Source organism: Pinus tabuliformis, chromosome X (genome assembly GCF_031772625.1).
Source record: "Pinus tabuliformis cultivar Carrire ecotype Pingquan chromosome X, CPIR1, whole genome shotgun sequence".
NCBI lineage: Eukaryota > Viridiplantae > Streptophyta > Pinopsida > Pinales > Pinaceae > Pinus > Pinus tabuliformis.
The window spans coordinates 1,443,543,601-1,443,687,779 of NC_142308.1; positions in this window are offsets into that span (position 1 = coordinate 1,443,543,601).

Here is a 144,179-nt window from a genome sequence, read left to right on the forward strand (position 1 = left end):
CACATATTTGATGCTAACTCATTTCGCACGATTGAGAATTGTACACTTGAAGGTTCGGTGTTCTAGATGATTCTATTAGTGATTCCTGGGTGTGTGTGAGATGTTCCAGACCTCATGAGGGGTTGGCCCTTCAAATAGCACACCACATGCTAAGATATCTGTGGATGTTAAGCCAACCTCAGATGTAGTTTTGTAGATGTGATGGGTTCAGTTTCAGCCACTTACAATGCCTACAACATGCATGTCTCCTTGAAATGATCCATTTAGATCTTCAGAGCCCTTTCATGTTCAACGGGGATTATTTGGTTGTGATCCCGCCTCACCATAGTAGCTTGATGGGAATTATGTCTCATGTAGTCATATGTTATTGTATCCAGTCTTGACCTATGTATTTCCAGGCAAGTTATGTATATGGGATTCATTGTATTATTTTTTGGCCCATTGATGTAAGCATATCACGTATCATATACTTTATAGATCAGTCCCATATTGTTGGGCTCACCATTATTCTGTGTACTCAGTTATCTTGTCGGGTATGGGTATGCCTCCCCTGTCTCATTTTCGATCATGTACTCCAATGTAAAAGGAGAATTCTATCAGTTTAGTAGGTCTCGCCCCCTCCATTTTCATCCTTCCTTACATTGCTTCAGTTCTCTCTCTCTCTCTCTCTGAATTCCCTTTAGTGTCTCGTGGAAGTATAACCTACAACATATTTTTGTCATATGATTTTCTCCTACCACTCATACATTGGGGGGAAATCTGTTATCACCAAAAATTATCACCTAGCCATTTCTAACTAGTGGATCGAAATACACCATGTACGCTTAATTTTACCATAGTAAAATCACTTTCACCATGGGAAATAATTTAGTAAACCATTTTTATTAAATTATTTCTGATTAAAATTAAAGAGGAACTATGAGAATAATTTAATAACCCATTATTTCTTTAATTTTCTATAGGAATAATTATTAAATCATTGTTTGATAATTATTCATTTTCACATTTGACTAAATCACCTAGGAATAATTAAATAAATCACTATTTATTTATTATTCCTTAATTCTATTATTGGAATAATTGTTAAATCACTATTTAATATTTATTTCAATTTCACACCATTCTTCGTCCTCGCGAAATAATTAATAGATCATTTTATTTGTTAGTTATTTCTAAATAAATATATTTGACCATTTTTAATATCTTCTCCTTGTCCAAAAGATATAATAAAGTATTCATAATGGTTAGATCTTGATTTGGTTAATACTATTTTATTATTTACCATTTTTGAGATTGACCTAATACTTTGTTATAAATCAGAGAATTTTCCATTCATTCTTCAACATGATCATTATCATCATCACCGTTATCGTCTTCTTGCATTTGAGCTCCCACTTGAGTTCTACACATTGTATTGGGTTTTTCACATATTGAGAGAGAGAATCAATTATTGAAGCATCAAGAACATCAAAGGACAAATCCCAGTAGGGTGATTTGCAGGCCCTTTAAGTAGATCTCCTTCCCCGGGTGTTATCAATAAAATATTATTGTTCATTTTAAAGTATTTCCATATTGGGTTATTACATTTAATATATATCGCTATCTTTTATTTTGGATCACATATTTCTTTTTGTTCTAGGTTTTTCTCATTTTATTATTGTAGAAGTGAAGTGTAATCCATAAATTTTTGTTAGGGTCACGTGTCACGAGTGACTTAAGTGAGATATTTTTGGTACAACTTCCAAGAAATTTCATACTAACAAATGATGACTCCACTAGGTTATTAGCTACATTTGTTGTCAACAAATGGAGACTCTATTGGTGTAGAAATTTAGTTCTTGGGTGATGGAATGTTCAGTAAATTTCAGGGTTTTATACAACTATTTATATCCTCTCAATTTCTATTTATAGTTGTCTCTCATTTTTTGTCAAATTTTCAGATTTTGCTGGATTTTTGGTTCTTTCTGTAGGTCACAGGTACCAACGAATAAGGATATGGTAAAACCTATGTGAGATATGTCGACTAAGAGTGTTAGGTGGACTAATCCTTCTTGTAGAAAAGATGGATCTCCCTAGATCAAAAAAAAAATATAGTAACAAACAAGAAAAGAAATGCTACCTTTCCTTAGTTTATGATTGATTGAAACAAGTATTATGCGAGGCATCACTTACAAATTTAACAAAGTTCCTGGTGAAGTCCTTTCAGTGCCTTCCACAACTAGCTTCTCCTCGATGCTTTAGAGATCGTTCAGTTGTTTCCATAACTTCTCCATGATTTTCCTGTTGGAAATAATACTGAGAATGGGGGTGAATTAGTATTATCAAATTCTTTTCAATATGCCTTCCAGATTTATACTTTAATTTATTCTTCAGATATTGATCATTAATTTGTATGTCAGTGCCATATAATAATGAACAAGAACAAGAAAAATAGATGAGCACACCAAAGAACACTAGATATAAGGTGGAAACCCAATGTGGGTGAAAACCACCTGCTGCAATATGTGTATATCTTCTTTCAATTTGAAACTTCTTTTACAACGATTTTGTACTGGTGCAGTCCTTTACCAGTATGCAGGCTGCAACCTACTGAGAGCTACAACTCTCTCTCTCATTTTCCAGTCTCTCCTGGAAGGGAGCTACAACCCCCTTTGCTCTTTTAATTCTTTAGGGACCACGTTTCATTAATTTTCAAATTGGATCCAAGAAGATCAAACAATCATCAAGTACATGCAAATCACCCAATCTCCTTATACAATCAACCAATGAATCACCCAACTTCTCAGAATGTTGTAAACGGAAAAGTAATACCAGAAATCTAAACCCAGAACTCTGCAAAAATAGATAAAAGACAACCAACAAATGTTTCAAGGTAGGTCCGCAACTTCACCAATAGTGGCCAGCGAATACCCACACCTCTCCTGTGTCTAAACTGCGCAGATCCGCACCTTATCGGTCTACTACTCTACGTATCTCCGCACCACTCATTCTGCTGCCCTGCGTACGTCTGCTCAGATTCAAAGCTGCACTACCCGCCTGACAGCGTACCTCCGTGACTTGTTCTTCTGTTTCTCAGCGTACCTCTGCACTACGCCTTCTCTTGCGCTGCGTACCTCGCACTGTGCCTTCTGCTACACTACGTACACCCGCACTGCGCCTTCTCCTACGTTGCGTACCCCCGCACTCACGCTGTGGATCGCTTGTGAGCCTTAGATTAGGGGCAAATTAATAGTCCTCCAATGTGCTACAGTCAGTCAAATCCACAGATCTGATCATGCACCCGAGAGACCACGACTTATCAATAGATTCGCCTTAAATTTTCTCCTTGATTTAGATCTAGCTTTTAAAACCAATCACCCAAACTTTAAGATCTTAAGATATTCAAATTTCACAAGTGTCTAGCCAAGTGATCTCTTTTCCTTTTTATAGGCAAGCCCTTATTCAAACCATGGGACAAAACCATCAAAAACCAATACAAGGGATCCAAACAGGGGTTCAAATAATTTAGATCCTAAACCACGGGCCAAAACCATAGGATCATGAATGACAGGCTAAATACCAAGAGCTAAACATAAGAAACCCTACGTGAGCGCGCTTCTCTGCATTGGAGTGAGTGAAATGGGGGACCGCACCTTATGAACGGATAACCTGCGGGTATGTCCGCACTTCCTGGACGACGAACCTGCGGGTCCACACCTTTTGAACGATGCACCTGCGAAGCTCTTATTTTCCATCATTTTGAGAGCCTAAAAATAATTTTTCCACTTGAGTGAGTTGCCATCAAGTACAACACCTGTACCATAGAGCCAAACCTGAATCATAATGCCAACAATCTCCCCGTTTTGACTTTATGGCAACCTCAAGATCCTCAACATCATTCTCCCCCTTTGACATCAAGGGCAAAGGGTTATTCTCCCCCTGAGAACATGCTCCCACTGACTATAAACCAGATTTGCAAAAGGAAAGAAATTTCTTCAAGAAGAACCATAATCCACCAAACACCATAAACCATGAAAGAGATAGAGACATATTCCAGCACTATTCAGATCAGCGTCCATGATCTCCTTCTGTACTTCCTCCAAGATCTTCTACCATAATGCCAACAATGCATTATATGCTCTCCCTGAACCTGTGCATTCGATCTTCGACCAATCCGCAACCCAGCAAATGTACGCGTATACCCCATATGAAACTTGCGTACAACCAACAATCTCTGAAACAGATGAGATTCAACAACAGGATGATGCATCAACAACCCATAGCTTTTGCTTGAGGTATTCAAAGGTCTCCCTGGGCAATGGTTTGGTGAGTATATCAGCAACTTGTTCCTTAGAACGAACATACTCCAACTTGACCTTTTGTTCAAGCACTTGTTCCCTCAGAAAGTGATACTTGATCGGTATGTGCTTAGTCTTTGAATGCATGACTAGGTTCTTTGAAATGCTGATTGCACTTGTATTATCACATAAGATGGAGATAGGTGGAGTAAAATTGATCTGAAAATCCTGCAAGGTTTGCATCATCCAAAGGAGTTGAGTGCAGCAAGATGCAACATCCACATATTCCGCTTCAACTGTAGATAAAGCAATCGAACTCTGTTTCTTGCTGAACCAAGATACTAATCTGGAACCCATAAAGAATGCACCACCACTTGTGCTCTTCCTGTCATCCACGCTTTCGGCCCAATATGCATCTGTATAAGCATGAAGTGTGAGATATGTATCTCTAGGATACCATAAACCATAGTTTTGAGTTCCTTGAAGGTACTTGAAAATTCTCTTCACTGCCTGAAGATGAGTTTCCTTTGGATTTGCCTGAAATCTTCCACCTATTCCCACTGCATGCAAGATGTCTGGTCGAGTACCTGTCAAATAAAGAAGAGTTCCAATCATAGATCTGTAGGTTGGTTGATGCACTGCTGCTGATTCATCATTTGCACTGAGGATACATCCTATGACCATGGGGGTACATACTGGTTTTGCATCTTCCATGCCATATTTCTTCAAAATCTGCTTGAGATACTTGGTTTGAGACAAGAAGATCTGCCTTCAATTTGTTGGATTTGCAGTCCAAGAAAATATGTTAGTTCTCCAAGCAAAGAAATTTCTGTTGAAAATAATACTGAGAGGGGGGGTGAATCAGTATTATCTAATTCTTTTAATAAATCTTCCTTATTTGTTCTTTGAATTATTTTTGCATGTCAGTACCATAAAATAATGAGCATGAACAAAGAAAAATAGATAGTCACACCAAAGAACACAAGATGTAAGGTGGAAACCCAATGTGGGTGAAAACCACCTGTTGCAATATGTCTCTATCTTCTTTCAAATTAGAAACTTCTTTTACAATGGTTTTGTACTGGTGCAGTCCTTTACCAGTACGCAGGCTGCAACCTGTAGAGAGCTACAACTCTCTCTCTCTCTCTCATTTTCCAGTCTCTCCTGGAAGGGAGCTACAACCCCCTACTTCTTTTCATAAAGCATCAAATGATGATCAAGTACATAAAAGTTACAGTCCACTACAGTTATCAGATCAGCAATAACAGAACTAACCCAGAATACCTTATCAACAGAAAAATTCAATCAACAGAACAGATACGCAGTTTTCCCTTCTGTGGCCTGCATCGCTACGCAGTTCACCTTCTGCTTCCCTGCGTATACCCGCAGAGATTCTTCTGCCGCACTGCGTGCCCACGCACTGTTCCTTCAACCGCACTGCGTATTATTACTACAGGGATGCACGCAGATACATTATCGTGCCGCGTGCTGTTACTGCAGGTACGCACCCAAAAATACTATCGCGCCACGTACTTTTACTATGCGGACGCACCTGAACCTTAGTCGCTCTGCGTACCCACGCAGCTCTCCTTCTTCTGCTCTGCGTACCCACGCAGGTCTCCTGTTTCTGCTCTGCGTACCGGCGCAGGTCTCCTGCTTCTGCTCTGCGTACCGACGCAGATCTCCTGTTTCTGCACTGCGTACCCACGCAGCTCTTCTGTTAAACACCTGCGGCCTTCTGACTAGGGTCGAATAGCCAGTCCACCAGAGTGGCACAGTTGCTCAGATCTGATCATGCGCTCGAGAGATCACCCTTCACAGATTCGCCTTCAACTTCCTTTTCATATAGATCAAGCTTTTAAGACCATAACCCAATATTTCAGATCTAAAGATATTCAATTGCAAAAGATGCTTAGCCAAGTCATCTCCTTTGCTTTATATAGGAAATCTCTTCCTTAAAACATGGATCAATACCACGAGCCGACACCATAATAACCCAATACCGTCGGCTAAATACCAAGAGTAAAACATAAGAAATCCCACATGTGAATTTCTCTGCCTTGAAATGTGTGCACTGGGGGGACGCACCTCCTGAACGGCTGGCCTGCGTATCTGGACGCGGTCCCTGCATGGTGTACCTGCGGGTACGCACCTTCTGAACTAATTTCCTACGTACTTCTTAATTTTCAACAAATTGAGAGCCTTGCCACGGGAGTTTCCATCAAGTAGAACATCTGTAACATATAGCCATACCAGAAACATAATGCCAACAATCTCCCCCTTTGGACTTGATGGCAACCTCACAAACTTCAGCTTCATTCTCCCCCTTTGACATCAAGGGCAAAGGGGTATGCTCCCCCTAAGATCATGCTCCCCTTGAAAATGAACCAGATCTGCAACAAAGAACCATAATCCACCATGAAAGAGATAGAGACATATTGCAGCTATTTCCAAGATCTCCTTCTGACCATCCTCCATAATGCCAACAATGCATTATATGCTCCCCCTGAACCTATACCATCAATCAGAAAAGGTTCAACAATAAGATGATGCATCAACAACCCCCAGCTTTTTCCTGAGGTATTCAAAAGTGTCCCTGGGCAATGGTTTGGTGAGAATATCAACAACTTGTTCCTTAGAAGGAACATACTCCAGCTTGACCTTCTGTTCAAGTACTTGTTCCCGGAGAAAATGGTACTTGATTGGTATGTGCTTGGTTTTTGAATGCATAACAGGATTCTTTGAGATGCTGATTGCACTTGTGTTATCACATAAGATGGGGATTGGTGGTGTATAAGTGATTTGAAAATCCTGCAAAGTCTGCATCATCCAAAGGAGTTGGGTGCAACAAGATGCAGTAGCAACATATTCCGCTTCAGCTGTAGACAAGGCAATTGAACTCTGTTTCTTGCTGAACCAAGATACCAGTCTGGAACCCATAAAGAACACACCACCACTTGTGCTTTTCCTGTCATCCACGCTTCCGGCCCAATCTGCATCTGTATAAGCATGAAGTGTAAGATCTGTATCTCTAGGATACCATAAGCCATAATTTTGAGTCCCTTGAAGATATTTGAAAATTCTCTTCACTGCCTGAAGATGAGTCTCCTTCGGATTTTCCTGAAATCTTCCAACTATTCCAACTGCATGCATGATGTCCGGTCGGGTACCTGTCAAATAAAGTAAACTTCCAATCATAGATCTGTAGGTTGGTTGATGTACTGCTGCAGATTCATCATTTGCACTGAGGCTACATCCTGTGACCATGGGTGTACATACTGGTTTTGCATCTTCCATACCATATTTCTTCAAAATCTGTTTGAGATACTTGGTTTGAGATAAAAAGATTCCTCCTTCTTTTTGTTGGATTTGAAAACCAAGGAAATATGTCAGTTCTCCTAGCAAGGACATTTCAAATTCTTTCTGCATGACCAAGGCAAAGTTTTGACTCATAGCTTCTTCATTGCTCCCAAAAATGATGTCATCTACATACACAACAAGTATTAGCAATTTGTCATTTTCAACTTTTATATAAAGATTGCTATCTGCCGATCCTTTTGAAAAACCTTGTTGATGAAGATATTTGTCCAAACGGTAGTACCAAGCCCTTGGAGCTTGTTTGAGACAATAGAGAGCCTTTTTCAATCTGCATACAAGATTTGGATTATTTCCAAGAATGAACCCATCTGGCTGTTCAATGTACACTTCTTCTTCCAAGTCTCCATTCAGAAAGGCTGATTTCACGTCCATTTGAAATACTTTGAAGTTTTGAAAACTTGAGAGAGCAAGGAACATTCAGATGGCCTCAAATCTTGCAACAGGAGCAAAGGTTTCTTCAAAGTCTATTCCTTCTTGCTGCGCATACCCTTTACAAACAAGTCTGGCCTTGTTTCTAATTACTTCTCCATTTTCATTCAATTTGTTTTTGAAGACCCATTTTGTTCCGATAACATTCTTATCCTTTGGTCTAGGAACCAGCTCCCAAGTGTTGTTCTTTTCGATTTGCTCAAGTTCTTCATCCATTGCTTTCACCCAACATTCATCTTTGCATGCCTCTTTCACATTTTGTGGTTCAGTGGAGGAGAGTAATGCCAAATAGCTTGAGGCTTCTGCAACTGTTCTTCTTGTTTGTACACCTGCTTCTTTCTGCCCCACAATCTGAGATTCTGGATGATTCTTCTGAACATATCTGGATGGGGTTTTCTCTTCTATTCTTGTCTGCTCCTCTGGTTCTTCTTGAGGTTCTTCTTGAGGTTCTTCTTCTTCATCATTCTGTCTTTGAGGGTAGCCTTCATCTTCTTCGATGTCTTCATGATGTACTTGCCTAGGAATGTATCCCTTCTCATCAACCACTACATCAATGCTGTCAACAATTCTGCCAAGTCTTTTATTGTAGCATTTGTATGCTTTGCTATGTGGAGAGTAACCAAGAAGAATGCCTTCATCTGCTCTAGGTTCAAGTTTGCCAAGCTGCTCATCAGTATTCTTGATATAACATTTGCTCCCAAAGATTTTGAAGTGCTTTACCGAAGGAGTCTTACCACTCCAGAGCTCATGAGGAGTTTGAGTGCTGTTCACCCGGACATTTGTTTTGTTGAGAATAACAACCGCAGCATGTGCAGCTTCACCCCAGAAAGTTGCGGGAGTTCCTGATTCATCAAGCATAGCACGAGCCATTTGTTGGATTGTTCTGTTCATTCTTTCCACAACTCCATTTTGCTGAGGAGTTCTAGCTGTAGAGAATTCTCTTCTTATCCCATGTTCTTCACAGAAATCGAAAAATTCATTTGAGGTAAACTCCCCACCTCTGTCGGATCTGAGGCACTTAATTTTGTGACCTGATTCATTTTCCACCAAGGCTTTGAAGGATTTGAATTTTTCGAATGCTTCATCTTTGTGCTTCATAATTCCTAACCAGACAAACCTGGAGAAATCGTCAATGAATAATATCAAGTATTCTTCTCCTCTAGGTGTTCTTTTCCTGAATGGACCGCATGTATCTGTATGTACTAGCTCAAGAGGCATGCTAGCTGATCCTTCCTTCTCTGGAAAGTTAGTTCTGGTTTGTTTTCCAAACTGACATGATTTGCATATGGTGTTGTCAGGAATTTTGATATCTGGAAGATCGCGAACTGCCTGATATTTGCATGCTTTCCTTATTTGTGAAAAGCTTAGATGCCCCAACCTCTGATGCCATAACCAGTGCTCATCATCCTTGCTCAGATAGCATTGTTGTTGTCCTTCTTCAAATATGTATAGATTATTTGGAGTTCTTTTGCCTTTGATCACTGTTTTACCTGTATCAAGATCACGAACAAGACATCCATTTGATCTGAATATAACCTCGGTTCTTTGATCACACATCTGGCTGACACTTAGAAGATTATGCTTCAATCCATCAACATACAAAACATTTCCAGCCTTGACCTTTTCTTTTAACTGAGCAATGCCTTTTCCTTTTATAGTTGCAGGAGTATCATTTCCAAAAGAGACTTTCTTTCCCTTTTCTAGAGCAGAATAAGACTCAAGTTTTTCTTTATCACCTATCATATGCTTCGAACATCCACTGTCAATGTACCATAGATTTTCCTATCCCTCTCCATAAAATGCTATCCCACATCTTTCTGTTTGTGGTTCCTTTATTCTCCATGTTTTGGTGCTTGAGGCTTGTTCCCTTTTCTGCTGTAACCTGCTCCTGCATTTAGAGTCTTCATGACCAAAGTTATTGCAAATAGAGCATTCAACTTCATTTTCAAGAACCGAAAAGTTGTTATAGGTCCTTTTTGTAATTCCTGTCATACTTCTTTGTTTTTGAGCTTCCCTAGTCATGATCGTTTTATATGCAACACATTGAGCTGCTTTGTGACCAAATTTATGGCAAGAAAAGCATTGTCCATTGAAGAAACTTCTGCGGTTATCGAATCTACCAGCCAACTGATTGTAATTTCTATTTTCATCCATTCTTGAACCAAATTGAGAAGATTTTACCTGTGGCTGGTTGTAGCTTTTGTTCACCCTTAAGATGGATTGCCCCTGATAGTTTCTGTTTGTAATTCGTCCCTGCTTTACCTGATGATCTTCATTGTGATTTTGCTCATTTCTTCTTGGTGCATCAAGATAACTTTTTGAGGTGGATGCTTGAGAAGTTTCTCCATTATAGCCCAGACCTGTCTTGTTTAGTGGAGACCGCTGCACATTGATAATCTCATCCAAAGTTTCAGATCCTTTGACAAACTTGAGATTAATAGCTTTTGTTTTCTCAATCTCTTTTCCAAGACCAACAATTTCACCTTCTAATTTTTCAAGATGTTTTTCTTTTTCATCAATTTGAAATTGTAGAGTATCAATGATCATGTTCTTTTCTTCTATACATCTCTTGAGTCTAGTAATTTCATCATAAAGGTTATCCACATCTATAGCATCCATATAATCATCATCTTCAAATGCCATTAACAACTTATATTCATTACCTTGTTCATCTTCATCACTGTTTGATAGACCATCACTATCTTCATGAGTGTAGTAGCTTTTCTTATTTGCGTTCTGTTTCTTGTTCCATCTAGCAGGTTCCTTTCCTTTATCCTTATAAGGACATTTTGCAGCATAATGACCTACTCTTCCACAAGCAAAGCATTTAAAAGGTAACTTACCTCTGAACCTTCCAGAACCCCTTTGAAGATTTCTGACAAAATTTGATTCTTCTTCCTCTTCTTCTGGGACATGGTTTGCTTCATAATAATCTCCTTTGCCTGATGCCTTGAAAGCAGCTTCTCTTCTGTCTGATGGACCTCCCTTTCTCATTTCATAAGCAGTTAGAATTCCATGTAGCTGAGACATAGTAAGAATTCGTAGATTTTCCTTTTCTTCTATTGCAGATACTTTAGATTCAAACTTGGGGGACAATGATCTTAGGACCTTTTCAACCACAATAGCCTCTTTTATTTCTTCACCCAAATTTTTCATACAATTAACAACCTCATCTACCCGAAGAAAATAGTTAGCCACACTTTCATCATTATACATTTTGAGAGTCTCATACTGAATTCTGAGAGTTTGAAGTTTAGCACGTTTTACCTGTTCGTCTCCTTCATAGCTCGTGACAATTTTGTCCCATATCTCTTTTGCGGATTTATAGTGCATTACCTTCATGAATTCTGATTGAGATATACATCCTAATAGAGCACTGACTGCTTTCGCATTTGTTTCATACTTCTTTTTCTCGGCTGCATCTGTAGGAGTAGCTGAAGGAAAAGCATAGCCTGTCTCTACGATGTCCCAAACTTCTGTACCAAGAGATTGAAGATAGGCAGTAACTCTTACCTTCCAATAATTGAAGTTTGTCCCATCCAAAACTGGTGGCCTGATTGATGCTTCTCTCTCGTAGTTGCTCATGATGAACGATCTACCTTCAAGCGATCAAGCTTCTTTGAAGGACCTGCTCTGATACCAATTGTTGAAAATAATACTGAGAGGGGGGGTGAATTAGTATTATCTAATTCTTTTAATAAATCTTCCTTATTTGTTCTTTGAATTATTTTTGCATGTCAGTACCATAAAATAATGAGCATGAACAAATAAAAACAGATAGTCACACCAAAGAACACAAGATGTAAGGTGGAAACCCAATGTGGGTGAAAACCACCTGCTGCAATATGTCTCTATCTTCTTTCAAATTAGAAACTTCTTTTACAATGGTTTTGTACTGGTGCAGTCCTTTACCAGTACGCAGGCTGCAACCTGCAGAGAGCTACAACTCTCTCTCTCTCTCGTTTTCCAGTCTCTCCTGGAAGGGAGCTACAACCCCCTACTTCTTTTCATAAAGCATCAAATGATCATCAAGTACATAAAAGTTACAGTCCACTACAGTTATCAGATCAGCAATAACAGAACTAACCCAGAACACCTTATCAACAGAAAAATTCAATCAACAGAACATATACGTAGTTTTCCCTTCTGTGGCCTGCGTCGCTACACAGTTCACCTTCTGCTTCCCTGCGTATACCCGCAGAGATCCTTCTGCCGCACTGTGTGCCCACGCACTGTTCCTTCAACCGCACTGCGTATTATTACTGCAGGGACACACCCAGATACATTATCGCGCCGCGTACTGTTACTGTAGGTACGCACCCAAAAATACTATCGCGCCGCGTACTTTTACTATGCGGACGCACCTGAACCTTAGTCGCTCTGCGTACCCACGCGTCTCTCCTTCTTCTGCTCTGCGTACCCACGCAAGTCTCCTGTTTCTGCTCTGCGTACCGGCGCAGGTCTCCTGCTTCTGCTCTGCGTACCGACGCAAATCTCCTGTTTCTGCACTGCGTACCCACGCAGCTCTTCTGTTAAACACCTGCGGCCTTCTGACTAGGGTCGAATAGCCAGTCCACCAGAGTGGCACAGTTGCTCAGATCTAATCATGCGCTCGAGAGATCACCCTTCACAGATTCGCCTTCAACTTCCTTTTCATATAGATCAAGCTTTTAAGACCATAACCCAATATTTCAGATCTAAAGATATTCAATTGCAAAAGATGCTTAGCTAAGTGATCTCCTTTGCTTTATATAGGAAAGCTCTTCCTTAAAACATGGATCAATACCACGAGCCGACACCATAATAACCCAATACCGTCGGCTAAATACCAAGAGTAAAACATAAGAAATCCCACATGTGAATTTCTCTACCTTGAAATGTGTGCACTGGGGGGACGCACCTCCTGAACGGCTGGCCTGCGTATCTGGATGCGATCCCTGCATGGTGTACCTACGAGTACGCACCTTCTGAACTGATTTCCTACGTACTTCTTAATTTTCAACAAATTGAGAGCCTTGCCATGGGAGTTGCCATCAAGTACAACATCTGTAACATATAGCCATACCAGAAACATAATGCCAACAATTTCGAATTCTTTCTGCATCACCAAGGCAAAGCTTTGACTCATAGCTTCTTCATTGCTGCCAAAGATAATATCATCTACATACACAACAAGTATTAGTAGTTTGTCATTTTCAATTTTTATATAAAGATTGCTATCTGTTGATCCCTTTGAAAAAATCTTGTTGATGAAGATATTTGTCCAAGCGGTAGTACCAAGCCCTTGGAGCCTGTTTAAGACCATAGAGAGCCTTTTCTAGTTTGCATACAAGATTTGGATCATTCCCAAGGATGAACCCATCTGGTTGCTCAATGTACACTTCTTCTTCTAAGTCTCCATTCAGAAAGGATGATTTTACGTCCATTTGAAATACTTTGAACTTCTAAAAGCTTGAGAGAGCAAGGAACATTCAGATGGCCTCAAGTCTAACAACGAGAGCAAAATTTTCTTCAAAGTCTATTCCTTCTTGTTGAGCATACCCTTTACAAACAAGTCTGGCCTTGTTTCTAATTACTTCCCCATTTTCATTCAACTTATTTTTGAAGATCCATTTTGTCCCTATGACATTCTTATCATTTGGTCTAGGAACCAACTCCCAAGTGTTGTTCTTTTCGATCTGCTCAAGTTCTTCATCCATTGCCTTAACCCAGCATTCATCTTTGAATGCCTCTCTTACATTTTGTGGTTCAGTGGAGGAGAGTAATGCCAAATAGCTTGAGGCTTCTGCAATTGTTCTTCCTGTTTGTAGACCTGCCTCTTTCTGCCCCAAAATCTGAGATTCTGGATGATTCTTCTGAACATACCTAGATGGAGTCTTCTCTTCTATCCTTATCTGTTCCTCTAGTGCCTCTTGAGGTTCTTCTTCATCATCAATCTGATTTGGATAGTAGTCTTCACCTTCTTTGACATTTTCATAATTTACTTGCCTAGGAATGTATCCTTTTTCATCAACCACTACATCAATGTTGTCAACAATTCTTCCAAGTCTTTTATTGTAACACTTATATGCTTTGTTGTGGGGAGGATAACCAAGGAGAATGCCTTCATCAGCTCTAGGTTCAATTTTGCCAAGTTGTTCATCATTATTCTTAATATATCATTTGCTTCCAAAAATTTTGAAATGCTTTACCGATGGAGCCTCACCATACCAGAGCTCATGAGGAGTTTGAGTGTTGTTTACTTGGACATTTGTTTTGTTGAGAATAACAACTGCAGCAAAAGCAGCTTCACCATAGAAGGTTGCAGGAGTCCCAGACTCATCAAGCATAGCATGAGCCATTTGTTTGACCGTTCTGTTCATCCTTTCCACCACTCCAGTTTGCTTAGGAGTCCTAGCTGTAGAGAATTCCCTTCTTATTCCATGTTCTTCACAGAAATCGAAAAATTCATTTGAGGTAAACTCCCCACCTCTGTCGGACCTAAGGCACTTAATTTTGTGATCTGATTTGTTTTCAGCCAAGGCTTTGAAGGATTTGAATTTTTCGAATGCTTCGTCCTTGTGTTTCATAAGTCCCAACCAAACCATCCTAGAGAAGTCGTCAATGAATAATATAAAGTATTCTTCTCCTCAAGGTGACCTTGTTCTAAATGGACCACATACATCTGTATGGACTAGTTCAAGAGGCCTGTTGGCTGGTCCTTCCTTCTCAGGGAAGTTAGTTCTGGTTTTCTTACCAAGCTGACATGATTTGCATATGGTGTTGTCTGGAATTTTGATATCTGGGAGACCACGAACTGCCTGGTATTTGCATTCTTTCCTTATTTTTGAAAAGCTTAGATGCCCCAACCTCCGGTGCCATAACCAATGTTCATCATCTTTGCTCAAATAGCATTGTTGTTGTCCTTATTCAAATACGTATAGATTATTTGGAGTTCTTATACCTTTGATCACTGTTTTTCCTGTATCAAGATCACGAACACTACATCCATTTGATCGAAATATTACCTCTGTTCCTTGATTGCACATCTGACTGACACTTAGTAGATTATTATTCAAGCCATCAACATACAAAACATTTCCATCTTTGACCTTTTCTTTCAACTGAGCAATGCCTTTTCCTTTTATGGATGCAGGGGTATCATTTCCAAAAGAAACTTTCTTTCCCTTTTCTAAAGCAGCATATGATTCAAGTTTTTCTTTATCACCTGTCATATGCTTCGAACATCCACTATCGATGTACCATATATTTTCTTGTCCTTCTGCATAAAATGATATCCCACATCTTTCTGTTTGTGGTTCCTTTATTCTCCATGTTCTAGTGCTTGAGGCTTGTTCCTTTGTCTGCCGAAACCTGCTCCTGCATTCAGAATCTTCATGACCGAACTTATTACAAATAGAACATTCAATTTCATTTTCAAGGGCAGAAAAGTTGTTACAGGTCCTTTTTCGTAATCCCAGTCATACTTCTTTTTTTTTAGCTTCTCTAGTCATGATTGTCTTATAAGCAACACATTGAGCTACTTTGTGACCGAAGTTATGGCAAGAGAAACATTGGCCATTGAAGAAACTTCTGCGATTATCAAATCTACCACCCAAATGATTGTAATTTCTATTGTCATCCATTCTTGAAGCAAATTGAGAAGTTTTTACCTGTGGTTGGTTGTAGCTTCTGTTCACCCTTAAGATGGATTGCCCCTGGTTTACCTGGTAGCCTTTGTTTGTTCTTGATGTAATTCATCCCTGCCTTACCTGGTGATCTCCATTGGGCTTTTTCTCATTCCTCCTTGCTGCATCAAGATAACTCTTTGAGGTGGATGCTTGAGATGTTTCTCCATTATAACCCAGACCTGTCTTGATTAGTGGAGAACGTTGTACATTGATAATCTCATCTAGAGTTTCAGATCCTTTAACAAATTTAAAATTAAGAGCCTTTGTTTTCTCAATTTCTTTTCTAAGGCCAACAATTTCACATTCCAACTTCTCAAGAGATTTTTCTTTTTCATCAAGTTTGAATTGCAGAGTATCAATGATCATATATTTTCAAGGATAATTTTAGGGGCGAATGTTCGCCCTTTGGCGAAATTAAGGGGTTTTAAATTTTTAGTGGGGGAATATTTTGTATCATAGTACATTTTTACAAATCACCTCAAATAGCCCACCTTATTTTAAGGGAGAGGGTAAAAAAGGTAAATTTAGCCCTTGAAATTAGGACTTACAACCTTCCATTCGCCCATTTTCAAGAATAGGTTTTATTTAAGTGAATCCATTCGCCCATTTTCGAGAATAGGTTTTATTTAAGTGAATCCTATGGGCCAAATACCATATTTATAAAAGAGGTATGGTAAATTAATAAAAATATAAATAAATGAGAGGTATGGTAAATAAATAATACATTTTTTATATTTACTCCATAAGTCACCTTATATACATGTAAGGGTGTAAACAAATAAAAATATAAGTAAAGTGGAGGTATGGTAAATAAATAAAACGTCTTTTTATACTTACTCAAAAGGTATGGCAAATAAATAAATAAAAATGTAAATAAACTAGACGTATCGTAAATAAATAAAACCTCTTTTTATATTTAGTCCATAACCCTCGTTCTATTTATGAAGGCTCAAGAAAGAGGTTTTATTTAAGTGAATCCTATGGGCCAAATACCATATTTGTAAAAGAGGTACAGTAAATTAATAAAAATATAAATAAACTAGACGTCTCGTAAATAAATAAAACCTCTTTTTATATTTAGTCCATAACCCTCGTTCTATTTATGAAGGCTCAAGAAAGAGGTTTTATTTAAGTGAATCATATGGTCCAAATACCATATTTGTAAAAGAGGTATGGTAAATTAATAAAAATATAAATAAACGAGAGGTATGGTAAACAAATAAAACATTTTTTATATTTACTCTATAAGTCACCTTATATTTACGAACACTCAAAAAATGGGTTATATTTAGGTGAAACCTATGGCCAAAATACTATGGGACAAATACCATGGACTAGATTGTTATTAATACCATGCAAAAAACCATTATTAACCCTAATATTAGAATTAATAAAAATAAAAATGGCACATGGTATTGACCCATGGTATTCACCTGGAATGTAGCCTATTTAAATGGGGGAATTAAACTAGCACGTAGCATATGCTAAGATTCACTAGGACTTTACAAAGTTTTATTATTTAGTGAAAGAATCGCCAAGATCTTACAAGATTTTATAATTGAGTAAAATATTCGCCATGCCTGGTGAGAGATTCGCCAAAAAATTATATATAAATATTATATTATTGATAAAGTCGCCTTCCATTTTTCCTATATACCATGGAGATTTGCCCATTTATTATATTTATAAATTTAGGGGGGGTTCTTAAAATTTTACCTGTATATTTTTCTTCTAAACATATTTTGAGTTGAGAAATCTCTTCATAAAAACCAGCTACATCTATAGCGTCCATGTAATCATCATCTTCAAAGGCCATTAAAAGTTTATAATCATTACCTCATTCATCCTCGTCACTATTTGATAGGCCATCACTGTCTTCATGAGTGTAGTAACTTTTCTTAGTTGCATTCTATTTCTTTTTCCATCTAACAGGTTCCTTCCCTTTGTCAATCTTATCCTTGTGAGTACATTTGGCAGCATAGTGACCAACTCTTCCACAAGCAAAGCATTTGAAAGGTAACTTACCTCAGAAACGACCAGTACCCCATTGAAGATTTCTGACAAAATTTGATTCTTCTTCTTCTTCTGACACATGTCTTGACTCATAGTACTCTCCTTTGTCTGAAGCCTTGAAGACAGCTTCTCTCCTGTTTGATGGACCTCCTTTCATCATTTCATAAGCAGTTAGAATTCCGTGCAGCTGTGACATTTTAAGGCTTTGTAGATTCTCTTTTTCTTCTATTGCAAAAACTTTAGATTCAAACCTAGGGGACAAAGATCTTAGAACTTTTTTAGCCACAACAACCTCTTTTATTTTTTCACCCAAATTTTTCATACAATTGACAATCTCATCTACACGAAGAAAATAGTTAGCCACATTTTCATCATTATACATCCTGAGATTTTCATACTGAATTCTGAGGGTTTGAAGTTTTGCTCGTTTTACCATATTATCTCCTTCATAGCTCAGAACAATCTTGTCCCATATCTCTTTTGTGGATTTAAATTGCATTACCTTAACAAATTCTGATTGAGATAGGCATCCTAATAGAGTATTAACCGCCTTTGCATTTTTTTCATATTTCTTCTTCTCAGTTGGATCTGTAGGAGTTGCTGATGGAAAAGTATACCCTGTATCTATGATATCCCAAACTTCTGTACCAAGAGATTGAAGATAGGCAGTAACTCTTACCTTCCAATAAACGAAGTTTTTCGCATCAAAAATCGGTGGCCTAATTGATGCTTCCCTCTCATAGTTGCTCATGATGAAAGATCTTTCTTCTAGCGATCAAGCTTCTTCTGAAGAACCTACTCTGATACCAATTGTTGGAAATAATACTGAGAGGGGGGGTGAATCAGTATTATCAAATTCTTTTCAATATGCCTTCCAGATTTATACTTTAATTTATTCTTCAGATATTGATCATTAATTTGTATGTCAGTGCCATATAATAATGAAAAAGAACAAGAAAAATAGATGAGCACACCAAAGAACACCAGATATAAGGTGGAAACCCAATGTGGGTGAAAACCACCTGCTACAATATGTCTCTATCTTCTTTCAATTAGAAACTTCCTTTACAAGGATTTTGTACTGGTGCAGTCCTTTACCAGTACGCAGGCTGCAACTTGCAAAGAGCTACAACTCTCTCTCTCATTTTCCAGTATCCCCTAGAAGGGAGCTACAACCCCCTTTTCTCTTTTACTTCTTTAGGGACCACGTTTCATTAATTTTCAAACTGAATCCAAGAAGATCAAATAATCATCAAGTACATGCAAATCACCCAATCTCCTTATACAATCAACCAATGAATCACCCAACTTCTCAGAATGCTATAAACAGAAAAGTAATACTAGAAATCTAAACCCAGAACTCTGCAACAATAGATAAAAGATAGCCAACAAATGTTTCAAGATAGGTCCGAAACTTCACCAATAGTGGCCTCTGAATACCCACAGCTCTTCTGTGTCTAAACTGTGCAGATCTGCACCTTGTCGGTCTACTAATCTGGGTATCTCCGCACCACTCGTTCTGCTGCCCTGCGTACCTCTGCTCAGATCCGCAGCTGCACTGCCCACCTGACAGCGTACCTCCGCGACTTATTCTTCTATTTCCCTGCGTACCTCTGCACTACACCTTCTCCTGCCTTGCGTACCTCGTACTGCGCCTTCTGCTGCACTGCGTACCCCCGCACTGCGCCTTCTCCTGCGCTGCGTACCCCCGCACTCACGTCGTGGATCGCCTGTGAACCTCTGATTAGGGCCAAATTAACAGTCCTCTAATGTGCCACAGTTAGTCAGATCCACAGATCTAATCATGCGCCCGAGAGATCATGACTTATCAATATATTCACCTTAAATTTTTTCTTTGATTTAGATCTAGCTTTCAAAACCAATCACCCAAACGTTTAGATCTTAAGATATTCAAATTTCACAAGTGTTTAGCCAAGTGATCTCTTTTCCTTTTTATAGGAAAGCCCTTATTCAAACCATGGGACAAAACCATCGAAAACCAATACAAGGGATCCAAACAGGGGTTCAAATAATTTAGATCCTAAACCACCGGCCAAAACCATAGGATCATGAACGACGGGCTAAATACCAAGAGCCAAAAATAAGAAACCCTATGTGAGCATGCTTCTCTGCATTGGAGTGAGTGAACTGGGGGACCGTACCTTATGAACGGATAACCTACAGGTATGTCCGCACTTCCTAGACGGCAAACCTGCGGGTCCGCACCTTTTGAACAATGCACCTCCGAACCTCTTATTTTCCATCATTTTGAGAGCCTGAACAAAATTTTTCCACTTGAGTGAGTTTCCATCAAGTACAACACCTGTACCATAGAGCCAAACCAGAATCATAATGCCAACATTTCCAAGCAAGACCTGCATAGACATAAGCACACAAAGGATCAAAAGCATCTAGCAAATAAAATGAAAGATAAATGAAATTCTTAACTCAACATATATCATAAATTGAATCAATAATAAGTCATAAACTATGTTAGTGATCAAGGAAACTCACAAATGATATCATAATAGACATGATTAGGAAAGAAAAGTTCCTTTTTATTGAATAAAAAATGAGGACAAACTTACAACCACATTTCCTTGATGTTACAAGCCTCTTCCCATGATCTCCAACCTTCTCCTTCAATGAAAATACTTCTAGCCCTATATCTGCAACATAATCCTACCTTTAATGGTCCTATTGAATCCTCTGGTCTATTTTCTATTTTTAAACCAAGAGGATGATGTTTTGAATCTTCTTCCTAAGTAATGAGATCCACAAATGGTGGGATAGGGGATCCATAAACAGAGGGAAGTAGCTCCATGATAGGAGGGATCAGGATTGAGTAAGCATCAATTCGAAGTTGTTACTTGGGCAACATTCGACTAACAAATCTTCTAGAATTTACATTTTATTTTTTACTTGCATTGAGTCATGTGTGCAGGTCATAGTGAAAGATAGAGCACACTTTTGCGCATACTAAAATGGTATTTTCTATGTATGCGCAGAAAAAGACTAGGGAATTGCATAGATAATCAAAAATAGGTTTTTATGCCTTGAGATCTAGGAATTTCATTCTCTTTGGGATAGTTTAGGTTCTAGCCTTGTAGGAGGATGATTTGGAACACTTTGATGGATATTGAAGAATCCAGACTGAGGGTCATTTGCCTAATGCAAAGAAAATGGCGTGTAACGGATTTCCCCCTAAAATGCAAACTCAACAAAGATGTTTGAGGACTAAAGCACTTTATCATGCCAACGTTCAGGTTAGAGACCATAGTTGGAGACCTGAAATGATTAATTAAATGTTACAATGCAATATAAAATCATCACTGAGGTAGGAATTTCCATACTCAGAGGATAAATATTTCAAGGTAACAATACAAAAATACACCTAAAAATCCATGTCAATAGAAGACATAGTATGGACACAACCATCAATGGGTCTATGTTTACAATCATGAATATTAATATCTCCATTCCACATTGATGGATGAAACTACATCCAGGGTCTTGATCTCCATCTCTCAATTCACAGTATCAATATAACCATGTGAGTGAATGTCTCATAGTTGAACATGGTATAGATCACTTGATTATTGGTTAATTATGTGAATCGTTAACAAGCATGAGAGAAACCACCAATAATGAAAATGGTACTCAATATACTTCCAATATAATCTATGAAGTGTGAAAATATCCCCTAAAGTTGAACATTCATAGAATCATTCGATCGAAGTTCAATGATGAGAACCTGTCGTGGAAGGTGAGAAACTTGCCATTCAGGTATGTAGGTTCCAAGGTACTAAAGAAGGTTTCTACATCAACTTCCTAGATAGTGAGCTGAAGTGTATAGGAAGAGACCCATTGCAGGAGGGCCTATGACACGAAATTCATGTCAAGTTTTTAAGAACAATAGTTTGGAGTAATCTAGGACTAACTCAGGGATGGCCGATGCAATTAAAAGCTATGATTTGTAAGGTGATTTTGACTGAGGTTGTACTTCTATTGAACATATAGGCGACACGACATTCTAACTTGGTAGCATTTGACTAAAAAATAATAGTACTAGAGACCAGTTTGAATAATTTTAATGAGGTATGGTCAACTTAGAGGTGGATTTCCCAACCCTGACGCAAAGGTGATAAAATGTCATGTTCAAGAGTGACATATTGTCTTTTACAATATAAAAAAACATCCTTTCCCAATTCCCCCCTACCATTGTTGGAAAGTACCTCTTTATTTTTGTGCAAGCTTGAGGAGGATAAAATATGGTTTTCCTTTAAGGTTGTCCTTTAACCTCATCCTTCAGATTAGTCCATCAGACTATTTTTAACAAACCCGAGGAAGGAGTGGTTCAGTCTCATCATGATTAATGAGTCCTACACTGTTTACGTTTGATGAGTCTAGTGAAGGGGTAACTCGATGTCGTTTTCATATTTAAACAGTTTGGAAAAACATAAAAATAAAACTTGTTCAATTATTTCAACGTAAAGTTTTAACGAGCATGAATATAATAAAGCTCAATGTTTTTCACTTTTAGAGAGCTAAGAGAAAAGCATAAGTAAACTTCACAGTGTCCCTTTTCGTAAATTTAGACTATCAAGCCCAAAAAAGGGTAAAATAATGCAGGAGAGAACTCTATCGACCATGATTAGTCAACGTGTACATTTTTCGTAAATGGTCTACCTCAGTTGGTAAAAGGATTAAAATTATACTTAATAGATGATTGTTCATTTACTTTTACGAGTTTGAATATTCAATTACTTGGCAATCTTTTCATGTTTAGGGAGTCTGAAAAGGGCTTAGAGAGAACTCCAAGGTTTCATTTTTTCATAAAATTTTAATGACTTTGAAAAAGTGATAAAAATATACTCATCACTAAAATCATTCATTTTCGTAAATAACCTATGTTCTACACATTTAAACTCAAAATTATCATCACTACTCAAAAACATAGTAAACATATTAAAAATTTGGCTTTCAGAGGCTAATAGGAAAGAAATAATATTTTAATGGGACTAAAAAACTTATAAAAATCCAAAAACTAAAAAAAAAAATACCATTTGTGTCTTTTACCATTTGGGAGTCACTGAGTGTATTTTTAACCAAAAACTTTAGAGGGAGATTCTAGCCAAACCAGTGGAACATATCATGAGCCACTTTCCTTGGGTAAAATATCTCTCTCATATCTTTGTTTTTATTCCTTCATTTTTATTTTCACTGTGTAATTATTTTTTTAGGGGGGTTATATCATTTCGAAAATATCCCTTAGTGTGAATAGTCAACTCTGTGCAGTCTACACAAAAAACAAGTAGTAAGAACAAGATGAATAAGTAAAAAATCACTCATTCTGAAGAGTAGCAAACAAACTAGAACATCCAGAATTAGAAATAAAATTATGATATCTAAGAAAGGGAAGGAAAAATCTATCAAGTTCCCTTGTAATGTATGCATTGATGACCATTTTAACTATAATTACTTTCATCTCCAAGAGTGCACATACTTCCTTTTTCCAAAGGACATTGGTCATACCCCTGCGGTCCTTAATATCCCTCTCCCACTCAACAACTGTAACATCTTGTATCAATCCCACCACCACCTCTGCAAGGGGAAATGGCAGTTTTCATCCCTCCCCATTTGGAGAAGGATCTTTAATCATTTATGATTTTGAAACAATTGATTTTCAGACATGAGCCAAGAACTTTATAAATCCTATTCCAGACACTTCAGAGACTACCTTGAGTTTCATTCAATTGTCACCTAATGATATACATATCGAAATGCCTATTGTTTACCATATGATTCATACCCTCAAAGTGACACCTCACCGTAATACACATAATACATATCTATGTGTTTCCAAAAACTACAACATTGTAGAAGATTTGGCATAAGAACCTTCTGTTATGTATGCGACAAACATGCATACCACAACGAAAAGATTTGATTTTAGCCATTGGTCGAATCAATACTCATGATTCTAATATAGCAATTTTCAACATGGAAAAAAATGAGTCTCACTTCTCCCATTTTCTTATATTTCAAGTGAAAGTTATGACAAAAGCAAAATCCATTCACCACACTAGCATTCATGAAGGTGCATGAGCCTGTGTAATTTTTACTTCATGTTGTCTCACCTTGGGTTCACTCACTCTCTCATTTTCATCAAATTCCCTTCAATATTTTAATATTCATACTTTCATCCCCAAATGATACCTCATTAGCTACCCCATAACTCTAGGTGGGAAAAATGTAACTGTGGATATCTAAGTCATAGACCACCATCTCAACTACAATATACTTTTGGGGAAGAACTAGACTTATGCCATGACTGCCACCATCTTATCTGACTTTCAACTCATCCTTTTTCCTTTGGATGGGAACATTATCACAGTGGATCAACTATCCTTCTATACCCTGAATTATTCCTCATTACCCAGCAACAACGTTCCCTTAGTTGGTGGCATACATGACTCTTACATCAATATTTCTACTGGTCTTTTGAAGGGTTCCTCTCTTTTAGGCTTCTTTCCTCTTCTACCACCTAAGGTTACATAGGTGGTCTCAATGGTCTCTACCATTTTTAATGTGCCAACCGATCCTTTGATCCTCTTGACCCATTATTCCATTGATTCCTATCGAGAGAAGATGTCACTATCACCTGCAAAACATACTTATCAGGCTATTCAGTCTGCATCCAACTCTCTAACTGCTTTGGTTATCATTGATGGTACCACTTCCTCTCCCATCACCTCTCCCTTTACTGATCTCCTAAATGAAGTCTTACCTTTGGATGAGTCTATCCAAGAAGTCATGTCTCTAGACTAGTGGCCCTAGGATGATTTTCATCACCGCCTCTCAATCTCCTGCCCATCTAACTCAAATGCAACCTCTCTCGAAATCTTGCCTTTTGATCAACCTAAGATTGTTCCTTATGATTTTACGACTATTCAAGAGCTCGACATAGAAGGTAACTTTGGTAATATTTCCAAACAATGCTCATTGTCATATCATTCAAAATAGGTATCGTGGAAAATATTCAAATTGGAGCTGACTATACTCCTGAGGAAATTGCTAGCTTCTCCTGCCTCTTTAAGGAATTCCATGATTTTTTTTCTTCGTATTATGAGGAAATGCCATGTATACATCCATCTATTATCGAGCATGAGGTCAAGATTTATGAGCATGCCAGGTCTGTCCAAAAAATAATTGAACCTATCCACGATTAGAAAATGGTTGCCATCAAGATGGAAGTCGAAAAGCTGATGAGTGCTAGTTTCACCTATCCTATTCCCCTAATGGAATGGGTATATAATCTGATTCTTATAGATAAAAAATAAGGTACCATCCATGTATGTATCAACTACATTGATTTGAAAATTGCTTGTTAGAAAGACAAGTATCCCACCTCGTTCATTGATGAGATCATTGATGATTGCACTGGTTGTGAATTATTTTCCTTTATGGATGGATTCTTAGGATATAACTAGATTACTATCAAGCTAGTCGATCAACATAACATTGCCTTCATCTATCCTTGGGGAACCTTTTCTTATTGCAAGCTCCCATTAGTCTCAAGAATGATGGCACAAATCTTTAGAGGGTGAGGGACTATTCCTTTCATGATATTCGACATATTGTTCAAGCATACTTTGATGTTCTTCTTGTTAATTCCAAGCAATGAGACCAACACCTTGCTCACCTTAGAGCTATTTTTCTTAGGTGTAGGTTCTATAATATTCTTCCAAATCCACAAAGGTGTGTATTTTTTGTCAATTCGGGACATCCTCTTAGATTAATTTTCTCAAAAAATGGGATATGTATTGATCCACATAAGATTGAAGTGATTACTCAATTTCCTGCACCATAATACTTACTATAACTCCAAAGTTTGCAAGGGAAGGAAAACATCTTACTCTGCTTCATCGTAAACTATGCCAAGTTAAAGTTAATGAAAGGTTTTATATGCCTACTAAATAAAGGAGTGCCTTTCTTTTGGGATGACTAGGCACAATGATTATTTTACACCTTAAAAAAGGCATTCACTTTAGCCCCGCTTCTCAGTCGTCCTGACTATACGCGTGACAATTTATTAAACCTAGCATCCTCACCATCCTCTATCGGTATGGTCTTGGTCCAAAGAGACAATGATCATATTGATAATGTGGTATATTACCTTTTTAAAGGTATTATCATAATTTAACTAAGGTATTCACATGTGGAGAAACTTTCACTAGTAGTAGTCTTTACTATCAATCGCTTTTGATACTACATTCTTTTGCGCCATACTACTATCGTTTTCTTGGGGAATGCCATGAGGCACATTTATTCTCACCAAGTTATCGGATGAACGTATTCTAAGTGGAAATAATCCTCCAACAATTTGATATGGTCTTCACCACTACTAAATCGAAGAAATATTTAGTCTTTGTAGAGTTACTGTCAGATCTTCCTAGAGTCGATACATATGAAGTAGCCCATGAACCCATGTTAGGAAAATATTTCTATCTAGTTGAATCTACTGACCCATGGTATGGAGATATATTTTTTTATATCCAAACCTAATGCTTCTACCTAGATATATTGTGAGATGATCGTCATTACATCCTCCACCAAATAAAACATTGTCTAGTGCTAAATGATACATTGTATTGGCATGGCACTGATTCAGTTCTTTGGAATTATCTTACCTTTTGAACAAAGAACAATAAGTTCATAATGAATGCCATGTTGGGGTGTGTGGCAGTCCCCTTTTGGGCATGGCTACTGTGAATAATATCTTTCACACAGGATACTATTGGCCAAATTTATTTAAAGACTATATACTGCAATCCTGTAGTGTCACCCTTGTCAAATTTTTACAAAGAAAATGTGTGCACCCCTTGCCCCTCTTCACCCGGTAGTTGTTGTTAGTCCTTTTTGTAAATGGGGTGTAAACTTCATCTCTTGTAACTCAATATCAGTTTATGGTCATGGTTACATTGATGTTGCCTTCGACTACTTTATGAAATGGGCTAAGGCCATCCCTACTTTTAGGGCTGATGGTGAAACTGTTTCATTATTCCTACTTAATTAGGTAATTTGTCACTTCGGTGTACCTCGCATAATCATAACACACCATGGATTACGCATCCTTAATAACATTATTTCTAAATTAATGTATATGATTTGTTTTCGCTAAGATCATTATACTTCCTATTACCCACAAGATAATGGACAAAATGAAGTCATCAACGTTGTCCTCAAGACTGTGATCCCTGGCTAGTAGGAAATCATAAAACCTGCTAGCGTATAATTTTATATTTTGTGCTTTGGGAATACTTAACATCTATAGAAATTTCTACCGGCTTCACGCCATTTCAGCTTTCATATGGCCTGGAAGCAGTTCTACATATCAAATATCAGATTATGTCACTCAAACACGTTGTTGAACTCCTATTGCGTACTACTGCTAAAGAGGATAATTTTAATCACTCAATCATTTGGATGAGAATCATCGATATTCTACACTACCTCTCGAAGCACAAAAATTTTGAGTCAAAGACCAATATGACAAATGCATCAAACCTCATTTTACCAAGAGGGTTATCTCGTCTTAGTTTATGATTAAAAGACATGCTGCCTTGGGGGAAGGAACACTTCAACCATTATGGATCGGTCCCTATGTTGTCACTAAGGGGCCTTCCAAAGAAGCCTATGAACTTTAGAACTGTGATGGAATCCCACTTGTAGAGCCCTACAATGGGCTCTATGTCAAAAAGTATTTCTCCTAGTCCTACACTAATCATATGCTTTGTAATTATATATATATAAGTTTTGTTTCGTTTTGGTGTGTCTAGTTATTTTTGGATTTCGATGGTTATTTTACTCGTGCATGTGTCTTCTTTTGTATAGATGTCCACTTCACTTTTACCATAAGTTGGATATGCAGATGGTGCTAGTCATCACACATGGCACATTGCATTAGTTGCTTGGGTTCTTCATACACCTGAGTGAGAGCTACCTAGTTTTCTAGGGGTCTTCATTGGTTATGCCACCAAGAATATTGTTGAGTATATGTTAGACGTTGAACTCCTTATGGAGGCTATATCTCATGGCATGTCAAATTTAGTGGTCAAGTTAGACTCCCAGTTGGTTGTTATGCCTTTGAGAAATCATTATCATATTCATAATACGATCTTATGGTGTCACTTTTTAAGAGTAAGGATTTTGGAAGATCATTTTGAGTTTCTTACTTATGAACACATTCCTAGATAATCTAATGCATTATCTCATTCATTAGAAAACTATGTATTGGATTGGCATATGTCACATTCTTTTTAGTTACATGCATGAATGTACATTTTCATTATAAAATTTACATAAAACACATCGAATATACCAGAAATTTCAAATATATATATATATATATATATATATATATATATATATATATATATATATATATATATATATATATATATATATATATATATATATATATATATATATCAATGCTTTATGTTATTTTACATCCAAAAAAATCCCAAAACATGGGTGTTTTATACAAAATGGATTCACTAAACCTTGCACTGACACCCTCTGCTATCACCTATCCTCTACTCCTATTGAGCCTACTGCTCATGGTAACAGATCACTGCTCTAGCTAACCTCCTCATATTCACCAAAAATCTTTGCGCTACACCCATTATGTGCCGCTATAAGTGGATAGATATCTCTCTCACAGGAAGAGGCGACACACCCATGCTAAGTTATTTGAGGTTCCTAGAAACCTCATGAAAATTTTGTGTGTCATCCCCCTCTTCGGCAGTTGTCGCGACCCCTGCTACTGCTCCATACCTGGGTAGTCAATCATCATGCCTCGCATGTTGAGGTATACTTACAGGATGAACATGAGCCACATCTATGTCATGATAAGTTTCATGTGAATTTGCTTTTCATGACTAAAAAAAGAAAATTGCATAAACTTCAAAAGATAAAAAATACTTTTGTCACTAATTTTTTTTCTTACCTGGAGGTCCCCTCTATGTGTCAGGTGGAAAAACCAACTCTGAATCCCTTGTATAGTTCATCCTACATACGAGAAATCCTCAACCATGGGAATATGGCCTTCAGGCTAGTCAAAGAAGTCATCATTAATGTGGTGCCTAATCGGTCTGCCACTTGTCCGAGGTACTAAGGCTACCCACCTATCTTGCCTGGGTCTCCTTAGACCTACCACGACGAAACTCACCCTTGGCCTTCAAGAAAATGCTCTCTCTAGCATGAACCCAATGCTTAGTGTACCATATCCAAATTCCCTTTGGGCTCAAATCTTGCAAGCTGTCAACTTTTCCTTCACCTGACGAAGGACACTTTGACACCATTTGAACACATGTGGCTACAAGTAGTCTAGTGCCAGTAACATCTTGGCCTTAGTAGCCACATGTTGGCTCTTATCCCTTGCCAATCACACTATCATCTATAGAATAGAGCTGATTGGTCTTATTGTCAACCATTCTACTGGAATTCTGATGTTGACTAGCCGATTTCCTAGTGTGCAATAACTAAGGATCAAATTCAATGTAGTTCTAGGATCTTCTCTCTCTCTTATCAATTCACTCATGAAAATTTTCACCACAAGACAATGAGGAAATATATGTCATCTCACTCAATAGAGAGCCCATGATCCCCAATTTTGAACAATGTTTGACGTTCATCCAACTGTTGGATTATCCAACTAAAGAGATCCTCCTGACCCTTCATCAGATCAATTCCAGAATACTTAAGCAACCCAGATCATCGCAGAGTAGCCAAACATGTTGAATCATCTCTCAAACATTAGCTATTTCTCACAAATTATCATTTTGATCAGCTGATTTTCCACTAAAAGAATCCTTAGTTGGTTTTTTACTAGCTGCATAACCCTGCAAATTGAAAAATCTTTTTTTTCTTATCACCTGATCAGCTAACATAGACACCCTTCATCCCACAGTGCATGCTAGCATGTCCCTCCCTCGATAAGTACATGCTAACATGCCCCATTGGCATGAGCGTCCGCTTTAACCAGCCAAGCCATCTAGGGAAAGCCATAAAACTCCAAATTACCATTAAAAGACAAAAATTAAGTAATCAAATTCTAGCTTAAGATCAATGCTCTTACCTGGAACTGGCCGGAAGTCAAACGGTTTCCTGGTGTGCTCACAATAGGTCATGGAAAATTTTCTCCTTTTTTCTCTCCAAAGTTCTCTCACCAACTCAAACTGGTGCAAATGAGGACCTAATTTCCTTTTTATAAAACTCTGGAGGTATGACTCAACCTGAATTATGTCATTTTGTGAGCAATTCTTTCTCATATTTTTTTAATACCTGAGGTAATTATTCCTCCAAATATTTTTTTATTATCTAATGTTGTTTTACGTGATTTCCTACAAAATTGATCAACATTGACTCAGAATGAGCATATTCTTTTTAGGTACTTTTTCTCACTCTTTAAATGAAAAAATCATGTGTTACCTATTTTGGGCTTGTAAAACGTCTATGAAATAGATTTGAGCAATTCTTTTTATCTCTTTTTATCGCTCACTAAAATATAAAAATACAATTCAAGTTTTCTTCATCTAACTCTGTTACCAAAATCTACAAAGATTATCAAGTTTACTCTACCCCCTCGTACTCGTAACAAAATTACAAAGACAACAATTAAGCATAGATTTATCACTTTATCCATACTCAATTGACTAACTTACGAAAAAGGAATTATGTTGCACCTGGTCATCAACCATGACAAAGGAACCTCTTGGAGTCATCTTTACAATCTTTGCGGACTCTCTAAATATGAAATGACCACCAATTTTACCCTATCTAAACTCGTTGAACCTAAACATAGTGGGGAAAAAATGGATAAATCAGTGGTTATATTATCTATATTTCAAAGAAAAAATGACAACAGTATTTTTTCAATCCCTTGAACATGGCATCCCCTCAACATATTCCTCTATTGTATCAATTTCTCTTCAAACCCTAGCATTTCATGAGTCTTTCCCAGACACCTAGGTTTTAATTCCTCTTTTTGTCTAGCTACACCTAGTGTTCTTGAGTCTAAGTTGTCTCATATTACTAGTGTCCTGCCTTCTATTTTTCAAGGGATCAACCTACTCTATACTTCCTATATTAGTCATTCACTCATATGCCATATTTTCCCTGAGTCACTTTCTCCATTGATCTAGATTGTCTCCAAATAAATCATCCTTCTCTCATTTCACATCATTTTATGTAGGACTCCTCATTTCCTACCTTTGACAGGTCTCTTCCTATCGACCTCAACATCTTAGCTAGGAACTAGATCATGAAGCATTTCAGTAACCTAGAACTAACAGTCGTGAGAGGCAGGTCTCGCTACATTTGATTGGCGAGTTTCATTATTGGCTCGCTTTTGAATGATTCTATGAGTGTTCGACATCAAGAAACCTTATTCACAATCGCTATACTGTATTGTGCATCTTGGAGACCATCATCCTTAGATGTGGCCATCCTCATGTCTATTAATAGTTTTCATTATTAACTGGTAATAACATGATTTCTCACATGTTTAACTTCAACTCCTTTATTCACATGTGTAGAAATATGCTATTGTCAGAACCAGTGACCAAGACCTTCGGTAAAGGCTTACATCACTCAACCTTTTTTCCTCTCCCAAGTTGCGACTATTAATTTTGGAGACAACTTATAGATTGATCAAATTATGACAACAATCCACATTTTCCCTATCAATGGACATGACAATCATACCTTCTATGTAAAACACTATTTTGCTACTAATCATGGGAGTTCCCTACTCAAGACACATTTATATAGTTTGACATATGTTTTTGATTTCAGGTCTCCCTTAGTTATGATAATTCAACACTCTCTCTCTTCAGTTACAACTTGTAAAGTATTTCAGCCATCATATTCTTCTTTGGTATCACACTTTAGGGGACATATGTTATATAGGAAATTACCTCCTCATCATCTAAGAGGAGAAGAACACCTTGGACTAGAAGAAAACCTAAGTCACTGGCCTATTTTCCAAGGTAACACACCTCAAAAATAGTCATATATTGTGCTAACGCAGTTGTTGGCAAGGTTAATCCTCTCTACATACAAAGACGGTCCCTCTAGCCCAATGAGTGTGTCTAGCAACTAAAGTGACAATTAACTAGACATCTTCCTAGGTTATAATTGAAAAGAAGAACAGAGGAGATGGCCTACCTCATTTTGATGTTATTCTGATCTCCTCTGTTGAGGGCCTCGAACCGTTTGTGTCACAGACTTTTTCCTACTTCTCTCAGTGTTTATGTACCTACACAAGTGATCAGGGGGCAACAAAGCATGCCAAAACCAATAGCAAATCCAATAACAACCTACTTAATTGATCAAGGAATGTCAAGCTAAATAATACATGAACATATATTTTGGGAAGATGAACCAATAGTTGTATATTATTAGGAAATAAAGGGAAGCTCACAACCAAAGCCTTGATTTTGAAAGGCTCTCCTTGAGTGGTAATCCAAGTCCAAGGCAAGAACTCTCCATGCATTCCTTCTCCAAGTCTAATGAATAGCCTCTAGGCACAAGATTAGCATAAGGGTTCAATTAGACATATACCAACCATTTGAGAATGGGAGAGGATGAATTTATACGCCAGGAAAGGGAATTAGAACTTCTCCAAAGATAGGATTAGGCCCCCATCTCAAGGAGGTAGCTCATAGGGATAAGATAAAGAGGCCAAGTTGGGAGAATTCGACGTCATCTATGCAAAACAACCTCTAACTCGTCGCTCTGGAAGCTTATAGATGATGAAGCTTGTCATCTTCTTTGGGTAAATTACCTTTTTGGGATCATTGTAGGTTTTAACCCTGTACAGAAATTACTTGCATACGAATTCTAAAACACGGAAAATAAATAATGTGAGAGCATAACACATAAAACACATATACACAAAGATTTTCCCCTAGATCCCAAAACTGGGACTACCAGCTTGATTTTTCATTATGTTCCTTTCAATGTTATAATACATATTTATACATGCCGAAGAATCCAATACCATGGAACAAAAACCATCACGTTCAATACCATGGACCGAAAACCATTGCGTCCAAAAACATGTGCGAAAATCATGTAAAAACCCATAGGTGGGTCCACCCAACCTAACATAGACCCCATAGAGTGGGTTACCTGCACCCCTCAAACCCCCTGTGACCACCCTGCTATGCAGTCGACGCAACAAAGTAGGGGCTCTGGCCCCCCTCTAACCCTCTAGTTAAATACGTGGGCTAGTCGTGGAAATAATATAACACATCCCAAAATTCTCCCACTTGTTGTTTTCTTTCCACAGGGGGCCACAAGAGAGCTTAGTCATTTATCCAGCCCTACAACACCCATTATTTCTCTAGAACAAGAGAAGTTCTCAGAGCTCATAGATTTTTTTAATGCATCTGTAGTATTCTTCAAAGTGTCCACCTTTACCAACAACACCATTTTGTCTTCTATCATATCCCTCACAAAGTGATATTGAACAACAATGTGCTTTGTCTTTGAATGATATACAGAGTTCTTTGCCAAGAAAATTGCACTTTGCTATCATAGTCTATCCTTATAGCTCCTTGTACTAACCCCATACTTGAACACAATCTGTGCAACCAACTTGCTTCCTTGCTTGCATGAGTGGCTGCAATGTATTCTACTTCTGTAGTTAATAATGCGACTACATATTGTTTCTTACTCATCCAACTGACTGTACCTCCAAATAGGTTAAACACATACGCACTTGTAGATCTTCTCTGATCCAGATCTCCAACCCAGTCTCCATCAACAAAGCCATGAATATCCAACACTCTATCCAATCCTGGTCTTCCTTGGTAGCACAAACCATAATCACTAGTGCCATGCAAATACCTCAAAACTTGCTTCACTGCTATCTAATGCTCCTTTCCTGGTTTTGAAATAAACCTGCTTAATACTCCCACCGCATGTGCAATGTTTGGTCTAGTACAGACCATTTCATAGATTAGGCTACTGACTGCACTTGGATATGGAACACAAGACATGTCCTCTTCCTCTTCTTGTGTATTGGGACACTGTTCAACAGATAACTTTACACCTATAGGAATAGGAACCCTCACCGGTTTACTATCCTGCATATTAAATCTCTGCAATATTGTCTCAACATACTTCCTCTAGTTTAAGTAGAGCTTCCTTTTTTCCTGATCTCTTTTAATTTCCATGCCCAAAATATAGTTTGTAGCACCAAGATATTTCATGTTTAATTTGCAGAACAATTGGGTCCTCAAATCCTGGAAAATTTCTTTGTCATTTCCAACCATCAACATATCATCCACATACAAGACCAAATAAATAACATGGTCACCAATTAATTTAAAATACACATAGTGATCTGCTTTGCTTCTGGTGAAGCCAAGTCCCTGTGTAAATGTATCAAATTGTTGATACCACATCCTTGGTGACTGCTTTAACCCATACAGAGACTTCTTTAACTTGCATACCAATTCTTTCTTACCCTTCACAACAAAGCCTTCAGGTTTCTTCATGTAGATTTCCTCTTCTAGATCCCCATGAAGAAATGTTGTCTTCACATCCATCTGTTCTACCTCAAAGTCAAAAGCAACAGCAGTAGATAAAATTAATCTAATAGAAGTTACCTTGGCAACAGGAGAAAAAATATCGCTAAATCCAATTCCTGGCACCTAGGAATAACCTTCTGCTACCAACCGAGCTTTGTATTTTTCCACCTTTCCTTCTGCATTTGTCTTCTTCTTAGACACCCATTTGCTTCCAATGGGTTTCCTTCCAACTGGTAAATCCACCAAATCCCAAGCCTCATTTTTGTGTAAAGATGCCATTTCAACAACCATGGCCTCTTTCTAGAGTTTTTCATCCTTTGAATCTACTGCTTCCTTCATAGTTCTAGGATCATCGTCAGTAATAGATAAAGCAAAATTTGAACAGAAAGCATATGGACTATACCTTTCTGGCTGCCATCTTTCTCGAACTGATCTTCTCACACCTGGATTTTGTGGCTCTTCATCTTTTGAGTCCTCCTCTGCTGTAGAGTCTAATTCTTCCTCCTTTAGCTCAAACTCTATCTTCTCAGGATCCTTTGGTTGGACTTCATGTTTAATAACATGTTTCAACTCTCAAAACACCACATCTCGGTTGTACACAACCTTCCTTGTTACTGGGTGCCAAAGCTTATAACCCTTTAAACCATCCCTATACCCAATAAAGATGCACTTTTCAAATTTACTATCCAACTTGGTTCGTTTCTCCTTTGGAACATGTACATATGCATCACATCCAAATACCCTCAGAAGTGAAAGAGAGGATTTCTTACCAGTTCATGCCTCTTGTGGAGTTTTATCCTCCAACGCTTCTGAAGGTGATCTATTGACCAGGTAACATGCTATCTCCACCAACTTTGCCCAGAATTCTTATCCTAACCCGACACCACTCGGCATGCTTCTTTCCCTTTCCATCAATGTCTTGTTCATTCTTTCTGCAACTCCATTTTGCTGAGGTGTATATGGAGTAGTCTTTTTCCATGCTATACCACACTTCTTATAGAATTCTTCAAATTCCTTACTGCAAAACTCTCCACCATTATCTATCCTCAAAACCTTTATCTTCTTCTCTGTTTGGTTTTCCACCAGAGCCTTGAATTCTTTAAACCTGTCAAAGACTTCAGATTTCTACTTAAGGAAATATATCCATGTATTCCTTGAGAAGTCATCTATGAATGATACATAGTACACAGACTTACCCAGCAATGGAACCTTCACAGGTCCAAACACATGACTATGCACAAGCTCTAATATATGTTTCTCCCTCTTACCACCAGATGGGAAACTCACCTGATTTTGCTTCCCACATACACAATTTTCACAGAAATCAAAATCCAGAGAGATATTACACATACCTTATACCATACCTTTACCATGAAGTATTTGAACGCCCTTCTCTACAATATGTCCAAGCCTTTGATGCCACAGCATGGTCTTATCTCCAGAGACCACTAGATTTTCTGCTCCACTTTCAAGAACCACAGAACTGTTGCACCCATCAACAACCGTGCTACCGTGCAGCTTGTATAGAGTTCCAATATGAACTCCTCACATCAATACTAGTGCTCCTTGAACCATCTTGCAGGTATCCTTCTTGAACACTTTTTTTACACATGCATCATCCAACTTGCTTACATAAATTAGATTTTTGGCCAATGCAGGAATATGCAGAAGACCCGAAAGTGTTCTAACCCTTCCACCTTGCAACTTCAACTTTACTTTTCCATGACCAACGATTCTAGCCTTCCTATCATCCCCTAAGAAGACATCACCACCATCGTATTTCTCATACTCACAGAACCACTCTCTATGGGGAGTGAAGTGAAAGGATTCACCTGAGTCAATCAACCATGCCTCATGATCTACATGTTTACTTGAAGAAGCCAAGTACACATCCCCACCTTCGTCTGAGCTAGTTTTCACCTCTACAGAAGGAGAATCATCAGATCCATTTCCTTTATCAGGAGCATTAGATTTACAGTCCCTTTTGTAGTGCCCTTCATTTCCATATTTCCATCACACCAGCTTTACAGGTTTTCCTGGAGATTTAGATCTCCCTCTAGATTTAGATCTCCCACTCGATGACTTATTTTTGTTTCTGTTCTGGGACCGTCCTCGTACAAACAAGGCATCACCATTTTGGCTCTCCATATTTTTCTGTGTCATCTCCTCTGTCAGCAAGGATGAGACTATTTCATCAAAATTTAAGGTAGTTGCATTGCTACCTATTGCAATCACTAGACTATCCCACGAATCTGGTAGAGAACACAACAAACTAATGCACTTATCTTCATCTGAAATTTTAATATCAATAGATGCTAACTGACTTACCATAGTATTAAATGCATTCATATGCTCTGTCACTGAGTCTCCATCTTTCATGCTTGGTTTATACAACTTTTTCTGCAGGAACAGTTTATTCACCAGAGACTTAGATTGGTACGAAGTCCCTAACTTTTCCCACAAAGCCTTTGTTGTAGCTTCCCCTGATACATTGAAAAATAATGAATTTGAGACACATAATCATATTGTGTTCTTTACCTTTCGATCCAACTTCTTCCATTCTTCATCGAACACTCCAGTTGGTTTAGTACCCGGATCTACCACGATCCACTAGTCTTTATCCACCAACAGATCCTCCATCTTGACTTTCCACAACTTAAAACTCTAACCATTGAATTTCTTGATCTCTATCTTTCCACCGCTCACCATCTTCTTTCACCATCAGAATAAATCTCCCAGATATCGCACTGAACAGGGTCTACCACAGGCCCGAGCGAAACCCCTCAACAACAAAGGCTTCTCCTTGAAGCAAAAACTACTCTGATACCAAATGTAGGTTTTAACCCTGTATAGAAATTACCTGCATACGAATTCTAAAACATAGAAAATAAACAATGTGAGAGCATAATACATAAAGTACATATACACAGAGATTTTCCCCTCGATCCCAAAACCAGGACTACCAGCTTGATTTTTCATTATTTTCCTTTCAATGTAATAATACATATTTATATGTGTTGAAGCATCTAATACCATGGACCAAAAACCATTGTGTCAAATACCATGGGCCAAAAACCATCGCGTCCAAGAATATGTGAAAAAATGATGCACAAAACCACAGGTGGGTCTGCCTAATGTAACATAGGTTCCAAAACCAAACTTTTCTGGGGCACTGCCCTGGACCCCATAGAGTGGGGTTACCTGCACCCCTTAAACTGCCTGTGACCCCCCCACTACGCAATTGGCTCAACAAAATGGGTGATCCGCGCGCCTCCCCCCTTCCCAACACTCTAGTTAACTACGTGGGCTAGTCGTGGAAAGAAGATAACACGACCCAACAATCATCCTAGGTATGCAAGGGAACAAAGTGATGCCATTGCTGGTCAAGTATCGTGTAATAGGTGACCATCATTGTTTTATTCCTTATAAGAGTAATGATCCTCATTTTAGGTTTTTAAGAGCTATTTCTACAGGGAAATCTCAAGGCATTTTCCAATAAAAGCCTTAGGAGGGATCTGAGTTGTATACATGGATGAGTATAATGTATAATGGTCATGTTTTAGACACTTCAGCATATGTCACAGGGAAGTGCAGGAGGTGTGACAAAATATTGTGTAAAAAATGCCCCCTAAAGCATGAAGGCAGAGTGAGGAGTGATGGATGAGATGCTTTACGAGATCTTGCAAGGACGAGGACATACACTATTAGGAGACCCGCAAATCAAGGACGTATATACATATACATATATGAGATTAAGAGATGACTATATGGCATGGATGCAATCATCCAGATGATGAATACTATATGAAAAGATTCATGGTATGGGTGTGTTGTACTACGAAATGACCTCCACATTTATAAAGAACAATAGCTAAGGTTAGAGTTATAAATGGGGACCCTTTTAAATTTTTAGGCTTGGGATAATAATACCTAAATCTAAGAAAATACCTAGCAAAATCTTACAAAGTGAACTGAGGATTAAATCCAAATCAAAAATTGCAAATCGCACTTTTCTGTGTGACTATCTCAAAACATCTTCAAAAAATTGTGAATTATGATCAAATCTCCCACTACGATAGCCCGATAAATAGCACCTTTTAATTTCACAAATTGCATTTATCACTTCACAAACTACACAAGAAATTTAGATACGCCATTAGAATTTCCATTAGCGACTTGCGAAATGTGATATTGCGATATTCGTAATCACATTTCTCTTTATGCATCTGGTAGTGCTATATTCTATCCATTTAAATAATGCAATATGCAATTAAGAGAGGAAAAACGTGTGAAAAAATTACATTTTAAATACCAAAATGAAGGAATTGACAGGTTAATAAATATTTAGTGGTCTGAGGAAGGATAATCATTTTCCAAGTTCTGGGTAGTTAACATCGAGTATCTCATTAAACCTCTCTCATGATCCAAAGTCATTTCAGAGAAGCTTTCATTCTTAATTATCCGATACTGTCTATTCTGATATATCTTGTCTATTTCAGGAAAGCTACAAAAGACATGTCACTAAGGAAGGTGATGTAAAAACAAAGCAAGAAGACCATTGTTGAATCAGAGTTTATAGAGATGGATCCTATTTTTGCTGATACAGTTTGCGACGCTGCCAAAGGAGCAACAGCTTGGGAGGTCATATACAATAGGATTGAGGACGAACATCCTAAAATCACTGTCATGAGAGCAACAATTGACTCAACAAGGCCTTGAGGACTTCCATACAGAGATGCTTCCTATTCTTTCCTTCATAGGATAGGAGCAAGAGCTAAAATCCTCCCATACACGAATATGATCAGGTGGGTGATAGAAAACCTCATCATTGAAGATAGGCAATTCAAGAATTCAAGAATGGAGCTCATAGGGTCATTCAGAGCTAAGGACTTGAAGAAAATCTACCACATACCTAACCCTTAGGATATCTACGACAACACATTTGTGGCTAACTTTACTAAGAATAACCTAGACCCCTTCAATCTGATTCAAGGTTGGAGAGTATTGGACAACAAATTCAAATATGAAAAATCGGGTATGTATGTTATAGCCTCTTTGGCAAACTCCTACAACTATGCAGCAACTATGTTATGTAGATTATATGGGCTACCCACTAATACTAAGCTTTCCATAGAATTGATTCCTTTGATTGATGCCTATGTTAATTCCCACATCATGAATTGGCACTCCATCCTATCTGATAACCTAGCCACCACCATTACAGAATATTGACAGAAGATAGCCTCCTCTCTAGATAATCTCCCTCCATTTTATTTTAGTGCCTACATTATGGATGCCATTTGCTTTTGCACAACATTTCCAAGCATGGGTTGGAAATGGACCTTAAAGGACCCCTATCCAATCCATCTCAGTCATAAAAAAATATGGGAATCACGTGATATACCTCACTTCTATAAGATATTTCATGTTGTTTCATTACATCTACATCAAAAAAATTTCAATAACAAAGCTCCCAGGTTTTCCCAAGAAGCCATAATAGACTTGTTTACTATCGGAAAATATTTCATTGAAGAGTGGTTCACCTCCATTAGGGTTTCTGGTAGCACAAATCATCCACATGTCCTTCCTTTATATGTTTCTGATAAATTATTAGCAAGAGAGATTGCCTACTAGACCGTGGGAAAAGGCCTCACTAAAGTTCTCAAAGATGGTAAGAAGTCATTATGGCCCTCTTTTCCTGTCAAGTATGATTCTTTTGATTTAGGAAATTTTGTTCATGATACTAAAGAGTTAACACATATGGAAGCCCTCAAGCTTCATACATTGCCAAAGAGGCAAGTTGATCCAAACAAAGTGGCATATAATGTCACTACTAGAGTAAAGCTGAAGCCATACAACCATGATGATAAATATTTCGAAGACCTATTACAGTCAGCTGAATCCTTTGAGCAAGCATTCAAATGGCCAAAGGCGAATCTGAAACCTGAAGATTTTCAAAGCTTTCAGGAATCCAGAAATGAAGGGATCGAAGTGATCCCAATGCATTTGTTAAAGCCCGAGGATAAGCCTACACCAAGTGTCACTGTTGATAGTGAAGGTCCTAGTTCTCGAGTAGATTCTCAAGTAAATAGTGAGAAGACACCATACACAGGAAAACTCCAAGACGCAGATAACATAGCTGAGTCGAGGAGGAAGTCAGTTGAGAAACAAGTGATGAGAACCCTGACTACAAAGATTAGTTTAGAGGTCAGAGGGAGTAGTTTGGAGCAGGAGTGGGATCGGTTTAATCAGAAATTGCAAGTCACTCCCAAAGTGACAAATAGTCAAGAAAAAATGGAATATAAAACTCCTCTACATGTTCATAAGGATATAGAGCCCAAGTCTATCGATGTGCAGTCCAAGACTATGGAGGAACAAGCGACAATGTCCCAGCATACTGAAATTATCCATGCTCTGCCCATATCAGAAATTGTTTTGAAGGTAACTTAAAAGCCTCCACTTGATGTGTTCTATAGCCCTCTCCACAGCACTGTAGTAAGAAGGGAGAGAAAAAGGAAAATGGTAGACACACCCGAATTCCCACCTGGAAACGAGTTGATGGATGTTGTTTGGAATGACATTATTTTCAATACGGTTGAGAACTTGACTAGACTATCATAGTTCACAGGAGCATATGAATCAACCACTATGGAGAATACTACTGAAGTCTCTACTTTTTTAAGGGAAAAAGAGGAGAGGATTGCACAATTCAAGAAGTAGCTTGAAGCAGAGAAAGCAAGCGTAAATGAGCAAGCAGTTAAGTAGCTCGCAAAATTGCAGCAAGACCTGGAGGTCCTGAAAATAAGCCATGAAGCCGATATATTGGCCAAAAACATAGAACTCCAAGAAATGCAGAAGAAAACTGAAAGATACAAGGATATTCCCACTACTGAGGTGTTTACTAAAGACGCACTGGAATTAAATTCGCTTCCGGTGAAATAGCAAGAGTATTTATGCCAAAAGATGTCACACATTACTCCCTATCTGACTACTAGCGACCAGATGATAGATAAGGCAATCGACCAGAGAACCAAGTTTAACGATTTAAACATGAGAATCTCTGAGTTCATCGAATTGCAGGAAACAGAAGATGGAAGGAAAGCCAATCTACCTGAGATTGAGGAAACTCATAAAGACATTCTCTTCACATATTGGGATGTGAGAATCAAACAGGTTGAGCTAGAAGTTACAAGGGCAGCTGGGGTATCGAAGAATATCATTAAGGTAGTGAATCACACCATGTTTTCCATCAACCTCATTAAAGAAGGCAATCTGAAAGAAATTCCTGATTTAAATGCTCTATATAAAAGCTAGAAAGTAAAGGTGGAGACTCAAAGGGAGGCAATTACAAAATTGACCAAGACCAACTAGGAGTCGTATTGGCAGTATCTCGTCAAGCCACATAGTAGGTTATGACTTTCAATTGTTCCCTTCATATGACTTAGTGGATGCTACCACCTCTCACCGATGCGATTTTCACAGGACAACTCAGGACATATTTTGGGGCACCTCCTCAAATTCAATCACTGACCGATATATGTGATTTGAAGGACAAGCTGGTAGACAAAAATTCATCCTCTTAGTTCTATTCATTTAGCCACTATTTATTTTTGGAGTTAGTTACCTAGTTAGGAGGAAGGTTGTTTGAAACCTCATCAAATTTTGTATAATCTACTTTTACACATTAGTTAGAATAGTATTTACCCTTCTCATGCATTTAGAGAAGGGTCCAAAATTATATCGAAAACATTTACAAAGAATGCACTATTCTAAGTTTGTGAATGCTTTGGTGAAATTGTGGAACATGATCATTTATTTTAGATATCAGGCTACTTTCCTTTGTTGATGCACTATTGTACTCTTAGGAGACAATTTGATTTGAAGAAAGAAGTTGGTCTATGTCATTTTTCAAATGAGAAGGACTTCACACATATGGTAGTATTATCTTGTATGATTGATTCTGTTTACATTTAATTAGTAGAAAAACTTTACTTCGATGAATTTCATGTGAGATTTATTGTTTCTGTTAAGCGTTAACTGCACTTTTGAGTGATGCCTAGTTGAAATTGTGATTTTCATATAGAACTCATCATATATGCGATATATTTTATAAATTTCTTTAAATAACTATTTATTCAAAGAAATTATCTTTATACGTTATCATCTTTGTTTAATTGTGATCAATCTTTATTATCACATGTTAAGTAGATATCTTTGTAGATCGCATACCACACAAGAATACCCAGGTTTATATTAGAATAAGTTAGCTAAAGAATTGCATCATAGAATAGGTCATTTAAATTATCGTTATTCTATTGCAAACACTCATGAACCACCCACTTTCATCTTAAAACCCACGTTGGGAAATTGGTCCCATTATCCCCAGTCGGACCCACCACATTAAATGGAAAAGGAGTTGTCTTAAGGTCTGGACTGGGTGGTTATCCCCCATGTTTCGACAACATAATTCTAAGGCCGCAAAATTTTGGCACTAGAAGGAGGGAATTTGACTGTGAATGGCATATAAGCCTAAATATCATTCGAAATTCATTCATAAGAGTCAAAACCCCTCCACAATTACTACACCTTCTAGATCTCATTCAAAATCTCCTGATCAGAAGTCTGAAGTTGTAGAAACATATGCCTCGTCTCTCAAAGTAGTATGGCAACCACCCTCTCTAGATTATACTCCCGAGTCTCCCAAAGTTCATTCTTTGACACAAAAATTGGAATAGATATCCATTTCTTCTGAGAAACTAGAGCGACTCGAAGATTCTGAAGAAAGTGTTACCTCCTTATTACAACAAACTAGTGTATTATCTAGACTGCAAAGTCAAAGGCTTGGGGTCACCCATTTCGAGTTCCCCATCCCTCCACAATGTAGGAAAGTTGCTTCATCAAGATCCGAATAAGATACCAATGAGATCACATCACCTTTACATCCATTCACTTCCCCAACCACTTCTAACCAATCCACGACTTCTCAAGTATCCACTTCTCCAATTAATACTACCATTAGTAGTACTAACCCAGTGGTAAGTTCTTCACCATCTATACCTACTTCTGGACCAACCTTCCCATCTTCTCAATCTCCAACTGAAGTTATGGCAAATCAACCTTGGACAAATCCTAGTATTGTCCTAGTTGCAAATCTAAAGGCACTCCCAACAAACCCAGAAAAAATGGCTGCCTAAGTGCAATCCTGACAATGCTCTCCCAACTGAGGAACATCTAAATAATTTTATGCTAGCCATGAATCTTAATGGGGTTGCACATGAAGGTGTTGTAATCAAACTGTTTCCTTATACTTTCCTAGGATCTGTTGGTTCTTGGTATTTTTCCCTTCCAACGGGATCAATTAGAGACTGGGATACTTTTCAAGAAGTATTTCTTACAAAATTTGGTGATGATAGGACCATAGCATCCTTGATTAATGATCTTTCTAATTTGAAATCTAATCCACATGAAAAGATAAAAAGTTTCAACTCCAGATTTAACATGTTGATAAATAAAATCCTAGCTGCCTCTAAACCTATTGTAGATGTACAAATAGAATGGTATATATCATATTTTCCTTCTAATATTGCAATTTTGTAGATAGAGCCAATAAGGCTACTCTTGTATAAAACATGAAAGAAGCCCTGTTTGTAGAAAGAAGAATTATAGCTTTGGAAACGAGATCACAAACAGATGAAAGGAAGTCAAGGAAAGTAACATTTAAGGATGAATTAAGAAGAAAGATACAAAGGACCCTTTCGATATTGAAGGCCTTCAGAAAGTGTTAAAAAAATGTCTAATGAAATGGTCAAAAAAAAAAGTCACAAAATCCTCTGCTCCCAAAAAAAAAATTTGCTCATTCAAAAGGAACCCTTCTTTTGCATCGCAATCCACAAATACCATTTCAAATGGTGAGTCCGATCATGAAGCAGAAGAAGATTCACTAGATGAATAGGAAGCTGAAATGGAAGAATAAATTAAATTAAATGGAATGTGGGATTTCATCCTCCCAACTGAAGAAGAGAAAAAAGCAATGCCAATGACTACAAGAAGAAAAAACTCTACTGACATGTCTATCACAAATCAGAAACAAAAAACTACTACTCCTACAAAGGAGAAAACAATAGCTAAGAAATCAAAGACTAGCCAAACTGATCCTATTCCTCTAGATTCCCCAAATGCCTCAAAAACATTCGTAAACTCAGATACAATGGAATACAATATAGTTGAAGACAAAATACTAGGGAAAACATCTCATTGCATGAGCTCACTAAACTCAAGAAGGAATAGAAAAATCTATTAAGAGAGTTAAAAGAAGTTCATTTATCTCCTCTGCCATCTATTGTAGTTACTCAAGTTGCCTACATTATGGGAAAAACTCCCTCATCCTCAAACAAAGTAGATCCTTCAGATCTAGTTCTAATTGGTGATAGGTCTATTTCTCATATTCTTCCATTTCTACTCACTTATGTAATTTTCAATAGGAATCTTTATAACTGCCTTGGTGATTCAAGAGCCTCCTCAAATATAATTCCAAGAGCTATATGTACCAAATTGAACATTACCCCTCAAAAATATGCAATACAGATAGTTCAGTTAGGCAGGACAAAAGAAAAGGTTCTTAGAGAGATAACATCAGTTTCAATTAGGCTTTCCTCTAATCCAGAAGTTTCACAAAAATTTGATATTTCGGTGGGTGATATCCCTGAATTTTATGGTTTGATTATTAGTAGGGATTGGTCTGAAAAGTTGCACAGTTATTTCACAACTGATTGGTCTCACATGTGGTTGCAATACAACTGTAGACCAAGAGAAATTCATGAAATATACAATCACTGACCTCGAGAAAAGAAATGAACATGTTTCCTTCACCAATAATATCATTGGAAATGACTCAACTGAGTCATTTTTGGGATCCTTTAATGCTCAGAGGTCTCCCTGTTATAGACATTTTTGTGCCTTACAGCATTGAGCATGAAATGTCCATAATCTAAGGGATCCAAAGTCCCTAAACATGTTGTTCCTACCCCGAGAGGAACAAGGCTAACAAACCACAGCAATTCACAGAAGTTCTCCACCAGAAACTGCTCAAAAACAAGTCAATTCAGGATCATTTCAGTGGCTACACTAGCTGTTTGCGTTGAATGTCAAAGCCAACACTGGCTACCTGCGTTGAATGTCAACTGGAACACTGGCTACCTGCGTTGAACGAGAGTGGACATGTGGCAGACTCATTTCTCAAGGTGTCAAAACCCAGGAAGCTTCCAAAATGACACTTGCCTCAGGGAATTCGACTGGTGATGAGTAAGAGGTTCCAAATCTCCAAGTGGAAGCAAGGACCTCCAAGTGGACTCAAGAACTGACAGAGGGAGAGGACACTAGTCAGATCTCAAGCTGACTCATCCTCTCTCCAAACATTTATATATGGATCTCTCCTCCATGAGATCTACAGGCTGGAATTTTGTTGCTGCAAAGAATTGTTGTTGGTTTGAGATTGGAATCATTGGGTGCTTAATGCTTTGATGGGGGTGAAGATAGGAATTCCATTTGCTGGGAAGGAGATGTTGGATTGGATCCCTCTGGGTTGTATCTCTTCCTGAACCTTGTTATTCATCAATAAAGCTATCTTGGTTTCTCCTATATACTGGTGTATTTTTGATGTATAAATGCATTAGTATGTTTAGTTTATTTCTAATCCTGAACTAGTTATGAATATGAATCCATGTCTTGTGTAGTGTTCTCTTCTTGTGATCTTGCAGAAACCTCTTGAAGCTGGGCGAGCGAGAAGGCAAGTAGCTGGGAACTCTCCAAGAGAAGAGAAGACGGATCGAGGGACAAACGGAAGACATCGGTTAGTCCATCTATCTATCTCTTCATTCTTACTTCATAAAGGAAGAATTCTAGAATAGCTGTCTCTGTTTGTTGCTAAGGCACTGTCACACCTTAGGTGGATAGGATCGTCCTGCATAGGCATTTTTCCCCACAACACTCCCTTTCCAGATAACGTTGTAGTTTCTCAATTCGAAAAATTTTCACAATTAGATGCTTCCAAATGTCTAAATTTAGTAGATAAAGTTTCAAATAATTCTCTGTTTTGGACTCTCTATTTTGACGGTTCTAAATCTCAAGACAGTGCAGGCACATGATGTATTTTGATCAATCCACAAGGAGAGAAAACCATGCTAGCCTACAGACTTGAATTCTAGTGCACTAATAAGATCACTGAATATGAAGCACTGATCCAATGAGTATATAAAGCCATCGGTCTTAATGCAAAATACCTGCAAGTCTATGGTGATTCTAAAATAATTTTGAAACAAGTGAGAAATACAAATCATTGTGTCTCTGGGCACCTGAACATTATCAATCATTATCCCAAAATTTGACTTCTCATTTTTATGCTTTTAACATTTCTTCAATCCCTAGACTGGAAAATGCAAGTGCTGACTTACTCGCTAATGTGGCATCTAGGCTTATACCCTCAAAAGACTTTAGTATAGATAGATTTTCAATAGATTTCATATTTAGGCTATCTATTCTCGACAATGTAACAAATTGGAGAGTATTTAACAACAATGCGGATATAGTTAATTTCCTTACATCAGAAGCATCATATGAAGAACAGATCATAGATGAACATGAGCATGATCTAGAAATCAAACATAATCATGATCAAAACCCAATCCCAAAGCCTGTAGTTAAGATGAAATATCTCTATGATCTAAAGGATAGGTTCAAGAAAATTACCAACTCCAAAACTCAAAGTTGTACTTTGATATTTCAAGTAGTAAACCTAGGGTCAACTGAAAAACATCAAAATGTCAACCTAGGTCTTGGCCTATCATCTAAGGAGAGAACATCATTAACTAGGTTGTTAAAAACATACAAAGGTGTCTTTTCCTGGGATTACATAGATCTCAAGACCTATGATACCTCTGTGATTCAACATACCATACCTTTGACTTTGAATGAAAGGCCAATTCAACAGAAGCTTCACAAAATTCACCCAAACCTTGAAATTCAAATCAAGTCTGAATTAAACAAGATTCTGAAGGCCAAAATAATCTTCCCTGTTAGACGCTCTAAGTGGGTATCGAATATGTTACCCGTAAGGAAAAAGAGTGGTGATATTAGGATTTTTATTGACTTTAGAAACCTTATTAAAGCTTGCCAAAAATATAATTTCTCCTTTCCTACTGTCAAACAGATATTGCAATCAGTTGCAAGTTCCAAATTAATGTCTTTTCTAGATGGATTCTCAGGATATAATTAAATTCTTGTGCATTCTGTTAGCCTCCTATACCAATAGGGTTTCATTTTTCATGATTGACAGTGGAAGTGCCAAAAATGTTCATCTTTGATGATACAAAGGTTCCATTTTTTGTGAATGAAGCAAACAGTTAAAACATGTAAAGAGGGTATGCCTTAAAAGAATAATCAAAAGGCAAGAAAATGAATTGGTCAGAAAAAATAATTGAAATGAACCCCAAAGAAAGACCAGGAAAGTGGCCAACCCAAATGCCACTGCTATCTTGATGGATGGCTCAACAGTTCAAACTGGGCCATGCCATGTTTTAAATTGCCTGTTTTAGACTAGAGAATGAGTACCTGTTCAAACAGTTCAAGCTTGACAGATGAGTAGCTGGATAGAGAAAGGAAGGAGCCCATCAGCTTAATCTGGGACCTTGGAAGATATAAGGGTAGATTTAGATAGGAGGGCTGCAAAAATAAAAGAGCATATGGGGGTTTGCAAGTCTAAGTGCACCCTCCCTGAAGTAACAAAAAATGCTAGGTACTAAGCTGGGTAGGTAGCCAGAAGTTGCAGAAGTCTGATTCTATTCAGTATTGGCCTTGATCAAGAAGGCACATATTAGCATTTGCAGAGGTATCTATGCAGCATTTTGATGACAAAATATGAAAGCACGTCTAACTTCCCCTGTTTTCCCCAGAGATTCTCTTTCTAACATCCCCTTGAGGACTTTAGGACCTCCCTAAATAGTCCTCCTTACATTTCTCATTTGTGAAATTCATGTCAAGTTGTGACCTTCTTCTCCGAAAAGAAGCCACATTTCTTGTGTAAAATCATTCTGTTGGCATTATGTTTTTCTGGTATGGCTGTATGTGACAGATGTTGTACTTGATGGCAACTCCCGTGGCAAGGCTCTCAGTTTGTTGAAAATTAAGAAGGACGCAGGAAACCAGTTCAGAAGGTGCGTACCCGCAGGTACACCATGCAGGATCCGCGTCCAGAGACGCAGTCCAGCCGTTCAGGGGGTGCGTCCACCCAGTGCACACTTTTCAAGGCAGAGAAAAAGCACGTGGGGGTTTCTTGTGTGGTATCTAGCCGACGGTTTTGTGTTTCTATCGTGTCGGCTCGTGGTATTGTTCCATGTTTTGAGGAGGAGCTTGCCTATATAAAGCAAGGAGATCATTTGGCTAAGAATGTCTTTGGTTGAATATCTTTTTGGGTGAGATCTGATCTAGATCTAAAGAAGGCGAATCTACTGAAGGACTGAGATCTCTTTGGCGCAAGATCAGATCTGAAGATCTGACTGTTTGGGTTACACTTAAAGTCTTGAAATCATTCATACCCGAAGGGACGCAGGTACGGTGAAAGGAAAACGCGCCGAGACGCAGTGCAGAATCTGGAGACCTGCGTGGGGACACAGTGCAGACGAAGTTCAGGTGCGTCTGGGACGCAGTTCAGTAACTGGAGATCTGCGTGGGGACGCAGAGCGATCAAGGTTCAGATGCGTCTCTGAAGCAAAGGACGCGGCGCGATAGTGTTTTTGGGTGCGTCTCTGTAGCAGAAGGATGCAGGGCGATAGTGTTTTTGGGTGCGTCCCTGTAGCAGAAAGACGCGGCGCGATAGTGTTTCTGGATGCGTCCCTGGAGCAACAGAACGCAGAGCAGTTGAAGGAACAGTGCGTGGGCACGCAGCGCAGCAGAAGGATATCTTCGTCTGGACGCAGAGTAGCAAAAGGTTAGCTGCGTCTGGTCGCAGGCCACAGAAGGAAAAACTGCGTCTCTGTTCTATTGATTATATTTATCTGTTGATAAGGTGTTCTGGGTTAATTCTGTTATTACTGATCTGATAACTGTAGTAGACAGTAACTGTTATGTACTGGATGATCATTTGATGCTTTATGAAAAGAAGTAGAGAGTTGTAGCTCTCTGCAGGTTGCAGCCTGCGTACTGGTAAAGGACTGCAACAGTACAAAATCATTGTAAAAGGAGTTTCTAATTTGAAAGAAGATAGAGACATATTGCAGCAGGTGGTTTTCACCCACATTGGGTTTCCACCTTACATCTTGTGTTCTTTGGTGTGACTATCTGTTTTCTTTGTTCATGCTCATTATTTTATGGTACTGATATGCAAGAATAATTCAAAGATCAAATAAGGAAGATTTGTTAAATTGCTAGATAATACTGATTCACCCCCCCTCTCAGTATTATTTCCAACAATTGGTATCAGAGCAGGTCCTTCAGAGAAGCTTGATCGCTTGAAGGTAGATCGTTCATCATGAGCAACTACGAGAGAGAAGCATCAATCAGGCCACCAATTTTTGATGGGACAAACTTCAATTATTGGAAGGTAAGAGTTACTGCATATCTTCAATCTCTTGGTACAGAAGTTTGGGACATTGTAGAAACATGCTATGCCTTTCCTTCAGCTACTCCTACAGATCCAGCTGAGAAAAAGAAGTATGAAACAAATGCGAAAGCAGTCAGTACTCTATTAGGAAGTATATCCCAAACAGAATACATGAAGGTAATGCACTTCAAATCAGCAAAAGAGATATGGGACAAAATGGTCACGAGCTATGAAGGAGATGAACAGGTAAAGCGAGCTAAACTTCAAACTCTCAGGATTCAGTATGAGACTCTTAAGATGTATAATGATGAAAGTGTGGCTAATTATTTTCTTTGGGTAGATGAGATTGTTAATTGTATGAAAAATTTGGGTGAAGAAATAAAAGAGGCTATAGTAGTTGAAAAGATTCTAAGATCATTATCCCCCAAGTTTGAATCTAAAGTATCTGCAATAGAAGAAAAGGAAAATCTCCGAGTTCTCACTATGTCTCAGCTACATGGAATTCTAACTGCTTATGAAATGAGAAAGGGAGGTCCATCAGACAGAAGGGAAGCTGCTTTCAAGGCATCAGGCAAGGAAGATTACTATGAAGCAAGCCATGTTCCAGAAGAAGAGGAAGAAGAATCCAATTTTGTCAGAAATCTTCAAAGGGGTTCTAGAAGGTTCAGAGGTAAGCTACCTTTCAAATGCTTTGCTTGTGGAAGAGTAGGTCATTATGCTGCAAAATGTCCTTATAAGGATAAAGGAAAGGAACCTGCTAGATGGAACAAGAAACAAAGTGCAAATAAGAAAAACTACTACACCCATGAAGATAGTGATGGTCTATCAAACAGTGATGAAGATGAACGAGGTAATGAATATAAGTTATTAATGGCATTTGAAGATGATGATTATATGGATGCTATAGATGTGGATAACCTTTATGATGAAATCACTAGACTCAAGAGATGTATAGAAGAAAAGAATGTGATCATTGATACTCTACAATTTCAAATTGATGAAAAGGAAAAACATCTTGAAAAACTAGAAGGAGAAATTGTTGGTCTTAGAAAAGAAATTGAGAAAACAAAAGCTATTAATCTTAAGTTTGTCAAAGGATCCGAAACCTTGGATAAGATTATCAATGTGCAGCGGTCTCCTCTAAACAAGACAGGTCTGGGCTACAATGGAGAAACCTCTCAAGCATCCACCTCAAAGAGTTATCTTGATGCAGCAAGAAGAAATGAGCAAAAGAACAATGAAGATCATCAGGTAAAGCAGGGACGAATTACAAATAGAAACTATCAAGGGCAATCCATCTTAAGGGTGAACCAGCCACAGGTAAAATCTTCTCAATTTGGTCCAAGAATAGATGAAAATAGAAATTACAATCAGTCGGCTGGTAGATTCGATAACCGCAGAAGTTTCTTCAATGGACAATGCTTTTCTTGTCATAACTTTGGTCACAAAGCATCTCAATGTGTTGCATATAAAACAATCATGACTAGGGAAGCTCAAAAACAAAGAAGTATGACAGGGATTACAAAAAGGACCTATAACAACTTTTCGGTTCTTGAAAATGAAGTCGAATGTTCTATTTGCAATAATTTTGGTCATGAAGAATCTGAATGCAGGAGCAGGTTTCAGCAGAAAAAGGAGCAAGCCTCAAGCACCAAAACATGGAGAATAAAGGAACCTCAAACAGAAAGATGTGGAATAGCATTTTATGCAGAGGGACAAGAAAATCTATGGTACATTGACAGTGGATGTTCGAAGCATATGACAGGTGATAAAGAAAAACTTGAATCTTATTCTGCTCTAGAAAAGGGAAAAAAAGTCTCTTTTGGAAATGATACTCCTGCAACTATAAAAGGAAAAGGGATTGCTCAGTTAAAAGAAAAGGTCAAAGCTGGAAATGTTTTATATGTTGATGGATTGAAGCATAATCTTCTAAGTGTCAGCCAGATGTGTGATCAAAGAACCGAGGTTATTTTCAGATCAAATGGATGTCTTGTTCGTGATCTTGATACAGGTAAAACAGTACTCAAAGGCAAAAGAACTCCAAATAATCTGTACATATTTGAAGAAGGACAACAACAATGCTATCTGAGCAAGGATGAAGAGCACTGGTTATGGCATCGAAGGTTGGGACATCTAAGCTTCTCACAAATAAGGAAAGCATGCAAATATCAGGCAGTTCGCGATCTTCCAGATATCAAAATTCCTGACAACACCATATGCAGATCATGTCAGTTTGGAAAACAAACCAGAACTAACTTTCTAGAGAAAGAAGGATCAGCTAGCATGCCTCTTGAGCTAGTACATACAGATACATGTGGTCCATTCAGGAAAAGAACACCTAGAGGAGAGGAATACTTGATATTATTTATTGACGATTTCTCCAAGTTTGTTTGGTTAGGACTTATGAAGCACAAAGATGAAGCATTCGAAAAATTCAAATCCTTCAAAGCCTTGGTTGAAAATGAATCAGGTCACAAAATTAAGTGCCTCAGATCCGACAGAGGTGGGGAATTTACTTCAAATGAATTTTTCGATTTCTGTGATGAACATGGGATAAGGAGAGAATTATCTACAGCTAGAACTCCTCAGCAAAATGGAGTTGTTGAAAGAATGAACAGAACAATCCAACAAATGGCTCGTGCTATGCTTGATGAATCAGGAACTCCCGCAACTTTCTGGGGTGAAGCTGCACACGCTGCGGTTGTTATTCTCAACAAAACAAATGTCTGGGTGAACAGCACTCAAACTCCTCATGAGCTTTGGAGTGGCAGGACTCCTTCGGTAAAGCACTTCAAAATCTTTGGGAGCAAATGCTATATCAAGAATACTGATGAGCAGCTTGGCAAACTTGAACCTAGGGCAGATGAAGGCATTCTTCTTGGTTACTCTCCACATAGCAAAGCATACAAGTGCTACAATAAAAGACTTGGTAGAATTGTTGACATCATTGATGTAGTGGTTGATGAGAAGGGATACATTCCTAGGCAAGTCCATCATGAAAACATCGAAGAAGATGAAGGCTATCCTCAAAGACAAAATGATGAAGAAGAAGAACCTCAAGAAGAGCCAGAAGAGCAAACAAGAATAGAAGAAAAGACTCCATCCAGATATGTTCAGAAGAATCATCCAGAATCTCAGATTGTGGGGCAGAAAGAAGCAGGTGTACAAACAAGAAGAACAGTTGCAGAAGCCTCAAGCTATTTGGCATTACTCTCCTCTAATGAAACACAAAATGTGAAAGAAGCATGCAAAGATGAATGCTGGGTGAAAGCAATGGATGAAGAACTTGAGCAAATCGAAAAGAACAACACTTGGGAGCTGGTTCCTAGACCAAAGGATAAGAATGTTATCGGAACAAAATGGGTCTTCAAAAATAAATTGAATGAAAATGGAGAAGTAATTAGAAACAAAGCCAGACTTGTTTGTAAAGGGTATGCGCAGCAAGAAGGAATAGACTTTGAAGAAACTTTTGCTCCTGTTGCAAGACTTGAGGCCATCCGAATGTTCCTTGCTCTCTCAAGTTTTCAAAACTTCAAAGTATTTCAAATGGACGTGAAATCAGCCTTTCTGAATGGAGACTTGGAAGAAGAAGTGTACATTGAACAGCCAGATGGGTTCATCCTTGGAAATGATCCAAATCTTGTATGCAGATTGAAAAAGGCTCTCTATGGTCTCAAACAAGCTCCAAGGGCTTGGTACTACCGGTTGGACAAATATCTTCATCAACAAGGTTTTTCAAAAGGTTCAGCAGATAGCAATCTGTATATAAAAGTTGAAAATAACAAATTGCTAATACTTGTTGTGTATGTAGATGACATTATTTTTGGCAGCAATGAAGAAGCTATGAGTCAAAGCTTTGCCTCGGTCATGCAGAAAGAATTTGAAATGTCCTTGCTAGGAGAACTGACATATTTCCTTGGTTTGCAAATCCAACAAAAAGAAGGAGGAATCTTTTTATCTCAAACCAAGTATCTCAAACAGATTTTGAAGAAATATGGCATGGAAGATGCAAAACCAGTATGTACACCCATGGTCACAGGATGTAGTCTCAGTGAAAATGATGAATCTGCAGCAGTACATCAACCAACCTACAGATCTATGATTGGAAGTTTACTATATTTGACAGGTACCCGACCAGACATCATGCATGCAGTTGGAATAGTTGGAAGATTTCAGGCAAATCCGAAGGAGACTCATCTTCAGGCAGTGAAGAGAATTTTCAAATATCTTCAAGGGACTCAAAATAATGGCTTATGGTATCCTAGAGATACAGATCTTACTCTTCATGCTTATACAGATGCAGATTGGGCCGGAAGCGTGGATGATAGGAAAAGCACAAGTGGTGGTGCGTTCTTTATGGGTTCCAGACTGGTATCTTGGTTCAGCAAGAAACAGAGTTCGATTGCCTTGTCTACAGCTGAAGCAGAATATGTTGTTGCTGCATCTTGTTGCACCCAACTTCTTTGGATGATGCAGACTTTGCAGGATTTTCAAATCACTTGTACGCCACCTATCCCCATCTTATGTGATAACACAAGTGCAATCAGCATCTCAAAGAATCTGGTTATGCATTCAAAAACCAAGCACATACCAATCAAGTATCATTTTCTCCGGGAACAAGTGCTTGAACAGAAAGTCAAGTTGGAGTATGTTCCTTCTAAGGAACAAGTTGCTGATATTCTCACCAAACCATTGCCCAGGGACACCTTTGAGTACCTCAGGCAAAAGCTGGGGGTTGTTGATGCATCAACTTGTTGTTGAACCTTTTCTGATTGATGGTACAGGTTCAGGGGGAGCATATAATGCATTGTTGGCATTATGGAGGATGGTCAGAAGGAGATCTTGGAAATAGCTGCAATATGTCTCTATCTCTTTCATGGAGGATTATGGTTCTTTGTTACAGATCTGGTTCAAGGGGAGCATGATCTTAGGGGGAGCATACCCCTTTGCCCTTGATGTCAAAGGGGGAGAATGAAGCTGAAGTTTGTGAGGTTGCCATCAAGTCCAAAGGGGGAGATTGTTGGCATTATGTTTTTCTGGTATTGCTGTATGTGACAGATGTTGTACTTGATGGCAACTCCCGTGGCAAGGCTCTCAGTTTGTTGAAAATTAAGAAGGACGTAGGAAACCAGTTCAGAAGGTGCGTACCCGCAGGTACACCATGCAGGATCCGCGTCCAGAGACGCAGTCCAGCCGTTCAGGGGGTGCGTCCACCCAGTGCACACTTTTCAAGGCAGAGAAAAAGCACGTGGGGGTTTCTTGTGTGGTATCTAGCCGACGGTTTTGTGTTTCTATCGTGTCGGCTCATGGTATTGTTCCATGTTTTGAGGAGGAGCTTTCCTATATAAAGCAAGGAGATCATTTGGCTAAGAATGTCTTTGGTTGAATATCTTTTTGGGTGAGATCTGATCTAGATCTAAAGAAGGCGAATCTACTGAAGGACTGAGATCTCTTTGGCGCAAGACCAGATCTGAAGATCTGACTGTTTGGGTTACACTTAAAGTCTTGAAATCATTCATACCCGAAGGGACGCAGGTACGGTGAAAGGAAAACGCGCCGGGACGCAGTGCAGAATCTGGAGACCTGCGTGGGGACGCAGTGCAGACGAAGTTCAGGTGCGTCTGGGACGCAGTTCAGTAACTGGAGATCTGCGTGGGGATGCAGAGCGATCAAGGTTCAGATGCGTCTCTGAAGCAAAGGACGCGGCGCGATAGTGTTTTTGGGTGCGTCTCTGTAGCAGAAGGACGCGGGGCGATAGTGTTTTTGGGTGCGTCCCTGTAGCAGAAAGACGCGGTGCGATAGTGTTTCTGGATGCATCCTTGGAGCAACAGAACGCAGAGCAGTTGAAGGAACAGTGCGTGGGCACGCAGCGCAGCAGAAGGATATCTGCGTCTAGACGCAGAGTAGCAAAAGGTTAGCTGCGTCTGGTCGCAGGCCACAGAAGGAAAAACTGCGTCTCTGTTCTATTGATTATATTTATCTGTTGATAAGGTGTTCTGGGTTAATTCTGTTATTACTGATCTGATAACTGTAGTAGACAGTAACTGTTATGTACTGGATGATCATTTGATGCTTTATGAAAAGAAGTAGAGAGTTGTAGCTCTCTGCAAGTTGCAGCCTGCGTACTGGTAAAGGACTGCACCAGTACAAAATCATTGTAAAAGGAGTTTCTAATTTGAAAGAAGATAGATACATATTGCAGCAGGTGGTTTTCACCCACATTGGGTTTCCACCTTACATCTTGTGTTCTTTGGTGTGACTATCTGTTTTCTTTGTTCATGCTCATTATTTTATGGTACTGATATGCAAGAATAATTCAAAGATCAAATAAGGAAGATTTGTTAAATTGCTAGATAATACTGATTCACCCCCCCTCTCAGTATTATTTCCAACACATTCCTCATCTACTTCTAAATCTAAGTTTACTCATTAAACTTAGCTCTCTGTTCCTCTTTCACATCCCCAATTCACATTGACTTCTAACCCTATTATCTAACTCCCTAAGTGCTCCTCTTCCCCTACTATTATAGCATTATTGTGAAAAAACCAAAAAAATATGTAAATACCCCCCCTGGGCATTATAGCCATATGTTTAAAGTTCGGCAAACATTACAGAATTAAAGGCTTTCATGTATTCAGTTCATACTCTAATTGGGGATTAAATTAACATTTGGTTGGTTTAATAACCCTTATCCACCTTATAAACTGCAATGTCGTACTCTCCCCGCTCATTATGTGAATTTTTGAAGAAAACTGTTAGGCCCCTATACTACTAGTGTAACCCCTTATTGTTATTAGTATAACCCACTTATTATATTGATGCACCCATGTAGTGCCCATATTGTTACTATTATGCCACATAGAAGCCCACCATTGTTACTGTTGTGCCCTACAATATTATTGTTATGTAGGCTTTGATTGTATTGGGACCACTTAGACTCCTATATATAGAAAGGAGGTATTTTCATTTGTATCATCCAAGAATTGTTCATTTATGTAATTTAAAGGAGGTTTCCCCCTCGAAGAGGCTGAATTCTAAGGCGTTGATCTATCTTTTCTATCTTTTCTTGAGCTGGTTTCATAACATTTGGTATCAGAGCTTTGGATTCTAGGGTTTCGCTGCTCCAAACAGGTCATCGTGGCATTTTCGCTATAACTTTTTTTCTGTGACGTTTCAGAAGTCGAAAAAAAAACCCATTTGAGAAGAATTGGCTCTGAACCTTGGGTCTGAATTTCAGATCTTTTCGAGCGACATTTTCGGAGATATGATCTGCGGAAGTTGGTCCTTTTGCAGACTCCTGAATTACACTAAAAACAGGTGACCTGGGGAAAATCGTCATAACTTTCTTTCTGAGCATCGGATTGAAATTTCGTAAGAATGTACAGAAAGAGGACGGACAGTAGTTTCTGTTTATATATTTTTCAGAGTCAAATTTTGAAACAGTGGCACGTGGCACTTCATACAATTTCGCTCTACTGAACTAGTCTATAATCAGGTCACTGCGGGAGATTATGCATAACGTTTTCTTGGAGAATCCAATTTGGATCAGACTTGTGGAATTAGAAAGAGGACACAGAGGGCTACTACAGATCACATGTTCAGAACTTAAAGATCCGAAAGTACAGAGTTACAGTCGTTTGAAGGTAGAGCTCCTAAAATCAAGAAAAAGCAAGATGAGGAAGTTTGATGGCAAGGATCCGGTAAATTGGATACTTCAGATGGAGCAATATTTTGATATACATGGTGTACAACTGTTACAAAAGGTATGTATTTCATCTTCATATTTAGAACCAGATCAATTTTTATGGTACAAAGGGCTTTGTTCTCGTAAAAAACTTGTTACGTGGTCAATTTTCACGGAGGAAATGATAGCACATTACGAGGATATAAAGAGAAACACCTTCTTTAGAGCAACACCACAACAATTGGAAAGAGTAAAAGGGCTTTGTGACATAATGGAAAGCAAAATTATGGAAACTAGGAAGCATACCCCTCACAACTATAAAGATGGAAGTGTTGTTTCTCCCAGTCTTCCACAACCTACAAGGGTTACACCACAACAATTGGAAGAAGAAAGAGAAAAAGGGCTTTGTTACAATTGTGATAGCAAATGCACTAAAGGTCATAGGTGTGCTGAGAAGAACTTATTTTACATAGAATATGAAGAGGAGGAAGAAAAGGATCAAGAAACATCAAAAGAAGAGGATATACGTCAGGACACCACCCCAGAGAAAGAAGAAATGAATCAGACCATACCTTGTAAAGCATTGGCAAGAATTACCACTCCTCAAACTCTCAAGATAGAAGGACATATCAAGAAGAAAAAGGTGCAAGAAGTGAAAAATCACATCGAGAAAGAAGAAATGAATCCAACCATATCTTGTAATTCAATGGATGAAATTACCACTCCTCAAACTATCAAGATAGAAGGACACATCAAGAAGAAAAATGTTCAAGAAGTGAAAGATCATATCGAGCATCAACAGCAAGTTCTCCAACTTTTAAAGGATAACGCCACTTCGGTGCAAAATCAAATGAAACAACAGGTAGATTTAGATAGGAGGGCTGCAAAAATAAAAGAGCATATGGGGGTTTGCAAGTCTAAGTGCACCCTCCCTGAAGTAACAAAAAATGCTAGGTACTAAGCTGGGTAGGTAGCCAGAAGTTGCAGAAGTCTGATTCTATTCAGTATTGGCCTTGATCAAGAAGGCACATATTAGCATTTGCAGAGGTATCTATGCAGCATTTTGATGACAAAATATGAAAGCATGTCCAACTTCCCCTGTTTTCCCCAGAGACTCTCTTTCTAACATCCCCTTGAGGACTTTAGGACGTCCCTAAATAGTCCTCCTTACATTTCTCATTTGTGAAATTCATGTCAAGTTGTGACCTTCTTCTCCGAAAAGAAGCCACATTTCTTGTGTAAAATCATTCCTCATCTACTTCTAAATCTAAGTTTACTCATTAAACTTAGCTCTCTGTTCCTCTTTCACATCCCCAATTCACATTGACTTCTAACCCTATTATCTAACTCCCTAAGTGCTCCTCTTCCCCTACTATTATAGCATTATTGTGAAAAAACCAAAAAAATATGTAAATACCCCCCCTGGGCATTATAGCCATATGTTTAAAGTTCGGCAAACATTACAGAATTAAAGGCTTTCATGTATTCAGTTCATACTCTAATTGGGAATTAAATTAACGTTTGGTTGGTTTAATAACCCTTATCCACCTTATAAACTGCAATGTCGTACTCTCCCCGCTCATTATGTGAATTTTTGAAGAAAACCCACTTTAAGCTGTTTTCCCAATGTTTATATTTCGGCACGCTCCACCAAAAAGCATAAAATATTAAAAAATACCCGCCGGGTCCCGCCGTATCACGCTGACATGTTCGCGGCCCGTCATCCGTTGGATCTGAGCCCTCCCATCCAACGGTCCACATCAATTTCGGACCACCCCCGCCGCCCGTCCTTTACCGCCCGAAATTTGTCAGAGGGTGACGTAGGGCCTGGGACGCGTGCCCATTTGCTACTGGAGCGGGCGGCCTCTAACCATTACTGGGCCCATACATTAAGCTATCCGATACTACCGCTAACCACCATTTGTTACCGTTCTCCCTGCCCGCCCCACGTCATCTCCGCATCAGCATTACGTCACCCTACCTTCCGCCATTTCTCCGACCTGTCTGCCACGTCGCTCGTCCATGTCAACCCAATCACCAGTTGACATGTCATTCCTCCGTACGTAACCGGACCAATGACGTCATGCTGACATCATCCATTAAAAAGTCGCCAAATACCAAATTTCCTATATTATCGTGCAAAAATCGTTTTTTTCCCATTTTTTTCACCAAACGCGCACTGTATTTCCTGCATGCCGTTTACGTCGCCTGTCCGCCAACTCCAAAGCTTTCTCCCTAGCTGTCGACGCCGTGTGTTCAATTGTCCTTAAACACCATCGGCCACACAGTCCCCAGGTATTTATCAATTCCCTCTGCATACCCTGGTCCTTCCAAGTTCACTGTATTAAAACGAGAGAAAAGGGAAAACATAAGAACTGCTAAAAACAATCCTAAGCAGGAAGAACCTCCATCTCCCACTGTAAGCCCCAAATTCACCTGTAGGGGCTCCCATTGTTCAAAATTACCAAGCTTCCACAGCTTATCGCGCATTTGCGACTTAAAGCCATTACCAGACAAATTCCACTATAAAAGCAGTACCCAGTCCCAGCATTGGCTCTTTTAAACTCTCTCAGGAGCATTTTAACTCTATTTCACCCCAATTTACCTATTTTCTCTCCGCAAATTGCCTTATCCATTGAAATTCACTGCTCTGTGTTACCTTTTTCAGAAAGTCAAGTTCAATACAACTCCAAATAACAGTTAACAATGGAGACCCCTGTAGCATTGAATATTGCACCTCTGAATGCCCCACATAAAGACCTAGAATGGTTGGCCCTTGCTGACAGAGATTATCAAATGAAAGAAACAGTTGAACTATGTAACAAATACCACATAGAAACCATTTGTGAGCTAAAGAAAAAACACAGAGATGGTACTGACCTCTTGGGAATCTGGAAGTCCCACTTACTAATCTATTATCTCCCTCAAGTGAATGAGTTCCTTGATTTGATTCACCAATGCTTCACAAGTTATGACCCCAATCAAAGGGCTTTTCTGAGTCCTTCAGGCTCTGTATTATTCCATGTCACTCCTGAAGCCATCAACAAAATGCTACAGTTTCAATCTTCAAAGCCACTGACTCCTCTTTCTATGCAACTTTTTTTGGAGCAAGGTGCCAAGCTGTCCAGCTCACAAATTAAAAGGATTGGCCAATTGTTCATGCTCCCAGAATTCCAGCCCCGACAGCCTCCCCCTTATCTACATGTCTGGTTCAATGACATAGGGAGACTGCTAGTAGACATTATATCCTCCATCTTAGGATTCAAAACCAGTGAGTTTGTGGATGAGACAACCTTGGTAACGGTATCCATGCTCACCCCAGGACAACCCCCTGATGTCCAGTATGACTATGCTACATTTATAGCCGACAAGATTCATGAATAGTTCATGAACCTGGAGAGAGAGAGGGTATTCAAATACACCTCCTATATATATCATCTACTATTGTACAATCAGCCTGATAGCTTTCATGTTTTCCTCAAGAAGTTAGATGCAAAGGGAAACAGAAGATCTGTAATGTTCTGGACATCAGTCTGTCATCATATTCATTACTCACCATACAACTATTGTGAGTTTATTGACCTCTTCATTCATCCAGCCTTGTCCCTGCTACAGAGTTCCCCTCCTCCTAGACTCACTGATGATATGCAGAAAATCCTCCAGCTTTCTAAGAACTATAGCATTGGAGATTGGTACTTCTACCAAGACCACACAGTGATCAGAATATATGGCTGTGAGCTAGCCCCATACAGACTGCCAAAGTATGTTCCCATGAGACTTTTTGCATTAGAATACTTCCGGCAGTTTGGAAATGCAGACATGATCCACTTTCATAGCAGAAATAAGAAAGCACAGCTGAAAATTAAGCACCAGTTGGGTCCATTTATCTTTAACAAGAGGGAAGAAGCTTGGGAAGAGGCAGACAAGATCCTAAAAGGCCTCCTTCTCAAGACAAGCTTCTATTGGGCACCCTATGACCCTAACCATTTCATAAGCCTCAGAAGAATCAAGTATAGGCTTGCTACCTATGATCACTTTAGCATTCCAGAAATTGAAAAACATGCTAACCAACTAGAGTGGAGAGAAGGCACATTAGTGGAGGAGAATTCTGAAGGGGAATTAGCAGAAAGAGCCATTAAGAAATTAGAAAAAGCAGTTGACTTGGAATATTTTGGACAGGTTTGGCCTTCAGCCCCTCAACATCTTGGAGAAACTGCCTCATCATCCACTGTTCCCCAGCAGTCTGCCAAAGCAACTGATCAAGCAGCAAACATGGCTAAAGGCAAAGTAGTACAACAAGAAGAGTCACTTCCTAATTTAGAGCAGCAAGTAGAATAGCAAGAAGGCATGGCTAAGGCACCTGCCTCCACAGAGCAGCAAACACAAGAGCAAATCCCTCCAAGGCAGGAGGTAATAGTTGAGTCTACAGTTTTACAAACTCCAACTAATGACGAAAGAATGAGGAAAAGGGATAGGCAAGAGGATACTCCTCCTACTACTTCAACGGACCAGCAAGGTGAGAAAAGACAGAGGCTAAATTCCTTTTCGGAGGAGGAATTGCCAGAGAGACCAACCGATACTATGCTCCCTCCTAGCATTGAAACATCGGCTAGCTCCTTGCAGCAAGGACAAGACATGCCACATGGGGTAGAGGTGAGTTCTTCAAGGCAATGATCCAAGGCGGACTCTAGCATCAAGAAACAGTTCATAGACATCAAGAAAAGAAATGAGCCTCTCAAATACCAGATCTACAATCAACTCTTAAAAATGGCACCAACTAATCAGCAGAGGCTAATGTCTGCTTATGATATTCAAGAACAAAAAATGACTCTTAGTCATTTTAGGCCTACTATGCAGCAACCTCAATCAGCTGCTAATTATATCAGAACCAATTTGGAAATTTTTGCCAAAGACATCCACCCCATGGACCAGATCGAGCTAAACAGGCAAATAGGGGAGATGCTCTATTCCACACTGGCTGATAAAACCCTATTAGCACACCAATTTCAAAATTCTCTACTCAATACTACTGCTCAGCTAGAATTAGAAAAGGCATCATCTCAAGCCAAGGACAATAGAATCAAGTCCTTGGAAGAAATTATTATAGAGCTGGGGCACGATCCAAAGGACCCTAGGGGTTTGCAGGCACTATTGAAGAAAAGAGATGAAGACATAGCAGCTATGAGAAAGCATATCAAGCTGCCAGCTACCCTTCACCCTCAGACTGGAGAGGTTGCAGAGAAAAAGAAGGATCGGGATGTGGTTGCTTTACTCTTGAGTTTATACAAGAGATTGATGGAAACAGAGGGTGCATTAGAAGTAGCATTAAGAACAAAACAAGGTGAAGTACCAACTCAGCCAGCACAGACACCTGTATCCACTGAAGGTGTGCCACTTGCAACTACTGCAGCAGGTCCTCCAACCGGACAAACATCAGAGGCAGGCCCTTCAGGCTCAGCACCAGCTACAGGAGTAACAACACCAACAACAACATCAGAACAGGTGCCCAGCCTCAACATGTAGAATATGATGAAGGAGCTTGAAGCATTAGAAGCACAGATGGCTAAACTGAATGAGACTAAAGAAAAATTGGCTGCTATTGAAGAAAAATATGATAAATCAAAGCAGACCATAGCTGAAAGAACAAGAGAGGTAAGGGCTCTTGAAAAAAGAATAAAGGAACTAGAAAAAGAGCTTTCTCTTGATAAGGTTATAGTTGAAGTTAAGAAAATCCTATGGGCCAACATTGGTCAATCCATTACAGACCAGTGGTAGTATATTGAAACTATCCATGAGCATATGGATCTCATAGGCAGGGCCCAATCAGAAAATCAGAGAGCCAGGGCATCTCTAGGAAATATGCCTGAAATAGCCAACATGATGATTAATGTCCTTAACAATCGCACTGACCCCCAGCTGGCAGGAATGGGTATCACCAGTAGAACTGATACTATTTTACTAGCAAAGAGGGTGCTTACCTTAAGAAATTATGTGCAGACATTGGAGAGAAGGTGTCAAGAAATGCAGGCAGATGTGAATAAATTTATTGAAAAAATCACAGCATTGCATAACAGAGGTCTTCCCAGCTTGGTAGCTAGTGCAGGAAGGTTACTATCACATGAGCACTATGCCAAAAGGGTCAATACCTATGCCACAAACCAGATCACTGCATCAGCAAGTGCCCTAGAGGAAACAGGGCCTCCATCTGGGCAGAGTCTCTATGACAAGCTAGAGAATTATTTCTTTATTATGAATGAGATTAAACATCTTTTTGAAGTGCCTCCAAACTATTATAAATACACTGAGGCAGATGAGACCTTAGGTAAAATCCTGAGACACCAATTGCCTACGCAGGAATGGTGGATGGGCATGATACAAACTTTGCTGTGAAGAAACATGTTTATTTACCAAGTTTTTGTGTATCGATCACAAGTCAGCATTTTCAGAATATTGATATAGTTACTCTGACTGGAAAAGGAGCGGAAAATGCCAACTCAGCAACCAAATTTAGCAACCAAAGCAGGACCTACAAATGCAGATGACGGGGCTAAGGCAGCCGCACCATGACAAGGCAGTAAAAGGCAGACTTCTCAAAATCAATGCAAAGCACTCGACCGACCCCGGTTGCCTCCAAAAGTCAAAGGATTTCTGACAGAAGTGAACAGCCATTGATTGTTCATTTAAAGCAGCAATAACTATTGCATCTACTATTTCTGAGAGTTGGTAAAGAAAGTTATTGAGAAAATGACTCATCGTTAAGATATTTTTGTAAAACAGTTGTATATATATCCCCACGCATAAACTTGTTGGGGTTGTTGATTTCTATTCTAAAGAGCTATACTGTAATTTTATACTTTCAATACAAGAAGCTGATGGAATTTCTAAAGTTCTGCGTTGTTTGAAGTGTTGTGATGAGCTTGCTTGCTGCTGCAGGATTCCTGCGTTATTTTATGTTACAATAAGTTTTTATGAACCGTGTCATTATGTTCTCTTCTCTTTCATAATCCGCTTATGTTGTATGTTTCTTAGTCTTAGCATTAGAGAAAAATAATAGTTCAAGATTTGTTTATTGAACACCCTAAACTCAATCTCTGTTGTTAATTATATCTTCTTCAGAATTAGTTATGAATGTGAAATTCTTAATTGCTCACATTTACACTGAATCTTTCATAGTAAATACTGTTCAAGAATTCTGAGTTGCTCCTGAGTAATATTTCATTTCTCCATATCACCAGCATAGTGAAAGATTCTTGGTTGCCTCTCACTGACTGGTAACAGTCCATATTCCCAAATTTGAAGATTGTTTCATGAGTGCCCATCTGGCCCTGCAGTATCATCATTCTCACTAAATACCTCAAGCAACACATAATCACAGACTCCAATGCCCAATGGACTAAAAACCTCTGAACATTGCATTTCAGCTGTTAGAAGACATCATTCAGCCAAAACTTTAAACAAAATTAAGTGCATCATAACTAGCCTAAAACATTACAAAACAAAGCTAAATTCTAAAGAGAGAGCCCTCTCTGATTACAGGTAGGCTACAACCTGTGATCCAAAGATTGGTCTGTGGTTACCTCGGCCGTATTCCCTTAGGATTCAAATGGAACAACCTAAGTGTTAACACATTTAGATGAAATATTAAAGACAACATTCAGGACCAAGTGGGGAACATATACCTATTAGAAGATGCCTTTCGAACTCCTTAATGCTGGTGCCACATTTCAACGAGTTATGGACATTGCCTTTAAAGGTCTAATTAATAAATCAATTATTATTTACTTGGAAAACATCAAAGTCTATTCTAAGGATAGGAACAATCATTTAAGAGACCTGAAGCACATTTTCGAAAGATGCAAGAAACATGGAATTTCCTTAAATCCAAAAAAACCTTATTTTGCTTTACCAGAAAGAAAACTCCTTGGGTTTATAGTGTCCAAGAAAGGAATTTACATTGATCCTGATAGAGTCCAAGAGATCAAAAATATTCCCCTCCCACACAACCAAAAAACCATTCAATCATTCCTAGGAAAAATAAATTTTGTAAAAGGATTTCTTCTAGATTTTTCACAAATCGTCCTACCTGTTCAAGCAATGACAAGAAAAAATGTAGTTTGCAGATGGAACATCGATGAAAGAGAGTCCTTTGAGTTTATTAAAAAAGCCATTATTAGTGCTCCTTCATTAACAACCCCTGACTTTCTCAAACCTTTTGTATTATATACGTTTTCATCTGATACATCATATTCAACAATTTTGACACAGTTGAACGATGACAATATCGAGGCACCCATCTCTTTTTTCAGTTCTAACTTGTAAGGTGTCAAATTAAATTATTCAGATGTCAAGAAACAAGCATTTGTTGTTTTTAAAACTTTGAAACATTTCAGACCTTTTCTTCTTAAAGCCCATAGAAAGATAGTTGTACCTTATCCTGCAGTAAGACAATTATTAATCCAAAGAGAAGTAGGGGAGAAAATAGCTAATTGGGTTACTGTGCTTCAAGAATATGATGTAGAAATACGGCGAGCTAAAATTGTCAGGGGCCAAGGTTTTTGCACGATGTTAATAAGAGCTTCCTAGTTACCACCAGAAGAATATCAAGGTAATAAAGTGCAAATATTAGAGGTAAGCCTCAATGATACACAATCACAATATGCTGATTTGAATTTTTATCTAAAAAATGGATATGCTCCTATGCATCCTAATTATAAAATAAAGTGAGATTTAAGATTGAAATCAAATCAGTATGAACTATTCAATGATGTATTTTTTAGAAAACATTATGATTCAATATTGCTAAGATGCCTAGAGAAACCTAAATCTGAAAAGGTCATGCAAGAATTACATGATGGACTAGCTAGAGGACATTTCGAGGGAAATACCACAGCTCACAAAATCTTGCATGTAGGATATTATTGGCGAATGGTATTTAAATATGCGCATGAACATTCAAGAAAGTGTAAAACTTGTCAAACCACAGCCAGAAGAAAAAGAAATCCAGCATTATCTTTACAACCAGTTAACATCCAACAACCATTCGAACAATGGGGATTAGACATAATTGGTGAGATCATTCCTAACTCTTCCGAATAGCATAGGTACATCCTTAAAGCTATTGATTATTTTACAAAGTGGTTAGAAGATGTCCCATTAAAGATAACTAATACAGAAAGTATCACATACTTCATTGATTAGTACATAATTACTAGGTTTGGCTTACCCTCAACTTTAATGCTTGACAATGAATCTTAATTTTCTGGCAATACAATGGTAGAATTTTCTCTAAACGAGGTTTGAAGTTGAAATATTCAACAAATTATTATCCACAAGGTAATGGATTAGCAAAATCAACAAACAAGAACCTCATCAGAATTATCAAAAGCACTATTGATCAAAATCGTAGGAATTGGCACAAAGCATTAACATTTGATCTATGGGCAGACATAATTACTCAAAAATCCTCTATTGGTTCTTCTCCTTTTGCTTTATTTTATGGAAAATAAGTTGTTCTTCCCACAAACATAGCAATCCCATCTCTTGCCCTAGTACAATTAATCGATGAAAACCCATCTTCTCTCCAAGCTAAATAGTTTCAGATTCTCAAGCTTGAACAAGAATGAGAAAAGGCTAAAGCAACCCTCTTCCATCATCAACAATTAGTCAAAGCTTCTTTTTATACAACTTTTTCCAGTCAAAAAACTCTTGAAGTAGGCGACCTCATTTTGAAATGGGACAAAGCACACGAGGAAAAAGGTAGACATACCAAATTCCAAAGACTATGGCTTGGCCCTTTTCAAATCATTGAAAAATTGGACAATCAACGTTTCTTTTACAAGACTTGTCTGGTAAGAAGGATTCTCTTCCCATTAATGGGCAAATTTTGAAAAAATACTTTTCTTAAGAGGTAACCTCTTCTAATTTTGTAACATATTTCTTTTAGGATTCTTAGGAAAATAATGGTTAAGAAGTATTTTCTTTTGGCTTTTCAAAATAAAATCTTTGATAATATTTATGCTTTTTCACTTTTATAAGAAAGTAAGAGTTAAAAGAAATAATTAGAGCATTTGAGTACTAAAGTAAACTTGATTTATTTGGACAAAATTTATCTTGCTTAAAACATTTATTCTATGAACAAACTCTTATCTTCATAGAGTATGAATGTATTGTCATCAGTCAAAAAATAATCCTTAACCAACTAAGGACTTTCTACAGATGAGTATCTTAAAAAAAATCTATCATTATTGTCTAGTCAATTTAATGTCTTAAATTGCTCTACATAAATTATCAATCCGGGTATCATAAACTGATGAAGTGTGGTGCACCATATGTGCTTAGTTAACCTTTTTCTTACTTCGTTGTTTCATAGTTTATGTTGTTTTGGGGGTTTTGTTCTTGTTGGTTTCCTAAAGTGTCTAATGCAAATGAAAATCCTATTCTAAGGTCTTCAGAATAATTTTAAAGGACAAGTATGGATAGAGATTTCAAGACAAGGCCTATGTCCCTAATGGTAACTTCGAAAACTTAGCACTTCAAAAGATCTCAAAACATGTTATTGATGGAATTAGTACTTAAACAAAAGTGTAAATATGCAGCTACTTTAATCAAAATAGAATGCAACAACCAATCAATGAGCTAGTGACTATGAAACCCAGTATCCTTGCCGCTGTATAAAAAGAAAACAAAAACTGAACTTAAAGCAACTCAAAGACTGAAAGCAAAGCAAACTAAATCACACTACTTCAACCCACATTCTGACCCTTCACCTTTCAACTCACTCCGTCTATAGGAAGTAATCAAAAACAAGCTGAGTAATATGATATCTAAATTGCAGGAAATTAAATTGCATAAAAGGAACTAAGATTTAACTACTCATTCATACTTCAGTCCCTCACCTTTCGACTCACTCTGTCTATAGGAGGTAACCGAAAATGACATGAGTAATCTAATCAGTAACTTGCAAAAAAGTAAACTAAATCATATTACATCAACCCATATTTTGACCCCTCACCTTTCGACTCAATCTATCTATAGGAGGGTAATCATAAACAAAAGGAGTAATATGATATCTAAATTGCATGAAAGTAAATGAGCAAAACAAAACTGAAAGAAATAACAATGCTAGAATTAGAACTCAAAAAAATAAATCAGCAGAAGGACAAGATGATTCTGTCATGTCATTAGTCATTAAAAAGCTATGTGCATTACTAATCTACAATCAACCGGTTGAACACACTTGCATGAATTAAAATTGCATGAATGAAAAATCTAATCTACCAACTTGAAAGCAATCAAATGACATAATGAAATCAAAGCAAAATTTACAAAATGAAATCAACTCTACCTTACATTCTAATATGCTCCATGACATCTACTTTACATCTCCTTCCATGTTGAGAACATCAAAGCTTTATTCAAATTCTTCAAAATTACAAAGTACAACAAAGCTCTCCAAAGCTTTCAAAAGCCATCAAGGAAGAACTACAAACTCACAAGCTAAAAAGACTTAAGAACTCCAAACTCTAAGCTCTAAGCTAACAAATGAAGGAGAGAGATCTCCTATTTATACAAAAAGATGAGAAGCCATCTCATTAATGAGAGTCCATGAATCTGTCCTTCTACCTCTAGAGTCCTAATCAAAATAGGAACTAATAAGACATATGTCTTCTTAGAGTTACAATACAATTAGGATATGTGACACATATCCTCATGATCCCATGATTCTTTGCACTCAAATTCGAGTTTGGCCTTAGAGTGCCACATAAGGGTCTTCTAGAAGCCTCCTTTCAACCCACACATGTCAACAATCTCAACCCATTTGTTAGGTATAAGCATATGCACATTATTTTCTAATTTTTAACCACAAATTCACTTAAAAGGCTTAGAACTAATAAAGATTGGAAAAACATAAATGTGGCCCAATGATAATGAAAGTGGGATGAATGTGGTGACATAGTAGTGAAATGGAGGTGAGATGGAGGTGATATAATGGACATAATAGTGAAAGTGTAATGGAAATGAATGACATTTTCAAGACTCAACATACCCCCCAACTGAAGCTATGGCATGTCCTCATGCAATATATATTACATTAACTCTTTTGATCCTTGAGCTTTGGCTTAACTTTGCATGATATCATTTGATAACTTCAAATTTCTGCAAAGTATTTCACTTGAATTGCAACATGGTTGGTTCTTGTGTTACAACCATTTTTTTTTGTTGTTGCCTTCTATTTTGATCTTTGAACTTTGCATAATGATATTATGATTATTAATGCAAAGTAAATCTTTATTAGATTGCATGATGGTTGGTTCTTGTGTGACAACCATGATTTTGTTTGTATCCAATTTATCCTTTAAGCACATTTTCAAAAGCCATTGTATGCTCATAATAATGTAATAATTAATATATGTTGGAAGTATGTGGGTAACTAAATATAATATGGACATGGCAAGATATGAATATCAATGTATTCCCCCCCCCCCCCCCCAATTGATGGTATTGGCAATTTTATGAAATGAGGAAGATAAATGTTTTTCTAACAATTATCATTCTAGCTTTTTATGGAATTCTATGGTCTAAAGTTAGAAAATGACGTACCTTCACTTACCCTTTGGAATGGATGACTTGTATGTGTGGTGGCTGAAAAATTCTGATCATATTCTTCTTCAAGTGGCTGAACAAGAGGAGTCATAGATAGAGAGATAAGATGACTTTTTATTGATTCTACTAAAACTTGCTGAATCTGCTCCAAAATGCTGAAAATAATAGTCTTCATGTCTTCAAAACTCATTGGCAGAATTCCTACTATGAGAAAAGATGTTTTGATGTCGAACATAGTAGGAAATTGTTGGCTTAGTGGCCATTAATGGATGCCACTAGTCAACACGAAAACTCTCACCATTGATGACAATGAGAGTCAAGATGCCCAAACACATCTTGCTAGGTACGAATGAATTTGCTGATGTCGAGTCACCTAGAAGATCTAACGAACAAGGGACATTAATGTATTCCCATTGTTTATCAGCATGAGGACTTTCCATTAAGGCATGCAAGCCTCAAGGTGTTTTTACAAAGAACTTAGACTCAAAGGACTATGGACTCAATTATTTGCATTGAAGCAGAGCTTATTTGCGGAATGAAAATGACAAGAAATGAAAGATGAAAATGGAAGATGGAAATGGAGAGTAGAAATGGCAATGGTCAATAAGCATATGAATGAGTCTCTTGCTTTTATTTATGGTTATGAATGGACAAAAAGAGATGGAAAGTGTATGTGAATGTAAGTGGAAAGTATGGAGTGGAATGAGGTGAATGGTTTATTATGAAGTATGGATGTGATGGATGGATGTGATGGAGACAATAGTATCTGAAAGTTTTTTTTTTCCAAGTGTTTGGATCTGATTTTGCATCAACATATTTCCCTTTTTTTGCTGATCATCCTCTTTTGAAACAAATTGGTCTCTTAGAGAGACACCATTCTCTTGTAGTCATTTGTCCTTCCTCCTGGAACCTGCAAAAAAAACTAATACTTCTTCTGCAATGGAATGTAAGATTATCAAAGGAGAAAGATGGCCAATCTCTCTAGTTATGATATTTACACACAAAACTAAGAATTTGTATTAGTGAAACAAGTTCTCAAAGGAAAAATCAAAAGAATTTATACCTGATTTGGAATTAGTGCCTCAAGTTGATGTTTCTTATTTTCATCAATTTATTTCATTATTTGCCATTTCAAACTCAAATGATGGATTTCTCATTGTGTAGATCTTGTTGAGATCTTTCTAATGGTACTTAAATCATCAAAATCTGATTTTGTATGAAAAAGTTAGCCTGATTTGAACAATGAGGTTTTTTTGGCTGCAGAATTGGAGAACAGCTGCGGAATGTGCACAATTTCTGTAGCTAAAAATCTTGAATAAAAATTTAGCCATTCATCTTTCATCATCAATCTAAAATTAATCAATACCTTCAGAAAAATGAGCAAATAACTTATTCATTTCATTGATTCAAAAATATTTATTTTTTTCTTGACATGCAGCGACTTAGTGTGGTGACTCAGTGTGGCGACTTAGTGATAACACTCAACTTGACTTCCTTTTGACCGGGGTCTTTTTCATCGAATTGGATCAAATGAATAAGACATCATCCATGTACTGACATTCCCCCAGCTACCCATGTGGCTTGTTTTGCTTGATGACACCTGCAACCTAGTGTTTAATAAAACAGCTGCGGAAAGTTGAACCAGCTGCGGAAAGTTGAATCAGTCGCGGAAAGTGGCTGAAATAGTCAATCATCAGTTTTACGCATATTTTGGATACTTTTTTCATCAATAGCGTTTTATCTCTTCCGCACTTTCCTGTGGAGTTTCTGCAACCTTAAAGGTGAGTGATTCATCTTTAAAATAGAGGTTTTCAGTTGAAACAAAACCAACCAAAAAGATATTGATCCCTTCTCTAATTGAAAATGCCAGTGTTACTACACAATAAGCCCCAGGCTTTCCATACAGACAGCAGATAAAATTTGATAAATAGTCAAGGATACTAAGGTCCTGCTCAATAATAACATAGTTGTTTCGCCTGAGCAGGGACTAGACTGTCTGTGCAGCTTTATGTTGTAACAATACATTGTTTTGAATCCAAGTATGCAATTGTAACTCGCTGTAATTTTCCATAAGAAAAGATTTACTACGTTAATTTTTTAATTTGAAGTGGTTTCATGACATCAGATGTGAATTGAGTGTGCGTATATGAATCACGTTTTTTTTTTTTTTTTTGTTCAATAAATGTCTAACAGTTGACTGGAACTTCGGTTGATCTTCTACGGTTTGTATGACACATTGGATTCAGGATTCTACACATCTGCATTGTCTACAAGATCTGGTTTTAGCATGCGTATAAACATTGTCTTCCCTGTTCGATTTTCTCCCAACATTTAACCGGAAGTAACGGAACATGTATAGACGGGTGGTAATGACTTCATGGGGTTTAATGATAGAGAGTCATGTTCAATTGGGATACGTCTCTAAACAGGTATGAGTTTATTAAGATGGAAGGCATGTAATCAGGTTTTATATGCCAGCATACAGTTGATTCCCAATTATAATTGCCTTCCTCAAGCACGCCAAATTGAATCACACATCAAACTATCAGTTAATTAACTCAAATTCCGTTTTTCTTCACGCGACGGCAAAAACGAGGCTCCAAAGAACCGAGGATTTCTCCCAAACCGCCACAAATTTCATCAAACGATTACTGAGTTATCTAACAAACCTAGCTGGTAAAAAAACCCATGTTTTAGTTTTTCTAAATTCACCTCCATTTTTCCAAATCGTGCTCTCAAAGTTTGACATTTTTCTGTTCTACATTTTTTCTGAGTTCATGTTTTTGCTGTTCTGCATTTTATGAATTGCTGCATTCGTTTTTTCTTTTTTGATTTGCAATTTGAACACAGGGAAATAACAAATGAACAGTATAAAAATTTTCAAAGACATTGGCATTGTTTCATTTGTTATGATCTGGTATTTGATGGACTGTAAGCGATGGTTTCATGGAGGTGGAACAGTTGTATGAGCGGAAGATGGAGAAGGATTGCGGAGAAAACTAGTGGTTACAAAACAAAAAGAATACAGAGCATGCAATGAAAATGAGTTTACGGAATAGAGACTTGTATAAACAGATCCTGAACTGGCAATTGTAAACTCTAGCAGAGTTTTAAAATAAAAGGCTCTGGAGTGGACGTTAGCAAATTCATAAAATGACTGCAAAGTGGTGTATTGGATTGAAGAAAACAAAAGTTTCTTTATCCTTTTGTGAAGATCCGAAGTCCAGAGAACAGAAATTAAGAACAAAAAAATATTTGGTTCTTTCGGACTTGCCAATTGATAGATCACTCCACCATTTCTCATATTGCAAGATAGGAAGGAATTTGGATACCTTGATATTAATGCAAATGAATCGGTAGTTCTATTGATATTTCAACACAATGGGTTGTCAATGCCTTTTCTGCAAGATATCCAGCTAATCCTTCATACCCTTTCTTTGAAAATCAGATCAACAGAAGTCAAACCAGATTCCAAAAATGCAGTGTTTTCATTTATTTGGTTTTTTTTTCATATATACAGTGCATTTTTTCTTTTTATGTTGTAGGTTTTTTTCAGGCCAAAACTTGATCAGGGAGGTAGATTTTTTTTTGTTTTGTTGAAGCCACAATGGAAGCTAGGATTGAAGATAGCCAGAGATTGTTTTTCTTTTTCTTTTATTCTTCTCTGAAATTGTAAAATTTTATAAAAAGGATTCATGATTTTCAATTTCAGGCAGCAAAGAATTCAAGAAAAACATGCTAAAAACGGGACTTTGACTGAGGTCTTAGGCTGGTTTTTTATCGATCTGAGCTGAGTGAATAAGATAGGATCCATGTCGGGGCAATTCTGGATATTCCCATGTGGTCGATTTCTTCACTGGATGCCTGTAACCTGCTAAACCTTGAAACAACTGCGGAATTCTCAACTGGCTGCGGAATCAGGGCACTTTCCGCAGCTAAGTTGCAAAACCTTATTAAAATAGGATACAATTTTTTTTTGGGACCACTACAAACCATAACCAGTCAATTTTGGACAATTTGAACCTATCAAAGCAGTTGAGTTTCAATTTTTTTTTTTTGAATCAATTGAAATGATGAAGTTTATTTTGTCTCCTCTTTATTTTTATTTTTTTATTTTTTTATAACAATTCTTTTTCTGATCCTCCAGATCACACAAAGTGCAGGAGGAGAGCATACTCAAGAATTATTATTATTATTATTATTATTTTTTACATAACAATCCTTTTTCTGATCCTCTAGATCACACAAAGTGCAGGAGGAGAGCATACTCAAGAATTATTAATTTTTTCAAATGTAAGAAATAAGGTCTCCTAATTACACTTCCCTGGCAACTGTGCCAAAATGTCTAGTCAATTTAATGTCTTAAATTTCTGTACATAAATTATCAATCCGGGTATCGTAAACTGATGAAGTGTGGTGCACCATATGTGCTTAGTTAACCTTTTTCTTACTTCATTGTTTCATAGTTTATGTTGTTTTGGCGGTTTTGTTCTTGTTGGTTTCCTAAAGTGTCTAATGCAAATGAAAATCCTATTCTAAGGTCTTAAGAATACTTTTAAAGGACAAGTATGGATAGAGATTTCAAGACAAGGCCTATGTCCCTAATGGTAACTTCCAAAACTTAGCACTTCAAAAGATCTCAAAACATGTTATTGATGGAATTAGTACTTAAACAAAAGTGTAAATATGCAGCTACTTTAATCAAAATAGAATGCAACAACCAATCAATGAGCTAGTGACTATGAAACCCAGTATCCTTGCCCCTGTATAAAAAGAAAATAAAAACTGAACATAAAGCAACTCAAAGACTGAAAGCAAAGAAAACTAAATCACACTACTTCAACCCACATTCTGACCCTTCACCTTTCAACTCACTTTGTCTATAGGAAGTAATCATAAACAAGCTAAGTAATATGATATCTAAATTGCAGGAAATTAAATTGCATAATAGGAAACTAAGATTTAACTACTCATTCATACTTCAATCCCTCACCTTTCGACTCACTCTGTCTATAGGAGGTAAGTGAAAATGACATGAGTAATCTAATCAGTAACTTGCAAAAAAGTAAACTAAATCATATTACATCAACCCATATTCCGACCCCTCACCTTTCGACTCAATCTGTCTATAGGAGGGTAATCATAAACAAATGGAGTAATATGATATCTAAATTACATGAAAGTAAATGAGAAAAACAAAACTGAAAGAAATAACAATGCTGGAGTTAGAACTCAAAAAAATAAATCAGCAGAAGGACAAGATGATTCTATCATGTCATTAGTCATTAAAAAGCTATGTGCATTACTAATCTACAATCAACCGGTTGAACACACTTGCATGAATTAAAATTGCATGAATGAAAAATCTAATATACCAAGTTGAAAGCAATCAAATGACATAATGAAATCAAAGCAAAATTTACAAAATGAAATCTACTCTACCTTACATTCTAATATGCTCCATGAAATCTACTTCACATCTCCTTCCATGTTGAGAACATCAAAGCTTTATTCAAATTCTTCAAAATTACAAAGTAAAACAAAGCTCTCCAAAGCTTTCAAAAGCCATCAAGGAAGAACTACAAACTCACAATCTAAAAATACTTAAGAACTCCAAACTCTAAGCTCTAAGCTAACAAATGAAGGAGAGAGATCTCCTATTTATACAAAAAGATGAGAAGCCATCTCATTAATGAGAGTCCATGACTCTCTCCCTCTACCTCTAGAGTCCTAATCAAAATAGGAACTAATAAGACACATGTCTTCTTAGAGTTACAATACAATTAGGAGATGTGACACATATCCTCATGATCCCATGATTCTTTCCACTCAAATTCGAGTTTGGCCTTAGAGTGCCACATAAGGGTCTTCTAGAAGCCTCCTTTCAACCTACACATATCAACAATCTCAACCCATTTGTTAGGTATAAGAATATGCACATTATTTTTTAATTTTTAACCACAAATTCACTTAAAAGGCTTAGAATTAATAAAGATTGGAAAAACATAAATGTGGCCCAATGATAATGAAAGTGGGATGAATGTGGTGACATAGTAGTGAAATTGAGGTGAAATGGAGGTGATATAATGGACATAATAGTGAAAGTGTAATGGAAATGAATGATATTTTCAAGACTAGACAATTATCACCCAAAATTCTCATAAGAACCAATGATTCACCCTATCTATTAAAATTTTCCTTTTTCACAGTGTAATTATAAAATATATAAAACTTAGAAGATAAAAAGTCTCATGACAAGCTAGTTTACCATGTTCATAGGGAAATGATTAAACCGATATTACCAATACTGCATATCAAACAAGGTAATAGCTAATGATCTCCTCGATCAAAAGACAAGTGGTCTCATCAATAGCTAGCTTGCTTAGTTTAATTACAACCAGTGAATGGCATTGTCATTATTAGGTTACCACACCTAGAGAAAGTCTTTTAGGAAACCAAAAAAGAAAACTTATATTCAAAAAGGAAAAAAGGGACAAGGTCCAAATGAGATTCAAAGCAAGTGAATATCATTTTGAAATTTGAAAATTCCTATAGATGGGATAATAAATCATTGTTAGTTGAAAGATAACCCTATCAACGCTATGAACACCTGCTAGTAGTAGAGGCTCTATCTATGATAAATGAGTAAACACCAAAATACTAATCTGCGGAACACACCTACTATATTACTCTAAATCTTATTATTAGCTAATGCGAACATTTATATTTTTATCATTACAAGAGTAAAGTAATTAAATAAGTAAAGTGAGCAAGTAATGATGATTCCAGAGAAATGTTGTATACCTTATAACCATGTAATCATTATTCTTCTAGCTCTAATTACTTTGAAATTTTTTAGAAATTTCAAAAAGCTACTCAGAGATAACTGGTTCTCCCAAGTGAATCACCAATTGTTGTACTACCAAAAAACCCCCCATTTATAAAGAAAAATAGCTAAGGTTAGAGTTATAAATGCGGACCCTTTTAAATTTTTAGGCTTAGGATAATAATACCCAACACTAAGAAAATACCTAGCAAAACCTTATAAAATTAACTAAGGATGAAATCCACATTGCAAATAAAAAATCACACTTTTCCATGTGACTATCTTAAAAAATATTCAAAAAATTGCAATTGGTGATCAAATCTCCCACTGTGATAGCCCGATAAATAGCACCTTGTCATTTTGCAAATCGCATTTCGCACTTAGCAAACTTCGCACGAAATTTAGATACACCATTAGAATCTCCATTAGCAACTTGTGAAATGCGATATTGCAATATTTGCAATCACATTACTCTTTATGCATCTGGTAGCACTATATTGTATCCATTTAAATAATGCGATGTGCGATTAAGAGAGAGAAAATGTGTGAAATAATTACATTTTAAATACCAAAACAAAGGAATTGACAGGTTAATAAATATTTAGCAACCTGAGGAAGGATAATCATTTTCCAAGTTATGGGTAGTTAAAATCGAGTATCTCATTAAACCTTTCTCACAATCCAAAGTCATTTTAGAGAATCTTTTAGTCCTAATTACCCAATACCATCTGCATTGATATATCTTGTCTACTTTAGGCAAGCTACAAAAGACATGTCACTAAGGAAGGTGATGTAGAAACAGAGCAAGCAGACCCTTGTTGAATCTGAGTTTACAGAGATGGATCCTATGTTCACTAATATAGTTTGTGATGTTGTCATAGGTGCAACAGCTTGGGAGGTCATATACAATAGGCTTGAGGATGAACGTGCTAAAATCACTATCACGAGAGAAACAATTGACTCAAGAAGGCCTTCAATACTTCAATACAGAGATGCTTCTTGTTCTTTCCTTCATAGGATAGGAGTAAGAGCTAAAATCCCCCCATACACGAATTTGATCAGGTGGGTGATCAGAAACCTCATCATTGAAGAAAAGAAATTCAAGAATTCAAGAATGGAGCTCATAGGGCCATTCAGAGCAGAGGACTTGAAGAAAATCTACCACATACTTGACCCTTAGGATATCTACAACAACACATTTGTGGCCAACTTCACTAAGAAGAACCCAGACCTCTTCAAGCTAATTCATGGTTGGAGAGTATTCTACAAAAATGTAAAATATGACAAATCGGTTATGTATATTATAGCCTCTTTGGAAAACCCCTACAACTATGCAATAGCTATGTTATGTGGATTATATGGGCTACCCAATAATACTAAGTTTTCCATAAAATGGATTCCTTTGATGGATGCCTGTGTTAATTCCCACATCATGAATTCGCCCTCCATTCTATCTGATAACTTAGCCATCATCATTATATAATATCAACAGAAGAGAGACTCCTCTCTAGGTAACCACCCAATTTTCTATTTTAGTGCCTACATTATGGATGCCATCTATCTTTGCACGACATTTCCAACCATGGTTTGGAAATGGACCTTACAGGACCCCTACCCAATCCATCTCAGTCATAAATAAATATGGGAATCACATTATACACCTCACTTCTATAGGATATTTCATGTTGTTGTGTTACCCCTACATCAAATAACTTTCAATAAGAAAGCCCCCAGGTTTTCCCAAGAAGCTGCAACAGACTTGTTTACTCTCAGTAAATATTTCATTAAAGAATGGTTCACCTACATTAGGGTTTTTGTTAGCACAGCCGATCCACATGTCGTTCCTCTATATGTTTCTGATAAATCATTAGAAAGAGAGATTTCCTACCACACCATGGGAAATGGCCTGAATAAAGTCCTCAAAGATGGCAAGAAGTCATTATGGCCCTCTTTCCTTGTCAAGTTTGGTTCTTTTGCCTTCGCAAAGTTTGTTCATGCTACTAAAGAGTCAGCACATATGGAAGCTCTTAGGCTTCATACATTGCCTAAGAGAAAATTTGATCCGAACAAAGTGGCATATAATGTCACTACTGGAGTAAAGCTCAAGCCATACAACCATGAGGATAACTATTTTGAAGACCTATTACTATTAGTTGAATCCTTCGAAAAACCATTTGAATGGGAAAAGGTGAATCTAAAACTTGATGATTTTCAAAGCTTTCAGGAATTCAGAAATGAAAGGCTTGAAGTGATCCCAACACATCTGTTAAAGTCTGAGGATAAACTTACACTAAGTGTCACTGCTGATAGTGAAGGTTATACTTATCGAGTAGATTCTCAGGTAAATACTAAGAAGACACCAAACACAAGGAAACCTGAAGACATAGACAACACAGGTGAGTCCAGAAGGAAGTCAACTAAGAAACAAATGATGACCACCCCGACTATGCAGATCTGTTCAAAGGTCAAAGGAATTAGTTTGGAGTAAGAGTGGGATCAGCTTAATCAGAAATTTCAAGGCACTCCCAAAGCAACAAATACCCAAGAAACAATGGAATATAAAACTCCTCTGCGTGTTCATAAGGATACAGAGCCCAAGTCCATCAATGAGCAGTCCAAGCCTATGGAGGAACAAGCGACAACATCCCAACGTACTGAAATTATCCCTGCTCTGCCCACATCAGAAATTGTTTTTAAAGTAACTTAAATACCTCCAGTGGTGTGTTCTATAGCCCTCTCCATAAGGTTGTAGTAGGAAGGCAGAGAAAAAGGAAAAGGGTAGACTCACCCGAATTCCTATCTGGAAATGAGCTGATCGACGTTGTTTGGAAGGACATTCCTTTCAGTCTGGTTGGGAACTTGACTAGGCTATCATAATTTACAAGAGCATATGCATCGGCCATTATGGAAAAGGCTAATGAAGTCTCTACTTTGTTAAGGGAAAAGGTGGAGAGGATTGCATAGCTCGAGCAGTAGCTCGAAGCAGAGAAAGAAAGCGTAAACAAGCGAGCGGCTGACCAGCTCACAAAATTGCAGCAAGACATGGAGGTCTTGAAAATAAGCCATGAAGCCGATATATTGGCCAAAAACATAGAACTCAAAGAAATGCAAGAAGCCATTGAGAGGTACAAGGATGTTCCCACTACTGAGGAGTTTATTAAAGAGGCAATGGAATTAAATTCCCTTCTGCTGAAATAGCAACGGTATTTCTATCAAAATATGTCACACATTACTCTGTATCTGACTACTAGCGACCAGCTAATAAATAAGGCAATCGACCAGAGAACCGAGTTTAATGATCTAAACACCAGAATCTCTGAGTTCATTGAATGGCGGGAAACAAAAGATGGAAGGAAAGCCAATCTACCTGAGATTGAGGAAACTCATAAGACATTCTCTTCACACATTGGGATGTGAGAATCAAATACACTAAGCTAGCAGTTGCAAGTGCAGTTGGGGTATCAAATAATATCACTGAGGCAGTGAATCACACCTTATTTTCCACCAACCTCATTAAAGAAGGCAATATGGAAGAAATTCCCAATTTAAATGCTTTGTATAAAAGCTGGCAAGAAAATGCAGAAACTCAAAGGGAGGCAGTTACAAAATTGACCAAGATCAACTGGGAGTCATATTGGTAGTATCTCGTCAAGCCACATGGCCAAGTTATGATTCTCAACTGTTCCCTTCACATGACTCAGCAGATGCTACCACCTATCACCAATGTGATTTTCACATGACAACTCAGGACACATTTTGGGGCACCTCCTCAAATTCAAGCGATGACCGATATATGTGATTTCAAGGACAAGCTGGCAAACATCAAGTCATCCTCTTAGTTCTGTTCATTTAGCCACTGTTTATTTTTAGAGTTAGCTACCTAGTTAGGAGGAAAGTTGTTTACCACCCCCTCAAATTTTGTATAATATATTTTTGGGCATTAGTTAGAATACTATTTATACCCTTCTCATGCATTTAGATAAGTGTCCAGAATTTTATCAAAAACATTTGCAAAGAATGCACTATTGTATGTTTGTGAATGCTTTTGTGAAATTATGGAACATGATCGTTTCTTTTAGATATCAGACTACTTTCCCTTATTGATGCACTATTGTATTCTTGGGAAACAATTTGATTTCAAGAAATAAGTTGGTCTATGTCATTTGTCAAATGAGCAGGACTTCGCACATATGGTACTGTTATCTTTTATGATTGATTTTGTTCACATTTAGTTAGTGGCAAAACATTACTTTCATGAATTGTATGTGATATTTATTGTTTCTATTAAGCGTTAATTGCAATTTTGTATGATGCCTAGCTGAAATTGTGATTTTCGTATATAACTCATCATATATGCGATATCTTTTATAGATTTCTTTAACTAACTATTTAGTCAAAGAAATTATCTTTATATGTTATCATCTCCATTTAATTGTGATCAATCTTTATTATCGCATGTTAAGCATATTAAAATACCACATAGGAATACCCGGGTTTATATTAGAATAAGTTAGTTAGAGAATTGCATCATAGAATAAGTCATTTAGATTATCATTATTCTATTGCAAACACTCATGAACCACCCACTCTCATCTGAAAACCCACACAAGGAAATTGGTCCCATTATCCGCAATCGGAGCCACCACTTTAAATGGAAAAGCAGTCGTCCTAAGGTCTGGACTAGGTGGTTATCCCCCATGTTTCGACAGCAAATTTTTGAGGCTGCAACAGGGAACAACCATCTAGATAATGAGGATCATCATAAATATAAAGTCCCACATATGGTCACAACCATCAGTATAGTAGAAACATGTGTACAATCATGAACAACATATAACTCCATGCAACCTTAGTGATTAGATAAGATGCAGGGTCTTGCACTCCATCCTGACCTGATCAAAGTATGAATTCTAACATGTAAATGAATGTGTTGAAGTCGAACATGCTCTAATACCACCTGATTATCGGCCAATGATGTAGACCATTAACATGTATGAGATCAACCACCAATAATGACAATGGTCCTCAAGGTACAACAGTACAATCTATGAATGTGATAATGAAGGTGAATTCAAACACTCGTGGAATCACCCAATCGAAGGCCAATGATGAAGACCTATTGTTGGGTGTGAAGAACCCATTAGAGCATGTAAGCTCTAAGTTACTGAAAGGGAGTTTCTAAGTCATCTTCATGGATAATGAGCTGAAGTTGACAGGAAGCGACCTGTCGAAGGAGGGCAATATTGATTCCCCCATCATTGACATGAAACAAGGAACACAAGTGGAACAAGTTTCAATATTGTAACAATGACTCAAATGGCTTATAGTTAAATAACTGAAGATTTAACTTCTCTTGAACATATTGGCAACATGACTCCAAAGTGTGGCAGCATTAGACTCAACATAGGACCAAGTGTCATAAGGACAAAGTAGAATAGTCAAATGAAAGGCAAAATGGATCACCCAAACCTAGAAGGACAAGTGACTAAATGAGGATATCCCAAACCTGACACGAGAAACAGATGAGTGTCATGTTCAAGAGCGACATGCTACCGATACAAAAGATTTTTCTTCTTCATTTTTCCCCACTATCTCTCATGAGTACCTCTTTATTTTTACACAAGCTTGAAGAGGATACCATATGCTTGTCTTATAATTTCATCCTTCAGACGAATCTATATCCTAGTCACTTTTATGAGTTCTAGGATGGAGGAACTCAGTCTCATCATGGTGACAAGTCTTTCATCATTTAAGTTTTGTGAGTCCAACGAAATAATAACTCAGTGTATTTTTCATGTTTAGAGAGTTTGAAAAATAAACGAAAAATAAAACTCCATCATGTTCCTTTTCATAACTTGTCTCTTGAGTCTGAAAAGGTAGAAAAAAATATTCGAGAGAACCTCTTGACCATGTTGACTAAGGTGTACCTTTTTCATAAATTGTCAATCTCAACCCGAAAAAGGGGTAAATCTATACTAAGGTGACTTCAATTCATTTAATTCTAACAAGTTTGAAATGAAAAGTACTCGACAATCTTTTCATATTTCGAGAGTCAGAAAAGAGATGAAAGATAACTTTGCCTTGTAGAAACTTTGAATAATTAGTCACTTATTCACAGAGATTATCCCGATTATACACTATTGCAGAATACATGCACAATACATAACCTCCTCTACGTTGATCATCAATTTAGCAGCAATAAAAACAATGAAACATCAATCGCATGTGCACATTAACATAGTATGTAACCCGGGGAAAGCATACAGCTGAAAACCCCACACTATTTGTATATTATAATGATAGAGAACATGTAACAATACATAGTACAATACTCCTCACAAGTACTCAGTACTATCTCCACCTATTACACACAAACTAGCTCGGATCTGAATCAATCATAGGTTCAAATCTCCTCTGCTGCTTGCCTGCCTCCACTGCGCAATCCTGCATGAGAATAATGATGAATGGCTGAAGAAAACACGTATTTCCTTGTCTGATCCACACAATCCTCATTGACATTACTCAATCCCATCGATTGTGCAAGATCTCATGCACAACTGTAGTCACAACTGATAGCAATATCAACCTCTAACACCTGTCTCCGCTGAACTATCCATGCACTGAGTTAACTAATGTATTCTTTAGTTTCTTTATGAGTTAATAATTAGTGAATTAATTAATAATTAATTCACATCACTCATCACTAGTGTATTCTGCAGTTAGACTAAATAAAACTAGTTTAACCAAGTCAAACTGAATGTAGGAATTTACGGGGTAAGTTCCTCAGACATAACACCAAAGGACACCGCTCACAAACAGATCACAGATCAATACACCAGTATTTTGACATGGTTAAAACCCTCAAAGAGGGAAACAGTCCATAGTCTAAGCCAACGTGGCCACTTTAGGAAATTTATTAATAAAAGAATGATAATTTACATATGCTTCTCTCATAGACGGATTACCCTACAAATGACCCTCCATGCTCTTTAAATAGAGATCATGGACCAATCAGGTGTTAAGCCATGGATCAAGTGTTGGTAATACTGAGGAGAGAATGAACCGTCGGATCACTACATATTGTGACCGTCGGATTGTAAGTTACAAAATGTACGTAGTAAAGAAACACACTTTACCTAACTCTATACTAGAACAAGTTGTACTTGACTATTTCCTATGTGTTGGAATATCCTAACATCCCCCCTTAAGAACAACTTGGGATAGATTGAAGGATTTACAAATATGACAAAATAGGAGAAGGAAGAGGCACTAGAGCCTATCCCCCCTTAGTGACAACTTCCTGAACTCCAACCATAAATAGAAGTTTAGTGAACTTCGCATCTGTGAGAGCATTTGTAAAGATGTCTGCAACTTGATCATCTGTTGAACAATATTGCACTTCAAGAACATGGTCGTGAATGAGCTTTCTGATGAAGTGCATGTGCATTTCAATGTGTTTGCTGCACGGATTTTGGACTCGATATTTGCATAGCTGAATGGCACTTTGATTATCACACCAAAGTGTAGTCAGATGCTGCTACTGAAAGCCAAACTCTGACAGGATATGACGAAGCCACAAGGCTTCCTTACTAGCTTCTATGGCACCACGATACTCTGCTTCTGCTGAAGAAAGAGAAATGGAACCTTGTTTCTTGCAAGCCCATGTAATAGGTCCTGAACCAAGAGTGAACACATAACCTGTAGTAGACTTCTGATAATCAGGGTCAACAGCCCAATCGGAATCAGTGAAACCAACCAATAGAGGAGCTGCTTTGGCACTGTAATGAATCCCAAACTGAACTATACCTTGAACATAATGAAGTATTCTTTTAGCTGCTTTCCAATGACTTTCATGTGGGTTTTTCATAAACCGAGCAACAAGGCCAACGACAAAGGAAAGGTCAGGATGAGTATGGGTTAGATACAAAAGTTTTCCTACAAGTTGACGGTATAAGGTAGCATCAACTTCAGGAGAGGTACAAGTGACTGAAAGTTTGACTCCAGACTGAAAGGGAGAAGGGGCTGGCTTATAGTCTTCCATGTGAAAATGGCATAGAATATCACAGGCATACTTGGACTGAGAAAGGGAAATACCTTCCTTGGATTGCAAGACTTGAAGACCGAGAAAATAATGTAAGTGTCCTAAGTCTGTCATTTCAAACTTCCTTTTAAGGCTAGACTTCACATGGTTTATAAGGTTGGGATCACTACCAGTCAGGATAAGATCATCAACATAAAGAACAAGAATGATAAGAGACTTGCCCACTTTCTTGGTGTAGACAGTATTGTCAGAATGACACCTACAAAAGCCATATTCTAAAAGAAAGTTATCCATTTTGGCATACCAAGCTCGAGGAGCTTGCTTGAGACCATAAAGGGATTTCTTAAGCCGACATACAAGGCTGGAGTCTATTTGTATAAAGCCAATAGGTTGTTCCATATAGATTTCTTCATGCAAGTCCCCATGCAAGAAGGCGGATTTAACATCCATCTGATGGACTTCCCATTTGAAAGAAGCAGCAAGGGAAAGAATAAGGCAGATAGAGTTCATTTTGGCAACATGGGAGAAGGTTTCGGTATAGTCAATGCCTTCAACTTCTGAAATACCCTTAGCAACAAGACAAGCTTTATGTTTATCAACTTTCCCATCTGGTCCATACTTGGTTCTGTAAACCCATTTGCATCTAACAAGTTTTCGTCCCTTTGGTAGAGGAACAAGATCCCATCTATCATTTGCCAATAATGAATGATATTCTTCATTCATAGCTACTTCCCAATCTGGATGGCCTGAAGCTTCTGGAAAGGTGTCAGGATCATAATTCACTGAAGCTTGAGCCAGTAAAGAAGAGGCTCTCTCGAACTGAGAACGTGTACGTTGCTGATCTATAGGATCACCGGCAAGATCACCCGTTGCATCCTGAGTAGCACGAACCCATTTTGGAAGTTGAGGAGCTGAAGGAGGATCCTGAGAAGGTGGGGGAGGATTTTAATCCTCGCTTTCATCATCTGAAGAAGAAATATTTTCAAAAGTAGAAGAGATAGGGAGAGGTGGAACATCTGCTGAACTAGGCTCGCAAGCCGATATTTTTTCAGCAAACTTTACATCTCTTATAATGATAACATTTTTGGACTTAAGTGGAATAAGTCTATATCCTTTGACATCTTCAGAATATCCAACAAAAATACATTTTTCACTCTTAGGTTCTAAAGCTTTATGTTTCTTATCTGGAATATGGGCCCATGCTTCACTTCCAAAAACAGGAAAGTGACTTACATCTGGTTTAATTGAGCTCCATGCTTCTTTTGAAGTGATATTATTTAAAACCTTAGTAGGAGTGTGATTTATTATGCAATTTGCACAGTTAATTGCTTCTACCCAATAATTAAGACTAAGTCCTTTAGATTGAAGCATACAATTAGCCATTTCCTTTAAGGTGCGATTCTTCCTTTCAGCTACACCATTTTGTTGTGGAGTATATGGAACAGTATGTTGCATTTGAATTCCATTCTTAGTGCAAAAGTTGATGAATGTGTTTTTAACATATTCTCCACCATTATCAGATCTTAGCTTAATAATTTAATGTCCAGATTGTTTTTCAACAAAGGTCTTGAAGGCCAAGAACATGTTAAATACTTCACTCTTGAGTTTTAAGAAGTATACCCAAGTGCGTCTGGAGAAATCATCAATGAAAGTTAAGAAATACTTGTAGCCAGAGAATGAAGCAACTGGAAGTGGACCACATAAATCACTATGCACGAGCTGTAAAGGGGTTGAGGCGTGCCAAGAGGCATGTTTTTCAAAACTGTCCCGATGATGTTTTCCAAGTACACATCCGGAACAAACACCATCTCTGCAAGATACCATTGGAAGACCTGTCACCATATTTTCTTTACATAGATTCTGAAGAGAGTGATAGTTTAAGTGACCAAATCGCTCATGCCAAAGTTTGCTCACTTCATCATTATGAGCAACAAATACAGAGGGAAGATTTGATGACCCAAAGTTGTGAAGCTTATACAACCTTGTAGAATCATCAACCATGCCAGTAGCTAAAATCTGTCTAGGATCTCTTAGGTCCTTAATTACAACATCGTGAGGTGAAAATTCAACGATTTTACCTTCACCTGAATGAGTTATCTGATATACAGATAGAAGGTTGCAAGATAAGGTTGGAACACATAATACATCATTAAACTGACCATTGTCTAGATGAACAGTTCCAGTCCCTACAACATTAAGAGATCTTTCATCACCAACATATATATTTTTGGTGTTACAATCATTTAAAGAAGAAAACATGGCTTTATTTTTGGCCATGTGATAAGAAGCTCCAGAATCAATGAGCCACTCATGAGAATGAGAAGAAGAAGATACATTTAGTGCATAGCCAAACCTAGATGCTTGACAAACACATGCAAAAAGCGCCATTCCTAAAGATGAAGTTTAAGTTGGAGATTGCTCCAAATGGATGTTATGCTTCTTCATTGCTGCTTCCAAGGCTTCCATCTTCTTAAAGCATTTGGATTCTAAGTGGCCATCTTGATTACAAAAGTTGCAATGTCTATCAGTCTTCTTCCATTTGTTTTTATTTGTCTTATCATTTTGTTGAAATGATTTTTCATTTTGAGGCGGAAATTGCTTAGGACCCTTGTCTGGTTTAGGACCATTCCTTTTAGGATACGACTTTTTATGATTCTTTGAATTTGGTTGATTCTGGGCGGCTAACGCTTTCTTAGAAGAGTTTCCAAGATGAAGAAGACCAAGGTGTAAGAGTTTTTCTTGTTCTCTTATTAAAGAATCACAAAAGGAATCAAAGGAAGGGGACTTGTAGGTTTGTCCTTGAGAAATGAAGGCTTCTCTTGTAGAATGGAAGGTGGAAACAAACACAGAATAGGCTGGTCCCAACTTAGTAAGAATGGAGTAGATAAAGCTACTATCTTCTTTCTTAACCTTAACACCTTCCAAGAGAAGTCTAAGGGTCTTGAACTTGGACAAAAAATCTTCAATGCAAGAAAAATTATTGGGGTCCAATGTAAGCAATTCATTTTCAAGTTGATGGGATTTAAGTTCATTTTTAATTCCAAAGACTTTAGTAATCTGTTTCATTGCTTTATTAGTAGTATCAAGTTCTGCAATATGGAATCTAAGATCTGGAGAAATAGACATCCCTATCAACCCACGTGCTTGGTCTTTTCTATTTTCCCATTTAGCCACCTTGTCTTCATCTTTCGGTTTGGTCTCTTGGCCTGTGGCTATTCTGTAAAGACCTTTACTTCTAAGTAAATCCACAATGTAGGACCACCATTGGAAGTAGTTGGTGTTGTCAAGAATAACTTGGCATGGACTTTCCATTTTTTAAAAAAATGAAGCTATAGCTTCTGAAACTAAGTGTTTCAATGGAAAGATCTTGAAAAATTAGGCTATTTCAAAAAAAACGGTTCTGAAAACGGCTTCCGGATGAAGAAGTTATGGCTTTTTGAAGAAAATTTGATGAAGTCGCCGACGAAGTGCGGGAATGTGCGGAAATGAAAAAATCTGCCCCCACAAAATGGAGACTTGAACCCAAGACCTCTACTCTCATAAATTAGCTTTGCACCAAGTGAGCTATACAAAAAGTTTGAGAGAGAGAGAGAGGGGGGGGGGGGTTGATGCTTCGGGTTGCATGCTTGCTTTGAGAAAGCTCTTTTTCCCTACAAAACAGAAAACACAAAACAAACCTTGCGGCTTGAAGTTAGCTTTAGCCAGAAACTAAATATTTTCAAAAACGAACCTTGCGGCTCAAAGTTAGCTTTAGCTGGAAACTAAATATTTTCTTCAATGTTTCTGATTTTCCGAGATCACACTAAGGCGCAGCGGAAAAGAGCATATGCATGAGAAAAATCCTTCCTTTTTGTTTCTGATTTGCCCAGATCGCACAAAGTCACAGGGCAAAGAGCGTACACAGAAAATGAAAGGTATAGATCCGGCAATAAAAAACTAAATAAACCAAAAACTGAAATAAACAGAGAGAAAATAACTGTAAACTACAAATAAACATTGTATACCTCCAGATCTTAAAAATGACGCAGCTAGGGCTACCGAAAACCTTTTCGCGTGAAATGAAAGGGGTTCCTCACTGGAACAGATGCTCCCAACACAATAGAGCAATCCTCTCGGCCTGAAAGCAGTCAGAAATAGTAGATCTAGGAAACGGTTGTCGGATGCAGTTCTACCGGCTTCAGATTTGGATCACCAATGGATGCGGCCCTCAAATAGCTCTGATACCATGTAGGAATTTACAGGGTAAGTTCCTCAAACAAAACACCAAAGGACACCGCTCACAAATAGATCACAGATCAATAGACCAGTATTTTGACATGGTTAAAACCCTCAAAGAGGGAAATAGTCCACGGCCTGAGCCAACGCGGCCACTTCAGGCAATTTATTAATAAAAGAATGAAAATTTACATATGCTTCTTTCATAGATGGATTACCCTACAAATGACCCTCCATGCTCTTTAAATAGAGATCATGGACCAATCGGGTGTTAAGCCACGGATCAAGTGTCGGTAATACCGAGGAGAAAATGAACCGTCGGATCACTACATATCATGACAGTCGGATTGTAAGTTACAAAATGTACATAGTAAAGAAACACACTTTACCTAACTCTATACTAGACCAAGTTGTACTTAACTATTTCCTATGTGTCGGAATATCCTAACACTGAACACAACTCCATCAACTCCACAATCAAGTCCACCAAACTCAACCACATGAGTTCTAACTGAAGTCCTGCATGCAATAGCTCAACTGACCCACAAGAAAAGCGTATTTCCTTCTGAAAGCTCCATGTGCCACATATATAGCTCAAACTGAAGTGCTCCCAGAGGATAAGATAATGTTTATAGTCCAAATATTGTTATGAGCTAATAATATTCGACTGTTCTATTTTTAGCCTGGCAGTCTAAAAATAGACTCCGCCCATATGTCTAAAAATAGAAGTCCATCTATTTTTACAAACATGACCAATCATCCACAAATAGCATCCTGCAACTCATAGACCATGATCCATATGTCTGAAAATAGACATAGTCTAAAAATAGACTTTGCACCAAAAATAGCCTGCGGGCCCACTTAGAGAAGGCGACTCCTTTCCACTAAGCTCCATCATCTTGTTGCATTCTCAACACGCCTAGAGGAACAAGTGGTATAAAAGGATAGCAATTGGTTCCGGTCATGATGGAACTGCACAAAACATGTAAAGGTTAAGAGGCTAGCTAATAAGACCACTTGACCGTAGATGTTCCTTATGAAAGGGTAAAACAACCAAGTGAAAGCATATGATCGGCCAAAGAGATGGTGACGATGGAATGAAAGAACCAAGGTTCATCTAGAAAAAATCAGTTGATAAAAACAACAATCACGACATGTAAAGTGGAAACGGTTTCATTTTCACACAATCTTGAAATAGAGACAAACTATGCTTCAATTTGGTATCATTTTCACACAAGCTTGAAATGGAAACAAATTGTTCTTGAATTTGTTTTCATTTTTACACAAGCTTGAAACGACGATAAACTGTGATTGAGATAAGTTTGCATGGCCCCAGCATAATGACTCAATTTGAGGTACATGCCTCCAAACTTCATTGCATTCACCTAAGTGGATGGAAAGAAGGTTCACTTACAAGATCAAGTGAAAGACTTGACTGGGATTTTACGAGATCTAATGAAAGACTCGAATTGGAAGGGGATTTGTTTCATTTTTTAACGAGCCTGGCATAGGGAAAGAACTATGCTCATGACACCTTGTTTCATTTTTTAATGAGGTTGACTTAGTAAAAGAACTATCCTCATGGAGACCTAATTCATTTTTTAACGAGGTTGAAATAGTAAAAGAACTATCTTCATGGTCGTTATTTCATTTTTTAAGGAGATTGACACAAGACAAGGAACTCTACTCCAAATCCCTTGTTTCATTTTTTAAGGAGCTTGAGATAAGACAAGAAACTTTTCTCCATCACATTGATCATAGACCAATAGAGGCCATGGCTTCCTAGAGTTTCTCATCAGAGAGGAGAACAACATTCTAGAAGGTGTTAGGTTCTTATACCAATAGGAGTCATAATTTTTTAATGATTTAGATTAAACCTATAATATGTACATACCTTTGCTTTCTGCAAATGTTTTCCATATTGAAAAAATTAAAAAATGTAAAGAGTGTATGTTCTAAAAGAAAAATCAAAGGACAAAAGCAATAAAAAGGTGAAAAAGGATGAAAAATATGAACCCCAAGAAAAGAAAAAAGACCGTGAAAGTGAGCAAGCCAAAATTCCACTCCTATTTTACGTTTATGCAGAATAAAAATATTGTATGCAACTTCTTATTCATTCCACAATCCATGGTAATCAAACTATTTATTATTGATTATGCCATGCTTTAAATTTCAAGTTGATAGTTAGAGAATAAAATCTGACCAAACTGTTTAATCTTGGCAGATCATCAGATAGGTAGAGTAAATAAAAGGAGCTCAACTGTTCAATTTGAGCCCTTGGATGTAATAAAGTTAGATTTGGTTAGTTTACTATTGTAAAAAGAGAAATTTTTTTTATAAGGGTTTGCTAGCTCAAATGCACCCTAATAAAGAGAAGTGAAAATGGTAGGATGAGTAGATGGGTAAGTAGAAGAAAGGTTTCAGAAGTATGATGATTGATTAGACAAAAGCATATTTATTATTCTCATCATAAAATTTCTAGATATCAATGAACAATCAAGCATGTGAATGGATATCAAAGGAAATTAATTAACTTCCCTCATTCATGTCACCTTTTACTTAACTAATTTCCCACAATAAAGTTCAAAGTACTTAAAAACCCCATGTTAAAGAGGCTCAGAGCATTTCTCTGAATTTTGGAGGGACCGAACCCTCGACTCAATGACTTATAGGCAATAAGTACTAAAACCTCCTCATAAAAATTCATCCCCCGCTTCAGTTCATTCATTTTCCCTAATAATACTCCTTTCCTAAGGTTAAAATACTTTTACCTAGGAAAAGTATTTATCCCCCCACATAAATCATTTTCATATAAAAAAACCCACAAAAACATCTTATCTTAAGTATTGATGTTAACATGTGAAAAAGCATTCAAAATCACGAAAAACATTCACTTAGGGTATGGTGACCCTTTCCACTCATTTTCTTAATTACTAATTTTATTTATTAAACCTCGTAATAAAAACCCTTTTTCCCTGTATATATTTAACTCCTGAATATTAACTAGCCCTATACACTAGTTTAAAATATAAACTATAATTTCACCCAAACCCCGAAAACCCTCTAACAAATTGATTTGCGATTAAGTTAGATAATACCCTATTTAAACTCGTTGCTAATGATCATGATGCCTTAGCCCTGCTTTAATCCTTCATTAACTCAAAAATCGTTGCACTTAAGCGCCCGTCGTGCCCCCCACTACTCTCCATGAAACTTTACCGCCTGTTCACCATATGATCGCTTCCCTCCACATCTGACGAACCTTATCCATTTCGGGTGGGCCCAACATCCAAACAATACTCACTCAAAAAAGATGTTTTCCCTGGGCCCCTGGAGCTACGTGCCATTCAACGTATGGAATCGGGTGGCCTCCCACCAATACCACCGAACGCCGGAAAGCAGTGTGATGGAAACCACTTACTGCCCTCTTGCTACATGCCAAAATGGTTACTGTTCACCCCACTATACGAAAAAATGACTACTAATCACCTGTACCTACCAAAATTGACTTTCGCGCATCAAGCCAAAAAGCTCCAAATCATTTGTTTTTATCATTTTTTCAACTATAAACCACCATGCACACACCTACAAATGTCGAAGCTGTCAAACTACGTCCAATTGCACCCTAGAAATGCCACGAAGCACCCAGTTCACTTTCCAGCTTACACAGAGCCTTTTCGACCATTCGCATATGCCAGTCGCCCTCTTCAGAGCTAGTTTTCCTTAAATTCCAGGTATTTAAGCCATAATTCACTAGAAATCCCTGTCAATTTTAGAACAAGTTACTGAGTTTTCTTAGTTAAAGTAAAAAATTAATTAAAGAAATTCTAGCAACTCAAACCTACTCTGTACTGAACCACCATTGCCTAAAAAACTGAAAATCACCTCCCCCACTCTCAAATCCACAAGAAATGAGAATGGTTGGCCCAATTGCCATGGATGTTAGACCTATTTCCACTCCTCATCTGCACCTAGACCAGATCCCCCTGGTTAATAAGGATTTCCAGAAAAAGGATACTTATGTGCATGAAACCCCTCTCAAACTATACTGTCCATACAGAGACCAATACCTGAAGCATGCTAATAAAATTGGTTTTTGGAAGTCTAATTTGCCTAAGTACCAATTCCCTAAAGTTCACATTTTACCATAAATTGGCCATTACTGCCATGCAAATTATATCCCCAGTTAAAGAGTAGTGATGTCCCCTAACCAAACAATACTTTTCACCATCATTACTCAATCTATAAATGAGATGCTACATCTCCATCCTGGCCAAAACTTGACTCCTCTGTCCATTGGAGATCTGTTGGACTTATATCCCAAACTCAGCCCTGCAAGATTGGCTCAAATAATCCAAACCTTCATCCTAGAAGAGAAGTATTCCCCCAAAGATCCTCCTCCAAATGTGTATACCATATTTTCCCCATTTAGCCAAGACATTGTAGCAATGATATCTAGTGTCCTAGGTTATACCACCAATGAGTATATAGATGAAATCATCATGGCTTTCATGTCCATCTTCACTCCAGGACAGCCTCCTGCTGTCATTTATGATTATGCCAAGTTTATAGCCGATAGGATGCATGACCAATTCCTTAGGATGAGTAATGAGTGAGTCTTCAAGTATTCCTCTGTTTTGTATCACCTTTTTCTATACTACCAAGCAGATAAGTTCCCATTTACTCTCCAGAAGCTTGACACAAAAGGTCACCCTAGATCAATAATTTTCTAGACTCCATTGATCCATAAATATCACTCTCCATATTCATATGCAGACTTCATAGACCTATTTGTACATCCCATTGTGACAATGCTGATAGGCAGCCCTCCTCCAAGAATTAGTTCAGATATAAAGAGGATCCCGCAACTCTCAAAGCAATCGAAAGTATGGGACTGGTACTTGTACCAAAACCACACTGAGATCAAGATTTATGGCTATGAGTTGGCCTCATACAAACTACCTAAATACCTCCCAATGAGGTTATTTTCTCTCGAGTACTACAGGTAGATAAGAAATTTAGATGAGGTACACTTTGTTAAAGCCAAAAAGAATGCCCAACTCAAGATCAAAGACCAATTAGGTCCCTTTATTTGTAATAGAAGAGAAGTTGGAAAGGAGGCAGACCTAATCCTTCAAAGATTAAAACTAAAACAAAGCTTCATATGGAGATATGATCCCTTAGATTTCATCTACAAAAGAAGGCAGAAAAACAAGATGGCTCCCTATATTCATCACCACATACCTGAGATAGAAAAGTATGTCAACCAATTCCAATGGACCGAAAACACTTTAGATGACAAGGATAGTACTGAAGTTGTTATGGAAAACACATTAATTGACCTAGAGAAATAGCTTGATGAGGGCTCTTTCTTGCAGGTGCCAGAAGAATCATAGGTACCAAAGGGATCAGAAGTACCAAACCTGTCAGAGGTGCCAGATCAAACAGACATACCAAACAAATCAGATAAACCAGAAACCACCATGAGTACCCCTCTAGTTCTATAGAATCCTCTGAATGAGGAGAAAAGCTTCAAGACGAACAAGGAAGGGGCCACTACTTCATAAACAGCAACATCGCAAGCCTATATAGAGACAAGCCAAGCTAAGAGACAAAGTGTTAATCCTATCTCTCAACAGGAATATACAGAGGAGACAGTTGAGGTTACAAGCACAGAAAGAGATGGGAGTAGGCATGCCACTCCATCTGGAGGCACTCTAGAACCTTCCACATCACACACTCAGATGTTGGAAAGGTAGAAAAGTGTTGAAGTATCCTCTTTCAGAATGCCAGCAGATAAAGACCAAGATATCAAGGAGAGATACAAAGAAATAAAGGTTAGAAATGAGAGGCTGAAAGCCAAAACCTATGCACAGTATTTGAAGATGACCCCTACCAATCAAACAAGGCTTATGTCAGCCTTTGATGTTAAAGAGGGGAAAATGTAGATGACTTTTATCAAGCCAACCACTCAGCAGCCAATAACAACATTAGATTTTAAGAAAGTAGATTTTCAGATACTGGCAAGGGATATTCATCCCATTGACCAGATTGAGCTACATAAAAAAATAGGTGAGATGATTTGTTCTACATTGATAGGGAAAGCCATAACAACCCACCAATTATAGAACTCTTTAAACAATATGTCAACTTAGTTTCAATTGGAGAAGGGCTCCTCACAGGCCAAAGATACAAGAATCAAGTCCTTAGAGGACTTAGTGATAGAATTGGGACATGATCTCAAGGATGTGAAAGCAACAGAGTAGTTAAGTAAAAAGAATAATGATGACATTGTTGCACTGAAGAAGCAACTCAAAATTGCCCCACTTCATCATCCTCAAACAATGGAAGTCCTAGAAGCACAACAAGGACATGAATAGCTTATGGACTTGGTTTTGAAGCTAAATGACCAACTTAAGGAGACAGAGAAGGAGTTGGACACTTTAATTCAATCGAAGTAAAGTGACATGGCCACAACTTCCAGAACTATCATTCCCATAGTATCGATAGCAGTCCTTCCATAATGGCAGCATCATTGGCACCTACAACTCCACCTACCACAACATTATGAATTACAACTGAGTCCACTACAGTAGCGGGTACATCAACTGAGAAAACAGTAGAACTGGTAAAAGATATGGAGGAGATGTCCATCCAAGCTATAGAGCTCAAAATATTAAAGGAGAAAGTGGCAAGTTTGGAAACTGATTTGAAACTTGCCCAAATTCAGTAAAGAGAAGAAACACAAAAAGCCCAAACAATGGGTGAGAAAATCAAAGTCCTAGAGAAAGATTTGACACTGCAGAAGCCACTACGACAGACTAAAGAGATGCTCTGGGACAATAACATTGACTCTGTCAAAGATATTTGGCCATCGGTCCAAGTTATATTTGAGCAGATAGAATTAGTGAAGATAGCCACTGAAGCTATCCAGAAAGTAAGGGAAGAATTAGGAGATAAACCTGAGGATGCAAATCGACTCATCCACCTCCTGAACAGTAATAATAGATATGAGCTCCACGAGCTTAGCATAGAGGATAGGACTGAAGCCATCCTAGATATTAAAAGGCTTCTTTCCAAACGAAACCTCATGCTCAACTTAGAAGAAAAGTGCCATAACATGCAGGTAGCTATTGTTTATGGCTAAATTTCAAATTTTGAGGGACAAAGGCCTTCCTAGTCCTATGGTCATCAATGACAAACTCATGACCCAATTGGACTATAGTGATAGACTCAGGAGGTTGGCCAAGGAACAAGCCAACTCTTCAGGCATTAAAACCCTACCAACTGGCAAAGTATTATATGATACATTGGAGAACCTGTTTTTCCTAGAACATGAGGTGAAACATTCATTTCTCACCAAACACAATTTTACAAAATACATAGAGGTAAATGAAATTTACAAAAGAATGTTGAAAATGAGATTTCCTAAGATAGAATGGTGGGAGGAAATGACATATTTACTATGGAAAAGTTTTACATCAGAATGTTACCACAGTAAATCTGAAGGCAGCCATGTGAGACAGGTTAAGGACAGATCAACAAGGTCAAAGGGCAACAGAGTCAAATAGTGTCGGTAAAATATCAAAGCAAAGAAGATTCCAACATAGAAATACCATAACTATCAGCCAACTTAAAGGGATCCAACTCAATAGAAATAACCAACAACACCATAATAAAAGGGACAACATGAAGCACTTTAACATCTGTCTCTATTTTCATGCAAGAAGATATTCTTGTTCCCTAGATTAAGTCTCAAGTTGCTTTGAGATATTTTGTAGATATTTTTGTATAAATACTTCATATTTCGAAGTATGTAGGGTGCATTCCAAGACATTTCTATAGAATTTTTCTCTCAAATCAAAGTTCTATTATATCAATGACTACATTGGATTGCTAGATCAAGGAATAAATATAATATATTTTACAGGATTCTTGTGTAAAGAAAAATACAAATAAGTATTCTCTTATGTTCAATGTTGTCTTTCCTTATGTTTTTTCCATAATCTTATTTGTATCTCTAAAATATAAGTGTATAGCATGGAATGATATTTCAGAAATTGCTTAAATGCACTTTGTCTTAACTATTTTACATTCTGAATGTTTTCTCCTAAACTATCTTAGCTAGGGAATTCTTAGTTGCTCCTTAGCTTCCATAGTTTCTCCTCTGGTCTATAACAAAGGATTCTTAATTTCCCTTTGCTCATGATCATCCTCTTTTCTTCATTCTGATCCCGGTCCAAGGATTCTTAAGTGCCCTTTCACCCTGGTTAGAATTGCTTCACCCATTAGGCCTGAAGATTTGTAGTTTGCTTTGCTAGCCTACCCTGTGAACATTCCCTTTAATTATCTGGTCCAGTTATGTTATCCATTCGTTGAATCCATGTTTGAATGGCTTGAAGATCTAGCTCTATCCATATGCTCCAAGAATTCCACTACCCAATCTTCAACACAAATCAAAACCCCCCTAAACTTTCATAACTAGCCTAATATCCCATCAAACAAAGCTAAATTATAAAGAGAGAGCCCTCTCTGGACTTAGGTTGGCTAGAACCTAACCCTCAAATAATGATTTATGGTTACGTCAGATGCTTCCTTCTTTTGATAACTTCTAGGGAAAACTTCTGAGTGATAACATAGTGGTGACCATACTGGGGAATCCAAATCCTCAGTCTTAATAAACCTTTGAGAAAATTTCAAATCTTTATTTCAAGCCTCTTGAAGGGTTTATTAGAAGTTATTTACAAAATCTCACAAAAAGAAAGTAATTATAAAAGCTCGAAACTCTGGCTTCAAAGAGAACTCACTATACTAGGGCTAATCCAGATCCAAAGCCTTCCCCAGTAGTGGATAATCCCAACCTGATTTCGAGAAGATCCAAAAGACAAGATAGTTTAGTAAGTCCAACACCTTCAATCAAAGAATATTCATGCCCTGATGAGTGGTTGTTTCGAGAAGACCTCCCCTTCGATGAGTCATTTGACATTTCACTATTTAGAACTAGGTCGGAAACTGCACTTGATGACATAGTTCTAGACCCAGAGTTTATTGCGGACCTCGAAGTCCAAAAGGCGAAATAATTAATTGTTGAGTATATACTAAATTCCTCGCAGTCATACCTTACTACTTTTAAGATCCCTGAGCTTTCTGAACCAGTGTCAACTACCCTTACGTCACCATTATTCCCTTCCACCTCTGAAGTTCATTCCTCACCTCCATTTATACCTTCACTTCCCTACAAAGCTACCATTACCCATCAATCACCTATTACTCCTAGTTCTCCATCAACTATTGTTTCATATCCTGGTACCCCAACCCCATTTCTTAGCCCTGCATAACTTAGCGCCATGGAAAATAGGTATTCTCCTCTTGTGTTACCTGCCCACTTTGTGCCATGCCACAAGATTAGCAAAACAAAATTGTTCGTTTTGATGGCATAGGACCTTATACAACACAACATTATGTAAACAAAATGACATACTACTTTGAATTGCATGAAATTGATATTAGAGATGTTCAATTGAGACTTTTTGCTCAAACTTTAGCTAGTGATGTAAGGAAATGGTTTACATGATTACCTACTAATTGCGTAGATAGTTTAGATATATTTTATTAGCAATTTTTAAATATATGGGAAAAGAAAAAGAACCCTCTACAGATCCTTTCAAAATACGAAAACATCAGAAGAGGACCAAATGAAACACTCCAAGATTATTCTACCATATTTAACAATATATACAATGCAATACCAGTCAATCTTAGACCCCCACCTGACTTAGCACTGATAAAGTTTCCTGATGGGTTTGATACTGATATGGCCTTCCGACTCAAAGACAGAAATCCTCCAACTTTAGAAGTCATGCAGAGTGTAGCAATTAGTGTAGAAGCCAACTTGCTAGCAAAAAGATCTAGGGTTAGGAATGAAAGGGGAGGATATACGAAAGATGAAGCATCACCCTCTGACCTTAAAATACATGTTATAACCAAGGGTATGGAAAAACTGATGGATAGGATAGAGAACATTGAGAGGAAGCCTAAATGGGATAATCAACAGGCATTTCCAATGAGAAATCCAAACTTTAGAAAGAATCAGAATCAAAATACTGGAAAGAATGGACATGACTAGAATATTAGGCCTCCCTTTTAGGAAAAACATGCTAAATCATCTCATTTAGATGACCCTAAATAGGACACACACATTAAATTGATGGGGCTAGATGATGAGGAAACTGTCTTCTTGACCCAAGATGAGCAGGAACTGCATATGCTGCAACAATTGCAGACCCAATCCAGAGAATCATTTGATTATAATAAAGGGCATGATTATGCCATTTCTAAAGTACACAAACAATACAATTTAAGGAGTAAAAAAAAATTTGACACTCCTGACCAAACCAAGGAAGCAATTTCAAATCAACCCGAGAAGATAAAAGCAGCTTCAGTTACTAAAACTCTTCTTCCCTAGACCAAATCAGAACCCTCCTCATCCCACCATTGTAGATATAACCCATGAACAACTCCCTAATGATCAACTATCCACTTCAATCCCCTCGAAGGAGACAATGGAGAAATCTCCAAACACCATATTAGAAAATCCACAGAAAAGGACCTTGAATGCAGAAAAGGAAGAGAAACCTATTCCAATTCCTGCTATGAAAATTCCAAGCACTCAAACAAAAAAATCCCGTTTGCCTTTCAATTTGGGAGCAAAGGTAGCTAAACTGAAAAATTTGAGTTCCCTTAACAGATTTGATTAAAAGTGAAACCTATAAGTCTCAAATGAACAAAACCTTAAACTTTGTTGAGAATGAAGACTCTGTCAACTTGTTTGATGATCAGCATGAGCTTATATTCGGTCCTGATGTTAATGGAAAACAATTAGAAGGAGGGATACCACCCTTTTATATTAGCCTTAGCATTCATGATAAAATCTTGCATAATGCAATCTTAGATTCAGGGGCTTCACACAATTTAATGCCTAAATCGATTATGGAAAAATTAAACTTGGACATTACTATCCCTTACAAGGACTTACTCTCATTTCACTCAAGTCAACTAAAGTGTCTAGGGTTAATCAAAGACCTGTGTGTTTCCTTAGTACAATATCCTGCTAAGACTGTTCTCATGGATATAGTAGTCGCTAACATCCAACCTAAATATGGCCTGCTATTGTCTAGATCATGGGGGCTAAACTCCAAAGGAAACTTGATAATGCCACAATCTCAATCTTTGGACAACCTAAAAAGCTGTACAGAGGGACCCTAATGAAATATGTGGTACATGGTTGAAGGGAAAATACCCCTAGGGTCCTTTGGGTTAAGACTCTACCAGACTGAAAATTGCTTATTCAAAGAAACACACACACAACCATTATCTTCACTTTAAGCAAATTCTAATGTTTAGGGTACGTACATAAGGTTCTACGTTCGAGAAGGCCTTTAGGGTCCAAACCCTTCTTAGAGTTCCCTTCTTCTTCTTTGACCTGTAAAAAAAACAAATCAAAGAACACAACAGTACATGGACAAATACTTATATGAAAACCATCTTCATGCTATAAAGTTAGTTATAAAAATCTTTAAGTAACTACTTGCATAAGAATTCAAGACAAGAATCTCATAAGCATAAAGAAAGATTGTTTCAGGAACCAAGACGTGTTTCTTTTACATAAAGGCAAATAAAGTACATATAACGGAAAGATATCACCTGAAACACCTTCAGCAGGCTCCAAGCAAAGCTTCCTCCCGGATTCGTTCCAGCCTCAAGCCTCCAACAAGAGCTCCTTCCAAGTCTTACTCAATGATGACATAAAGGATGAATGATCACCAATACACATGGAAACAAGGGTTTCCTATGCAAAATGGGGGAAGTGCAGAAAGCACCAAGGACTTCAAACCTGGTCTATGGGGAAAATATCAGCATAATAATCTTGCTCTTCTTTTCTCTCTCCCTTAGGCCTTCCCTTTGATGTCTTTTTATACCATATCCAAAGTAGTTTTTTAGTTAGGAGTTGGTTGGGAACAGTTGGGCCACAGGCACTAACAGATGATCAACAGGTAAAACCCGCGATTTCGCTCGAAAATGAGGAATTATTTATTTTTTAAGTGTTTTAATACATACACGCGGGTTGGGTATACACAGACCCGCGTGTACACGCGTTTAACTCAGGGCAATGTTGCGTATAGGGAATAAAACACTGTTTTTTAAATTTTAGGACCAGGTCTGGAAGGAGGGGTTGCCCTAGGCCATGAGTGCAACATCACAAACCATAAGAGTGAGATTTGGAGCTATAACAGATGCCCCCTAATATATGAGGTCAGAAGGGGAACATGATGGCCGAAATATATTATGTAAGTACATGGAAAGGAACTCTGTCGAAAAACCGAGGAGGACTGCACCAGAATTCAGCCTGCCAAGCCACCCAAAGGAGATCAGAAAGAAACACTGTCTGAGGCAGGCATACCCATGCTTAGGAAAATTAAAGCATGTCCGCATATCAAGTACAAGCAGATCCACTAAGTATACAAGTATAAATGACTGGAAGATACATAATGGATCATCTGATCATAATAAGTAAGTACATGTCTGAATATCACATATAAGACTATAAATGATGCTGAAAGATGCAACGGATCGCTGATATCAAAGACTGATCCCAAAAGGTACCAACTGAACATGATGGAATAGGATGGTAATACACTGCAAACTCAGGTTCCAGCATATAGAATGTCGCCATGACTGACTGCAACATATAAGGTGGAGTGGTATCAACTAGCAGTAACAGGAGCAACTGTCAAGTGAACCAATGAATGCTGATACAACCTGAGGTCTTCACCGACCGCCGTGGTACATTTCTACACCATGGGAATAAATGATCTGAAGTCGACCATGTGAGAAATCGTTTGATTACCGGTCATTGATGTATACCGTTAACAAACGCGAGACTACTCACCGATAATGATAATGAGCGTCAAGGTACCCAGTACAATCTAACAAGTGTGAATAGATGAGCTGAAGTCGAACACCTGTAAGAATCTATCGATCAGGAGAGAATGATGGTTTCCCACTGTCGATAGCGAAGAGTCTGCCACTAATGACTGCAAACCCCAAGGTACTGCCAAATGGACTCTAGATCTTTGCCCCAGAGCAATGATTCGGAGTCGATAGGGAAAGATCCGCTAGAAGGAAGGCATTAAGGCATCCTCCATCAATCTAGCACGAGTGTAACCCGTAGGCCAATAATGTGGAAGGAATCGGACGAAAAAGATGTAGTAACCCAACCGAAGTACGTTTCCGGCATACACAAGATGTGGCTAGCGCACGGCAGAAACCCTCTGAACCAACCAATAATAAAAGCTGACACAGAGGCGAGGTACCCGCCAATAGGGTAAAATGGAAACCAAGGTACTGCACGAATCCCAATGTGTGATAATGTATGTTGATGTCGAACACAAGGGAAACCACTCAGTCAAAGACCCATGACACTGATCGATGCTGAGCACAAGGTGACCTATCAATAATGAAAATAGGGCCAGGTGCGGCTCTAGGCCTGTCCTCAGAGCAAGGTGTCGTCGTCGATAAGGACAAGACCCGCCAGCAAGAAGTCAATGGGGACCTTCTCAAACCGGCACAAGTAAAGGACCAATATAACTGACTGAAAATTGCTTATTCAAAGAAACACACACACAGCCATTATCTTCACTTTAAGCAAATTCTAATGTTTAGGGTACGTACCTAAGGTTCTACGTTCGAGAAGGCCTTTAGGGTCCAAACCCTTCTTGGAGTTCCCTTCTTCTTCTTTGACCTGTAAAACAAACAAATCAAAGAACACAATAGTACATGGACAAATACTTATATGAAAACCATCTTCATGCTATAAAGTTAGTTATAAAAATCTTTAAGTAACTACTTGCATAAGAATTCAAGACAAGAATCTCATAAGCATAAAGAAATATTGTTTCGGGAACCAAGACGTGTTTCTTTTATATAAAGGCAAATAAAGTACATATAACGGAAAGATATCACCTGAAACACCTTCAGCAGGCTCCAAGCAAAGCTTCCTCCCTGATTCGTTCCAGCCTCAAGCCTCCAACAAGAGCTCCTTCCAAGTCTTACTCAATGATGACATAAAGGATGAATGATCACCAATACACATGGAAACAAGGGTTTCCTATGCAAAATGGGGGAAGTGCAGAAAGCACCAAGGACTTCAGACCTGGTCTATGGGGAAAATCTCAGCATAATAATCTTGCTCTTCTTTTCTCTCTCCCTTAGGCCTTCCCTTTGATGTCTTTTTATACCATCTCCAAAGTAGTTTTTTAGTTAGGAGTTGGTTGGGAACAGTTGGGCCACGGGCACTAACAGGTGATCAGCAGGTAAAACCCGCGATCTCCGCCCGAAAATGAGGAAGTATTTATTTTTTAAGTGTTTTAATACATACACGCGGGTTGGGTATACACAGACTCGCGTGTACATGCGTTTAACTCAGGTCAATGTCGCGTATAGGGAATAAAACACTGTTTTTTAAATTTTAGGACCATGTCTGGAAGGAGGGGTTGCCCTAGGCCATGAATGCAGCATCACAAACCATAAGAGTGAGATTTGGAGCTATAACAGTACAATTCCTACTTATGCATAGGGCTTAATTCACCCAAGTGTGGTCAACCTTCCAATGATACCACCCCAGCATCTAAGTACTAGACTTTATGCCATTGTTCTCTTGAAAGTCAACAACTAAAACATTTATGTAACACTGCCCCCAAACTGATATTTGATGCTTAGTTCTTCTAATCTCCTTCATGAACCTTCTAATTGGGATGTGTTCTTGAAAATCAGTGACTAAAATAGGCATGCACCATAGAACTCAAAACTTTCCTATCTACTCGTTGCATTTTGACATTGATTCTTTTATTTTGTATAATGCTGAACAAACACAACAAACTACTTCAAACAACATTGTTCAGAACCAAAAAAAATTGCAGTTACAACTAAAAATGAAACTGTCCAAACTCAAGAGCTTTCCAATGAAAAGAATGAACAAAACACCTCAAACAATGAAAATTTTCTTCCCCCTGACAGTGAAAATTATGAACATGAGATATTATGGCACCTTGAATTTGACGGATTAGTGAATAAGTTAGGAGTAGGCACAAGAGTGTGGATATATAATCTAGAGAATGATCACTAAGAGGGCCATGCTTACAAAATGAATTTCAAATGCACTAGCAACATGGCTAAATATGAAGCACTTCTTTTAGGTCTTCAATTAGTTAGGAAGCTAGGAGCTATAAGAGTTTCTATCATGGGAGACTCTGAATTAGTGATAAAATAGATTAAAGCTGTATATATGACGAAAGAACCTAGATTAAGCTATTACAGAGCAACCGTTATAGAAATACTAAACACTTTCCTAGAAACGAAGGTTGTTTTAATTACTAGGAAGCATAATATGCAGGCTAATAGTTTAGTAATGTTTGCCAGCACTTGTAAGTTACCATTTCAACCTAACCATCAGTACAATGTTGAGGTCAGACACAGACCTGCTATCTCGGATAACTTGAAAAACTGGTAAGTATTTTCTAATGACCAATAGATAAACAATTTTTTAACCTTAGAAGAAGAATTTGTAAATAGTAATATAGATACTGACATAACATTAGATCCTGATTTTAAAGATGAAATAGAAGATGCAAAGATAGATAGATTCCATCCCACTAAATTTACAAAATTAGATGTAGAAACCTAAATCAAGTTGAAATTGATGAGATAATTGACGAAGACTCGGAAATCATTAATCTCAAAGTCAACTTTTTGCCCAAAGGATTAACCCCTTTGGAAGACTTGTTTGATTCAAATGATGTCCCTAGAAAACCAAAGATGGAACCCTTAAAATATGATATAGAGGAGTGTAATATAGGCACTAAGGAAAATCCAAAATTGATCAAACTTTCAAAGTTCTTACCTCCTACCAAAAAAGTGAATACCTTGAACTATTAAAGGAATTCCAAGATGTATTTTCTTGGAGTTATGAGGACCTCAAGTCCTATGACACCAGCATCATACAGCGCACTATCCCCATAAAAGAAAACCAGAAACCTATCAGGCAAAAGCTTAGGAGGATCAATCCCATCCTATTTCCTTTTATTGAAAAGAAAATCTGAAGGATGTATGAGGCCAAGATAATAGCACCAATTAGATTCTATGATTGGGTTTCAAGTTTGGTGCCAACAAGGAAGAAAACTGGTGAGATCAAACTTTGTGTTCATCTTAGAAATCTTAATAAAGTTTTACTCAAAGATAATTACCCTCTCCCTAAAATGGATCATATCTTACAAAGGGTATTAGGTTCAACCAAAATCTCATTATTGGATGGGTTTTCTGGTTACAATCAGATTTTAGTTCACCCAAATGACCAGGCTAAAAATGCATTTACTACTCCTTGGGGCACATTCATGTATATGAAGATGCCTTTTGGATTAAAGATTGTAGGGGCCACTTTCCAAAGAGCCATGGACATATCTTTTGCTAATGAAATTCATGAATTCCTAGTAATATATTTAGATGACATCGTTGTATTCTCAAAATCTGATAAACAACACTTAGATCATCTAAGACAGGCTTTCATCAAATGTAGGAAGTATGGAATTTATTTGAATCCCAAAAAATATTTATTTGTGTTAGAAGAGGGAAAGTTATTAGGCCATATAATCTCTAAAGATGGTATCCGAATAGATATTGCAAGAACTGAAACCATCTTATAGATACAACATCCTAGAAGCATTAGGGAATTACAAGATTTTTTAGGGAAAATTAACTTTCTTAGGAGATTTATTTCTAACTTAGCAGAATTAATTAGATCATTAAACAATGTGTTGAAAAAATATTCGACCATAAAATGGACCATTGAGGCTAAGAAATCCTTTGAAGATATCAAGCTAGCCTTAACAAAAAAACCAGTTTTGATTAGTCCAAAGTTTGATAGAGATTTCATTATATTTACCTTTGCTTCAGAACACACAATTGTTGCAGTCCTGCTATAGAAGAATGATCAGGGTTATGAACAACCTATTGCCTTTTTTAGCAAAGCCCTGAGAGATGCCCCCTTAGAATAAAAGATAATGGAAAGCAAGCCTTTGCTTTGGTCAAAGCTATCAAAGATTTTACAGTTTAAATTTTATATTCTCATATAATAGCGTATGTCCCCAATTCAATAGTTAAGGATATCCTAACGCAAGATGGTCCAGATGGAAAGAGAGGGAAATGGATTGCTACTGTATTAGAATATGACCTAGAAATCAAACCAAAAAAAATAATCAAAGGCCAAGGTTTAGCCAAGCTCATGGCTGAATCGAACTGTCCAGCCTTAGATATAAATTTTATTGCAGAAATGGATAATGGAGAGGAGATGGTGACTCCACCAATCAACCAAGCCTTTATTGAATCACCATGATATGCTGACATCATATATGTTTTACAAAATCTACAAGCTCCTCCTAAATTATCCAGGACCAAAAGTAGATATTTAAAAATGGAATCCTTAAAATTTTGCATAATTAACAATGCTTTGTTTTGGAGGAATCATGAAGGTATACTTCTTAACTGTTTATTAAAAGAAGAATCTGACAAAGTGTTACAAGAGTTTTATGCAGGTGACTGTGGAGGACATCTTTACTGGAAAACCATCGCTGAGAAGATCCTTAGATCCAGTTTCTATTGGCCTATTTTTTTTCTGATGTAAAGAAATTTGTAACCTCATGTCATAAATGTAAAATTTTTGAAGGAAAGAAAAAGCTTTTACCCCTGCCCCTAAAACCAATCACTGTTGAAGCACCTTTTCAACAATGGGGTCTTGACTTCATTAGTGAGATCCATCCACCTTCTTTTGCTCAACACAAATTGATCATCACTTCTACAGATTATTTTACCAAATGGATAGAAATTGTACCATCAAGGAAAGCCACTGACACTGTTATAATAACCTTCCTTGAGGCCAACATCCTATCAAGATTTGGGTGCCCAACCAAAATCATCACTGATAATGTAGCAGCTTTCAAATCTATAAGAATGATTGATTTCTATAACAAGTATCATATAACCCTAGGTCACTCCACAACTTATTATCCTCAAGGAAATGGACTAGTAGAGTCCTCAAACAAAAGTCTAGTAAACATCATAAAAAATTGTTAGGGGATAAAAAGAAAACATGGAACAAAAAGCTAGTAAACACCTTATGGGTAGACAGGCTAACCACAAGGAAATCCATTGGTACTAGTTTTTATCAATTAGCTTATGGAATGGAAGTTGTTCTCCCATCTTCCTTGGGAACACTAGTGATGAAGCTACTCCAAGAGTTGTAGGTTGAACCAAATGACATCCAAAGAAGAATCAACCAAATAATTAACTTACAGCAAACCAGGGAAGAAGTGTACATCAGATCTCAGGTTGTGCACGAGAGGATCAAGAAGACTTTTGATAAAAGGACTAAGGCAAAAGATTCTTACCTAGGGGACAAAGTCCTAAAATGGGATTCAAGGAGAGAGGATAAAGGTAAACATGGGAAATTTGATTTCCTATGGAAAGGCCCATATATCATTTATGCTTTTAGAGGTAATAATTCTCTATTCCTTAGAGAAATGGATGGCACAGAAGAAGAAGGAGGACTAGTTAATGGTCAAATTCTCAAACACTATATTCAACCTAGTTACTGATTTCACTGACCATTTGTACATACTTTTCTTTCAAAAGTCTAGACTTGATTGGATGGTGAATTTTGAAGTTGAAGCCCGAAGAGAAGGCCCTAAGCTTCAAAAAATTTACTATCATAAATAGTAATAATGCAGAAACATGAAAAGGATAAGTTGCAGGGTAGCATCACAGCAATTCAGAAGGCCATTGGTCTACAAAGTTCTTGACAATTCACCAGGAAATTCCATCCCCAAACTGGAGCCAATGTTAGGTTCCTATACCAATAGGAATCATAATTTTTGAATGATTGAGATTAAACCTATAATATGTACATACCTTTGCTATCTGTAAATGTTTTCCATATTCAAAAAATTAAAAAATGTTAAGAAGGTATGTCCTAAAAGAAAAATCAAAGGACAAAAACAATAAAAAGGTCAAAAAAGATGAAAAATATCAACCCCAAGAAAAGAAAAAAGACCATGAAAGTAAGCAAGCCAAAATGCCACTCCTATTTTACTTTTATGCAGAATAAAATTATTGTGTGCAGCTTGTTATTCCTACCACAACCCATGGTAATTAAACTATTTAATCTTGATTATGCCATGCTTTAAATTTCTTATTCATAGTTAGAGAATAAAATCTGACCAAACTATTTAATCTTGGTAGATCATTAGACAGGTAGAGTAAATAAAAGGAACTCCACTATTCAATCTGAGCCCTTGGATGTAATAAGATTAGATTTAGTTAGTTTACTATTGTAACTCCCGCATATTAACTAGCCCTATACCCTAGTTTAAAATATAAACTGTAATTTCATCCAAAACCCAAAAACCCTCTAACTAATCGATTTGTGATTAAGTTAGATAATCCTCTTTTTAAACTCGTCGCTAATGATCCCAATGCCTTAACCCCACTTTAATCCTTCATTAACTTAAAAATCGCTGCACTTAAGTGCCCGCCGGGCCCCCCACTACCCTCTGTGCAACTTCCCCGCCCGATCACCATACGATCACTTCCATCCACATTTGACGACCCTTATCCATTTCGGGTGGGCCCGACATCCGAACAATACCCACCCGAAAATGTTGTTTTCCACCGGGCCCTTGATGCTACATGTCATTCAACATATGGAATCAGACGGCCTTCCCCCAATACCATTGAACGCCCAAAAGCGATGTGATGGAAACCACTTACCATTCGCCCGATACATGCAAAAATGGTTATTGTTCACCCTGCTATACGAAAAAATGACTACTATTCACTCGTACCTGCCAAAATTGATTTTTCCGCATAAAGCCAAAAAGCCCCAAATCATTTGTTTTCAATTGTTTTTCAACTGTAAACCTCCATGCATGCACCTGCGAACATCGAAGCTATCAACCTACATCCAATTTCACCCTAAAGATGCCACAAAGCATCGAGTTAACTTTCTAGCCTACATAGAGCCTTTTTTGACCGTTCACAGTTGCCAGCCGCCCTGTTTAGAGATAGTTTTCCTTAAATTCCAGGTATTTAAGCCATAATTCACTGGAAAACCCGATTAATTTTAGATCCAGTTACTCAGTTTTCTTACTCAAAACAAAAAATTAATTAAAGAAACTCTAGCAACTCAAACCTACTCTGTACTAAACCACCATTGCCCAAAAAAACTGAAAATCACCTCCCCCACTCTCAAATCCACAAGAAATGAGAATTGTTGCCCTAATTTCCATGGATGTTAGACCTATTTCCACTCCTCATCTGGACCTAGACCACCCACCCTGGTTGATAAGGATTTCTAGATAAAGGAAACCTTTTTCCATGAATCCCCTCTCAAACTATATTGCCGATACAGAGACCAATACCTGAACCATGCTAATAAAATTGGTTTTTGGGAGTCCAATTTGCCCAAGTACCAATTCCCTGTAGTTCACATTTTCCCATAAATTTTCCATTACTGCCATGAAAATTATATCCCCAATCAAAGAGCAGTGATGTCCACTAACCAGACCATACTTTTCACCATCACTGCTCAATCTATAAATGAGATGCTACAACTCCACTCTGGCCAAAACATGACTCATCTCTCCATTGGTGACCTTTTGGACTTATATCCCAAACTCAGCCCTATGAGATTAGCTCAAATAATTCAAACCTTCATCCTAGAAGAGAAGTATACCCCCAAATATCCTCCTCCATATGTGTATACCATATTTTCCCCATTTGGCCAGGACATTGTAGCAATGATACCCATTGTCCTAGGTTATTCCACCACTGAGTATATAGATGAAATCATCCTAGCTTTCATGTCCATCTTCACTCTAGGATAGCCTCTTGCTGTCATTTATGATTATGCCAAGTTTATAGCTGGTAGGATGCATGACCAGTTACTTAGGATGAGTAATGAGTGATTCTTTAAGTATTTCTCTGTTTTGAATCACCTTTTTATATACTACAAAGCAGATAAGTTCCCATTTACTCTCTAGAATCTTGACAAAAAATGTCACCCTAGATCAGTAATTTTCTGGACTCCATTGATCCATAAATATCACTCTCCATATTCATATGTAGACTTCATAGACCTATTTTTACATCCCATTGTGACAATGCTGATAGGAATCCCTCCTCCAAGAATTAGTTCAGATATAAAGAGGATCGCGCAACTCTCAAAACATTCCAAAGTAGGGGATTGGTACTTGTACCAAAACCACACTGAGATCAGGATTTATGGCTATGAGTTGGCCCCATACAAACTACCTAAATACCTCCCAATGAGGTTATTTTCTGTGGAGTACTACAGGAAGATAATAAATTCAGATGAGGTACACTTTATTAAAGCCAAAAAGAAAGCCCGTCTCAAGATCAAAGACCAATTAGGTCAATTTATTTGTAATAGTAGAGAAGCTAGAAAGGAGGCAGACCTAATCCTTCAAAGATTAAAACTAAATTAGAACTTCATATGGAGATATGATCCCTTGGATTTCGTCTGCAAAAGAAGGCAGAAAAACAAGATGGCTCCCTATATTCATCACCACATCCCTGAGATAGAAAAGTATGCCAACCAATTGCAATGGGTGGAAAACACTTTAGAGGGCAAGGATAGTACTGAAGTTGTAGTGGAAAACACATTAATTGGCCTAGAGAAACAAAATGATGAGGGTTCTTTCCTGCAGGTACTAGAAGAATCACAGGTACGAGAGGGATTAGAACTACCAGACCTATCAGGGGTGCCAAATCAAACAGACATATCATAGAAATCAGATAAACCAAACCACCATGAGTACTGATCCAGTTCTACAAACTCCTCTAAATTAGGAGAAAAGCCTCAAGAGAAACAGGGAAGGGGCCACTACTTCAGAAAGAAAAACATCACAATCCTATGTAGAGACAAGCCAGGCTAAGAGACAAAGAGTCAATCCTGTGTCTGAATAGGAATATACAGAGGAGAAAAATGATGTTACAAGCACAGAAAAAGATCGGAGCAGGCATGCCACTCCATCTAGAGGCACTCTAGAACCTTCCACATCACACACTCAGATGTTGGAAAGGTAGCATAGTGTTGCGTTATCCTCTTTTAGAATGTCAGCAGATAAAGACTAAGATATCAAGGAGAGATACAAAGAAATAAAGGCTAGAAATAAGAGGCTGAAAGCCCAAACCTATGCATAGTATCTGAATATGACCTCTACTAATCAAACAAGGCTTCTGTCAGACTTTGATGTTAAAGAGGGGAAAATCCAAATGACTTTCATCAAGCCAACTACTCAGCAGCCAAGAACAACATCAAATTTTAAGAAAGTAGATTTTGAGGTACTGGCAAGGGATATTCATCCCATTGACTAGATTGAGCGGAATAAGAAAACAGGTGAGATGATTTATTCTACATTGATAGGGAAAGCCATAGCAACCCACCAATTATAGAACTCTTTAAACAATATGTCAGCTCAGTTTCAGTTGGAGAAGGCCTCCTCACAAACCAAAGATATAAGAATCAAGTCCTTAGAGGACTTAGTGATAGAATTGGGACATGATCCCAAGGATGTGAAAGCATCAAAGTAGCTAATTAAAAAGAAGAATGATGAAATTACTACACTGAAGAAGCAACTCAAAATTCCCCAGTTGCATCATCCTCAAACAATGGAAGTCATAGAAGCACAACAAGGACATAAAGAGCTTATGGACTTGGTCCTAAAGCTAAATGATCAACTTAAGGAGACAGAGAAGATGTTCGACACTTTAATCCAATCGAAGCAATGTTACCTAGCCACAACTTCCAGAACTATCATCCCCACAGTATCTTTTATCACTCAAAAGTTTTCCCTAGAAGTTATCAAAAGAATCAATCATTTGAGTTAACCACAAACCAATATTTTAGGCTTAGACTCTAGCCAAACTAATTCCATAGAGGGCTCTTTCCTTATAATTTAACTTTGTTTTTATGAGATTTTAGGCTACTTCTTAGTGTGTATGGGGTTTTGATTTTGGATTGAAGGTTGGGTGGTGGAATTCTTAGAGCAGATGGATAGATCTGTCTTAAAGCCATTGTGTTATGGAGTCAATCAATGGATAGCATAACCTGACTAGATCACTAAAGGGAATGTTCACAGGGTAGGCTAGCAAATCAAAAGGCAAATCTTCAGGTCCAATCGATGGAATGATTCTAACCAGGGTGAAAGGGTGCTTAAGAATCCTTGGACAGGGATCAGAATGAAGAACAGAGGGTGATCATGAACGAAGGGAAATTAATAATCCTTTGCTATAGATCAGGGGAGAAACTATGGAAGCTAAGGAGAAGTTAATAATTCCATAACTAAGAAATTTTAGTACAAAACATTCAAAATGTAAAACAGTCAAGATAGAGTGCATTCAAGCAATTTCTGAAATATCATTCCTTGTTATACATTTAGATTTTAGAGAAAAAAATCAGATTATGAAGAAACATAAGAATAAACAATAGTAAATATGAGAGAATACTTATTTTTATTTCACTTTACACAAGAATCATGTAAAATATATGATCTTTATTCCTTGATCCAACAAGCCAATGCAGTCATTGATACAATAGAATTTTGATCTGAGAGAAAAAGTCTATAGAAATTTCATGGAATCCACACTACATACTTCGAAATGTGAAGTATTTATACAAAAATAATTACAAAATATCTCATAACAGTTTGAGATTTAATATAGGGACTAAAATATCTTCATGCATGAAGATAGAGACAAATGTGAAATTGCTTCTTGTTGTCCCTTTTATTGCGATGTTGCTGGCTATTTCTGTTGAGTTTTGAGCCCTTTAAGCTAGCTGATAGTTCTAGTATTTCCATGTTGGAATCTTCTTTATTTTGATCTTTCACTGATACTCTTTGACTCTATTATCTTTGATCATGTTGACCTATATTTCACCTGGCTACCTTCAGATTTACTATGGTAACTTTCTGATGTAAGACATGTTCATAGTAAATATGTCATTCTTTCCCACCATTCTACCTCATGTAATCTCACCTTTAGCGTTCTTCTGTAAATTTCATCTGCTTCTTTGTATTTTGCAAAATTAGGCTTGGTGAGAAACAAATAATTCACCTCATGTTCTTGGAAAAACAGGTTTTCCAATGTATCATATAATACTTTTCGAGTTGGTAGGGCTTTAGTGCCTGAAGCTGGCTTGTTTCTTGGAAAACCTCCTAAGTCTATCACTATAGTCCAATTGGGTCATGAGTTTATCATTGATGACCATAGGACTGGGAAGGCCTTTGTCCCTCAAAATTTGAAATTTGGCCATAAACCTGTCAATGGGCACATGCATGTTATGGCATTTTTCTTCTAAGTTGAGCATGAGGTTTCTTTTGGAAAGAACCATTTTAATCTCTAGGATGTCTTCAGTCCTATCCTCTACACCGAGCTCATGGAGCTCATATCTGTTCTTACTGTTTAGGAGGTGGATGAGTCGATTTGCATCCTCAGGTTTGTCTCCTAATTCCTCCTTTAATTTCTGGATAGCCTCAGTGGCTACCTTCACCAATTCAATTTCCTCAAATATAACTTGGATTGATGGCAAAATATCATTGACAGAGTCAATGATATTGGCCCAGAGCATCTCTTTAGTCTATCCTAGTGGCTTATGCAGTGTCAAATCTTTCCATAGGACTTTGATTTTCTCACCCATCCTTAGGGCTTTCTATGTTTCTTCTCTTTGCTGAATTTGGGCAAGTTTACAGTTAGTTTCTAAACTTTCCACTTTCTCCTTTAATATTTTGAGCTCTGTAGCTTGGATGGACATCTCCTCCATAGATTTTACTAGTTTTGCTATTTTTTTAGTTGAAGTACCTGCTGCTATAGTGGACTTAGTTGAAATTGGTAGTGTTGTGGCAAGTGGAGCTATAGGAGCCAATGATGCTGCCAATGTGGACAGAACTGTTGTTGTCACTGTGGGGATGGCACTTGTGGATGTTGTGGCCAAGTCACTTTTCTTGGATTGAATCAAAGTGTCTAACTCATTCTTTGTTTCTTTAAGCTGATGATTTAGCATTAGGACTAGGTCCATAAGTTCTTCATGTCCGTTTTGTGCTTCTACGACTTCCATTGTTTGAGGGTGATGTAGGTGGGGAATTTTGAGCTCCTTCCTAAGTGCAGTGTGTTACAGGGAAAAGTGTCTATTTAGAACTTCTCTATCCCACTAAGGTGTGACAGATGCCTTAGAAACAAGCAGAGAAAAACTACTTTTGTATTTCCTTTATGAATTATAGATAGAGAGGAATAGAAAGAACCAACCTGTGTCTTGCGCTAATCCTTTGATCCAATTACTCTCTTCTTTCATAGTCTCCAGCTACCTGCTCCCTTGCATGCCCAACTTCACTAAGTACCTGTAAGATCACAGAAGAAGAACACTATACAAAGACATGGATCTATATTCATAAACAACTTAGGATCAGATTTAAGTTAACCATACAAATGTAACAAGCATCAATGATACAAAAGCATGGAGGAGAACTCAAATAGTTTTTATTGATGAACAAGAAAAGATCCAGGAGGAGTTATAACCAGTGGTTCCAACCCAGCATCAACCTCCCAGCAAAGAAGCCCCTCTTCACCTCAAACAAAGCATAAATCACCCAACAATCTGATGTTTGTCTCTAGAAACCAACAACAATTCCTCACAATATGCAAAATTCCTGCCTCTAGATCTCTGGGATGATGGATCCATATATAGATATCTGTAAGGAGGATGAGTCAGCTTGTGATTTGATTAGTGTCTTCTCTCTGTCAGTTCTTGCTTCCACTTGGAGACTGAGGACCTCTTACTCATCCTTGGTAGAATTCAGTGAGGCAAGTGTCACAGGAGAAGATTCTGGAAGCTTCCTTTGCCTCTCCACCTCGCAGAACGACATTGCCATTTGTCATTTGTCGCCCATCGCACCCTACAAAAGGGAGTTTTGAAATGCAACGCACCCTCAAAGTGTATTTAGGTGCAATGCAACGCACTTAGCCAGTGGAGCAGCTGAAATGATCCTGTTTTGACCAATTCTAAGCAGTTTCTGGTGGAGAACTTCTTGGAGAAGCTATAATCTGTTGACCTTGTTCCTTTAGGGGTTAGAACAACACTTTTAGGGACTTAGGAGCCCTTGGTTTATGGACATTTCATGCTTGGAGTTGTAGGGCACAAAAATGTCTATAACAGTTGCCCCCTAAAGTATGAGGTCATTAACCTTTTGGTGTCGGGTGAAATGCTTTATTATGAGGATCCGAAGTTCTTTCAATGCTGGGAGGAGACCTGTAATAAGATACAATACAATACATTATCTTCATACTGTTTTCATAATCTAGCTAAGGCGGGCATTCCCATGCTCAGCTTTATAAATTCATTTTCATGTACATAGGACAGACAATCGTCTGAGTGTAGACTGATGATTCTGATAGAGCCATCATCCTTTTGGTAGGATGATTATCTGTGCTGCAATGTTGTACATTAAATGTCTTTATTTCCCTGAATATATATCGCAGCCCGAATGGATGAAACTAGATCCGGGGTCTTCAATCTCGTCCGATCTTCACTCGAAGTACAAGTCGATCCATGTGAGAAATGTTTTGAAGTCGAACATGGAAAGACATCGCTTGATTACCAGTCAATGATGTAAACTGTTAACAAGCGCGAGAGGAATCACCGATAATGATAATGATCCTCAAGGTACTGCAGTACAATTCACATGGTGTGAATAAAGGACTTGGCGTTGAACACCACGCAAAATCTTTCGGTCGAAGGCCATTGATGTAAACCTATCACTGGAAGTGAGAAACTTACCATTGAGGCATGCAAGCTTCAAAGTACTGAATGGGGTGTTCCTAGATCAACTTCTTGGATAATGAGCTGATGTCGAAAAGAAGTGATCCGTCACAGGAGGGCCTTAATGAATCCCACATCAATGACACGGAACGGAGCAAATGATTTTGATGGAGGTGAAAACGATCTGATGATATAAGGTTCAGGGTGGCGGTCATGAAAGAATGGAGTATAATGTATGGTAGTGGGTGAGACACAAGTGACTTCTCTGGATGACTTCTCTTGAACATATCGGCGACACTGATGTGATGGATTGGTAGCATTAACCCCAAATGTGGATGGTATGGCATAACCATGGTGATGTGACCGGTGAATGAAACAACCCAACCCAACTCGGACACGGAGTGGAAGTGTCATGTTCAAGAGCGACTTGCTACCAACAAAGTTTCTTTGAGTTTTATTCCCAATTTTTCCCCAGTCATTGCTGACCAGTACCTCTTTATTTTTGTCAAGCTTAAGGAGGATAACATATGCTTGTTCTATAATTTGCCCTTCGAGCAAACCCATCGCTATGTTTTAACGAGCCTAGCGATAGTGAAACTCGTTCTCGTCTAAAGACAAGTTTTTCGCTATTAATCTTTTTAACGAGTTTAACGAAAAAGATAACTCGGTCCTTTTCAATTTTAGAGAGTTTGAAAAGGAACGTAAAGGTAACTCCAAAATTCCTTTTTCGTCATCTAATCCCTTAAGTCCGAAAAAGTATAAAACAATACAGAAGGGATGAATTTTCAATACTTTTAACGAGCCGAACAAAACAAGCGCTCGATCATTTTGTGTAATAATCCCTCAGGTCCAAAAAGATTAAAATCTAGAGGAGGGATAGCACTTCCTGTCCCTTTAACGAGCTGGAGAGGCCAATGACTCAGCAATCTCTTCATATTTTACGAGTCAGTTGAAAAGAGCTTAAAGGAGACTCGTCTTTTGAGGAACGAGTGATAAAACAGGTAGCAGCTGATTCCAGGTAAGGTTTGGAATTTTCCAATCATGATAGTGTCACAAGGATGGCTAGTGAAATCACTCTTCGCAGCTGTTCCTCAAAATGGGTAAACAATCAAATGGAGGTGAATGATCGGCCAATGAAAAGTGGAGGTGATGGTGCAAACACGACGAAGGCTTTAACGGCTGAAGTACTACATTCACGATGGTTATTTACTGGGGGAATAGTTCATTTTTTAATGAGCTTAAACGCGGGTGGAAACATTTGCTCATGTCTTATGTTTATTTTTTAACGAGCTTGAACTGTGTGCTAAAACTGCTCGATTAATCCAGTCTTGTGATAAGAATGTCCCATATAAAAATGGCAACTTTTAGAGTTTTGCCCCACATCCTTTCTTTATGCAAGTTAGGAAACGACCAATCCTACGAGTTTAAAGGGTTAGAGGTCCTAAAAATTTAAAAAATAAATAGTCGCTCTTCGCTTGCACTCCAAAAGGTTTGCATGCCCCCAGGTATAAAACAGAGTTTCAAGGTTACCCCTTCTTTAGTCCGTTAAAACATTTGTTTTACCGAGAGAGGCCTACCTCTTACAGGTTACCCAAAGATTGCTCTATTCACGACGTAAACAAAACACTTCTCCGGCGATGTCTACCGAAATAAACAAAGGTGAGCGGCGATGCCTACCAACTCACATAACTTTGACAAGAGAATCTTGTTCTAGAATAACCCCCTCTTCCAATCACGGACGGGGGTACAGACTAGTCATATTCTCCCGTGGAAACCTACCCTATACCCAAAGTTTTCCTGCCGAAGCAGACCAGGGTGCATGCCCCCTGGGTTTCAGTCATGTCCCTCCGAATCACTCACGCTCATCGGGAGGACGGACTGGAGATTGAGACATTTCTTGCGTGAAAATACCATTCAGGGATGGTATATGACTATTTGCTATGCGTGATCCAGGAAATGAAAGCTGGTCCACGAGCTTGACCAGTCTTCCTTCGTGCGGAAAACACATCACTCTAAAGAGTGATGAGACAATGGCTCTCATGCAATAAATATAGTCTCGTCCAAGGAGTAGATTGTAATCTAGAGGTCCTTGAACTACCATTACATTCATGTGAACAATTTTCCCTCTCAATGTTATGGGCACATTGGGAAGGATCCTTAACGGTCGACTGGTTCCTTTATCAAATCATGTTAGATGTCTCATCTCAGGCAAAACTGATGGCGAACCAAGCGCTTTCTAAGCAGTTGAGGAAAGGATACTCACAGAAGCCCCCTCATCTATGATGGTACCAGCCATAACCATTCTATATATTTGAACAATAATCTGGAATGGTATACTGGTCAGTAATCGGGGTCTGCCTAGTTGATTCCAGTCGAAGGAGACAACTAGGTTGCTTGGAGGTGGGACCGAATAGACGGCCAGGTACGACTCTGATGAACTTCCTTCCTACGGTAAAGGAACGGGTAAATTCTCCCCATGTCCGTTGGAGTCTGTGCTTATGAAAAGAATTTGGAGGGTGTCATCCTTGTTCTCTTCAGCAATTGTATCATCTGAAGATGGAACCTCTGAAGGAAAGACCGGGTCAACTGCCGCCTCGACCTTTTGACTTTCGTCTGGTATGGATTCAGATCATTCATCTTCAATGACAGATGCATCGGCCGACCACCTGAGCGGGTCAGCCGGATTTTCAACTAGTGGCGGACTCAGCAAGAGTTTTTTATATCCAGGAGGAAGTCGTAACGGTGAAACCGAACGATCATCCAAAACTCTTTTAGCTTCGTCTAAGAAGGGACAACGGTGGACGGCATGATCGCCTTCGACAGTTTACAAGGAAATCTATATTTTCCTTTTTGTCCTGGGGCTTCACTTTCACTAGTTGACGGTGTGTTTTCAACATGATCATCAGAGGTTGACGACACCGGGTTGTGCAAACGAGGAGACCAGTCCCTTAAGATCTGAGGGATGCAAGGACAATCTCTGTGAAAGTGGTCTCCTTTGCAAATGACACATGGCGATTTAGGCCTGGTCGGTGCAGTGTGTGGATTTTCGTTAGACGACACTCGTTTGCCCCCATTCGCTTTCGGCTCCTTCTTCTTCTCTTTCTTCTTCTTTTCCTTCTTCTCCTTAGGAACTTGACTTTTGGCTTTACCAGCCCCATCAAGTGGAGAGGAAGGAGGAGAGGAAGAATTAGAGGAAGTAGAAGGTTGGTGGGTAACTCTGGACTCATCTAATTGCTGATTCGATTGTTCAGGAATAGTGGTGTTCTGAACGACAGAGGTTGAGAAGAGCCATACAGGCAAACCAATTGTCAGTCCTGGAAGCGACAATGTGGCCATATGGGGTGCACCAACATCTCCCCAAGAGGAGAAGGGACTAGGATTTCCTCCAAGGGGAATTCCTTGGTTGGTGGACTCCATTTTCTCAACCCAAGATCAACGTAGGAAAGGGGTAATGAATATTCCATTTAAAATAAATTTTTAGACTCTTTGAAACAACTTGTTTTTTTAGTTTTTAAGAGTCGAGAAAAAACAAAAGATGACTCTAGTCGCCTTTGATTTTTAATGAGCCTGAAGTGACAAGTGCTCATATGGACCTTTTCCGTTAAGGAGTCTGAAAAGGAACGAAAGGGACTACTCTGGAGATCTAGGTAGAGGGAGTACCAAACCAATCGAAAAACTACAAAATACTTTTTACGGTACGATAGTCAATCTTCCCGAATGCTGTGTTCAGTGCATTGCGATCGATAGGGCGGCAGACACGGCTTCCTAAGGATAAAGGATTTAAGCCTATAGGGGTCTCCCAAAATATACTCGACGGTACGTGGGAGCACAAGTCCGTACTAGCACTTATCGTCTCAAAGTGGAGGAATCATCCAACCATCAGTGAGGACAATAGTTACCAGGCTTTACGACGCCAGAATACGTCTCTAGCCTAAACCTCTAAATGTTGTGCGTTAAGTTCCTAAGCGTTGTTAGATTCATTGAATTTATTTTAAGTTGATCTTGTTTATGAAGTTTGCATTTCGGGTTCACCACGAGATGTAGATGTAATTCCTAAAATGCAATCTAAAGATGATAAACAAACTTTTATCTCTTTTGTGCAATGAAAATTGTAGCTACTAGGGGAAAAGAAAGACAGAATCCTTTCACAAAGAGCAAAGAGCACTCTGTAAATGCACTTTCCTAAATCAAGCCAAACAGACTGTCTATATGCAAATGCGCATGCATGTATTTGTTTTCGACTTTCTTAGTATTGATGCTAAAAAGAAAGTTGATGTACAAATCTGAATTTCTTTTCAAGCAACAAATATAGACAAGCTCTTTTTCGAGATCAAAAACAGAGATGATTACGACACCTTACGATTTTGAAATGAACACTCGTTCTTGACACTAGAAAATTACAAATTCAGACCAAAGGCAATAGTAACAGTATAATCGACCATCAACAGCAATCAAACTTTCTCCTATGATCGAAATCGACACTTGTGACAGATTCAAATCAAAGGACGACAGTACGACTATTCTACTTTTGCAAAGGAAAACTGTAAACGACTCAACAAACACATAAAAACATCTATAGTTATTTTTTACAAAGGAGGCAGAATAACATCAAGGAAAAGAGGTTTCAATCAGACATATACTGATCACAGGCAGCAAAATTCAGGGATAGAACTGGAAAGAATGAAGCACAAGAACCACCGCTGCACAGAGCTAGTCTGATCAGCGCACCTGTAACACAAAGAATCTGAAATGCAACGCAGGTTGCCCCTTCGGGAAGTGCGCTGAAATTCAGGATCTCTGAACAGTACCTGCGCTGGGCCAGAAACGAGACTCTGTTCGGGTTCTGGGTCACAGTTTTCAGTTCAGTCCTTGGTTTTTGGCCGAGTAAAAAGCAATCAGTAATGCAACAATCAGGGGTAGATCTAAGGAGGATCTAAGAGCTATCACAAGGGAAATCAGATAGTTTGTGAATCAGCTGTTTAAATCATAAAAAGATCCAGTGAATGGATTGAAGCAGCAGTTATCTATTTTGCATTTGTTATGGCAAATGCAGTTCGAATGCTACTTATAAGTTTATGAAACAAACAACAAAGAATGATACACAAACAAACTAATTAGACATTCCCTAGCGGGGTCGCCATTTTATTACAGGGAAAAGTGTCTATTTAGAACTGCTCTATCCCACTAAGGTGTGACAGTTGCCTTAGAAGCAAACAGAGAAAAACTACTTTTGTATTTCCTTTATGAATTATAGATAGAGAGGAATAGAAAGAACCAACCTGTGTCTTGCGCTAATCCTTTGATCCAATCCCTCTCTTCTTTGATAGTCTCCAGCTACCTGCTCCCTTGCATGCCCAGCTTCACAAAGTACCTGTAAGATCACAGAAGAAGAGCACTATCCAAAGACATGGATCTATATTCATAAACAACTTAGGATCAGATTTAAGTTAACCATACAAATGTAACAAGCATCAATGATACAAAAGCATGGAGGAGAACTCAAATAGTTTTTATTGATAAACAAGAAAAGATCCAGGAGGAGTTACAACTAGTGGTTCCGACCCAGCATCAACCTCCCAACAAAGAAGCCCCTTTTCACCTCAAACAAAGCATAAATCACCCAACAATCTGATGTTTGTCTCTAGAAACCAACAACAATTCCTTACAATATGCAAAATTCCCGCCTCTGGATATCTGGGATGATGGATCCATATATAGATATCTGTAAGGAGGATGAGTCAGCTTGTGATTTGATTAGTGTCTTCTCTCTGTCAGTTCTTGCTTCCACTTGGAGACTGAGGGCCTCTTACTCATCCTTGGTCGAATTCAGTGAGGCAAGTGTCACAGGAGAAGATTATGGAAGCTTCCTTTGCCTCTCCACCTCGCGGAATGACACTGCCATTTGTTATTTCTCACCCATCGCACCCTACATAAGGGAGTTTTGAAATGCAACGCACCCTCACAGTGTATTTAGGTGCAATGCAATGCACTTAGCCAGCGGAGCAGCTGAAATGATCCTGTTTTGACCAATTCTGAGTAGTTTCTGGTGGAGAACTTCTGGGAGAAGTTGTAAGCTGTTGACCTTGTTCCTTTAGGGGTTAGAACAACACTTTTAGGGACTTAGGAGCCCTTGGTTTATGGACATTTCATGCTTGGAGTTCTAGGGCACAAAAATGTCTATAACACAGTGATGCCACCATTCGTATTTTTAATTCACTGCTCTGTTGCTTTCACATCCTTGGGATCATGTCCCAATCCTATCACTAAGTCCTATAAGGACTTCTTGTTTCTTTGGCCTATAAGGAGGCCTTCTCCAATTGAAATTGAGCTGACATATTATTTAAAGCGTTATGCAATTGGTGGGCTACTATGGCTTTCCCTGTCAATGTAGAATAAATCATCTCACCTATTTGCTTATGTAGCTCAATCTGGTCAGTGGGATAAACATCCCTTGCTAGTACTTCAAAATCCACTCTTTTAAAATATGTTGCTCTCCTTGGTTGTTGAGCGGTCGACGTAATGAAGGTCATTTTCATTTTTCCCTCTTTAACATAATAAGCTAACATCAGCCGTGTCTGATTGGTAGTAGTCGTCTTCAAATACTGTGCATAAGTTTGGGCATTCAACCTCTCATTCCTAGCTTCTATTTCTTTGTATCTCTCATTGATGTCATGGTCTTTATTGGCTGGCATTCTGAAAAAGGATACCTCAACACTTTGCTTCCTTTCCAACATTTGAGTGTGTGATGTGGAAGGTTCTAGGATGCCTCCAGATGGAGTGGCATGCCTGCTCCCATCTCTTTCTGTGCTGGTAACCTCAGCTGTCTCCTTTGTATATTCCTGTTCCAAGACAAGATTCATTCTTTGTCTCTTTGCTTGGCTTGTCTCTGCATAGGCTTGAGATGTCATTCTTTCTGAAGGAGTGGCCCCTTCCCTATTTCTCTTGAATATTTTCTCCTTATTTAGAGGAGTCTATAAGACTGGGGGGGTACTCATGGTGGCCTCTGGTCTATTTGTTTTCTCTGATTGCTTCGGTATGTCTGATTGGTCTGGTGCTTCTAATTCTTCTTAGACCTATGACTCTTCTTAGACCTATGATTCTCCTTGCACCTGCAGGAAAGAACCCTCATCAAGATATTTCTCTAGATCAATTAAATTGTTTTCCATAACAACTCAGTGCTATGCCTTCCTTCTAAAGTGTTTTCGACCCATTCCAATTGGTTGGAATACTTTTCTATTTCAGGGATACGGTGACGAATGTAGGGAGCCATCTTGTTTTTCTGTCTTTTGTTGCAGATGAAATCCAAGGGATCATACCTGCATATGAAGCTCTATTTTAGATTTAACCTTTGAAGGATTTGGTCTATGTCCTTTCTAGTTTCTCGGCTATTACAAATAAAGGGACCTAATTGGTCTTCAATCCTAAGCTTGGCCTTCTTTTTGGCTTTGAAAAAGTGTACCTCATCTTAATTGATTATCTACCTGTAATACACTGGAGAAAATAACCTCATTGGGATGTATTTAGGTAGTTTGTATGGGGCCAACCCATAGCTATAAATTCTAATCTTAGTGTGGTTTTTGTAGAAGCACCAATCCCCAATTTTGGATTGTTTTGAGAGTTGCAGGATCCTCCTTATATCTGAACTAATTCTTGGAGGAGGGTTGCCTATCAGCATTGTCACAGTGGGATGCACAAATATGTCTATGAAGTTTGTATATGAATATGGGGAGTCATATTTATGGATCAATGGAGTCCAGAAAATTACTAATCTAGGGTGACCTTTTGTGTCAAGATTCTGGAGGGTAAAGGGGAACTTATTTGCTTGGTAGTATAGGAAAAGGGGATACAAAATAGAGGAATACTTGAAGACTCGCTCATTACTCATCCTAAGGAACTGGTCATGCATCCTATCAGCTATAAACTTGGCATAATCATAAATAATAGTAGGAGGCTGTCCTGGAGTATATATGGACATGAAAGCGAGGATGATTTCATCTATATACTCACTTGTGGTATAACCTAGGACACTAGATATCATTGCTACAATGTCCTGGCCAAATGGGGAAAATATGGTATACACATATGGAGGAGGATCTTTGGGGGTATACTTCTCTTTTACAATGTAGGTTTGGATTATTTGGGACAATCTTGTAGGGCTGAGCTTGGGAAATAAATCCAACAGGTCTCCAATAGAGATAGGAGTCAATTTTGCTCTGGTTGAAGTTGCAACATCTCATTTATTGATTCAACAGTGATTGTGAAAAGTATAGTCTGGTTACGGGACATGACTACTCTTTCACTGGGGATATAGTTTGCATGGTGGTAATGGACAATTTCGGGAAAATTATGAACTTCAGGGAATTGGTACTTGGGCAAATTGGACTCCCAAAAACCAATTTTATCAGCACAGTTCAGGTATTGGTCTCTGTATCAGTAGTAGAGTTTGAGAGGGGATTCATTGACAGAGGTGTCATTTATCTAGAAATCCTTGTCTGCCAGGGGGATATGGTCTACGTCTATATGAAGAGTGGAAATAGGTCTCACATATATGGCAATTGGGGGAGCCATTCCCAGTTCTTGTGGATTTGAGAATGGGGGAGGTGATTTTCAATTTTTTAGGGAAATGGTTGTTCAATGACAGTAAGCTTAAGTCACTTGAGTTTCTTTAATTAATTTTTCACTTTAACTAACAAACTCAGTAACTGGTTCTAAAATTGAGAGGTTTTCCAGTGAATTATGGCTTAAATACCTAGAATTTAGGAAAACTACCTTTGAACAGTTCGGTTGACAACTGCGAATAGTAAAAAAGACTCTCTGTAGGCTAGAACATGATCTGTGTTCTCTGTGGCATCTTTAGGGTGCAATTTGGATGTAGGTTGACAACTTCGACATTCACAAGTGTGTGCATGGAGCTTTCCAATTGAAAAAACGATAAAAACAACTGATTTGGGGCTTTTTGGCTTTATGCGCAAAAGTCAATTTTGGCCGGTATGGGTGAACAGTGGTTGTTTATCATTTAGCAGAGTTAACAATGACTTTTTTTGTGTGTAGCGGGTGGGCAGTAAGTGGTTTCCATTGCACCGCTTTTGGGTGTTCGGTGGTATTGGGGGCAGGCCACCCGATTCCATACATTGAGTGACCTGTGGCCTTGGTGGCCCAGTGGAAAATAACTCTTTTCAGGTGGGTAATGTTTGGATGTCAGGGACCACCCGAAATGGATAAGGGCCATTAGATGTGGAGGGGAGGGGTCATGCTGTGATCGAGAAGTAGAGTTGCATGGATGGTAGTGGGGTGGCCCGACAGGTAATTAAGTGTGGAAGTTTTAAGTTAATGAGGGATTAAGCTAGGGTTAAGGCATCAAGGTCATTAGCGGAGGGTTTAATTTGGTTTTTGACTAACTTAATCACAGATCGATTAGTTAGTGGGTTTGTCGGGGTTTGGGTAGAAAATCATAGTTTATATTTAAACTAAGGTATATGGCTAGTTAATATTGTAGGATTTAAATATTACAGCAAAATGGTTTTTGTTTGGGATTTTATAAATAAATTAGTAATTAATAAAATGAGCAGAAAGGGGTAAAATACCCTAAGTATATGATATTTCATGTTTTAATGCATTTTCGATAATAATAAAAAAACTTAGGATATAGTGTTTTTGTGGGTTTTTGATATGAAAATGATTTATGTGGGGGAATAAATACTTTTCTTAGCTAAAAGTAATTTACCTTTAAGAAAGGAGTATGTTTGGGAAAATGAATGAACTAAAGTGGGGGGGGGATGAATTTTTATGGGGAAGTTTTAGTACTTATTTCCTATAAGTCATTGAGTCGAGGGTCTGGTCCCTCCAAAAGTCAGAGAAAATCTCTGAGCCTCTTTGACTTAGGGTTTTTAATTACTTTGATCTTTGTTGTGGGAAACTAGTTAAGTAAAAGGTGAAATGAATGAGGGAGGTTAATTAATTGACTTTGATATCCATCTGCATGCTTGAGTGCCCATTCACATTTGGAAATTTTATGATGAGAATAATAAATATGCTTTTGTCTAATCAATCATCATACTTCTACAACCTCTCTTCTACTTACCCACCTACTCATCCTACCATTTTCACTTCTCTTTATTAGGATGCATTTGAGCTAGCAAACCCTTATCAAAAAATTTTATTTCTTTTTACAATAGTAAACTAACTAAATCTAACCTTATTACATCCAAGGGCTCAGATTAAATAGTTGAGCTCCATTTATTTACTCTACCTATCTAATTATCTGCCAAGGTTCCACTGTTTGGCTAGATTTTTATTCTCTATCTATAGACATGAAATTGAAACATGAAATAGCCAAGTTTAAACATTTTGACTATAATGGATTGTGGCAAAGATTACAAACTACACACAATTATTTATTATCCACAAAAGGTAATTAGTAATGGAATTTTGGCTTGCTCACTTTCATGGTCTTTTTCTTTTCTTGGGGTTCATATTTTTCATCTTTTTTGACCTTTTTATTGTTTTTGTCCTTTGATTTTTCTTTTAGGACATATCCTCTTTACTTTTTTTTTAATTTTTTGAATATTGAAAACATTTGCAGAAAGAAAAGGTATGTACATATTACAGGTTCAATCTCAGTCATTCAAAATTATGACTCCTATTGGTATAGGAACCTAACAGTATCAACAGTAGTTCCTTCCACAATGGCAGCATCATTGGCACCTACAACTCCACCTGCCACATCACTACAAATTACATCTGAGTCCACTACAACAGCAGGTACATCAACTAAGAAAATAGCAGAAGTGGTAAAAGCTATGGAGGAGATGTCCATCCAATCTGCAGAGCTCAAAATATTAAAGGAGAAAGTGGAAATTTGGAAACTAATTGCAAACTTGCCCAAATTCAGCAAAGAGAAGAAACATAGAAAGCCTAAAGAATGGGTGAGAAAATCAAAGTCCTAGAGAAAGATCTGACACTGTAGAAGCCACTAGGATAGACTAAAGAGATGCTCTAGGCCAATATCATTGACTCTTTCAATGATATTTGGTCATCAATCCAAGTTATATTTGAGCAGACAGAATTAGTGAATATAGCCACTGAAGCTATCCAGAAAGTAAGGGAAGAATTAGGAGATAAACCTGAGGATGAAAATCAACTCATCCACCTCCTGAATAGTAAGAACAGATATGAGCTCCATGGGCTTGGCATAGAGGATAGGACTGAAGCCATCCTAGAGATTAAAAAGGTTCTTTCCAAAAGAAATCTCATGCTCAACTTAGAATAAAAGTGCCATAACATGTAGGTAGCTATTGACAGGTTTATGGCTAAATTTCAAATTTTGAGGGACAAAGGCCTTTAAAGTCCAATGGTCATCAATGAAAAGCTCATGACCCAATTCGACTATAGTGATAGACTCGGGAGGTTGGTGATCTAGATTTAAACAGGAACGCAAAAAATTACAGAGATAACCATATACACAAAGATGCAGTGGAAATAATACTTCATTTCATTAATGGAAAATACTGAAATATGCTTACAACCAGAAATGGAAATAAACCAGCTAGGGCGATGGTAGCTTATCTCTGAGAAGAGATGTGGTGGCTACATGCCTCTGAACTGTGTTACAATGAGGCTCAAAGGCCTATTTATTGTTGAGAAACAATGGAAAACCCTTAACATTCCAAAACCTAACCCTAGAAGATGAAACGCCAAACTGTGGGCCCCGTTTGGGTAAATTGGTACACCAACTTCCCAGGGTCGTAACTTTGGCATACGATCTCCGTTTGACGCGTACAATAGCTCGTTAGAAAGATCTATCCGAGCAGTACCACTTTGGGAGGCAACATCAGTCCATGGCCCCATGTTGCCCCAGATTTCCCAAAAAACGTCGTTTAGGGCCTCAAAACGGCTCCGGAAGTTCAGGACCCGAAAAACTACTAAAAATAGTAAGTTGTGCTACAATTAAGGAAACTAAAAATGCTGAGAGACACAATGGTGGGGGTCCAGGTGGACTTGGCAGGTGGCCACCAATATCCACCTGGATCAGTTGGCCAAGGAATAAGCTAGCTCTTTAGGTATTAAAGCCCTACCAACTAGAAAAGTATTATATGATACATTGAAGAACCTGTTCTTCCTAGAACATGAGGTGAAACATTTGTTTCTCACCAAACCCAATTTTACAAAATACACAGAGGCAGACGAAATTTACAAAAGAATGTTGAAAATGAGATTGCCTGAGACAAAATGGTGGGACAAAATGATAGATTTACTATGAAATGTTTTTACATCAGAAAGTTACCAATATAAATCTGAAGGCAGCCAGGTGAGACAGGTTATAGCCATATCAGCAGGGTCAAAGGGTAATAGAGTCAAAGAGTATCAGTAAAAGATCAAAGTAAAGAAGATTCCAGTGTAGAAATACCACAACTATCAGCCAGCTTAAAGGGCTCCAACTCAACAAAAACAACCAACAACACCATAATAAAAGGGACAACATGAAGCAGTTTAACATCTATCTCTATTTTCATGCAAGAAGGTACTCTTGTTCCCTAGATTAAGTCTCAAGTTGTTTTGAGATATTTTGTAAATATTATTGTATAAATACTTCATATTTCGAAGTATGTAGGGTGGATTCCAAGACATTTCTATAGACTTTTTCTCTCAAATCAAGGTTCTATTGTATCAATGACTAGATTGGCTTACTGGATCAAGGAATAAAGATTAGATATTTTACAGGATCCTTGTGTAAAGTCAAATACAAATAAGTATTCTCTTATGTTCAATGTTGTCTTTTATGTTTTCTCTATAATCTTATTTGTATCTCTAAAATCTAAATGTATAACATGGAATGATATTTCATAAATTTCTTAAATGCACTCTGTCTTGACTATTTTATATTTTGAATTTTTTCTCCTAAACTATATTAGCTAGGGAATTCTTAATTGCTCCTTAGCTTCCGTATTTTCTCGTATGGTCTATAGCAAAGTATTCTTAATTTCCCTTTTCTCATGATCATCCTCTATTATTCATTCTGATCCCAGTCCAAGGATTCTTAAGTGCCCTTTCACCTTGGTTAGAATTACTTCACCCATTAGGCCTGAAGATTTATAGTTTTCTTTGCTAGCCTAGCATGTGAACATTCCCTTTAATGATGTGGTCTAGTTATGCTATCCATTCATTGACTCCATAGCCCAATGGCTTGAAGAACTAGCTCTATCCATTTGCTCTAAGAATTCCACCACCCAATCTTCAACAAGAATCAAAACCCCACTGAACTTTCATAACTAGCCTAATATCCCTTCAAATAAATCTAAATTATAAAGGGAGAGTCTTCTCTGGACTTAAGATCGCTAGAACCTAAGCCTAAAATATTGGTTTGTGGTTACCTCAGATGCTCCTTATTTTGATAACATTTAGGGAAAACTTCTGAGTGATAACAGAAGGGATGCATGTCCAGGGATCTGATTGAAAAAATGGGTTTCAATGCCCCCAAGACATGGTGTACTACGTCACTTACTAAATCATCAGTAGATGTGGGCATGGAACAGTTGGAAACATAATTAACCTATTGCGGGGGTGATACCACTTGCAAATAAGAACCATTTAAGGATGATGGTTGAGTGGGAGCTGATTCAAGACCAATGAATGTAATCTGATCAGTGATCACAATGTTTCCTTCATGTAGGAAACACATCACTCGAAAGAGGGAAGAAACAAAAGCTTCCATGACATAAACATAGTCACGACCAAGAAGTAGATTAAAATATAAAGGTCCTTGGAAAACCATCCTGTCTATATAGATAGTCTTTCCTCCCAAAGTAATAGGAAACTTAGGAAGGATCCCTAACGGTTGACCGGTTCCTCTATTAAAAGCTAACAGATTCTGGGTGATGGGGACAAGCTAAGGAGAACCTAAAACTCACCATGAAATTGAGGACATAATACTAGCAGATGCACCCTCATCTGTGATTGTGCTAGGTACAACCATATGGTAAGCCTGTACTATAATCTAAAAAGGCACATAAGACAGAAGGTGATATCCTACTAGTCGACTCCAATCAAAATAAGTGACTAAACTACTAGGAGGGGGTGTCATAGGAACATGAGAGCTACCCTCTTGCTTGATGGAGAAAGGAGAAATGCTCTCATGCACCTCGGGAATAAGACAATGTACCTCGAGTTCATTCGAAACTGAGGAAACCAAAAGAACCTAAGTAGTTTTGGGTTCACTCTCTACCAGAAAGGTATGGTTAACTGATGGTTGAGTCAATTCTACTAGTTTCTAAACCAATGGTTGGTCGAGAACGAACTCCTAAGACTCACTTTTAGAGAGAGTGGGGTTGACCAAAAATGACTTTCGATACCCAGTCAGAAGATGAGGTTGAGAAGCTGTAAGGTTTTCCAACTCTTTGGATGCTTCATCCATAAGAGTACAAAGGTGAATGGGATGATTACCTTGACACAGCTTACAGGGATATTTGGATTTTCCCTTTTTCCCATGGGATTTAATAGTTGAAGGTTTATCACTATCATGATCGCCAGAGGCTAATGATGTTGGGTGTGGAGCTTGATTATATTCCTCATTCAGAGGTATCGCTGCATTGGACCCCATTTAGTAATGTGGCGACAATGCCACCCGTAAAATGTATGCCACCATGGGGATTCGATGGGGGGGAGGGGTGATGACGATTATTTGGAGCCGCCCCCCATTACGAAACCAGCTCACTAAAAGATAGAAAAGAGAGATCAATGCCTTAGAATTTAGGCTCTTCGAGGGGGCAACCTCATTTACATTACACAAATGAGCAATTCTTGGATGATTCAAATGACAAAACATCCTTTCTATATATAGGAGTCTAAGGAGTCACAATATAACCCAGCCGACCTAGCAATAATCATATAAAGCCACAAAAATAACAATAGAGGGATTCTATGGGGCACAGTAATAACAATATGGGGAGAATAGGGGCACAACAATATTAATAGGGGATACAACTACAATAGTAATGGGGTAATCAGTAGTATTATAGTGAGCCAACATGCCCCTCTCCTTCAAAAAAGTGTTGTCCTCAATGCTTCAGTAGTTTTGGATGCTTCTGTATAAAATTCTCATCCTCCCATGTGGAATCTTCAGCGGATAAGTTCTTCCACTTGATAAGATACTCCGAAATTGATCGATTTCGTAACTATCGAGTTCTTGTTTCTGTGACTGCTTCTGGTTCCAATATAATTTTTCCTTCCTCGTCAAGTTCTGGAAATATTGTTTGAACTAGGAGCTTGTCGCCTATAACCTTATTTAAACATGAAACATGTAAAACTGGGTGCAATCGAGAAGCTACATGAAGCTCCAATTTGTATGCCATAGTACCAATCTTTTGCAACACCTTGTACAGACCATAATACTTTCGTGATAATTTATTATCCTTATTAGCTTGCTTGAGGGACATTTGCTTATATGGTTGTAGCCATAGGAAAACCCAATCACCTACATCAAAACTTCTTTCGCAGTTATGTTGATCTGCCTGTTGTTTGATTCTATTATGTGCCAACACGAGGTTATCCTTTAAGAGTTGGAGGACATGTTGTTGATGTTCGATGTGATGTTCCACTCCTTGAACCTTAGAATTTTCTCTTAAATATGATGTGATGGATGGTGGCTGATATCCATAAAGTGCCATAAATTGGGTCATTTTTGTTACTATATGGAAGGAAGTGTTATACCACCATTCAGCCAGAGGCAACCATTTGATCCATTGTGTCTATTTATCAGATTACAAAGCAACGAAGATATCCTTCCAAACATTTGTTTACTATCTTAGTTTTCCCATCATATTGAGGATGATAAGATGAGCTATGAGCTAACTGAGTACCAAGACAAGAAAATAATTATGTCCAAAAATTTCTAGTGAAAATGGGATCTCTGTCACTTACAATAATCTTTGGGTTTCCATGTAGCTTTTGAATTGTTTCCATAAATGCAGTAGAAACTGTACTGGCTTTAAATGGATGTGACAACGCACAAAAGTGTGCATACTTGGTAAGTTTGTCAGCTGCCACCATGATGACACTCTTTCCCTCAGACTTGGGTAAACCTATGATAAAAATCCATTGAAACCTCCTCCCAACGTTGGCTTGGAATGGATAAAGGTTGTAATAGACCCGGTTTCTTAATTTTTTCAACTTTATTTTGTTGGCAAACCAAACATTCCTCCACAAACTTTTGAATATCTAATTTAAGGCCCTCCCAAAAAAATTCCTTCTTAACCCTGTGGTAAGTTTTAAAAATCCTGAGTGCCCTCTTAAGGGAGAAGTGTGCAATTCCATAAGAAAATTTTGTTTTAGCTGGGAATTCTTATAGAGGTATAAGCGATCTTTGTACCATAGCAAATCATTTTTCGAGCTAAATATATCAGACGTACTAGAGTCTTGTTGTAACTTTCGAATAAGTGCCCACACTTCTTCATCATTCTTCCATTCCTCCCTTGCTTCGTTTATCCAATCTGGTTGGATAATAGAAATGGTGCACAACAATGCTTCCACATCCTCATCCTTTCTTGAGAGTGAATCTGCCACCACATTTTGCTTCCCTTTTCTATAGATGATTTCAAAGTCATAATCCAACATCTTTGTGACCCACTTTTGTTGCTCTTCAGAGGATAATATTTGTTCTAAAAAGTATTTAAGGCTATCATGATCAGTTTTTACCTTGAATTGTCTTCCCATTAGGTAGGGTTGTCATTTCTTAAGTGCATGGAGTATTGCCAACATTTCCTTCTCATAAATAGCTTTGTGTAAAAACTTTCCCTTGATTGGACGACTTTCGAAAGCAATGGGTCTTTCATCTTGCATTAAAATAGCACCAATTCTATTTCCCGAAGCATCACATTCCACAATAAATATTTTTGTGAAGTCTGGTGTAGCTAAGACTGGTGCTTGGCACATCACCTCTTTAAGATGCTCGAAGGCCTTTGTTGCTTCTGGAGTCCATGAAAATGCATCTTTCTTCAATAATGTTGTTAGAGGAGCTGCTATTCTCCCATAATTCTTAACAAACTTGCAATACTACCCTGTCAACCCGAGAAATCCTCGCAAATGCTTTATGGATGTGGGGATTTTCTATTCCTTAATGGCTTTAATTTTGCTAGGGTCTACCTTAACTCCTTCATGAGATACAATAGACCTAGATATTCCACCTCTTGTACTCCAAAGAAACATTTGGATCTTTTTGCATATAATTGTTTCTCCTCCAATAGTTGTAGTACCCTGTCAACATGTTCAATATGATCCTTCCAAGACTTGTTGTAGATTAGTATATCATCAAAAAATACTAACAAAAATTTTCTAAGGAATGGTTTGAAAATGGAATTCATTAAACCTTGAAATGTTGAAGGTGCATTGGTAAGGCCAAAAGGCATGACCAAAAATTCATAATGACCCTCATGAATTCTAAATGTTGTTTTTAAAATGTCTTCAGTCTTCATTCTGATTTGATGATATCCTGAACGAAGATCCAACTTGGTGAAGTAAATTGATCCATGCAATTCATCTAGTAATTCATCAATGACAAGAATGGGAAACTTATCTTTAATAGTGAGCTTGTTGAGCTCCCTATAATCTAGAAACATGCACCATGATCCATCCTTCTTGTGTACCAATACTACTAGAGTAGAGAAAGAACTTTGACTCGGTTGCATTATACCAGCCTCTAGCATTTCTGCAACCATACGTTCAATTTCACTCTTTTGGGCATAGGGATATCTGTACGGCCTGATTTCTGGAGGAACACTTCCTGGAATCAGATGAGTAGCATGATCATGATCACGAATAGGTGGGAGACCTTTGGAAGTCTCAAATACCTTGAATGATTTTCCAAGAGTTTTTGGAGATCTAGAGAAATAGATGATTCTAATGTGGAAACATCTAGTGAACATAATTGTGCAATTACACCTATTTGTTCCTTTTTTAGAAGCTTTGTCATACCATTAGAGATGATTATTTTTCTCGGTTTCCCTGCAATACCCCTTAATTCAACTTCCTTTCCTTCCACAGAAAATTTCATGAAAGGTTCTTGAAAATTGAAAGCTATTGTACCCAAGGATTGTAGCCATTAGACTCCTAGTACAACATCAACACCTCCAATTGGAATGGAAAGCATTGGGCTAGTCAACACATATTCTCCCATGGATAGCTTGATATTATGGCACTTTCCAGAGCAATTTATTGTTCCTCCATTTGCAACCATCACTTGACACTCTGGTGCTGGATATAAGAAGCAATTCAATTCTTTTGCTACCTTACAATGAATAAAATTGTGGGCACTTCCTGAATCAATGAACACTATTACCTTTTTCTTCTTGATTTGTCCTTCTATCTTGATGGTTTGAGGATTGGTGATTCCCGCCAATGCATTACAAGATATGGTCGGATTCATTTCTTCTTTATCTAGGCTTTGTTCCTGGAGTATATCCTCTTCTTTTGACCTTTCTTGCTCCTTTTCTTATTCCTCTTCACAATCTATGTAGAATAATTTCTTCTCGGCACACTTATGACCTTTAGTGTATTTTCTATCACAACTGTAACAAAGCCATTTTTCTCTTTTTTCTTCCAATTGTTGTGGTGTCAGCCTTATAGATTGTGGAAGACTAGGGGCAACAACACTTCCATCTTTATAGTTGTGAGTGGTATGCTTCCTGGTTGCCATAATTTTGCTTTCCATTTTTCTTACTAACCTGAATGACTTCTCTAATGAATCAGGTTCCCAAAGGCGAACATCATGTTGGATATTATCCTTTAAAGTCCCTATGAATACATCAATCTTATGCTCCTCTGGAATATTTTTTACCCTTATGTTCAATTTTTGGAACTCCTGAATGTGCTCCATTATTGAACCCTTTTGTTTGAGACTTATCAATTGGCTAAAAAAATGTTGCTTTTTGTATCCTCATAATGTGCTGTCAATTCTTCCATAAAAATTGCCCAAGTGATAATTTTTTACGAGAGCAAAGCCATTGATACCATACAAACTAATTTGGTTCCAAATATAAAGTTGCAATACATACCTTTTGTGTGTTTTGTACATTATTGAGATCGAAAAATTTCTCCATCTGTAATATCCATGTTGCGGCATCCTTGCCATCAAACTTCCTCATATCGATTTTTCGAATATGGTGGGTCTTCGATCCAACATTAGAGTCTATGGAATCATGATTAACATTTCTTTTGTTCTCATCATGAGTTTCCTTTACTACCCTTTCACCATTAGTGACCATTTCTTGTAGCAACTTATTCATATTTATCTTCAATTCTTCCATCTTATTATCCATGCCATGAATTTTAGCATCCATGCCATTCATCTTAGCTTCCATGCCATCCATCTTAGCTTCTACACCTTTCTTTAAACAATCCATCTTAGCTTCTACACCTTTCTTCAAACCATCCATCTTAGCTTCTACATCTTTCCTTAAACCATCCATCTTAGATTTTGTTGATTTTTGTGCAAGTGACACTTGTTGCACTTGGTCTCGTAATTTTGATATATCATGTCTCATTTCTTCCTCTTCTTTATGATTCATGCTAGGGCTTTCAGGTTGCTTACTAGGTGTTTTCATTTTCTTTCCTCGGGGCATCAATTACCGATTCAAGCTCATTTTTCAAACCAAGCTTATGTAAAAATTTAAAAAAAACTACACACCTTTGTTCACTTTGTAGAAGCTAGATATTGAATCTAATGTATCTATGTAATTTTTGGATCATCTAGTTCTGAAATTGCGACCTGTAGTATCCCTCTGTGTCCTCTTTCCAATGCCACCAGTCTGATCCAAGTTGGATTCTCCAAGGAAGAGTTATGCACAATCTCCCAAGATGATCTGATTATAGACTAGTTTAGTAGAGCAAACTTGTACGACATGCAACGAGTCACCTTTTCATCCTCTGGATCTGAAAAAGGTATAAAGGAAACTAAAGTCCATCCTATTTCTGTAATTTCTTACAAAATTTCAATCCGATGCTCAGAGAGAAAGTTATGATGATTTTCCCCAGGTCACCTGTTTGGAATGTAATTCAAGAGTCTGCGAAAATACAAACTTCCTCAGATCATATCTCTGAAATTCGGACTCAAGATTCAGTGAAATTTCTTCTCAAATGGCTTTTTCTTTTAGCCTCTGAAATTTCATAGAGAAAACGTTATAGCGAAAATTCCACGATGACCTATTTGGAGCAGCGAAACCCTAGAATCCAAAGCTCTGATACCAAATGTTATGAAACCAACTCACAAAAAGATAGAAAAGAGAGATCAATGCCTTAGAATTCAGCCTCTTCGAGGGGAAACCTCCTTTACACTACACAAATGAGCAATTCTTAGATGATTCAAATGACAAAACTTCCTTTCTATATATAGGAGTCTAAGGAGTATAACCCAGTTGACCTAACAATAATAATATAAAGCCACAAAAGTAACAATAGAGGTATTCTATGGGGCACAGTAATAACAATATGGGGACAATAGGGGCACAAAAATATTAATAAGGGATACAACTACAATAATAAAGGGGTAATCAATAGTATTATAGGGACCCAACAACCCCCCCCCCCCCAACCCCCACCTAGCAGGGGATCAGGGGCAGCACCCTTGAAGCTAAAAATAGATGTAAAATTGCATTGTAAAATGTTGTAATTTCGTAGTCAATCTAGGTCATTCATTAAGTAGATATCTGACGGTAGAAGTTATGTTTAATTTATGGTCTTTTTCCTAGAAGGCAACCCCTCACTATATATGAGGGAATTGTATTGCATCTATGTAGATATGTATTCTGAATGAGAAAGAGAGAGGAGATTGTGTACGAACGAAGAGGGAATTACATCAGATCTACTATAGGTTGTATCTCTTCAGTTTGCTAGAAAATATAAAAGGAAGGACTAGCTTCTTCTCCAAGGACATAGCCCAAATTGGGTGAACCACATATATATGTGTCTCTCTTATTTTATGTGTTTTTTCTGTTTTGCAATATATTTTATATGTTCCATTTCTCTGTAATATATAATTTTCTAACAATAGGTATCAGGTCGCAGGTCTATTTGGCTGATAAACTCACAGAAGAGAAGCGTTCCTGGTTCGAGTGGGAGCAATGGTGGAATATGGTAGGTTTAGGGTCGAAAAATTTAACGGCCAAAACTACTAGCTATGGAAGATGCAAATGGAAGATTATATGTATTGGAAAGATCTGTACCTACGATTGAGTGGAAAGGAAAATAAGCTGACGAGTATGATAGACACAAAAAGGGATATTCTCGACAAAAAGGCACTTGGAACAATACGACTATGCATAGCAACATTGGTATCCTTTAATATTTCAAACGAAACGATACTAGATGGTTTAACGTCGACATTGGCAAAATTATATGAAAAAACCTTAGCCTCAAATAAGGTATTTCTTATGAAGCATTTATTTAATATGAAGATGTCAAAAGGTGGATTTGTTGCTAATCATTTATATGAACTTAATACAGTTACCAGTTAGTTAAGTTTTGTAGCCGTAAATTTTGATGATGAAGTTAGGGCTCTATTATTTATGTGCTCATTTCTACAAAGTTGGAACGGTTTAGTTATGGCCATTAGTAACTCTATCTCTGTATCTAGTATTTTAAAGTTTGATGATGTTGTCGGTGCAATCCTTAGTGAGGAAATGCGAGGGAAAAGCTCCGGTGAAACATCAGGTAATGCTTTGACTACAGAAACTAGGGGAAGAAAAATGGAAAGAGGAAAGAGCCCAAGATATCCCAGTAAATCAAGGAAAGGTAGATCCAAGTCCAAATCAGGGATAGTGTGTTGGAAATGTAGGAAGAAAGGGCACCTAAAGAAAGACTACAAGTTTCCAAAGGGTAAAGAAGGAGATGCACAATAGGAAAACAATCATGAAGCGAATGTGATAGGTGATGTGTTTCACGATGCTTTGATTCTTTCATAAGAAAATATTATTGATGCCTGGATGGTAGATTTAGGGGCCTCATTCCATGCCATACCTGATAGGAAACATTTTCATGATTATGTTCAAGGAGATTTTCGATAGGTTCGATTAGGTGCTGATAAACCCTGTAAAATCATTGGAATGGGTACAGTTTTCATAAACCATCAGAACGAAAATCAATGGTTATTGAAGGAGGTAAGGCATGTTTCAGAAAAATTTGATTTCATTAGGGAAGTTGAGAGGTGAAGGATATCTGACTACTATTATAGAGGAAACCTGGAAGGTCCTTAAAGGAGCCCTAGTAATATAAAAAGGAGAAAAGGTTGGTAAATTGTATTTATGCAATGGTATTTCTAATTATATTAATGCTTTAACCTATATAGGAAAAGATATCGCATTGTGGCATCATAGGCTCGGGCACATGAGTGATAAGGGGATGCATATTCTTCACTCAAGAAATTTGTTTCTAGTTTTGAAGCATGTTGATTTAAAATTTTGTGAAAATTGGGTTTATGGAAAATAGAAGAGAGTGAGATTCCCCAGAGTTGAGAAAAAAAAAGAGAGAAAATTTAGATCTTGTGCATACAAATGTATGGGGACTTTCTTAGGTATCATCTCTTGGTGGCTCTCCTTTTTATGTTACCTTTATTGATGATGCAACCAAAAAAAACTAGATTTATTGTATTCAAAATAAATCTGATGTATTTGATAAACTCAAGAAATGGAAAGATTTGGTTCAAAATGAGACAGGATAAAGATTGAAGTGTCTCAGATCAGATAATGGAGGTGAATATTGTAGCAAAGAGTTTGATAAGTATTGTTCAGAGAATGGAATTCGTGGGAAAAATACAGTTCGAGGAACACCACAAGAAAATGGTGTGTCAGAGAGGATGAACAGGACAATCATGGAGTTTGTAAGGTGCATGAGATTGCATGCAGGATAGTGTTTACAATTTTGGGTAGATTTTGTAGATAGTATTGTTTATCTAATAAATAGAGGGCCTTCAAGTTCCTTGAATGGCGGAATTCTAGAGGAGGCATGGATAGGTAAAAAGCTAAACTACTCATTTCTAAAGACTTTTGGTTGTGAAGACTTTTTCCACATTAATAAATAATATAGAACAAAACTTGAGGCAAAATCAAAGAAATGTAGCTTTATTGGATATGGTGTTAATGATTTTGGTTATCGCTTTTATGATTATGAAAAACACAAAATCATTAGGAGTAGAGATGTCATATTCAATACAAGGTTTTGTATAAGGATCAGATGCAGGAAGAGAAACCGGAAAAAGAAAAAAGGGAATTCATAGTGCTTGGTGAGATCACAGAAAAAGTGAAGGTGCTTGAAAATCATAATGATCAACAACCAAAATAATTATAGCAACCACAAAAGCAACAAGCACCTCAAACACCTGAAATTGGTGTTATAATATCTACCAGGATAAGTAGACCCCCTGAACAATACTCTCCTTCATTATATTATGTATTGTTGACTTATTCTAGTGAACCAGGGTGTTATGAAGAAGTAGTGTATGTAGAAACCAGGAATAACTGAGAGCAAGCCATGAAAGAAGAGATGAATTCCTTAGCGCATAACTGGACTTGGGACTTAGTCAGGTTTCCTGTAGGTAAAAGAAAATCGTAGAATAAATGGGTTTATAGGTTGAAGGATGAAGATGGAGGTAGAAAAGGGTATAAACCTAGACTTGTGGTGAAGTGGTCTACAAAGAAAAAGGGTATAGACTTTGATGAGCTATTTTCTCCTATTGTTAAAATGACTTCAATTAGAACTATTTTAAGTCTAGCAGCAGTTGAAGATTTGCATCTTCAGCAGTTAGATGTAAAGACAACCTTTCTCGATGGGAATTTGGAGGAAGAGATATATATGCAACAGCCACAAGGATATGAGGTAAAAGGGAAGGAGAAACTAGTGTGTAGGTTGAAGAGGAGCTTGTATGACTTAAAACATGCTCCAAGGCAATGGTATCTAAAATTTGACAGGTTTATGTCTGAACAAGGTTATACTAGATGTCACTCTGATCTTTGTTTTTATCTCAAAAGACAAAATTATGGAAGCTATATTATATTTTTATTGTATGTAGATGACATGCTTGTTGCAAGTTCTAACATGCAGGAAATAAATGTGCTCAAAAAAAATTGACAAAATCATTTTCAATGAATGATTTGGGTGTTGAAAAATGAATCCTTAGTATGAGAATAACTATAGATAGGAAGAATCACAAATTAACATTGTCTCAGAGTGAGTACATAGAAAAGGAGTTGAAAATATTTAATATGCAGAATGCAAAACCAGTTAGTATACCCTTGGCTAGCCATTTCAAACTAGGTAAGGAGGTATGTCCAAAGACTCGGGAAGAAATGGCTTATATGTCTAAATTTCCATATGCATTAGTAGTTGGAAGCCTAATTTATGCAATGGTCTACACAAGGCCTGATATTGCACATGCAGTGGGAGTTGTAAGCAAGTACATGAACAATCTAGGAAGAGAACATTGGATGGTGGTGAAGTGGATTCTCAGGTATTTGAGAGGTACCACAAATGAAGTATTATGATTTGGTGGTTTAAAAATTTCTCTATAGGGATATGTTGATTCAGATATGGCGAGTGATAGAGAAACCAGGAGGGACACCATAGGGTATGTGTTTACTGTAGGTGGAACAACCGTCAGTTGGGTTTCAAAATGCAAAGTGTTGTTTCACTCTCAACAATGGAAGAAGAGTATGTTTGCTGCTACAGATGCTAGTAAAGAAATGATTTGGTTACAAAGGTTCCTGGATGAATTAGGTAAGAGGCAGGAGTTGGGCAAGTTATACAGTGATAGCCAGAATGCCATTCATCTTGCAAATAACTGTACATTTCATTCCAAGACTAAACATATACAACTTAAGTACCATTTCATACGATTAGTGTTGGAAGATGGACAGTTGAAGATGGAAAATATACACACTAGCGAGAATCCTACAAATATGTTAACAAAAGTTGTACTCAGGGAGAAACTGATATTCTACTTAGTTTCAATTGATCTTCATGTATGATGATGAATATGAGAAACAACCATGTCCAAAGTGAAGTCATTGTCCAACAAATGAAGTAGCGATGGAGTTGCTATAATTAGCCTCCAAGAGGGAGATTGTTGGGTGTGGAGCCTGATTACATTCCTTATTCAAAGGCATCGCTGCATTAGACCCCATTTTGTAATGTGACGGCAATGCCACCCCTAAAATGTACGCCTCCAGAGGGGTCTAGGGGGGCCAAATACAATTATTTGGAGCCCCCCCCAGCAGGAGATTGGAAAAAACACCCGGAAGCTAAAAATAGATGTAAAATTCCCCTATAAAATGTTGTAATTTCGTAGTCAATCTGGGTTGTCCATTAGGTGGAGATCTAGTGGTAGAAGTTATGTGTAATTTAGGGCTTTTTTCCCTAGAAGGCAACCCCTCACTATATATGAAGGAACTGTATTGCATCTATGTAGATTTGTATTCTTAGTGAGAAAGAGAGAGGAGATTGTGTGAGAGCGAAGAGGGAATTACATTGGATCTGTTGTAGGTTTTATCTCTTCCGTTTACTGGATAACATAAAAGGAAGGACTGGCTATTTCTCCGTGGATGTAGCCCAAAGTAGGTGAACCACGTATATTTATGTATCTCTTGTTTTATGTGTTTTCTGTGTTTATATTTCTGCAATATATTTTATGTGTTCCATTGATATGTAATATATAATTTTCTAACAAATGTCAAAGGTCGATGTGAACATGTGGAAAACACTTCTAATACCTTGGGAACACGAGGGAAATTCTAAATAAGGTGGTCACCCTTATATTACATGCAAGGGAATTTTACTTTTCGAGGCTGGTTGGAAGATTTTCCTACATCAGTTGCATCCATAGCAATCACTGCTTGGTTCCCCCTTGCTTATTTTTCTTCTTCTTCTTCTTAGCTTCTGGGTTACTAGAATCTAGACATTCACTAGACGAAGAGGAAGAACGAGGTGAAGAAATAGGTGAAGAAGGGAAGGGGTTACCTTTAGGATCAACATGAAGTTGATGTTGGGTGAAGGAGGACTTCGTTGAAAAGAAATTTGGACACTCGGAACCACTGTGGTCGAAAATAACCAAACTAGCAAACCAATGGTCATTCCAGGAAGGGACAACATCACCATATAAAGAGCACCAGTATTTCCAAAAGAAGGAAAATGACTAGGATTCCCATCAGAGGGGTTTCCTTGATTGGTAGTCTCAGGAAATGTTGCCATTGGTATTAAATAAAGATCTACTAAGGATTATTTCCACAAGAAATATGTTGTTCCATGGTCAATTAATTTTAGAATTTGAAACAAAAACTTTTCCTTTTCATGTTTTAAGAGTCGAGAAAAGGATGAAAAGGTGACTGTAGTTTCTTTCATAAGTTTAGAAAGCTTGAAAGGACAAGTGCTCAATGATGTTTTCAAATTTAAGGAGTCAGAGAAGATCAAAATGACTACTTAGGTAACTCTAGGCAAAAGGAGTAGCATGTAACCATGAACTGCAATATACACCTCAGAAAATAAATTTACCAAGGACTTGACATACATGCAGGCAATCTCCCCGAATGTTGTGTTTAGTATATCACGTTTATAGGGTGGCAGACTCGGCTTCCTATGGATAAAGGTTTGAAAGCTATGGTACGAGGAGCACAAGTCCGTGATACCATTGTCTAGTTCAAAAGCGAACGGAAACTGCTAAGTTTTATAGACGTCAGAATGCATCTCTAGCCTAGACCACTAAATATGAACATTAATTTTTCAAATCATACTTAGATTAATTGAGATAAATTTTAAGTTATTCTTCAATTATGTTTCAGTTTTGAGGCTTAAAACAATGCCACCTGAACACTTATGATGCAACTATATGAGAAAAGGAAAAACTTTCGTTTTATTAAAAGCTAGACTAATCAATAGAAGAAATTTCAATCATTAATGCATCAAACAACATGCATCATGCAAAATGCCTTCCACTAAATTTCATTTTCATCTTCCAAATGCAATGCCAAAAGTAAAAATGATTTTTAGTTTTCACTATCCTAAATGCAACTTTTCAAAAGAAAAATGATTTGAACTTTACAAAGATGCACTTATATGAATTATGATTTTATTTTCATTTTGAATGATTTAATGCACCTAATACATTTTTTAGCTTCAAATCACTGAAAAATGTGATCTATTTTCCCAAAAAAACTTTTCAATGAAACTAATATATTACATTTTCACAAAAAGTAAATTTTGAAATACAAGCTAAAACAAATGCCAAATGATGTTTTCAATGATTTCTACGGAAAATGGCATTCAATCAATCAACAAAAGAAGTATCTCAAGGACACCAAGAACCAGCAAGTGATGACCAATTGACTAGAAACTCTAGTACTCAGTCAGATTTTACTTTAAAGCCAATGAGACAAATTTTGCAAATTAATCAAGGCAATCAATAAAAAAGAGACAAATCCAATCATACAGGATGTGAAAAGACCTTAGGGACTAAGACACACTAGATTCTTAGGAATAAACCTAAAAATTTCTCACATTCAAGGATCATCACTACTTTATATACCCAAACCCATGATTATTCATACTTTGCATAGGAAAAACCACAATGGCATCACTACTTTGTATAGAAAAAGTAGTGATGATTTCAGTGCAACCAAAAATGAAAAAAAATCATCACGGTTGTAAAGGTAAAAGCTATGATGCCATCACGACTGTCAAGGCTAAACCCACGATGTGCGAGAAATATGGGAAGAAACTAAAACGATTCCAAGAAAAAATCAAGACTTAGCTCTCTAAGGTAGTAATCAGTGATGGTATAAACCCAAATTGATGTAGACAAGCCGAAAAATTGACAGTTGATCGAACTAGTCAAAAGCTCAGGGTGAAGAATTGGATGGAAGGGATCGTATGCT